This window comes from Ahaetulla prasina, chromosome 2, assembly GCF_028640845.1.
Source record: "Ahaetulla prasina isolate Xishuangbanna chromosome 2, ASM2864084v1, whole genome shotgun sequence".
NCBI classification, from domain to species: Eukaryota; Metazoa; Chordata; class Lepidosauria; order Squamata; family Colubridae; genus Ahaetulla; species Ahaetulla prasina.
Window position 1 is genome coordinate 21093751 of NC_080540.1, and position 144179 is coordinate 21237929.

The window sequence follows — 144179 nt, forward strand, 5'->3', positions numbered from 1 at the left end:
CGGAAAGTGTGTCTGTTTGATTTGCAATGAAGATGTTGCCGTGATGAAAGAGTATAATGTCCATCGGCACTATGAGACCAAGCATCAGAGCTACGATCGCATACAGGTGCCAAACGAGCACAGAAATTCAAGCAAATGGCAGCTAGCCTGCAAGCTCAACAACAGTTTTATTTCGTGCTAACAAAATACAGGAAAACGCCACAGCAGCAAGCTATGAAGTCGCAAAACTTATTGCCCAGCATGGCAAACCGTTCTCAGACGGTGATTTCATAAAGCAGTGCCTCATCAAAGTCACAGAAGTAATGTGCCCGGAAAAAGTGCAGGATTTCAACAACGTGACCTTATCCAGAAATACAGTGGTGCGGAGAATCGAGGACTTGTCAGCTAACCTGAAACTTCAGCTGAGAGAGAAAGCTTGTGCTTTTGATTTTACCGATAGCATGCGATGAGAGCACAGACGCCACAGACACCGCACAGCTTTTAATTTTTTGCGGGAGTCGATGATAATTTTGCTGTAATGGAGGAGCTGCTTGATATGATGAGCCTAAAAGGCACAACGACAGGTGGAAATATTTTTGACGCTGTGTCAGAGGCAGTTGAAAAGATGGGGCTTAAATGGGACAAGCTCTGTGGAGTAACAACGGATGGAGCTCCGCCATGACGGGTGAGCGAAAGGAATGGCATCCATGGTGTGCGCCAAGGTAAAAGAGAGCGGAGGTGAGGCTGTTAGGATGCACTGTATAATCCACCAAGAAGCACTGTGTGCCAAGACTGTGCAGCTGGGCAATGTGATGAACACTGTTGTAAAACTGTCAACATAATTCGAGCTAGAGGACTGTACCACAGGAATTTCAAGCTTTCTTATCTGACGTGGATGCTGAATACGGGGATGTACTCTACCACTCTGATGTGCGCTGGCTCAGCCGTGGCTCTGTGCTGCAGCGGTTTTATTCGCTGAGATCAGAAATCGACAATTTTTTGAAAGAGAAGGACCGACCTCTTCATGAACTGAGTGACCCTCTGTGGCTGGCAGACCTGGCATTTTTAGTTGATCTTACTCATCATCTGAATACACTGAACAAGAACCTACAAGGCAAAGAACAGCTGGTATCACACCTGTATGCGCACATGAAAGCCTTCTGTGTAAAGCTCCGCCTGTTTGAGACACAACTACGAAGCTTTAATGCTGTACACTTCCCGCGCTGTCTGAAATCAAGTCTGCTTTTCCAAAGGCAGACCTTTCTGCTAAAAAGGAGAAATATGTTTCTGTAATTACATCTCTCGTGACAGAATTCAACCAGCGTTTTCAAGATTTTTCTGTCATTGAAAAACAAATCAAGCTGTTCTCGACCCCCTTCCTGGTGGATGCAGAAGAAGTGGAGGAGAGTCTGCAGTTAGAACTGATTGAAATGCAATGTGATGATTCTCTGAAGAGTCAACATCAGCTTCTCTCCCTCCCTGACTTCTATCAGAATTTGGATCATGCCAAGTTTCCTCTGATGAGACGCCATGCAAAAAGAATGATGAGCCTGTTCGGCTCAACATACATATGTGAACAAACATTTTCTCTGTTAAATCAGAACAAAAGCAGACTGAGATCCAGAATGACTGATAGCCATCTCTGTGAAGTCCTTCGTGTCTCAACCACCAAACTTTCTCCTGACATCCCAGCCATCCTTCAATCCAAAGGACAGCATCACTGCTCCCACTGAGAGCAATGTTCTTCACATTATAGGCGAGTTAGAAATACACACAGTAATCATGTGTCAATATGTCACCTCTTGTGTGTGGCCCCGGCCCCACCTGAATTCACTAGGCTTACATACTGTTTGTTGTCCAGCCGCATGCCTTTCTGAATAATTATATTTAAAAATATTACATTAAAATCAACATAACACAAACACACACGTACACAAACATAGAGATACACATGCACATATATATAACTCACACACATATAGTATACTTAAGCCTAAACTGTGCATAGGGACTACCCAGACGGCTGAAAAAAGTGATTTCTGACAGGTTCTCACACTTTTGACTGGTCCTCACACGTACAACTATCTTTACATTTTGCACCCTATCTTGTAACCGTGGTGAAGAGAAGCAGTTGTGAAATGAGTGATATGGTTGTTAAAAATGCTGCAATGGGCATAAATGTGAGGATGGTCATAAGTGTGAGGACTGGTCAAAAATTACTTTTTTTAGCCCTCTGAGTAGTTTCTATGCCCATAGCCACATCCACTCAGTCACATGAGCAGTTAGCCACGCCCACCAGTCACATGACCACCAAGCCACACTCCAAAATAAGCCACGCCCATCCCCCCCCCCCGTGGCCCGGGCCTTTGCTTATTTTTCTGTATTTGGCCCTCACTCAAAAAAGTTTGGACACCCCTAACCTAGATGATACACTGAATGATTATGTATTGTGTTTGTTTGTCTATAAAATAAAATATATATATGAAAAGATTATCAGATGATGCCACCGCTTTTTCCATTGGTTCTCCAGGTTTTATCATTCTACAATGAAGTAAATGCTGATGCAAAAAGTTTAAATCCTGTTTCCCATGCACATGGAGGTCCATTCCCCCAGGTTTCAATTGCTGATTATACGACTTAAGGTTCATTTGATTTGTAAACTGTGATCGGTAGTATATGTGTGTTCACAAAAATCTGCCTATTCCCTTGTGGACTTGTGCACGTTTTCATATATATGAGGCATATATATATAAAAACTTAAATAATATTTAACACATGGTGGCTCAGTGGCTAAGACACTGAGTTTGTCGATCGAAAAGTCAGCAGTTCAGCGGTTCTAATTCCTAGTGCCGCGTAACGGGATGAGCTCCCGTAACTTGTCCCAGCTTCAAAAGCACATGAAAAATGCAAGTAGAAAAATAGGAACCACCTTTGGTGGGAAGGTAACAGCGTTTCATGCGCCTTTGGCATTTAGTCATGCCGGCCTCATGACCACGGTGACGTCTTCAGACAGTGCTGGGTCTTCGGCTTTGAAACGGAGATGAGCACCGCCCCCTAGAGTAGGGAACGACTAGCACATATGTGCGAGAACATTTATCTTTACCTTTAACAGAAGGTGGGCACCAGCTCCTTGGCGACTCGAGTAAGGGTGCCACGGGTGCTCCACTCGCTGTTTTTTTCAGGAAGCCTTGCAGGCTGACGGTAACATCAGATGCCAGCCTTTTCGGCTGGGGAGGCCACTGCGGGTCTCAGGTTGCCCAGGGACGGTGGACCCAACTGGAGCTCAGCCAGAGGATCAACTGGCTGGAGCTGAGGGGAGCCTGTCCGGCGTTACAGGCATTTCAACCGCTGGTGGAGGGGCGCCATGTTCTCCTCCTCACAGACCATATTACGACAAAGGCCCACACCAACTGGCAATGGGGGACTCAGTTGAGGTCCCTCATGGCGGCGGATGCTTTGTGCCAGTGGGTGGAGACCCATCTTTTAACCCTGACAACAGATCACATTGCCGGGACGGCCAACGTCTGAGCCGACTGGCTGAGTCAAGCCACCAAGGATCCATCGGAGTGGAGGACCCTACTACTTGGAGGTGGGGGGGAAGGAGATTGCTTTGTTGGTACATGGTTATTGCAGTTTTATTAGCAATTTATTTATATTGTTTGAAAGCAACAATTCCTGAGGATGCGTAGCCTAAAAAGCAGAATATAATTAAGTACAATCATTATGTTTTCATTTATTCCAGAGAGAGAAAAAGTGGTAGAGACAGAAATAAGAGGTGGAGGCCCATCTGTATTTAAGTTTTACTTCCTTTTGCATAGGATTCTTGTTTTATGTTTAGACCTAGTATGTATTCTTTTAACTGCATAGTACGCTATGTAGTAAGGCTCAACCCTAGAGAATAGGCATCTATGTTCTTTGCACAGATGCCCTGTTACCTCCACCTAGATGGCCGCTTTTGGCCTGGTTGTAGAACTCGCAGCCTGGTTGTAGAACTCGCAGAACTGTTCAGCAGTCCAGTGGTCGATCTCTTTGGATCTCCAACACACACACACCTTCCTCGCTTCCTTTCCCGGTTCCCTGCCCTGGGGGGCGAAGGAGGTGGATGCTCTGAAAAGCCCTTAGCCCTCTTATGTGCCTTCCCACCCCTACTCCTGATCCCAGCTATCATCAGGAAGGTGTTGTTGGAGAAAGCAGAGGTGCTGTTTGTGGCTCCCCATTGGCCCAGGAGGCCGTGGTAAATAATATTTTATATATAAAATATATATTAAAAAGCTGCCAAGTTTGAAAAGCACTGAAGTTATAAGCTTCATTCAAACTGCCCAAGTGTTGATACAGTTACAACTCTGAAGAATACTCAGTCTAAACCTCCCTTGGTTGGCTCAGAAAGACAAAGCAATACAACAGTATTTATCAAGTCCATGCATCTTAAAAGCTGAGAAACACTGCAATACAGTACAGGTAATTTTCAACTTATGACCACAATTGAGCCCGACAACTTATATTGCTAAGTGAAACATTGGTTAAGTGAGTTTTTGTTCCATTTTACGACTTTTCTTGCCACGTTTATTAAGTGGATCACTGCAGTTGTTAAATTAGTAATACCATTGTTTAAGCAAATTTTGCTTCCCCGTTGACTTTGTCAGAAGTTCACAAAAGGTGATCGCATGACCCCTGGACCTTGCAACTGTCATAAATATGAACCAGCTGTCAAGCATCTGAATGTAAATCACGTGTCCATCAGGATGCTGCAACAGTTATAAGTGTGAAAAATGGGCATGTCATTTTTTGAGGGGCCATTGTAACTTTGAATGATCACTAAATGAACTGTTGTAAGTCAAGGACTACCTGAATGCCCCTCTTAATTCCTCCATTATTTCAGCTAGAAATGCAGCTGCTTCTGGATTGCCAGTGAAAACAAATCACCTTTTCACAGGCACTTTTTTCTTCAGCTCTGTTGAGTGACTGCACATGGAAAAGATGTTTGTGCTATTTACTTTTCTACTGCTGTGAATAAATATGCTAACATTACAATGAAACCCAACCTATTGACTCTAATTATCCATCTCACCCCACACAAAATCCAGAAAATGGCTCCAGAAAACAAACATTTTATAATGAACTGACACTGGAAACGATGCAATTCACGCTTTACTTGATAACCTGTAGCAAATTGCAATTCTCCCAATAAAACAGCTACAGTCATAAAATGTCCATGCAAGATTCCCGACTGACAAAGTTTTCGTTTAAAACAGACTTCATACAATCAATTATTTTAGGGTCCTTACATATTATTATTTTTTTAAATCCAACTTTTCTGACTTTATACTTCAGTATTTCTTATTCACCGTTACCACTGAGCCGTTTCCACTTTATTAAAAAAAATTAATAAGAGAATTCTGATTTTGCATTTCGGTATTTGGTGTGACACTGTGATTTTCCACTTCTTGTGGCTTCAGATCTTCACAGCTCCTATCATCTCAAGCAAGCGTAACGGATAATGGTAGGAACACCGTCCAAGAAAGTTAACTTTACATGTTTGTCTGTAAAACTTCTACTTGCAACCAAGAGGGCATTACTAGCAGATCTCCCCTTTTTAAGGCAAGGCCTGCCTCTTCCTTGCAGCTCCAATAACTTGAGATTCCTTCTTCCCTATACACAGTGTAATATGGCAGTGGTACTAGGAGGCAAGAGAGAGAGGTGTCAATGAACTTCTGAATTGGTACTTTTACCAACAGCAAAACAATGGCTTTCAATTTAAAACAAGTTCTAAAACATACAGAAAAACTCTTTTGTATTATTTACTACAGATCCCAAAATGCGAATTCCTAACATCTGGAAAACTTAGAATATATTTGACCCTTGAATGTCTTCTTGATGAGGCAAAAAGTGCATTGGAAAAACAAGATGTATTTCATCCGTTTTTCATTCACTGCACAAACCAGTAGTATTTTCATTATGAAAAACAAGATTATAACCTTCTCACCCCACACAAAATCCAGAAAATGGCTCCAGAAAACAAACATTTTATAATGAACTGACACTGGAAACGATGCAATTCACGCTTTACTTGATAACCTGTAGCAAATTGCAATTCTCCCAATAAAACAGCTACAGTCATAAAATGTCCATGCAAGATTCCCGACTGACAAAGTTTTCGTTTAAAACAGACTTCATACAATCAATTATTTTAGGGTCCTTACATATTATTATTTTTTTAAATCCAACTTTTCTGACTTTATACTTCAGTATTTCTTATTCACCGTTACCACTGAGCCGTTTCCACTTTATTAAAAAAAATTAATAAGAGAATTCTGATTTTGCATTTCGGTATTTGGTGTGACACTGTGATTTTCCACTTCTTGTGGCTTCAGATCTTCACAGCTCCTATCATCTCAAGCAAGCGTAACGGATAATGGTAGGAACACCGTCCAAGAAAGTTAACTTTACATGTTTGTCTGTAAAACTTCTACTTGCAACCAAGAGGGCATTACTAGCAGATCTCCCCTTTTTAAGGCAAGGCCTGCCTCTTCCTTGCAGCTCCAATAACTTGAGATTCCTTCTTCCCTATACACAGTGTAATATGGCAGTGGTACTAGGAGGCAAGAGAGAGAGGGTGTCAATGAACTTCTGAATTGGTACTTTTACCAACAGCAAAACAATGGCTTTCAATTTAAAACAAGTTCTAAAACATACAGAAAAACTCTTTTGTATTATTTACTACAGATCCCAAAATGCGAATTCCTAACATCTGGAAAACTTAGAATATATTTGACCCTTGAATGTCTTCTTGATGAGGCAAAAAGTGCATTGGAAAAACAAGATGTATTTCATCCGTTTTTCATTCACTGCACAAACCAGTAGTATTTTCATTATGAAAAACAAGATTATAACCTTCTCACCCACACTTCTTAAAATAATTGTCCTGTGTCTTTTCCCTCCCCCCCTTTATATACGTACACTGCAGAAGAGGAATGATTTTAACACAAAATTTTGCTTTTTACAATGTGAATACAATGAAATACAAAGAAATGAAAGGCAGGTGGCACTTATCATTGCCATCACTCCAAACCGTAGGATCATTGATGCTCTTAAATCGTTTTTTTCCCCGCATCCAAGTTCTGTCAGGTCCACTCATTCAAAACAAACGAGAGCCTCTTTTATTGCAGGCTCTTCATGACATGGATGCTCATTTTTGGAGCAAAGTTATCTGAATGATTTGAGATTGGAAAGGTAAAGAGAGTACATTCAAAAATCTATTTCTGAGGTAGCTGGTCACTGGGTACAGAAAGAACCTGGGAATTTTAAAGGTGGGTGTTCCAACCCAGACCTGTTCCAAAAGACCTCCAACCCTGATGGATTAGAAAGGTGTCCAGTTTCTTCACCCACAAGTGACAAAGACACCTTAACATTTCTGATCAAGCGGAGATGCTTCCTGAAGGTCCTTCGGCGGATTCGTTTTGTAATGCAACTCCAAATGTTTTTTAAGGGACCATTTGCTGATGTAACTTTTATCGCACACTGCACATTTATACGGCCTCTCCCCGGTGTGGGTTCTCTGGTGGTACCGAAGAATTGTGCTTGTGGTCACCCTTCGGCCACAGTAAGAGCAGCAGAATGGCTTTTCCCCTTTATGGGTCTTCTGATGCTTATCGAGCGAGTATTTCGTCTTCAAGTATTTCCCGCATTCACCACATTGATGAGGCCTCTGATCCGAATGGGACACCTGATGCTTCTCCAGGTCTTTAGCGCTGCGGAAACTTTTGTCACACCTTGGACACGGATAAGGTCTCTCAGGAAAGTGGACTTTCTGATGTCTTGTAAGGGAGTATTTATCTCTAAAGGACTTCCCACAATTAGGGCAACTGTATTTCTTTTCCTGTGGGACCATTCCTTGTTGACCAACACCGGGCAATTTACCCAGGAAACACCAATCAGCTGGCTCTTTAATGGCACTGTTTCCCAAGTGGCCAAAGGAGATGTCCCCATTTTCAGACGACACTGGTGGACCTTCCTCTGTTTGGGTCCCCTGTCCTGTGTACAAAGAACCATTGGTCCACTGCTGGAGCTCTCCTTTTGTAGGCCTGTCTTGACCTTTAACCCCCGATCCAACACTCCTGAAAGTTTGACTCTCCAGCTGTTTAATAGCATTTTCTTCCACACTGGTGCTTTGATGATCAGGGAGGAGCAAGCTGCCTTCCGGAGGTTTTCGTTCCTTGTGGAATTCCTGGCACTGAGAGTGAACCGAATTGGCAAGCTGTTTGTCCACACCGTCATCGCTACCACTAGCTTGATCTTTGACTAAGTTGTCCCCAGTCTCATTCCCGCCAAGCAAGCTATCTGGATCCTCTTTCACGTGCATCTCCTGATGCCTCCAAAGGGAATATTTCGTTCCAAAGGCTTTCCTGCAAGTAGGGCATTGATAGGACCTGGTCTCAGTGTGGATGCGCTTGTGCCTGCTGAGGGAGTAACTGGTTCGAAAGGCTTTCCAGCAGAAAGAGCACTTATAAATCTGACCTTCTATGTGTATCTCCCGATGGTGGGTGAGGTTGTACCTGTACGCGAAAGCTTTCCCGCAGATGTTGCAGATGTACGGCTTGCCTTCCTTGTGCAGCTGCTGATGTCGGCGGAGGGCCGACGGGGTCCTGAAGGCTTTCGTGCAGAAAGAGCACTTATGCTGGTAGAGCTGGTCTTCCAGGTGGATTTCTTGATGATGAGCGAGGGTGTACCGGTAGACGAACGCTTTCCCGCAGATGGTGCATTTGTAAGGCTTGCCTTTGATGTGGATTTGATGGTGTCGACCGAGGGTGCTTTTCGTTTTGAACGCTTTCCCGCAGAAGGTGCATTTGTGCTGAAGGGTCTGTTCCCTGCTACGGGGTTTCGGAAAGTCCAGGAAGAACCAGCTGTAGGCGGAATCCTTCCCCTTGTGAGCATTCCTTCTGTACCGGCATTCCACGTGGATCCGCTGGTGCCTTCTGAGATTATAATGAGTCGAGTAGTCTCGCCTGCAGCCTCGGCACTGGTAGCGGCTTTTCTTCTCCGGCTGGCCAACGGGCAGTGTTTTTTCCCCAAGGCCCTCCCAATCCGAGACGCTTTGAGAAGACGGTGCCTTTTGGTGGCTTCTCAGGTGGTTCTCAAAATCTTGTCCGTCTCTAAAGCTTTCCCCACATTCAGGACACACCTGAAGGTTCTTTTCCTGGTCTGCCTTGGGCTGAGAAGCCAGCAGCGAACTTTTGCAAACGGGCTTCCCACAGTCAAAGCAAGTGTTATCTTTCATTTCCACGTGGGTAATCTGGTTTTTAGTGAGCGGACCGTCTTCCTTGGGGACTTTCCCTTCGCCGTTTGTCCGCTGCCTCACGCACACACTCTGATGATTAAGAAAAGCCTTCTCCTGCTTGTAAGACTTCCCACAGTGGCCACAGGTAAGGGAACGTCCCACCCCACCTTTTCCTTCGCACGCCGCTCCAGGTAGAATTTCAGGGTTCAGATGAAGCCTCTTGTGATTGATCGGGGACGGTTTTTCCTTGCAGCAGTTTTCTCCGCCCAGACTCGGAAAGCAATGGCTCTCACCGTGGTTCTTTGCTTGGTGCTTCACGAGGTCCTTCTCCTTCATAAAGCCTTTTCCACAGACAGGGCACTTGAAGACATGGTCCCCTGAGTGAGTGGTCATAAGATGCTTCACGAGGTACCTGGTTTCTGCGAAGCTTTCCTCACAGGCAGGGCACGGATGCGTCTTTTCACTGCTGTGCATCTTGTGATGCTCCGTCAGAGCAGCTTTCGTGGCAAAGGCCTGTCCACACTCGCAGCATTCCCAACGTTTCTTTCCTGAACGGGGCCGTTTCTTGTGCATGCTCTCTTTGTGTAAAACCAGGCTGGTTTTCGCAAGGAAGCATTTGCCACAGATGGAGCACCTAAAAGGTTTATCTCCGCTGTGGACTTTGAAATGCCTGAGGAGGGACGATCTCCTGCCAAAGTTTTTCCCACATACGGTGCATTCATTCTGGCTGTCTTCGGTATTCATTCCTTGCCGGCTATTACTGCCAGCGACAAGGCCTTTCTTTTTCCCATCAGCACAATTAACTCTGGGGCGAGAGTCCTGCAGGCGGCCGTGCTGAATCTTGCAAGCTTTCCCCTGCCGCTGGACAGTCTCCCATTGGCCTAGCAAAGCAGCACGAGGTTTCGTGATCCGCTGATTCTCCCACGGAACGCTCTCGTCCTCTTCCTTCTCGCTCGCGACGTCATCGTCTGCTGGGAGAAAAAAAAAAAACAGAAAAGGATGTTTCCAGACAGGCAGTAGAGATGCCACCCATGGCGGACTGTCCATTTAGGGTGGAGAGTGGAGTTAAGAGGTTGGCTAGCTTGGTGGCGCAGTGGTTACAATGCAGTATTGCAGGCTAATTCTGCTGACTGCTAAGCAGTTCGATTCTGCGACTCAAGGTAGATCCAGCCTTCCAAGGTGGGTAAAATGAGGACCCAGATTGTTTGGGGACAATATGCTGACTCTGTAAACCCCTTAGAGAGGGCTTTAAAGCACTGTAAAGCAGTATATAAGTGCTATTGGGGGGATTGGGAGTGGAAGGCACCGTTTATCGGTGGTTCTCCTCCTATCTTTCCGACCGGTCGCAGACAGTGTTGACGGGGGCAGAGGTCACCGCGCGCCTCACTTGTGGGTGCCGCAGGGCCCATTCTCTGCCCTTCTGTTCAACATCTATATGAAGCCGCTGGGTGAGATCATCAGTGGCTTCGGTGTGAGGTACCAGCTGTACGCTGATGACACCCAGCTGTACTTTTCCACACCGGGCCACCCCAATGAAGCTATCGAAGTGCTGTCCCGGTGTTTGGAAGCCGTACGGGTCTGGATGGGGAGGAACAGGCTCAAGCTCAATCCCTCCAAGACAGAGTGGCTGTGGATGCCGGCATCCCGGTACAGTCAGCTGAGTCCGCGGCTGACTGTCGGGAGCGAGTCATTGGCCCCGATGGAGAGGGTGCGCAACTTGGGCGTTCTCCTGGATGAACGGCTGTCTTTTGAAGACCATTTGACGGCCGTCTCCAGGAGAGCTTTCCACCAGGTCCGCCTGGTACGCCAGTTGCGCCCCTTTCTAGACCGGGATGCCTTGTGCACAGTCACTCACGCCCTTGTGACGTCTCGTCTGGACTACTGCAATGCTCTCTACATGGGGCTCCCCCTGAGGGGCATCCGGAGGCTACAGTTAGTCCAGAATGCAGCTGCGCGGGTGATAGAGGGAGCCCCTCGTGGCTCCCGAGTGACACCTATCCTGCGCAGGCTGCACTGGCTACCTGTGGCCTTCCGGGTGCGCTTCAAGGTGTTGGTGAATGTCTTTAAAGCGCTCCATGGCATAGGGCCGGGTTACTTACGGGACTGCCTGCTGCTACCGAATACCTCTCACCGACCCGTGCGCTCTCACAGAGAGGGGCTCCTCAGGGTGCCATCGGCGCGACAGTGTCGTCTGGCGACGCCCAGGGGAAGGGCCTTCTCTGTGGGGGCTCCCGCCCTCTGGAACGAACTCCCCCCAGGACTTCCTCAACTTCCGGACCTCCGAACCTTTCGCCGCGAGCTTAAAACCTACTTATTCATCTGCGCTGGACTGGGTTAGTGTTTTAATGGGTTTTAGTTCTAAATTTTAATTGTGGCCAATTTTAATAAGTTTTTTAACTGTATTTTAATTTGTATTTATTGTATTGTATTTTTACTTGGCTGTGAACCGCCCTGAGTCCTTCGGGAGAAGGGCGGTATACAAATTTAAATAATAAATAAATAAATAATAAAATAAATATTGCTATTGGAATCCCTACAGGGGACAAAGCGACGGAGACGTAGCACTCTCCGCCCCCCCCCCTGCAAAATCTCTGAAAGCCTTATCTGGCTGATCCCAAGAAAGTGCAGTTAGTCTGACAAAATTAATGTCAAGTGCAAGGAACCAGAACGAAATGGCGAGCCTATCAGTTCTTTTACTGCTACTTCCCTATTTACAGATAATCCTCAGCTTACAACCACATATGAGCCCAAAATTTCTGTTGAGCGAGTTTTGCCTCACTTTCCTGCCGCAATTGTTAAGTAATCATTGCAGTGGTTAAGTTAGTAACACGCTTGTAAAGCGGATTTGGCTTCCCCACTGACTTGTCACAAAAGAGGATCGCGTGACTCTGGGTTGTAAGTACCGTATTTTTCGGAGTATAAGACACCATTTCCCCCCAAAAAGAGGGTGAAAATCTGGGTGCATCTTATACTCTGAATATAGCCCTGCCCAGCTTCTCAAACGGAGGTTTCAGAGGCTGAAAAAAGCATCAGAAACGAAACTTCAGAAAAGAAGCTCCCAAACAGAGTTCAGAGGCTTTTTTTCTGAAGCTGTTTCAGAGGCAGGGGGAAAAAAAAAACACACGAAGGAATGGAGATCACAACCAAGGAACCTGTTGCCAAAATTCATCTCTGGGAACAGCTGATTAGGGGGAGGCCAATCCACTTTTTTCTTATTTCCCCTCCCCCCCAAAAAAAACTAAGGTGCGTCTTATACTCTGAAAAATATGGTACATGCCAGTTGGCAACCATCCGAATTTTGATCACGAGACCATGGGGATGCTGCAACGGTTGTAAGCGTGGAAAACGGTTACTTTTTTCAGTGCCGTTGTAACTTTGAATGGTCACTAAACAAACTGCTGTAAGTTAAGAACTACCCGTACAAGAATCTCCTCAGACTACCTGCAGGCACTTGGGAACAACCAAGTAAGGGATTCCTCCTTTCTAGCTTCCCTGTAGGGATACCAAGCTAACCAGCCTCTTAATTTCAAGCAGCACCGCACCCCATTCTGGATATTTCACATCACCAAAACCATGGATTGGTACACGTTCCAGATTGTAAAATGAAACCAGGCTTGGGCTTTGAATTTAGAAAAAAAAAATGAGCTAGCTAAGACCAGGGATGTCAAACTCAAGGCCTGGGGGCCGGACCCAGCCTGCGGGGTGCTTAGATCTGGCCTGCGGGGTCGCCCTGGAAACAGCAAAGGACCGGCCCAGAGTGCCTTTGTCAGCGAAAACAGAGCTCAGGAGGGCTGCATGTGGCCCTCCCAAGCTCTGTTTTCACTGACAGAAGGTTGCAGGAGGCTGTCACAGCCGAAAACAGAGTTTGGGAGCCCTGTTTCCATCGGCAGAGCCCTCGGGCCACCTCAGGCACACATACCCCGACACGAGTGATGTCGAGCTGGCCATGCCCACCCCAGCCCCCCAAGGCCCAACACAACCCTGATGCGGCCCTCCGTGAAATTGAGTTTGACACCTCTGAGCAAGACAAATGTAAGGTTCATACTGTGAGAATTTTTCTTGTCTTATAACCTGAAAGCCACATTCCAGGTTATTCAGCCATAATAATTCAAGACAGCGAATACAGCTAACACTCTTTCCTCCTCTTTTTACCCACAACAACCCTGTGAGGTGGCTTGGGCTGAGTGTGACTGGTCCAAAGTCACCTAGCCTGTTTTATGGCTAAGTCATGACCAGAATTTACCAACTTCTAATTTCTAGGCCACTACCCTTAACTACTGTACAAATACCGACTTACCACCATTCATTCAGTGATCATTCAAAGTAGCAACAGCACTGAAAAGTGACTTATCACCAATTCTCACTTTCACGACCATTGCAGGATCCACAATGTCAATTTTGTGACCTCCTTGACAAGCAAAGTCAATTTCAAAGCCCGATTCACATAACAACAATATTAACGACGGCAGTGACTCAACTGTGGCAAGAAAGGTTGTAAAATGGTGCAAAGCTGCTCTTAACTGTCTTGCTTAGGAACGGAAATTTTCAGTTCAATTGTGATCGGAAGTCAAGGACTTTCTGCAGCATATATCACCACCTTCATGTTCTAGATAGGGATCTATAGTTGAAGCCGTTTCTGACAGAATATGTCCGAAGCTATAAAGGTGACCCCACGTGCACGCCAAGATTTAGGGGCAACCCTGACCTGAACTCGATGAATCTGAAGTGGGGACGCTCACAGGACTCCGGTAGGAATTCCACCAGTTTCCTGCTTCTGGCCATTTCTTCAGGGCTTCTTTAACCAGCTTTTGATCAGCGCCATTGCTGGAACTCTGAAGACTTTCCTGTCCTCGTTTCAGATGTGCCAGGAGTTCAGATTTTTGAAGCTGAAGAGGAGAAGCTGGAAGAGAGAGAGAGAGAGACAGGGAGCAAAGGAGCAGGTGAGCGAAGTGTATATTTTTCTGCTGCAGAAAAGTTATAAACAAGCAGGGGCTTTCAGGCAAGCAAGAGGAGAAGATGGTGATGGAAGCATCGTGTTTTACATTATTTGCTTCATATCAGGGAGCACGATGGCTCAACAAGTTAAAGACACTGAATTTGTCAGCTAGAAAGCTGACAGTTTGGGTTTGAGACCCGAGCGCCACGCAACAGGATGAGCTCCCGTTCCTTGCTCCAGCTCCTGTCCATCTAGCACAGGGGTAGTCAACCTTTTTATACCTACCGCCCACTTTTGTATCTCTGTTAGTAGTAAAATTTTCTAACCACCCACCGGTTCCACAGTAACGCGCTGTGTATCGTCATCTGCGCATGCCTCTCGCGCATCGTGGATTGGGTTTTGTGGGAGGCGCTGGCTACCAACTCTGCTTGTCTGTTACAGCTGAGTGGTGTGGGGGGAGATGCGCAAGCTATTGTGGGACAAGGCTCTTTCATTTGCGGTCGCACTATAGCGCCATTTAGTTTCACTTACGTAACGTGAACTAAACTTATGCACGGGCGATACAAATAGTATATTTTCAGAAATTTAAATTGTCACGGGGAATTTTATGAAAACCTAATGAAAATGTTTTTAAATAATGCTATGATTTTTTTTAAAAAAGTCAATTAAATTAAAAAAAAGGAAAGTGCTTCAGTATCGAACAAAACCCCTACCGCCCATCATGAAAGCTGGAACACCCACTAGTGGGCGGTAGGGACCAGGTTGACTACCACTGATCTAGCAGTTCAAAAGCATGAAAATGCAAGTAGATAAATAGGTACCACTTTGGTGGAAAAGTAACAGCGTTGTGTGTGCCTTTGGCATATAGCCATGCTGGCCACATGATCAGGGAGAGTGTCTTCAGACAACGCTGGCTCCCTCAGTCAAGAAAAGGAGATGACTTGATAGGGAAACTTTTCCCTTTGCTTTGTATCTCACCTTTTCTCCACCTCTAAAGAGTTCAAGGCAATACACAGAGCATAGCACTTCATGTTCATCTTTACAATAATCCTAGCTTGAGAAAATTCCATGGAAAAATAAAAACTTGAACCTGGCTCTCCTGCATCCCGGCCTAGCTCCCTGCACTTCCCACAATGTACTGGCTTTCAGTCACCTATCAATCCATGGTAGCTTATCTAGGATTTGGGGCAAAAGAATGCTTCTATTTTCTCTCTGGCCAATATGGAAGAAGACAAATCCTGAAAGATATACATACGTGCAGGTGTATATCCATCAACAAGAAAAAAATCCAACAAATGTTGTTACCCACCAAAACAAGTTTAAGAATGTAAATAGAATAGAATAACAGAGTTGGAAGGGACCTTGGAGGTCTTCTAGTCCAACCCCCTGCTTAGGCAAGAAACCCTATACCACTTCAGACAAATGGTTATCCAACCTCTTCTTAAAAACTTCCAGTGTTGGAGTATTCATAATTTCTGCAGGCAAGTTGTTCCACTGATTAATTGTTCTAACTGTCAGGAAATTTCTCCTTAGTTCTAGGTTGTTTCTCTCCTTGATTAGTTTCCATTCATTGCTTCTTGTCCTGCCCTCAGGTGCTTTGGAGAATAGTTTGACTCCCACTTCTTTGTGGCAGCCCTTGAGATATTGGAACACAGCTATCATGTCTCCCCTAGTCCTTCTTTTCATTAAACTAGACATACCCAGTTCCTGCAACCGTTCTTCATATGTTCAAATCTTCCCTATTATTTTCTTATATGCAAATGATTGCATATTTTCAAAACTCAACCAATCAACTGACAGAAGGCCCTTGATTGGGGGAATGCCAATTACTCCTCCACCCCCAAATATAGGTAGTCCTCGCCTTATTTGGCCACAATTGAGCCCAACATTTGTTGCTCAGCTAAGACAGTTGTTAAGTGAGTTTTACCACCGTTTTACCACCTTTGTTCTGAAGTTGTTAAGTGAATCACTGCAGTTGTTAAAGTTCGTTAACGTGGTTGTTAACGTGAATCTGGCTTTCCCATTGGCTTTGCTTGTCAGAAGGTCACAAAAGGTGATCACATGACTCTGGGACACTACAACCGTCATAAATACATGCCAGTAGTCAGGCGTCTGAATTTTGATCATGTGACCATAGGGATGCTGCAAAGACCGTGTGAAAAATAGTCATAAGTTACTTTGTTCAACGCCATTGTAACTCTGAATGGCCACTACACAAACCGTGGTAAGTCAAGGTTTATCTGTATTCACTGAGCTGCATTACATATTCCAGGCAATTATACAACTAACTTGGCTAGCATGTATGTAACTACTGATAATTCAAAAATTTTGGTATATAGCAACAGCATACTACACGATTTGCCAAAAACCTCTGAGAATAATCCAAAAGGAATTCAAAGTGGTATCCATATTTTTATGCATTAAATTACTAGCAGTCTTTTTAAGTCCTGAAATCACTTTATTATGTTATGGGATTTTTTGGTGTGTGTTTGTTGCTTTTATCAAATAAATTTCAATTATTTTTAATTTCAATTCTTTTTCAATTTCAGTAGAATTTATGGTGACATAGCTCACGCTGTATTTTGGTATTTTTTTTTAAATTGTGTCATCATATAATACTGTTTTATCGGTGACTAGACATCATTTTAGAATAAATAATTGTTCTGCAAGATTATTTATTATTTACATACAAATATAAATTAATCCAAATATTACAGGTGGTCCTCCATTTATGACAAATCACGTAGCGATTTGAAGATACCACGGACTTTTCTGGGGGTACTTACAACCCGGTTCCAAAATTACAACCGCTAAGGATCAGGGCCACATTACTGGATTTGGGGCACTTGGCAATCAGTCGTTTTGCAGCCTGTTACAATCATGTGACTGTGTTTTATGACGTTTTTTTATCAAAAACTGGAATTTACTTCTAGGTTTTGGCAAAATTGGCCATAGCAAACAATTGGTTTAACCACCACCACAAAAAGGTCGTAAAATCAGGGCAGTCGCATGGCTGACCTGTTTTACGACTGTCACAACCTATGAACCAGGCTGCATTACAGGTATGAACAAATGTACGCAAATTCAGCATTAGCTGTTTCAGTGATGGCGGATCTTTTTGACGTTGCGTGCCCAAAGTCCGAGCGAGCGCTATCGCGCTCGTGCGTGCCAGCACCCATAATGCAATGCATGCCCCATTTGCACATGCACCCTGACCCTCCAACACACTCCCCCTGTGCATGCATGCTGTTGTGTCTCGTCCGATCTCACCACAGCCGGGGCCTTCTTATCTGCTTCCGAACACGGAGGAATGTCCTAGTATGCCTCCTGGCCCCAGCCCTGGCTCCATGCCCAGACAGGCTGAAGAGGAGGAAGTACCTCCAGCCCCCAGCCCTGGCTCCATGCCCAGGCAAACGGAGCAACTAGACCCCTCCCCCTCCTCCACAGCGTGTGAGCCTGAGGGAGGTCAATTGCCAACAGTTGCAGACTGGAGTGACCCTCGCGTCAGAAGACTTGATAGATGGAGGCAACAGAAGGAAGGGAGGGGCAGGCCTGGATAAGTGCTGAGTCATGGAGCCACACCCCATGGCCTATATAAAGGATCTGCTTTCTGGCATTCTCTGAGTCAGGCAAAGTCTAAACATATCTTGCTGAAGTCACTTTCTGGTCTCCTGCCTGCCCTGAGGACTTTGCTAGGACTTTGGCAGAGCTGCAGGGGCACACCTGATTCGGATTTCCCTGACCCGGCCATCAGCGGAGGAGTGGGACACGACACATGCGCCCCCAATTTTTCCAAGGGGGCCGGTGCTTCTCTTACTGGAGGACAACCAGATACTGGCCCATTCCCTGGCTAGTGGCAGCGCTCTCAGCCCTGTTACCTCAACAGCGCCATGCGCCAGCCGGGAAAGCTCTGAATGTGCGGCCTTGCCTGGGCTCCTCTCCGCTGGGTGCCGGGCTTCCTGGCAAGCCCCTTGCACCTTTGCTGCCTCAGTTGGAGCCTGATTCTGGAAGTGGCCTGGGGAAGCGCGGAGGTCAGGACTTGGTTAGCGAAGCGGGCACTGCACAGGGGCCGTAAGTCAAGGCGCTGCCACCCAAAAACACTGTTGCTGTGATCTCCCCTGCCTCTCTGAATCCAAAAATGGGGCGTGCAGAGGCAAAACAAGAGCATCACGGTTTTGGGCACTGCGCATTGGGCATAAGGCAAGGTAGCTAGCCACTCTGCCTGACCCTTCTTCAGATGACCCAGGGGAAAGGCTTCTGCTCCTGGCCCAGGAGGAAAGAGAAGATGAGTCTGCAGAGAGGGAGGAGGAGGGCATGCGGCTTTGCAATGCCTGGGTCATCTGAAGGGGCAGGCAGAGCGGCTGGCGGCATGCAATGCACTTTTTTGATTCGGGGAGAGGATCGCAGCGCTGCAGCCCAAAAACCCTTTCCTCCCTGAACCCAAAAATGGGGCGTGCGGAGGCCATAAAAGTGCATTGCATTTCAGGCCTCTAGGGGAGGGATTGAAGCCTGCCGCTGCCCCGCCGGCTGCTCCTGCCACTGAGAGGGAAACAGCAGCATGAGAAGCGCCACCAGCAGGGGTGACGGAGTGGCAGCATAAAGGATGGGCATGCCGGTATTCAATCCCACCCCCTGGAGGCCTGGGGCCATTCCAGAAGCTCGCTCGGGCAGCGAGACAGGGAAGCCCCGGCTTGCCCATCCTTGCTGCCACCAGCCCTTTGCTGCTTCTTGCGCTGCTGCTTCCCTGACAGTGGCAGGAGAGGGTGGCGGCAGGCTGTGGCGGCAGGCCATTCGCACTGGCTAAGAGGCAGCGGCAGCTCCTCCTCCTGCCACGCTCGCACTCCAGACAGCATCCAGCCATACTGGTCTCCCCCTGCGGCAGTCCACATGAATCCCAAGCAGCGCAGCTTCAGGGCCTTTCCTCGCAGCGGTGGTGACGAGGCAAGCCAGCGGGCAGCGCCAGGGGAGTGACTGGCTGCAGCGCTCCTGGCTGGTAAGAGGTGGATGTCCCCGGGCTGCATGCACACCTTCAGCTGTCCACTGCCGCACACGTAAAGGCCAGCTGATCATCGTGCATGCATGTACACCAGTAACCAGCAGACCGGTGCACATGCGTGCCCCAGAAACCCAGAAGAGGAATGGGTGATGTCGCACGTGCCAGGCAACATGACTCTGCCTGTCACTTCCGGCATGTGTGCCATAGATTCGCCATCACAGAGCTATATGGATGCCATAAAGATCAAGCTGCTTGGACTTAATCCATTTAAAACAATGAATTGCTTAATTGGGCTCATAATCAGTTGGGATTTTTTTAAACAAAAAACAAGCATTATGTTTACTTATTCATTAAAGCAATTCAAACATAGATGGGGCATTTTTTTCTCATAAGGTCTTATGTTTGTAACTTTTTAAAAAATATAACGTGGAGGAAGGGGCTAAAAAATCCATTTAGATCAATTTCCTAATTCTGAAAGTACATTTTTCAAACAGATAAACACATTTCTTAGGAAGACAAAGTAATTGGGTTTGCACAACGATAAAGTCAAAATGTATTTTATTTTGGCCTTGGCATTTTATACCAATCTGGAAACTGTAGCTTGAATACCATGCCTTAGGCTTAATGATAACAGCAGTTCAGTTATAGTTTATTAAATAAATGTGATTTTTCTCAATATTTGAATCTACCCAATGACAGTTACCCATTTCTAACTCTTTGCTTCTACATACCCTGAGTGTTAGGTTAATTGAATATCATAAAGTTTATTTTTTGGCCAAATTACTTAAGGAGGTAAACACATTCCCCAATTAAATTTAACTCTGATGGTTCTTATCCGCAACTGCTATGGTTTTCTTGGTAAGGTATTCAAATACAATCAGGACAAAGCCAATTTATATTTGTGGTGCTACAAACAAGAAGAAGAACAGGTAAGAAGCCATCTCACCTCTGAAGATGGTGTTGTAACTTTCTTGCATCACTTCTCTGTAGAGTCTTTCTTGATCAGAGCCCAAGAGATCCTGCTGGATCTAAATAAATGAAAGGGGGGGGGGAAATCTCATCATTTGCAAAGGTCTAGAGCTCCTTCAAGGGAAGGTCATCTTCCCTCTAGCCATTCACCCAACACAGCTCCGTATATCTTCACCTATTGGTTGAAAATATATCACATCTCTAGCAAATTGACCCATCTAATAGAATATTGAAAGACAACTACAATAATTCAATAGAATATTGAAAGACAACTACTAACCTTCCTGAGAAATGGCAATAAAAAAATGAACATCTATGATTTCTCCAGTGACACCATTTTAATCTTAGATCAAGCTAGATCACTACTAAGGTAAAGCATCTTACCATGTTTCCCCCAAAATAAGACAGGGTCTTATTTTCTTTTGACCCAACGGAGAAGCGAGATGCGTGTCTTACCTGACTTCCAGCCCCTGCCATACCTGGGGCGGGGGGGGGGGGGGGGAAGGAAAGAGATGGCAAGGGAAGCCCTGTCTCGCTCCATGCGTCTCACTTCTCTGCCCCCTCACAGGGCGAGATCGGCAATCCAGATTTAGAAAGCTGAATGCGCTGCCGCTGCCTGGGAGGAGAACGTGAGAAATGGGCTCTCTCACAGTGGCTCCTCTCTTTCGTCTTCTCCCGCGTGGCAGCGGTACGTCCGGCTCACCGAATCTGGCCTGCTGATCTTGAGTGGCAACGGCAGCGGCTCTGACCCGATCCTCGCCGGCAATGCTGCGGGCAACAACCGGCCCCGCGGATCCCACTTCATGGCTGCGCAGACAGCCCGCACCAGCCACTGCTCGGAGCTCCACCGCCAGTCCCCTTCCCCTCCAGTCCCAGGTCGACAGGGCTAGGGCTGCCAAGAGTTCTCCTAAGAGAAGGAGCGCATGAGCTAGGGTTTGTGGAGTGGCCTCCGTGAGCCTGTTCCACGTGGATGGCAGATGCGTGTGGGGCATGTTCTTCCTCCCTTCCCTCCCCCCACCAGCCTCTCCTCATGTCGTGTTGTTTGCGCAGCTAAGTATTGGGGGGGGGGAACTTATTTTAGCCCATGCGCTTGAAAGCCCAATTGGGTTTATTATCTGGACAGGTCCTAGTTTCGGGGAAACATGGTAGATATAGAAGGTCAGACAGAAATTGCTGCTTCCTCTCACAATGTAATTGTAAATAATCAGATCTTAGTGTCTAAGCCAGCCTCATATTTCTATCATATCACAACCCCCAAATTTAGAAAAGCCTTATCTTCAGCTTGATTTAATGAAGTCTCAGTGATATGATCTCCATAGAAAAAATAATCATTTTTGATTATGTAATTCATTCATTCACTCCTATATTGTTTTACAAATAAATCAAGGCAGTGAACATATCCAACATGCCTTTCTCCTATTTTCCCCACAACAACCACCCTGTGAAGTGAGTTGGGCTGAGAGTGTGTGACTGGCCCAGGGTCACCCAGCTGGTTTTCATGGCTAAGGTGGGACTTGAACTCATGATCTCCAGTTTCTAACCTAGTGCTTAACCACTAGATCAAATTGGTTTGTTATCATTGTATAAGCCACCCAGGATTGCTCTAATAGTGAGATAAGTGGTATACAAATTTAATAAATAACACAGTCTATGTTCTTCTGTACTGTAAATTCTGCAGGGACATTCATCACTATTTCATTGCCCCTCCTTTATTTGAAATTTCAGGGCACTCCGATAGCTTTTATTTGTACTATTTGTTAAATAATCAAGATAATTTATTTCTCTAAAAGTAGCACAATTTTGCTACACGCCCCAAAATGGTTGCCAAAATGGTTCTTGCTGTTAGGGGATAGTTTTGTGTTATTCATTTTATTGACTGTATTTTTATTGGTCAGTGACCAAAATAAAGTTCGCTGTCCATCTGTCTACATTTGTCAAGGGTTTACCTGAGCAGAATGTGCCTGGGCCATTTGCTTCTGAAGTAGCTGGTTGTCTTCGCAGGAAAAATATCTGGATGTCAGGAAGAAATAGTGCAAAGCTTTCATAAAAATTGCCTTCTAAACACCAAACTCCCTCCCGCACTTTTATATACAGTAGGGCCAGTCCTTATCCTGCTTGTCAATTTTTAAAAAAAAACTTAGATAAGAGAATGAGAGAGGCATTATGTTGCTCCAGACTCCTAAATCTCCTAAATCTGAATCATCGTCTCCTTTTTTTTTTTAATTTGCATTTATATCCTGCCCTTCTCCGAAGACTCAGGGCGGCTTACACTATGTCAGGCAATAGTCTTCATCCATTTGTATACTATATACAAAGTCAACTTATTGCCCCCCAACAATCTGGGTCCTCATTTTACCTACCTTATAAAGGATGGAAGGCTGAGTCAACCTTGGGCCTGGTGGGACTTGAACCTGCAATATTGCAGGCAGTTGCTGTTAATAACAGGCTGCATTAGCCTGTTGAGCCACCAATCCCTTGCAGGGTGGAGTCTGGGCAACTGAAAGGAGCTGAGTGTTTACTGGCCAGATGCCCTTCCTGTCACCAATGTGGAGTTATATTCAGCAGATATATTCTTAACATGCCCAGAGAGAGAAATATCTGCCTCTACCTAGGATCAAACTCACAGCCTCCTAATTGTGAGGTGAGAGCTCCACCTCTAGGCCACCACACCACTCTAAATCTACATCCGAATCCCCTCAGGAAAATCAGTTTCTTCACCTTTCTTCCTCAAAAGGACAATAATCTGATTATATTGTGACCTTCACCTATTTTGGACTACAATTCTAACTATCCCACCAATGGACCACCAGTCCTGCAGGAAAAAACAAGGCAAAAATGAAACTGCAGGGTAAGCTACTCTGTACAAACACAGATCTAACCCTACTCCCTTCTAGCACTGATGATGTTACCTAGTTGGGTAATGAAACATCTACAAGAAAATCCCAAGCTACAGATATTCTCTTCTATTTGAAAAATGAGGAAAATATGTGAAACACACATGAAAATACTGATAGTCCTTGACTTAGAACTATTTGTTTAGTGACTGTTTGAAGTTACAACAGGATTGAAAATAGTGACTTATGATCAGTTTTCAGGTACTACTATTGCAGCATCCCCATGATTACAGGTTCAAAATTCAGTCCCTTAGAATAGAATAGATTTTTTTTTTTATTGGCCAAGTGTGATTGGACACACAAGGAATTTGTCTTGGTGCATATGCTCTCAGTGTACATAAAAGAAAAGATACATTCATCAAGGTACAATATTTACAACACAATTGATGGTCAATATATCAATATAAATCATAACGATTGCCAGCAACAAAGTTACAATCATACAGTCGTAAGTGGAAAGAGATTGGTGATGGGAACGATGAGAAGATTAATAGTAATGCAGATTTAGTAAACAGTTTGACAGTGTTGAGGAATTATTTGTTTAGCAGAGTGATGGCCTTCGGGAAAAAACTGTTCTTGTGTCTAGTTGTTCTGGTGTGCAGTGCTCTATAGCGTCGTTTTGAGGGTAGGAGTTGAAACAGTTTATGTTCTGGATGCGAGGGATCTGTAAATATTTTCACGGCCCTCTTCTTGACTCGTGCAGTATACAGGTCCTCAATGGAAGGCAGGTTGGTGGCAATTATTTTTTCTGCAGTTCTAATTATCCTCTGAAGTCTGTGTCTTTCTTGTTGGGTTGCAGAACCGAACCAGACAGTTATAGAGGTGCAAATGACAAACTCAATAATTCCTCTGTAGAACTGAATCAGCAGCTCCTTGGGCAGTTTGAGCTTACTGAGTTGGCGCAGAAAGAACATTCTTTGTTGTCCTTTTTTGATGAAGTTTTTGATGTTAGCTGTCCATTTTAGATCTTGCAATATGATAGAACCTAGAAATTTAAAGGTTTCTACTGTTGATACTGTGTTGACTAGTATTGTGAGAGGTGGAAGTATGGAAGGGTTTCTCCTAAAGTCTACCACCATTTCTACGGTTTTGAGTATGTTCAGTTCCAGATTGTTTTGGTTGCACCACAAGGCTAGTCGTTCGACCTCTAGTCTATATGCAGATTCGTCATTGTCTCGAATGAGACCAATCACTGTTGTTTCATCTGCGAACTTCAGTAGCTTAACTGTAGCAACTGACATGTATTTATGACAGTTGTACTATCCCAAGGTCATGAAATGTGGCACTTGGAACTCTGACACACTATTTGTAACCTTCTCAGCCGGATTCTGACAAGCAAAGTCAATGGGGGAAGCTAGGTTCACTTAATGACCGCATGATTCACTAAACAACTGCAGTAATTTGCTTTACATCGGTGGCAAAAAAGGTTTGCAAAATGGGGCAAAACTCACTTAACTGTCTTGCTTAACAACAGAAATAATGGACTCAATTGTGGTCATAAGTCGAGGCCTACCTCTACACTTAACTCAGTGAGATGGGCCATCTCCAAATTCGATATATAAAATAAATCGATACACCAGGCTGAGTTCACACTCGTTCATCTTTCAGATCCTGCTCAAAGGCCACCTCTACCATTAAACCTGGTTTAATTATGCCTGCAGATGAAGATGGGTCTTGTGGTTCTACCTACCTGGAGATGATCCAGGGGCAGCCTTCTTAATGGGAAAATCTATACAAGTAGTTCTTGACTTACAACCACAATTAAGTCCAAAATTTAACACGACTTAATGGTCGTTAAGTGAGCTTTGCCCCATTTTATGACTTTTCTAGCTACATTTGTTAAGTGAATCATTGCAGTTGTTAAGTTAGTAACCCAATTGTTAAATGAATCTGGTTTCCACATTGACTTTGCTTCTCATAAGGTCGCAAAAAAATTGATCACATGATCCCAGGACATTGCAACCATCATAAATATGAACCAGTTGCCAAGCATCCAAATTTAGATCACGTGACGATGGGGCTGCTGCAATGGTCATTAAGTGTGAAACAGACATAGGTCACTTTTTTTCAATGCCATTGTAAGGTTGGGTCACTAAATGAACTGTTGTAAGTCATTTCATATGTAAACGAAAAGCATGGGAAGCTGTGTTGGTCCATTCAGGAAAAAAATACAACAAAAATCATGTTTAAGGCCAGCCAAGATGTTTTACCATAACAGGTAAGCTTTTGACCTAATCTGGATGCTCAGTAAATTAGGAACAGAAATGGGGAGAAAAAAACATTTTTTTCCTCATTAATGAAGCCAGAAAGGCAGCTGTTCCTCATAAACATCTCTTCTTGGAAGAAATGGCCATCCTCTGAGGAAACTGCTCTCAGTCAGAGGGACTAGGGAAATTTCTGCAGGTAGAGGCTATCTTAGCAGGTCATAACCTTGGACTGAACACTGCCTCCTGCGCTCACCTACCTCACAGGACTGTTGCAAAGGGAAGGAAACTACGCACTTTCATGCCCTTAAATCCTTGCAGGCAAGATGCAGATTCAAATAACCGATATTTATTTAGATTAAAAGTAAGCAGGGGCCTTGTCTACAGTGATCAACTAAGACAGTGGTTCCCAACCAGTGTGCCGCGGCACTAAGGGGTGCCGTGAGATCTTTTGAGGGTGCCGGGAACTTTTGAGCTACGGAGATTTTAAATATCTATTTCCTTATAAGGGTGCCGGGAACTTTTGAAAGGCTTTCCAAGGGTGCCTCAAACAAGAAAAGGTTGTGCCTCAAACAAGAAAAGGTTGGGAACCACTGAACTAAGATTTCACTTCAACATGGAGGCAAATTTGCAGGATTTTCTTTAAAAGGGAACAGCCATTCATTCTTTCTGTCCCAGCATTCCTTGGGGCAAACTGCATGGTGCTAAACGGGCCCTAATCCAATTATATTTATCATTTCCTCCAACACCCCTATTTTCAAGGCTGCAATCAGATAGAGCCTTTGTGATTTCAGCAGCAAGATTTTATTCAGATTTTAAGCCAGATTTTATTCTCACCCAGTCGGAGGATAAGAGTCCTGAAGGACTCCCAAAGCTTGCCTGCAATTTTTAGATTTTTATAATTGAATCTGAATATAATATATCTGAATAATATGCAGACTGGCCATTCATAACGTGTGTTATTTTTTTTGGAATAAGTGTGGGTATTTACTGGTCTCTCGTTTTCCTCCCTTCCTCCTTTTTCCCTCTTATTCCATTAGCAGATCTTACAGGGCTGTCTAAAAACGTAGGCGGAGGCAGACAGAAATTCATGAAATTAAACAATCGAACCCCTTTGGCAATGAAGGGCATCTCCCCTCCCCCACACCTCCACCTCTTGAATCCCAAAGAAAGCTATTAAAATTCAAATGAGAGCCTGGCTTGGAACCCGGAGAGTTCCTCTGAGCGTGTGCAAAGCATTCCGTGTGTCGTCCCCGTCCCCCCACTCCACCCCGACTTCTCCACATGCCACCTCCCGCCAATCCGCAACCACAACCCATCTGCACAGATCTGAACGCCGGGGGAGGCGGGGGATAGGATTTCAAACGGAGAGTCCAGGCCTCCACCGAAGCCAATGCAATAAAAAAGGAGGAGGAGGAGGAGGGGAACCAAGCCATTTTCCTTTGGAGGGGAGGGGAGGGAAACGCCTAATTGATAACCGGGACGATCATTCCACACAGCCCCCACCCACCCCAGGGCCAAGCGGGAGAGCGAGGCATATTCTCCCGCACTCCCCCCCCCCAATGCACGAATCCTTGGGTTGAACCCCACCCTCTTATTTTTGCAAGGCCGTCTATTTTTGGACCCGAGAAAAGTTGCACCGCCTTTGGAAGGGAAGGCTAACGAAGAGGAGTGAGCAGCTCAGGCTGAAAATGGATCCCCCGCGGATCTCCCGGCCGCTTTTGCAAAAAAGGCTTTTCTCGGAAAATTCTGCCGCCACCTCGAGCGGAGCTCAGCCAAACCCCTCCTCCTCCTCCTCCTCCCCCACTCGGACCTTTACCCCGCTGCCTCCCCGTGCACCCCCCCATCCCCCACCCCCAGGATCGCCCCATTCATTTTTACCTGGAAGCTCCCGCTTTATGAACCAAGAGCAGCCGCGGGGTCCGTCCCCGGGGCTTCAGGGGGCCCCGTGCCGGCCCAACGCCCAGGGCAACCGGGAAAGACAAAAGAAGAGACGGCCGCTTTTACATCCCTTGCAAAACGAGAAATGGCTCTCCAGCTCGGAGGAGCGGCGGCGCTGGCGCTGGTGGCGGCGGCGGAGGCGGCAGCCGGATCGCAAACCACAATGGAGTCGGAAGCATCTGAAGTTAAAAGCGCAGCCCCCAACGCGCGGAGGGAGAAAGCCGCCAGCAGCGGCTCCTCCTCCGGGAAGAGGCAGAGACCTCTGCTGGCCGACGCCGGGAACGAGGCGAGCCCGCTTCTCTCACGCCCTGCGGCGTGGCTGGCGGGTGAACTTGGCGTGGGACGAAGGGCGATGGGGTGGCGAAGCGCTCCGGCTCTGGCCGGTAGAGTGGGAACAGACGAGGCGGGAAAGGAAAGGAAAAAAATGGAGGAAAAGAAAGGAAAGAAGGAAGGGGAGGAAAGGAAAGGAACGGAGTGGAATTTCAGTGCATGGCAGAATGAATGGAGATGTTAGGGTGGCTTCCATTAGAATAGAATAGAATAGAATAGAATAGAATAGAATAGAATAGAATAGAATTCTTTATTGGCCAAGTGTGATTGGACACACAAGGAATTTGTCTTGGTGCATATGCTCTCAGTGTACATTCGTCAACAATTCTAAGGTACAACACTTATAGGGTACAAATAAGCAGTCAGGAAAATATCAATATAAATTTTAAGGATACCAGCAACAAGGTTACAGTCATACAGTCATAAGTGGAAGGAGATGGGTGATGGGAACTATGAGAAGATTAATAGGTAGGAGTTGAAACAGTTTTTGTCCCGGATGTGAGGGGTCTGTAAATATTTTCACAGCCCTCTTTTTGACCCGTGCAGTATGCAGGTCCTCAATGGAAGGCAGGTTGATAGCCATTGTTTTTTCTGAAGTTCTAATTATCCTCTGGTTTGCAGAACCAAACCAGACAGTTATAGAGGTGCAGATGAATAGATTAAAGTTCATTTATCCATGCATGAATGGGCGCAGCAGTTGTATTTATTGTCACACATATGTTGCCTTCCAAGGGTCTGTGGCATCCTTTGGACCCTCACAACGGCCCCGCAAGAAAGGATGGGCAGAAAGAGAGGCTGAATTATCTCTCAGCCTTGTCTTGGTTTCAGAGGCGTACATTTGATAAAGAGAAGTGTGTCTGGGCTGACCCAGATTTGTGCAAACTGTCATCATTTAAGCTTGGGACCTGGGAGAGCAGCACCAGTGGAAGCTATCTTTATGCTGCAAAATGGGGACTTGTCAAACTCCTGGTACAGGTAGTCCTCAACTTACAAGAACAATTGAGCCCAACATTTGTGTTGATAAGTGAAACATGTGAGTTTTGCCCCCATTTTACGACTTTTCTTGCCACAGTTGTTAAGTGAATAATTGCAGTTGTTCAGTTAGTAACCCGTTTGTTAAGTGAATCTGGCTTTCCCCATTGACTTTGTTTGTCAGAAGGTCGCAGAAGCTGATCACGTGTCCCCAGGACACTGCAAATGTTATAAATACATGCCAGTTGCCAAGCATCTGAATTTTGATCACGTGACCATGGGGATGCTACGATGATTGTACGATAAGTGTGAAAAATGGTCATAAGTCACTTTTTTCAGCGCATTCGTAACTTTGAATGGTCACTAAAGGAATTGTTGTAAATCAAGGACTATCTATTTTCAACTCGAGGGAACGCATGCATGGATGCCACTGCACATCTTCCTCATTCACTCTCCACATCAATCAGTGTTTCATTCTTAGTTGTAGCTTGGATTTCTTCCCTCTCCTTTATGGTTGATCTTCTCAGGTGTAACCCTAAGCAAACTGGTTTGCTGCATTGAAAAATTAGATCATCTGTCACTTTGTCTATGGAGATTCTCAATCGAGAATCGAGTCCCACCAGGCCCAAGGTTGACTCAGTCTTCCATCCTTTATAAGGTAGGTAAAATGAGGACCAAGATTGTTGGGGGGGCAATACAAGTTGACTTTGTATATAATATACAAATGGATGAGACTATTGCCTTACACAATGTAAGCCGCCCCGAGTCTTCGGAGAAGGGCGGGATATAAATTCAAATAAAAAAAAAATTGTCCAAGTCATGGTTGTCCCAAAGGTGCTTTTTTGGAAAGGCAACTGGACTCTCTTTGTTTTGCTTGAAGACATTTCGCTCCTCATCCAAGAAGCTTCTTCAGTTTTGACAGTCAGAACTGAAGAAGTTTCTTGGGTGAGAAGCGAAATGTCTTCAAGCAAAACAAAGAGATGTCGTGTCCCACTCCTCCGCTGACGGCCGGGTCAGGGAAATCCGAATCAGGTGTGCCTCTGCAGCTCTGCCAAAGTCCTAGCAAAGTCCTCAGGGCAGGCAGGAGACCAGAAAGTGACTTCAGCAAGATATGTTTAGACTTTGCCTGACTCAGAGAATGCCAGAAAGCAGGTCCTTTATATAGGCCATGGGGTGTGGCTCCATGACTCAGCACTTATCCAGGCCTGCCCCTCCCTTCCTTCTGTTGCCTCCGTCTATCAAGTCTTCTGACGCGAGGGTCACTCCAGTCTGCAGCTGTTGGCAATTGACCTCCCTCAGGCTCACATGCTGTGGAGGAGGGGGAGGGGTCAAGTTGCTCCGTTTGCCTGGGCATGGAGCCAGAGCTGGGGGCTGGAGGTACTTCCTCCTCTTCAGCCTGTCTGGGCATGGAGCCAGGGCTGGGGCTGGGAGGCATACTAGGACATTCCTCCGTGTTCGGAAGAAGATAAGAAGGCCCCGGCTGTGGTGAGATCGGACGAGACACAACAAGAGAGTCCAAACAAAGCACCTTTGGCACATGTGTCACTTTGCCTTTTCTTTTTGCTAATTCTCCTTTGCTGCATCTTTGACTTCCAGGAGGACTGAAATGTGTTTGGGAGAAAAAAATGAATAGTTTTAGCAATGGCAGTCTACATTTGAGCCTTCCATGGGACATGTTTTCAATAGAGTCTTGGAGTGTGCTGTGTTGTGTGATGTGCTTTATGCCTGGCGTGTGAGATCTCTGGAATCACATATTCCCAGAGATAAAAAGCAACAAGGTTGCAACCTTCCCAACCGGCTTTCCCAAAGACTTTACAGACAGTCCTCGACTTAACAACAATTTGCTTAGTGACCGTTCCAAATTACAGTGGCACTGAAAAAAGTGACTTATGACTATTTTTCACTCTTATGACCATTTGCAGCATCCGCATGGTGACATGATTTATATTTGGACACTTGGCCGCTGACTCACATTTATGACGGTTGCAGTGTCCCGGGGTCATATGATCGATCCCCTTTTGCGACCTTTTGTCAATGGGGAAGCCAGATTCCCTTAGCAATCGGGTTGTTAACTTCACAACTGCAATGATTCACTTAACTGGCAAGAAAGGTCGTAAAACAGGACAGATTCCTCGCTTAGCAACATAACATTTTGGGTTCAATGGTAAGTCAAGGACTACCTGTACTTTTGGGAAGCTGGCAAATCATGTGACAATGGAGGTGCTGGAATGGCAGCCGCTTTGAGGACTTATCGTAAGTGCCACTTGTTCAATCCTGTTGAATAGTTGTTGAATGTGTGATCATTAACCCAGGACTGCCTGTATTTGTTTTATTGATTTGTTTAAATAATTTAATATCATCTGAATGGGACAACCACCAATAAAAACCAGGGCTGTAGGCTAGATCAGGAAGTGGAATAATCCCCTGGAAGGCAGCCAAACGGTACTTAATCTAGTTAATCGCTTCCGTAATGTTGGCAAGAAACTACATGGAGGCGCCTTTTGATGTTACCAAAAGGTGAATTTAAATAAACTATTTCCCAGAAATGGATGACTCCTTAATAGGAAAAAAACAATGCATTCCAGTTTTTTTTGTTTTGTTTTATTGCATTTGGGGGAGGGGAAATCTGAGTTCTAGTACTGCCTTAAGCACAAAGCCAGCTGGATGACCTTGGGCAGATATCGCTCTCTCTCAGCCCTAGGAAAAATACGGCAAGGACTAACCACTTTTTCATCTAGCCAAGAAAACTCCAGGGACTTGCCCAGTGAGGAGTCAAAACTGACTCAAAGGCAGAACCTAAAAAAAAGCCCTCTGGATTTTGGCAACTCTGATATTATATATTGAAAGCATATCTAAGTACAGTAAGTATTTTTTTTACCTTCATAAGCACACAAGTCCTTTGTCTTCATTTATGTTAGATTTATTATCATATATTACAGCAAGTAATACTTTGTCACATCACATTCTGAATTCCTTTTGAGAAGCAGCTGAACAATTGGGCCGTGGTAGCTCAGGCTGGTAAGAAGCCTGTTATTAGAACACAGCAGCCTGCAATTACTGCAGGTTCAAACCCGGCCCAAGGTTGACTCAGCCTTCCATCCTTTATAAGGTAGGTAAAATGAGGACCCAGATTGTTGGGGGGGGGCAATAAGTTGACTTTGTAAATATAAAAATAGAATGAGACTATTGCCTTATATACTGTAAGCCGCCCTGAGTCTTCGGAGAAGGGCGGGGTATAAATGTAAATAAAAAAAAAATTGGCTTCCAAGAAAAACTGAATTTAGGAGAACCTTGTGCAAAGCCATCAGCACAGCTTATGGATGGATGGAAACTAATGAAGGAGAGAACCGACCTAGAAATTAGGAGAAATTTCCAGATAGGTAGAACCATTAATCAGTGGAACAACTTGCCTCCAGAAGTTACGGGTGCTCCAGCACAGGAGGTTTTTAAGAAGAGGTTGGACAACCATTTGTCTGAAATGGTATATTATAGGGCAGTGATGGCTAACCTTTTCCGGACTGAGTGCCCAAAACGCGCAAGCGAGTGCATGAATGCACATGTGTGCGCTCGAACCCCCAAAATGCAATGTGCGTGCACCCCCACATGCAACCCCCACGCATGCGCACGCGATCCCCCCCCGGACGATCATGTGACCCACACACACACTTCACTTGCCATGCATGCATGGCAGAGACCCTAAAACCAGCTGGCCAGCTGGAGCTGCACGCATATTCGCGGCAGAGCTAAATTGGGGCGATGACTCGTGTGCCATCAGAGAGGGCGCTATGTGCCACCTCTGGCACGCGTGCCGTAGGTTCGCCATCACAGCTATAGGGTTTCCTGCTTGAGCAGGGGGTTGGTCTAGAACAGGGGTCTGCAACCTTAAACACTCAAAAGAGCCATTTGGACCCATTTCCCACAGAAAAGAAAACACCAGGAGCCACAAAACCCTTCCTGTGCCTGACTATTACTTGACTGGCCAAAAAACTAGCATATGTAGTTGAATTATACGTTCTGTTTTCTTCTGAAACTTTTCTTTTCTTAGATTTATCCATGTTTGGCCTATCAGGGGTTGAAAAGCTCAATAAATCACATGCCAGCAGGTGTTACACATTGGCAGTTGAGGTGCATATTTTAACATAACATCAGAGTTGGAAGGGACCTTGGAGGCCTTCTAGTCCAACCCCCTGCCCAGGCAGGAAACCCTACACCATCTCAGTCAGATGGTTATCCAACATTTTCTTAAAAATTTCCAGTGTTGGAGCATTCACAACTTCTGAAGGCAAGTCGTTCCACTTATTAATTGTTCTAACTGTCAGGAAATTTCTCCTTAGTTCTAAGTTGCTTCTTTCTTTGATCAGTTTCCACCCATTGCTTCTTGTTCTACCCTCAGGTGCTTTGGAGAACAGCCCGACTCCCTCTTCTTTGTGGCAGCCCCTGAGATATTGGAACACAGCTATCATGTCTCCCCTAGTCCTTCTTTTTGTTAAACTAGACATACCCAGTTCCTGCAACCGTTCTTCATATGTTTTATCCTCCAGTCCCCTAATCATCTTTGTTGCTCTTCTCTGCACTCTTTCTAGAGTCTCAACATCTTTTTTACATCGTGGCGACCAAAACTGGATGCAATATTCCAAGTGTGGCCTTACCAAGGCATTATAAAGTGGTATTAACACTTCACGTGATCTTGATTCTATCCCTCTCTCTCTTATTTTGAGTGACAGAGCCGCAGCAGAGGGGTGAAAGAGCCACATGCGGCTCCAGAGCTGCAGCTTGCTGACCCCTGGTCTAGAAGACCTTCAAGGCCCCTCCAACTCTGTTATTCTATTAAAATAAAGAGGTGAAAAAGGTGCACACACCCAGGGAAGGCAGCCTTTTATGGACAGGGCACTTTCGAAATTTGGGGAATATGTTACAGTGCTTTCACAAAACGATTTCCCAGAGGTTGGGCTTGCGTGTTCAGTACATAGCTGCCATATTTGTATGTATGTATGTGTGTGTGTTTAACTCCCATTTTTTGAATAAAAATCTTTTTGGATAGAATATTAATTCAGTAATTGTTACTTTATTGTTTTCTTTTCATAAAGATTAAAGCTTCTTTGGAATTGAAAAGCGAAGAAGCATGAGTCTTTTGGTAACAGGTCTTTTTCTCCATGTCCCCTTCTCTGCCACTCCCAAATGCAGAGAAGCAAAGAATAACTCTTGGAACATTGAGCAGGAGAGTTTGAAATAAGAATTGTGTTTGAGTGAAGAAATTTCAGATTGCCTTTGAATGAAGGACGTTGTTTTTGATTTTAATGGAAGAAGTCAGGTTATGTGAGAGAGAAGGATTATAATTGTGTTAGATTTTAAAAATTTAATATATCACTGTTTGTTTATTGAACTATACCTTGTGTTTGCTCCGGGAAGTTGGGGGGGGGGAGGGGGGTTTTGGAGGGAGGGGGAAGAAGGGGGAGGGGAGAAGAAAAATTTAATTGTTGTTGTAAAACTTTTTCAATTAAAAAAAAAAAGAATTGTGTTTGAGTTGCCCCCTCAACACTTGACAAAAACAACAAGGAAGAAGGCGGAGCTCATGAAATTACTTTTCAGGGTCCAAAAAAGGCTGAAGGAGAAACTGATCCAAAGTTTTAGAAGGCACTTTTATCCATGTGGGGTTGATGTAAGTAAAATAGTTACCACTAGGTCTTTTACAAAATGTGCCAATGTACTTCCTTTTCAAAGAGAAACAAAGTGCTATTGTACACACTGAATGCATGAGAGGCAGCTGTGTTGGATTCACACGAAGTGCTAAGATTTCAAACCCATATTCCCAAAACAATTGTGTTCTCAAACAAATATCCAGAATGACTGAATATGATGGTTCAGCCTAGTTCCCATGGCATGCTAGGACAATGGCTGAATTGCCACATACAATCATATTTGAGTCTAATGCCTTGAATAAATCTAGCCACTTTTTTTACATATCCACTAGGCATGATATTTTGTTCACATTTTCAACACACAATTGGCATGCTTTTATACATTCTAGATAATTTCTTGGGTGTCATGTACCACCGATCCATCATTTTATTTTAAAAAATTGAAATCATAATGTAAAATTCAACCCTTTTTACCACATACTTTCCCCATTGAGCCACCTATATATTATAACTGCCCAAGGAGCTGCTGATCCAGTTCTACAGAGGAATTACTGAATCTGTCATCTGCACCTCTATAACTGTCTGGTTTGGTTCTGCAACCCTACAAGACAGACACAGACTTCAGAGGATCATTAGAACTGCAGAAAAAACAATGGCTGCCAACCTGCCTTCCATTGAGGACCTGTATACTGCGCGAGTCAAAAAGGGCTGTGAAAATATTTACAGACCCCTCGCATCTTGGCCATAAATTGCTTCAACTTCTACCCTCAAAACAACGCTATAGAGCACTGCACACCAGAACAACTAGAGACAAGAACAGTTTTTTCCCCAAACATCATCACTCTGCTAAACAAATAATTCCCTCAATACTATCAAACTCTTTACTAAGTCTGCACTACTATTAATCTTCTCATTGTTCCTATCACCCATCTCCTTTCACTTATGACTGTAACTTTGTTGCTTGTATCCTTACAATTTATATTGATATTGATTGTTTCCTGATTGCTTATTGTACCCTATGACTATCAATAATTGTTGTACCTTACGATTCTTGACGAATGTATCTTGTTTTTTATGTACACTGAGAGCCTATGCACCAAGACAAATTCCTTGTGTGTCCAATCACACTTGGCCAATAAAAAAATTATATACTATTCTAACCAAAATTCTTAGATCAGTAGATTTCCTTCCTGGCGTTCTTCTAAACTTCCATCATCTACTGCCCTGTAAAGTTCCTTAAAATTTTGCAATTCCAAGGAACCTGGAAAAGCCAGAATTTGTCAACATCAGAATCCATACAGGTCTTTGGTCTGTTTTCAGAACTGCTGTCATATTCTCCTCCTGTTCCTCTCTTTTCCTAGGAGACTGTATCCTGCTGTTCCTATCACCACCCTGCCTTGAAAAATGTCTACTGGCCAGTCTTTATGAGAAGGATTAATCTTGGGTGAAACACATTCAGTGACTTTCTGAAGCTTAGCAAGATAGAAAGCACAGCTTTAAAAATTCTGAATGGATTTCCTGTGCCAAACATGTATATTAATCTGTTGATTCATCCCATTAGATATCAACCATTACTCTACATTTCCATACAGCTGGCTCCTTGAAAGATACCTTCCAGTGAAACTGATGGACGAGAGGGTCCAAAAAATTCAGGTCAGATTTGTGGGTTTGGCAAGAATGTTTATTTAAATGTCTTGATCCTTGGTAAATTTTTCATATTGCGTTTGTTAATCTCACTCTCCCAAACAGCGAGATCACTCCAATTTTAGGGAGTCTAGTCAATGCCTTAATCCCTAGCAACGCTTAAAGCTCCTATTTTTTCCTTTGTCCCCTCTATTCCAAAATTCAAGAAAAAAATATTAACTAACTTTGCCTGCTTAGGGGTCTTTGGACCACAAATGGAGTGGTTGAAAGTTGCATGTAGTTGTGGATTGGTCACCCTGTCTAAATCAAAACAACTGGAGCTAATCAAGTTAGATAATCCATATCTATATTACTCTTTCTGTCTTCTTCCATTTATGTATGGGTTTACGGTATTTGTTTACTTACTGTATTTCAAAAATGTACATGGCCACCCCTCTTGAGCAAATAACTCCTAGTGGCTTACAATATGATGATCTGCATCTCTATAACTGTCTGGTTTGGTTCTGCAACCCAACAAGAAAGACACAGACTTCAGAGGATAATTAGAACTGCAGAAAAAAATAATTGCTACCAACCTGCGTTCCACTGAAGATCTGTATACTGCATGAATCAAGAAGAGGGCTGTGAAAATATTTACATAAACTGTTTCAACTCCTACCCTCAAAACGATGCTATAGAATACACCAGAATAACTAGACACAAGAACATTTTTTGTAATGCCATCACTCTGCTAAACAAATAATTCCCTCAACACTGTCAAACTATTTACTAAATCTGCACTACTATTAATCTTCTCATAGTACCATTTAACTGATGTATTTTTATATGGCGTTTACATTTCTCCTGTAAACTGCCCAGAGTCATTCTAAGAATGAGATGGAAAGTACCTACATCTAATAAATAACTAAATAATGCAGGTATTGGCAAATCAAGCCTATAGCACAAACAAGGCATCAGGTAAAATTTGACAAAAGCAATACTGGGCTCTCAGTCAAGAAACTGACAAAATTTCAGCAACCCTACCTTCTTTGGAGAGAAGTTTGTGGCCTCCAGCTAACCTCCTCAACTCCATAAGTAGATTTTAGGAGAGAGATGCATTTTACAGCAGAAGCTTTTCACATGCTAAACAGGCCTTTCAATGGTTATTGGCCACTATCCCGGATAGCCCACCTGACTTGGGGTTTGGGGGAAGGGTTCAGTTCCTCTGGTTGGTACACTACAGTAAGACAGTTCCTGTGCTCCAAATGCCCCTGAAGTGAGCGCCTTCCCCCACCCCAAATGCTTTTTATTAACTCATGTTCAAAAAATGTAAAATAATATAAAAATAAAAATTTACCATACGCAAAACCACGCAGAAAGAAAAATATTATTACACAATGAGAAATCCATAGATGTAATTGCAGGCAATTTGGGGCGGGGGTGGGGTGGGGTTGGATTTGGCTTGTATTTTCTTACAGTTGCATTCTGCTGTTGACTGTAATGACCGTAAGGCCGTGGCTGCAGAAATCTGATGGGGCCCATCCCGGCTATAAAGATGCTGATGGAGACAGGAAGGAACAGGTAGAGCGCAAGCCAATGCAGTCCTAGGCTGCATTAACAGGGGGATAGAATCAAGATCGCACAAAACGTTAGTACCACTTTATAATGCCTTGGTTAAGAGCACACTTGGAATATTGCATCCAGTTTTGGTCATCATGATATGAAAAAGATCTTGAGACTTTAGAAAGAGTGCAGAGAAGAGCAACAAAGATGTTTAGAGGACTGGCAGCTAAAACATATGAAGAACGGTTGCAGGAACTGGGTATGTCTAGTTTAATGAAAAGAAGGACTAGGGGAGACATGATAGCCGTGTTCCAATATCTCAAGGGCTGCCACAAAGAGGAGGGAGTCAAACTATTCTCCAAAATACCTGAGGGCAGGACAAGAAGCAATGGGTGGAAACTAGTCAAGGAGAAAACCAACCGAGAACTAAGAAGAAATTTCCTGACAGAACAATTAATAAGTCAAACAAGATGCCTCCAGAAGTTGTGGGTGCTCCAACATGGGATTTTTAAGAAGAGATCGGACATTTGGACAATCATTTTTCTGAAATGATATAGGGCAGTGATGGTGAACCTTTTAGACACCGAGTTCCCAAACTGCACGTACGGGCATGCCCAAAATGAAATGTGTGCACATGTACGTGCACATAGCAGACATGCACACAGACATGTGCGAATGTGCGCATGCATGGACATGCGTGCATGCGCAGCAGAGACCCGAAGACCAGTTGGCCGGCAGGAGGCAGGGCATTCCAACATCAGCAGTGTGGCAAGAGGTAAAACCTTTTTTCTTTTGTGAGCTTCAGTTTTGTCGTTTGAAAGAAACAGAAGCTCACTAAGGAAACGCCACAGAGATCTGAGCTGGGGTGACAGCTTGCGTGCTAGCAGAGCAGGCTCTGCGTGCCACCTCTGGCACACGTGCATAGGTTTGCCATCACGGATATAGGATCTCCTGTCCGAGCAGGGGGTTGGGCTAAAACAGGGGTCTCCAACCTTGGTCCCTTTAAGACTTGTGGACTTCAACTCCCAGAGTCCCGATGTCGTGTCCCACTCCTCCGCTGACGGCCGGGTCAGGGAAATCTGAATCAGGCGTGCCTCTGCAGCTCTGCCAAAGTCCTAGCAAAGTTCTCAAGGCAGGCAGGAGACCAGAAAGTGATTTCAGCAAGATAAGGTAGACTTTGCCTGACTCAGAGAATGCCAGAAAGCAGATCCTTTATATAGGACATGGGGTGTGGCTCCATGACTCAGCACTTATCCCGGCTTGCCCCTCCCTTCCTTCTGTTGACGCCGCTTATCAATTCTCCTGAAGCAAAGGTCACTCCAGTCTGCAGCTGTTGGTAATTGACCTTCCTCAGGCTCACATGCTGTGGGGGAGGGGGAGGGGTCTAGTTGCTCCATTTGCCTGGGCATGGAGCCAGGGCTGGGGGCTGGAGGTGCTTCTTCTTCCTCAGCCTGTCTGGGCATGGAGCCAGGGCTGGGGCCGGGAGGCATGCTAGGACATTCCTCAGCGTTCGGAAGCAGATAAGAAGGCCCTGGCTGCGGGGAAAGCGGACGAGGCACAACACCCTCAGCCAGCAAAACTGGCTGAGGAACTCTGGGAGTTGACGTCCACAAGTCTTAAAGGGACCAAGGTTGGAGACCCCTGGGTTAGAAGACCTCCAAGGTCCCTTCCAACCGTTACTTGCTTAACCCATTTTCAGAAGGCCAAGTGTAAATTGCACTTTTTCTTTGTTTGTTTCCTGCCTTTATTATTTTTACAAATAACTCGACACAGTGAGCATATCCCACACACCTTCTTCCTCTTATTGTCCCACACAACAACAACCCTGTGAGGTGCCTTAACCACTAAACTGGCTCTCTTTGTCCACGATCAGTTGTGTTCAATTGTGTGAAAACAAGGAAAGATGCAACATCTGGGAATTGGAATGGAAGGGGGCGGCCTTGTTTTGAATTAAACAAGTCTGCCTAGACCAGGGGTCGGCAACCTTAAACACTCAAAGAGCTACAAAGGTCCTAACCGAAAGCCCCCGTTCAATTCTGGAACCAACTGGAAGTCTGGTTCCCCCATCATAGTCTCCTCCTAGCGCAGCGTCCTTTTTAATCTACCTGTCCTAACTGAAAGCCCTATCAATTGTGGAGCTGACCAGCAATAGGGAGCTGCAGCTGAGGGATGAAAGAGCCACATGTGGCTCCAGAGCTGCGGGTTGCTGACCCCTGGCCTAGACCAGGGGTGTCCAAACTTGGCAACTTTAAGACTTGTGGACTTCAACTCCCAGAATTCCTCAGCCAGCAAAGCAAAGCTGGCTGAGGAATTCTGGGAGTTGAAGTCCACATATCTTAAAGTTGCCAAGTTTGGAGACCCCTGGCCTAGACCTAGACGCTTTTCCGCCACAAATTCTGACATTGTCAGAGAACATGCTGTCAAGAGACATGTTTCTCCTTCTGTGGCAGCAGCACTGGAGCCACATGTGGCTCTTCCTGCAACTCAAGCAGGAACCAGCATTATATTGGGGTTAAGTAAGGCATCTCCATTCAAATTAGGGGAGAATCTTTACAAGGGTTAGGAAGGATGTGTGGACCTGGACAAAGGGGGAGCTGCGACCACCAGGGGGCTCTGGCTATTATTACCACTGGAAAGAAAAGACAATTTATATCCCCCCCCCCCTCTCTGTCCTTTGACCAGGATATTAGGAGATGAACTTCCTGGGTTATCAGCAGGTGTTAGGGGAAGGGGCAGGAGGAGGAGGAGGAGGTTGAAGCAGGAGGCAAGATAAAAGAATTTTGAACTTGCTGCAAATTGCCTCCAGATCTGAAGAGGCCTCTTTGGATAAGGAGCTTACTATTTTCATGTAGGTGTTCTTAGAGATGTTATTGTTCCCTTGAGCTTAGTCTACTCCCATATCATTTGTTTATTCGGTATGAAATTTGTCTCAGCTGAATAGCAAATAATTGGGCACTAGGGACAACTTATATGGGGACGTGGTGGCTCGGTGGACACAGAGCTTGTCAATCCAAAGGTCGGCAGTTCAGCAGTTCAAATCCCTAGTGCCGCATTACGGGCTGAGCTCCCGTTACCAGTCCCAGCTTCTGCCAACCTAGCAGCTTGAAATGCAAGTAGAAAAATAGACCATCTTTGGTGGGAAGGTAACAGCGTTCCATACGCCTTTGGCATTTAGTCATGCCGGCCATATGACCATGGAGACGTCTTTGGACAGCGCTAGCTCTTTGGCTTTGAAACGGAGATGAGCACTGCCCCCTAGAGTCAGGAATCACTAGCACATATGTGCGAGGGGAACCTTTATCTTTACTTTTAGGGACAACTTTAGCTAGAGTTTGCTCCATAAAATGTAAATTATGGTGGCCTTCTTGATCTAAGGCAGGAGTGGAGAACTCATAAGCTACAGTGGTTGCTTTCAGCTCTGTCTATGCCTCCCTCAAGTCACCTGGAGTGAACAGAGCTAATTTTCTACTTTTTTACCTGCATCTATCTGGGTTTGAGCCTTGAGGACATTTTAAGGGTCTACATTTATTAGTTTATTAGCTGTACGCCCATGCTTCGCTACGAAACTATGTTCTCGGGTTTGATAAATTGACACTTAAAGCCTGAAACTTAATGTAGAATGTAACTCCATAGCATCAGAGCGTGTTAATTAATATAAGGCAACTGGCAGTTGGAACAGAGGGGAAGCGGGAATAGAATGTCCCAGCCCACAGGCCAGCTGAATCACACGCTGGCCACGCCCACACCCGGTTTAATGAAGGGGTAGCATCAGAGAATAGAATAAAATTTATTGGCCAAGTGTGATTGGACACACAAGGAATTTGTTTTGGTGCATATGCTCTCAGTGTACATAAAAGAAAAAGAAAAAAATACCTTCATCAAAGGTACAACATTTACAACACAAATGATGGTCATAGGTGGCAATTTAACCCTTAATGATAGCAACAAAAAGTTACAGTCATAAGTGGAAAGAGATTGGTGATGAAAACGATGAGAAGATTAATAATAGTGTAGATTTAGTAAATAGTTTGACAGTGTTGAGGGAATTATTTGTTTAGCAGAGTGATGGCCTTCGGGGAAAAACTGTTCTTGTGTCTAGTTGTTCTGGTGTGCAGTGCTCTATAGCGTCATTTTGATGGTAGGAGTTGAAACAGTTTATGTCCAGGATGCGAGGGATCTGCAAATATTTTCATGGCCTTCTTCTTGATTCGTGCAGTATACAGGTCCTCAATGGAAGGCAGGTTGGTAGCCATTGTTTTTTCTGCAGTTCTAATTATCCTCTGAAGTCTGTGTCTTTCTTGTTGGGTTGCAGAACCAAACCAGACAGTTATAGAGGTGCAAATGACAGACTCAATAATTCCTCTGTAGAACTGGATCAGTAGCTCCTTGGGCAGTTTGAACTTTCTGAGTTGGCGCAGAAAGAACAGTCTTCAATTCAGTTATATTAATATGCATCAGAGCATATTAATATAAGGCAACTGGCAGTTGGAAAAGAGTTCTTTTCAGGTGAGAAGGGAATGTCTAGCTTCTTAGCATCAGAGCATGTGAATATAATACTGTATATATGAAATACTAATAATCTGATGGTCATTTCGAAAAATCTTTTCTTAGCGAGACCTAGAAGCCAAGAGGAACATATGTGCCAAATTTCAAGTTTGTAGACTTTACGGTTCTGGAGATTTCGTGATTACAGCATGAGTGGTTTTTGCTTTTATATATATAGATTCATTCAGTTATTAAAAATTGTAACCTATCATGCTCCCTAGCTCCTTATTCCATTTTGCCCTACAAAATTTGCTAATATTTTCAAAAATAGCAAAAAGTGTTCTCTTTTTTAAAAGAAATTAAGTCCTAATCTCTTTGATGACTTCATAATGCTACTGGGTCCAGAATTCTTGCAAAGAACGTAAGTGGATTTTTTTAGCATATCTTCATTTATGCTTGGGATTGGTCAGAGTCTAGACAAAGAGGGCCCAGCTTCAACACAGACCTGCCCATTGCAGTACTTAGATTTTGCGTGCAGATGATCCCTGGAGATTCTCAGTCCTCCAGGTCATGGTTGTGCTTTTTTCAAGAGGCAACTGGACTTTCTGCTTTTTCTTTGAAGACGTTTCTCTTCTCATCCAAGAAGCTTCTTCAGCTCTGACTGGATCCTTCCATTCCTCACTATCCAGTCAGAGCTGAAGAAGCTTCTTGGATGAGAAGCAAAACATCTTCAAAAAAAACCCCAAAAAGTCCATTTGCCTCTTGAAAAAGTACCTTTGGGACAGACGGTCTTGTTTCCAAACAGCACCTCCTGTTAAAGCGGTAGGATAAGGCTTGGTAGCCAACACTTTTGAATTGGTGTTGAATCAGGCACTGTTTCTTCACCAGAATCTCTTACAGCCCTGTTGACAGTTTAACGATCATACTGAAAATAAAATAAACGCCCTAGGCCAACTCCTGCATTGCTCTGCTCTTGATCTTCCTAAAAAAAATGGCTCTAGTGGCTCCTTTACTCCCATTTTCTAAAGAGTTTACTTGATAGAAAAAAGAGCTTTCATGCTCTTATGTGACGAATAAACATGTGTAACTCAAAAGACCACCTAAGAAGTGACTGAACATTACAGGGGTGGCTGCTTTCAAAAGCCACAATCTAATGAACAAACAGCATACAAATTGTTGCAATAAGTGCAGGTAAACTTCAATTTGCAACCAATCATTTAATAACTGTTCAAAGTTACACCGCTTTGAAAAAAGTGACTTATGACCATTTTTCACACTTGTGACCGTTGCAGCATCCCCAAGATCATGTGATCAGAACTCAGATGTTTGGCAACTGACTGGTATTTAGAATAGTTGCAGCCTCCTGGGGTCATGTGATCCAGTGGTGGGTTTCAAATTTTTTTACTACCGGTTCTGTGGGTGTGGCTTGGTGGGTGTGGCATTGCTTGGTGGGCATGGCAGGGAAAGGATATTGCAAAATCTCCATTCCCACCCCACTCCAGGGGAAGGTTACTGCAAAATTTTCAAACCATCATTGAGGGGAAGGTGAGACCCATAGTCCACATAGATTCTCCAAAAGTTCAAGCAAGATAGTCATTCTGTTCTCCTTGAATGATCTTGTTTCTCTCTTCCATTCCAGATCTCTTCAGGACAGAGGCAACCTTTCAGGTGAAGGAAAGGTGTGATTCAATTCCTCTTTCGTATTGCAGGAGGATAGCCATATTGGGTTTTTTGTTTTTGTTTTGCATTTATATCCCGCCCTTCTCCGAAGACTCAGGGCGGCTTACACTATGTCAAGCAATAGTCTTCATCCATTTGTATACTATATACAAAGTCAACTTATTGCCCCCCAACAATCTGGGTCCTCATTTTACCTACCTTATAAAGGATGGAAGGCTGAGTCAACCTTGGGCCTGGTGGGACTTGAACCTGCAATATTGCAAGCAGTTGCTGTTAATGATAGGCTGCATTAGCCTGTTGCGCCACCAGAGGCCCCTTTCGTATTGCAGGAGGATAGCCATGTTGGTTTATGGGAGCAAAACATCAGGAGCCTGGGAGCACCTTTTGGTACTAATAAATACAATTCAGCCAAATTTTATTACTAATAAAATTTTATTACTAATAAAATTAACCAACTATGGGTAGTCCTCGACTTAAAACATTTAGCGGCTGTTTGAAGTTACAATAGCACTGAAAAAAGTGACTTATGACCGTCGCAGCATCCCCAAGATCATGTGGTCAAAACTCAGATGCTTGGCAACTGATTCATATTTATGACGGTTGCAAGATCCTGGGATCACGTGATCAACTTTTGCGCCCTTCTGACCAAGCAAAACCAATGGGGAAGCCAGGTTCACTTAACAACCATGTTGCTAGCTTCACTGCAGCGATTCACTGTCTTAACAGGTGTGGCAAGAAAAATCGTAAAATGGGGCAAAATTCCCTTAACAAGTGTTTCACTTAGCAACATAAATTTGGGGCTCAATTGTTAAGTCGAGGACTACCTGTAACTAATAAAATTTGGTTAACAAATTTTAACAAATGGGTATTAGCTTTTGTAAACCTATAGCTTTTAATAAAATTTGGTGAACAAATTTTATCAAGTGGCATTCACTTTGGTGAATTTACAGCTTTTAATAAAATTTGTTAACCAAATTTTATTAAAAGCTGTAAGTTCAGAAAAGCTAATACTTGATAAAATTTGTTACTCACAAAAAGTTCCTCCCAGACTCTTTCATTTATTTAGCGTTATAGGTCCATCACTATGTGATATAGCTGTTAAGTGAGTTGCACCTGATTTTACAATTCTTTTGCCATGGCCATTAAGTGAATCACCATGATTGTTAAGCAAATGTGCCCCTCTCCCATCCCCCTCATGATTCTGCTTGTCAAAAGGAGTCTGGGAAGAGTGTAGATGCTACAATTATCATATATATATGCATGCTGGTTGCCAAGAACTCAAATCACAAACACATGACCACATGGATGCTATGGTGGTTGTAAGTACGAGGACGTGTCATTAGCTACTTTTTTTCAATGCTGTCATAACTTGGATTGTTAAATAAATGATCGTACGTCAAGGACTATTTGTACAAGTTTCTATGATGGTAGGAAAGATATAGAGAGCTAGCAAGAGTGTCAAGTCTCAACATTGGCAACTTTTAAGACGCCTGGGTCTGAATTACCTGAATTCCCCAGACAGCCCGTTGAAGTTCACAGTACATTAAGTACATGTCTTAAAGTTGCCAATGTTGAGAAACACTGATTTAGATGAAGGTGCAGTTTTGGCACCAGGCGAATCTCCGGATGATCCAACAATATGATTTGGGGCTTGTAAATGAACAAAGTCTACATATGCTGTATTTCTGTGGTTTCAGGAAATCAGAGATTTATGTCGTGTCCCACTCCTCCGCTGACGGCCGGGTCAGGGAAATCCGAATCAGGCGTGCCTCTGCAGCTCTGCCAAAGTCCTAGCAAAGTTCTCAAGGCAGGCAGGAGACCAGAAAGTGACTTCAGCAAGATATGTTAGACTTTGCCTGACTCAGAGACTGCCAGAAAGCAGATCCTTTATATAGGCCATGGGGTGTGGCTCCATGACTCAGCACTCATTAAGGCCTGCCCCTCCCTTCCTTCTGTTGCCTCCGCCTATCCAATCTTCTGATGCGAGGGTCGCTCCAATCAGCTGTTGGAAGTAAACTTTCCTCAGGCTCACATGCTGTGGAGGAGGGGGAGGGGTCTAGCTGCTCCGTTTGCCTGGGCATGGAGCCAGGGCTGGGGCCGGGGGGTGCTCCCTCCTCTGCAGCCTGCTTGGGCATGGAGCCAGGGCTGGGGCCGGGAGGCATACATTCCTCCGTGTTCGGGAGCAGATAAGCAGACCCCGGCTGCGGTGAGAGCGGACAAGACACAACAGATTTCCATTTTGAGACAATTGCAGGCTAAACCGACTTAAGGAGCTTGGATAATTCCAGCTGATATTGACCCCTCCCATCCTGCCATGGAGCTCCAGGCCTATAGGATAACTTTTCCTTTGGCTGCCAGAACGAATAGTGCTTTGTCTTTTTCTTTCTTTCTTCACACTTCTTGTGGTTGGACAGACTAAAAACCATTCAGTCAACCAATTTTCAGAACATCCTCTAAGACAGGGTTCTCCAACCTTGGTCCCTTTAAGACTTGTGGACTTCAACTCCCAGAGTTCCTCAGCCAACTTTGCTGGCTGAGGGACTCTGGGAGTTGAAGTCCACAAGTCTTAAAGGGACCAAGGTTGGAGAACCCTGCTCTCAGAGCAGACAACAAATTCTATAGAAGCTTGGGAGAAAGACAAGCAAGGACCCCATTCATTCACCAGGAGAAGAGACTGTTCACATATTCAGGTTTTCTGTCTATGTGCTTGTGTGTGTTGTGTATAAGTGTGCATGCCTTTGAGTCATTAACTCCTGGAGACAAGCTGGACAAATCCCTGCAGATTTCTTGGCAAGATTTTTCAGAAGTATTTTTTTTTTTTTACATTTATATCCCGCCCTTCTCCGAAGACTCAGGGCGGCTTACAGTGTATAAGGCAATAGTCTCATTCTATTTGTATATTTTTTACAAAGTCAACTTATTGCCCCCCCAACAATCTGGGTCCTCATTTTACCTACCTTATAAAGGATGGAAGGCTGAGTCAACCTTGGGCCGGGATAGCTCAGGCAGTAGAGAAGCCTGTTGTTAGAACACAGAGCCTGCAATTACTGCAGGTTCGAGCCCGGCCCAAGGTTGACTAAATGGTTGTATAAATGTAAACAAAAAACAAACAAAAAACCTGCAGTAATTGCAGGCTACTGTGTTCTAATAACAGGCTTCTAACAGCCTGAGCTATTACGGCCCTTTTTTGCCCTTACCTCCTTCTTTGAGGTCTGAGAGAGACTCGGCCAGCTGGCCTCAAGCAGGACTAGAATTCACAATCTCCTGGTTTCTAGCATGGTGCTTTAATCGCTACACCCAACTGGCTTCGTCACATGCTCAGTGCAACAGCGCCAATTAGATCTATAAACATCATGCATTAAACCTGTTTATTAAATTACAACAATATTCTATTAACAGTTACAAAATCTGTCTGCGCATTTGATTATGCCTTTTGACAAAACGAGATAACTTCTGGAAGGAAAAATCCAGATAGAGCAGGAATCCCTGCAAAAGAGAAGCAAAACTGAGTTTTGGTGAAAGCACCACAATCCCATTCACGGAAAGGATCTTGACTTTGGCAGATGAAAATTCCAACCTTTCTCTCTCGTCTGTCCTGGAATGTGGAATAGTCTTAGGCCATTTAGATGCATGTGAAGTAAATATCAGAATGTACAGGTAATCCTTGTTTAGCAATAGCAATATCACCTAAACTTATATATACTGCATCACAGTGCTTTACAGCCCTCTCTAAGCGGTTTACAGGGTCAGCATATTGTTCCCCAACAATCTGGGTCCCCATTTTACCAATCTCGGTAGGATGGAAGGTTGAGTCAACCTTGAGCCGGTCAGGATCGAACTCCTGGCAGTCACAGAATTAGTCTACAATGCTGCATTTTAACCACTGTTATGTCTGCGCCCCACGAGCTGGCCCTGCTGCCAGAAAGTGACTTGGAGCTGGGCCTGCTGCCAGAAAGTGACTTGGACGGTGAGGGGGAAGGGCCGTCAGGACTTACCTCGGGAGCACCGGCTTCCCTGGCTCAGCTCCAGGAGCCAGAGGCAGGCCAGGTGGAGGAGGGAACAACAGAAGCAAGGGTGGGGCAAGCCCAGGAAGTACTGAGTCATGGAGCCACACCCCACAGGATATAAAAGGCAGCGAGAGCTGCTGTGTCTCTTTGTGACAGGCAAATCCACTGATTAAGAGCTGACGTTTGTTTCTGGGTGACTCACCAGCGTCGTGGAAGATAACGGAGGCTCTTGGCAAACGCTGGCTATTCTGCTGCCAGAGCTGATAGTGCTGGCTAATTAAGCCATCACTCGGACGGAGGCGAGGGAGGACAGAACAACTGTGCCATCACAGTTCTAAATTTAACAATGGTTACTAAACAAGATAGATGCCAAACAAGGACTACCTGTATAGCCTTCCCATCTAAAATGGGAAAGGTGTTTTAGGACTGCTGTGGCATGCCGGGCAACAATTATCATCTTTAATATTCCCTTGCTGGGTGGAGTCTGGGCAACCGAATGGAGCTGAGTGTTTACTGGCCGGATGCCCTTCCTGTCGCCAATGTGGAGCTGTGTTCAGCAGATATATTCCCAATGTGCCCAGAGAGAGAAATATCTGCCTCTACAGAGGATCGAACTCACAGCCTCCTGATTGTGAGGTGAGAACTCTACCTCTAGGCCACCGCACCACTCGCATGCCGGTCAACAATATCTTAAAGAAACTACTACATTTTTTCCAAGTCTCACAGTGTGACACTTTTCTTTAAAGAGTGACTGATAAGTAGAGTGAGCGTGCCCCACACCAGATTCGAAACACCATTCCTGCCCTGGATTCCAAACACCACCCATGTAAAAACCAGGTTGACCCATCAGCTGCAAATGTCTAGTAGAAATTCTGCCTCATCCAATAAAAGGGCCCTCAGTACATTTGGTTAGGATAAGGCCACAGAGGCAGGAGAGAGACTGGATTTTCTCCCGCATGGATCCGCTGGTGCCTCTTGTGGTGAGAACTCCGGCTGAAGCTTTTCCCGCAGTAACTACAGGTGTACGGCTTCTCTCCCGTATGGATGCGGTTATGCTGGGTGAGGGTGGATTTGTCGGTGAAGCTCTTCCCACAGACGGAGCAGGTGTAAGGTTTCTCCCCTGTGTGGATCCTCTTGTGCCGGATAAGGTTGGAGCTGACATTGAAGCACTTCCCACAGTGGCTGCACTCAAAGGGCTTCTCGCCCGTGTGGATGCGCATGTGTTTGACCAGGTCCGACGTCTGGTTGAAACTCTGCCAGCATTCGGCACACGTGTGGGGGATTTCAAAGGGAGAGTCTTGCTTCTTAGAAACTCTGGGTCTTTGTGCACGGTCGAGCTGAGCTGAGCTGGGGGTGACCACAGTAGTCTCTGGGGCAGCGTAACTACTCTGCCGTTTCCCGGGGGGGCTCTTCAGAGGCCTCTTCTCATGAGAACTCTGGCCGAACATTTTCCCACAATCAATGCACTGGAAGGGGGTCTCCCCCGAGTGGGTTCGCGCATGTTGTTCCAAAGACGACTTGTCTGTGAACCTTTTCCCACACTCTGAGCAAAGATAGGGCTTATGCTCCCTTGTGTGAATCCTCTGGTGTCTACTGAGGTTGGAACTGAGGCTGAAGGCTTTCCCACAGTCGGAGCATTTGTGGAGCTTTTCTCCAGCATGGACTCTCTGGTGGCTCAGCAAATCCAAAGTCTGCGCAAAGGTTTGCCCGCACTCGGTGCAGATGTTAGGATTCTCCCCCGAGTAGCTTCTCTGGGGGGCGGTGGTGCCCTTTCGCTTCCTGGCCCTTTTGTTGGGGGTCCCTCCTTTCCCTTTCTCTTCTCCCAAAAACAGGCTCTTCTGCTGCTCTTCCAACTTCCACCGACCCTTCAGGCGTTTTTTATGAGTGGATACCTGAGGAAGTTTCCCTCTGGATCTTTTTGGAGGCATCATGAAACCAAGAGCTCTTCTTCCAGGTCACACCTGTATTTCCATCACCTGTTCAAAGACGACAACAACAACAATTCACAAAGCCACATAAATTCCAAACAAGCATTTGGGTCAAAAACAATGCAGGTAATCCTCGACTTAGGTTCGAACTTACAACAGCACTGAAAACAGTGACTTATGACCAGTTTTTTACACTTGCACAACCATTGCAGCATTCCCCTAGTTACAGGGGTGTCAAACTGGCGGCCCGTGGGCCAAATGAGTCACGCACAGGCCACACCCACCCCAGCTCCGCAAAGCAAAGGAACATCACACGATGGCAACGTGATGCTGCACGTTTGACACCCGTGCCCTAGTACATGGTAAAATTACTCAGGCCCTCAGCAACTGGCATGTGTTTGTGATAGGTGCATTGTCCTGGGGGGGGGGGGGTTTGTCATGTGATAACCATTGGTAACTGCTCCAGTTGCCTTCCAACAAGCAAAGTCAATGAGGGAGGCCGCATTCACTTAACAACCACACGATCTGCTTAACGACTGTGGCAAAAATGTTGCGAAATGTGACGAAACTCATTTAACAGCTGCCTTGCTTAGCAATGGAAATTTGGGGCTCAATTGCGTATGGTCGTATGTCGAGGACTAACTGCCATAATATGCCTATTGGCAAAACTTCCCTCCATCAAGTACACACCCATGCTCTCTTTTAATGATTTTTCAGACTTTCTATGCCACTGGCCATTTCCTCTAGCAGGGCTGCCACTTCTGTGTAGAGCTGCCTTCCTCACCTAGACTCCGCCAACTGCCTTCACCCCCACAGTTCTCGGGGGTCTCTGTCCCAACGCATGTGCATTGAAGGAGACCCCTGTCCAGACCCTGAGAAGCTTCTAACAGATTAACAGAGTTGGAAGGGACCTTATAGGTCATCTAGTCCAACCCCCCGCAAGCAGGAGACCCTACACCATTTCTGACAGATGTCAGCCCAGTTTCTCCTTGAAAGCTTCCAGTGATGAAGCTTCCACAACTTCCGAAGGCAACTTCTGTTCCATTGGTTGATTGTTCTCACTGTCAGAAAGTTCCTCCTCATTTCTAGGTTGAATCTCTCCTTGGTCAGTTTCCATCCATTATTCCTTGTCTGGCCTTCAGGTGCTTTGGAAAGCAGGTTGACCACCTCCTCTCTGCGGCAGCCCTCAAATATTGGAAGACACCTATCATGTCTCCCCTGGTCTTTCTCTTCACTAGACTAGCCATGCCCAGTTCATGCAACCGTTCTTCATATGTTTTAGTCTCCAGTCCCTTAATCATCCTGGTTGCTCTCCTCTGCACTTTTTCTAGAGTCTCAACCAGGGATGAAATCCAACAGGTTCTGGAGAACCTGTAACAGAAATTTTGAGCAGTTTGGAGAACTGGCAAATAACACCTCTGGCTAGGCCCAGAGTGGAGTGGGAATGGAGGTTTTGCAGTATCCTTCCCCCAGGAATGGGGAGGGAATGGAGGTTTTGCAGTATCCTTCCCCTGCCATGCCCACCAAACCACACCATGCCCACCAAGCCATGCCCACAGAACCGGTAGTTTTAAAAAATTTGGATTTCACCACTGGTTTCAACATCTTTTTTATAGTGTGGTGACCAAAACTGGATGCAGTACTCTAGGTGTGGTCTTACTAAGGCTTTATAGAGTGGTATTAGTACCTCACTTGATCTCTCCCTTTAAGAGCTCCAGAGAAGGAGAAACCCCAGCCAAAGCAAGTCTTAATAAAAATTCTATTCTATTCTATTCCTAATAGGGCAAGAGGCACCCCCAAGGCCATATTGAAAGACTCCCGGGAGCAGGTAGCGTTAAGCCCTGCTCATCCTCGCTATTTGCACCCAGCGGAGGGAGCAGCCGGTTGTCTGAAGACCTAACACACGAATACACCGAGGGGGGTGGGGGAAGAGGCAAGGCTTACTTGCATCGCTCGCGGGGAAGGCGTGCAGAGCAAAAAGGATCGGACGCAGGAATCCCTCTTTTCCTCGGATGGAAAAAGCAGCTCAGCTCTTGCCTGTCGGTTTGCACTCACGGCGGAGACCGGGACGGAAGGATTAGAGGCATCCGCTCGAGAGTCCAGACGGCCACGGCCGCGCCGTCGCTCGGCAAGTCAGCCGCTCGGCAACGGCTGGCGCAGCCCCAAGTCCGCGTCCGACCGGCTGTAAAACCGGGCAAGCGGGCTGAGGCGCTGGCAGCGGAGGAGGAGTGGCAGGAAACGGCACCCGCGCCTAACCTGGGAAGCCCAACCTCGGCGGCGGAGGAGAAGGGCGAAGCAAGCGAGGCGGAGGGCGAGCCGCTTCTTCCACCGAGGGAGCCCTCTCGCGGCCGCCCATCTCCGCCTTGGCTGTGCGGCTTGTGGATGCGTCACGAGTCCGGATTTAAGTCGAGCTCGGCGCCGGAGACTCTCTCGCCAAACACATGCACATGCACATGCAAGTTATAAATATGTTATATATATATGTTTATATACTATATAATCCTTTGTGTGATGCTTATATATATTGTTACGACAAATAAAAATAAATAAGTTTGCATCGAGGCAGAGAAGAAGCTCGCCCAGATCGCCTTGCAAGATAATCCGCAGGGCTATTTGGGGAGGGGTCGAGCCCCTATGCATCCCAGGGGAGTAGCGGAAAAGGGTTCGCTTGTGCCACCTTCAAAACCTCTCTGGGGAGGCCTGATTAGTTATTGGGAGGCGGAGTTCAAATAAAGCGTAGTGATTTTTACTGGATTTATATCTCACGTTTATCTTGTGCAACTCAAGGCGGCGTGCATCCGCTTCCCTCCTCCTCTTTTCCCCCCCAATAACCTCCCTGCGAGGTGGGTTGGACTGAGAAGGGAATCCAGCAGGCTGACTGCATGCCTAGAATTCCTGGTCTCCCAGTTTCTAATCTAGCATCTTAATATCTAGACTGGTGTTTTTGCAAATTTGGCCACTTTAATATATGGAAAGTCAACTCCTCTTTCGGGAGTTGACATTCATGTATCTTAAAGTGGCCAAATTTATCCTTGGGATGCCACTATAGGGCATTGCATGCCAAAACAACTAGAAACACAATTCCCCCCACATCACTCAGTTAAACACATAATGGCACTGACTTAATGCCTAAATTCCTTGTGTATCCAATCACACTTGGCCAATAAAGAATATTCCATTTCCAGTTTGAAAAAAGACTATACCAAACTCACTCAATTTACAGACTTCAATTAAATTAAAACCCTAATTTTCAAGATCATAAAGATCTTGAAGCCCTTATTTTGTAATTGCCTATTGAATTAAGTTTCCAGGTTTCCCCACTGTAGAAATTCATTGAATTACTTGAGCCAAAGACTGCATCTCAGAGCAGCCTACTCATAGGGCTAACTTTCTGGAAAGCTTGAAGGAGGGAGAGTTTATACTCTTACAAAGTTGTATCATTCTCATTAACGCTTCCACTCTGATTCTTGTCCCACCCTCTCTCCAGCGTGTTGCTGCCATCTAGCAGTCATCTCAATTTTGGCAGCCCAGATTTCTTGGCCAGTTGACCATCATATTTACTTACTTATTTGTATCTCGCCATGATTTTTTTACAAATAACTCAAGGCAGCTTTTGGCTGCAACTTCAAACTTCAAATTCTTTGCAGTCCTTCAGCTTGAGACTCTCTAGTCTAGTAGTGGCCAAGGAGAAGCAAGATTTTTTAAAAAGAGAGCCAAGATAAAAGCACACAGCCCACCTTCCTGATCTGCCAGTAACTGATCTCATTTTAGATTATTTCCATGAGTGTTTTCTCTCTCCAGGGCCCATCTAAAATCAGGAGTGGAGTACACCCATAAGTGTCTCTCAATGTGATGCAAATATCCTTCCAATTTTAAGTTGTGTGCTTCAGTGGTAAAATCCAATTTTTTTTACTACCAGATCTGTGGGCGTGGCTTGGTGGGCGTAGTGTGGCTTGGTGGGCATGGCAGAGGAAGGTTACTCCAAAATCTCCATTCCCACCTCACGCCAGGGGAAGGATATTGCAATTCTCCATTTCCACCCCACTCTGGGGCGAGCCAAAGGTGGTATTTGCCAGTTCTCTGAACTACTCAAAATTTCCGCTACCAGTCTTCCGAACTGCTCAAAATTTCTCCAGAACCTGTCAGAACCTGCTGGATTTCGCCCCTGGTGTGCTTCCAGTATTAATATACAACATACAACTAATAAGCCCACCTGCTGTGTATGCTGGGCAACCAAGCCAGTGTGGCATGGTGGTCAAACCCTTGGCTACCCTTGGATGCCAGGGTTCAAGGCCATCCTCAGCCATGATAAATCACTAGGTGGATTTGGGTTCATTATATATAGTCCTTGACTTACTTACAACCAGTTGTCTCAGTTTTCTAATAGCAGCATTGAAAAGTTCTGCAGCCCGCTCAAACTGAAAAAAAATATTATTGAGGGTGGTGGGGGATGGATTTCTGTTGGTGTAATATCCTGATAATGAGATTATTGCTTCACTCTCAAAACATACAACATACAATGTCCTCAGTGTGACAAAATCAATCAATCAATCAATCCTGCTGGATTTCACTCCTGAATGTCCTCATGCTTTTACCTGAAAACTCTTCCCCTCCCTCTATTTTCTGTTGCATCTTTTGTGAAATGTTGGCTTCTATGTGCTGCCATGTACAATGTGTTTCAAAGTTGTGACACTGATTGCTGTACATGGGAGATGTTGCTGGAGCAAAACACTTGCTACTTATGTAATTAGGGACTTTCGGCCTCTGTTTCTCTTCCATCTCACTGGAACACTTGAGCTCCACTTAAACTGAAGGGAGCCGACATTCCCTTTGGCAAGAATTACCACCGATTCTCATCCCCTGATATGGCTTTCCCCACTCTTTCCTTAAATCTTTACAGCCCATGCTGTAGGGTTATTGATAATAGTGGCAGTCCTCAACTTACAACCATTTGTTTAGTGACCATTCCAAGTTACAATGGAACTGAAAAAAGTTACTTATACCATTTTCACACAACTGTTGGCAGCATCCCCATGGCCATGTGACCAAAATTCAGAGGCTTGGCAACTGGCATGTATTTATGACAGTTGCACTGTCCCAGAGTCATGGAATCACCTTTTGCAACCTTCTGACGAACAAACTCGACGGGGAAGCTAGATTCATTTAACAACCGTGTTACTAACTTAACGAAGGCAGTTTCCCTTTAGCAACGATGGCAAGAAAGATTGCAAAATGGGACAAAACTCACTTAACCTTTTAATCTGGGAATCCGGATTCACTTAACGATCACAAAATTCTTTGACCTGACAGTGTTTTGCTTAAGAATTGTGGGGGGCGGGGAAGATCATAAAATTGAGCACGATTCACTAAAGAAGTGTCTTGCTTAGCAATGGAAATTCTGGTTTTAGTTGTTGTAAATCAAGGGCTACTTGCATGTAAATTACAAATCCTTTCTATGCTTCGGGTTATTAAGGCAAAGGAGCTGGTGCAAGACATCTTAAAGGTAAAAAAAATGTATCTGAAAATATTTGCAGATCCCTCGCATCCTGGACATAAACTGTTTCAACTCCTACCCTCAAAACGACGCTATAGAGCACTGCACACCAGAACAACTAGACACAAGAACAGTTTTTTCCCGAAGGCCATCACTCTGCTAAACAAATAATTCCCTCAACACTGTCAGACTATTTACTGAATCTGCACTACTATTAATCGTTTCATAGTTCCCATCACCAATCTCTTTCCACTTATGACTGTATGACTATAACTTGTTGCTGGCAATCCTTATGATTTATATTGATATATTGATCATCAATTGTGTTGTAAATGTTGTACCTTGATGAACGTATCTTTTCTTTTATGTACACTGAGAGCATATGCACCAAGACAAATTCCTTGTGTGTCCAATCACACTTGGCCAATAAAAAATTCTATTCTATTCTATTCTATTCTATTCTATTCTATTCTATTCTATTCTATTCTATTCTATTCTATTCTATTCTATTCTATTCAAAGGGGCTTAAAGCTCAGGGAATTTGCCCAGATGGTATTTCATAAAGCCACTGGATGATACAAGTCTGCCACTACCTTTTCTGAGGAGCAAAACTTTCTTCAATTGGCTGCATCACCTTCAAACCACTAACCTATCCGGTATAGCCTGATTAGATCGGACATATTTGCTGAAGCGTTTCGTAGTGGCTGAAGGGCTATGGGAAAGCCTGCAAGCCCAACTGAGTATGTAAAGATTATAACCTGGAGCTGCCAAGTCCTATCTTTCATGAGTTGGTTTAATTCTTTCACAGTTAATGGTCACCAGCAGACCATGAAGAAATAACTCCCATGGTTCCATAAAACAGCATCAGCCAAAGGGTTATAAAGCAACAATGCTACAAATGCAGAGCATAGAAGAGATTTCAAAAAAACATTGCCAGTGTTCTAAAAACGTTGGATTCAGACTGAATCCACACACGAAATGCAAGGTGCGCACATGCAGTGCATGCCAAAAGAAGGCAGGAGGTAAGTACAACAGCGTGCATGGGGTGTGTGATCAGCTGTAGCACGCAATCATTTTTTTTACTTTTAAAAGTATTTTTTTACAATCTATTCGTATTTTTTTTACAACCTAACCTGTAAAAAAATGCTTTTAAAAGTAAAAAAAAAAAAGGCTTTGACAATCGCACGGCTCAGCTTTGATTATCAGAGCCTCTTTTTTTTAACCATTTAAAAGCATTTTTTAAAAGAAGCGGCAAGCAGGGAAGCAGGCGACTGGGCATTGGGTGGGCATTGGCAGGGGCCAGGGATTTTTGCTACCGGTTCTCCGAACCACCTGCCAGCATCGCTACCGGATCGGTAGATCTGGTCCGAACCGGGAGCATTTCACCCCTGCCTTAGATGTATGACTAGATTTTGTTTTTCTTTCCAAAATGCATCAGAAAAGGTATAGAACATACTAGCAAGGAAGTTCCCAGACCAGGAAAAGAACAATAAAACTTTTGTCTCAGTTCATGTATCATGATAAATTATGGATAGTTTGCTGATTTTGGCTTAGTGTGCCGAATGCTTAGCTTATTGTAGACCATGGTTTACATTTTATGCACTGTGTAAATATAGCCAACTCTGGCTCGTTAAGTGACTCACAATGTAGCAGAATACATAAACCCAATCATCATACTTATTGTAAAATATTCACTCGGAGAAAAATATTCCAGGTTTGAGTATACTCACAGTTGGGCCAATTAAAAACAGCACACAATGCAGCCTGTTTGCATATGAAGTTGCACAGTTTCTGAGCATGATTTTGAATACAGAAACAGCCGGTAAAGATTCTTTTGCATTTACTCATCCATAACAGACTTAAACATAACATAACAACAGAGTTGGAAGGGACCTTGGAGGCCTTCTAGTCCAACCCCCTGCCCAGGCAGGAAACCCTACACCATCTCAGTCAGATGGTTATCCAACATTTTCTTAAAAATTTCCAGTGTTGGAGCATTCACAACTTCTGAAGGCAAGTCGTTCCACTTATTAATTGTTCTAACTGTCAGGAAATTTCTCCTTAGTTCTAAGTTGCTTCTTTCTTTGATCAGTTTCCACCCATTGCTTCTTGTTCTACCCTCAAGTGCTTTGGAGAACAGCCTGACTCCCTCTTCTTTGTGGCAACCCCTGAGATATTGGAACACTGCTATCATGTCTCCCCTAGTCTTCTTTTCATTAAACTAGACATACCGAGTTCCTGCAACCGTTCTTCATATGTTTTAGCCTCCAGTCCCCTAATCATCTTTGTTGCTCTTCTCTGCACTCTTTCTAGAGTCTCAGCATCTTTTTTACATTTAAGTACATTTTTACTTAAGATATACATCAGGCTACCAATTACCTGAAAGGAATACCAAAAAGTACAGGTAATCCTCAACTTACAACACTTCATTTAGTGACCATTCAAAGTTAAAACGGCACTGAAAAAAGTGACTATGACTTACGAATACTGCAGCATCTCCACTGTCGTGTCATCAAAATTAAAACGCTTGGCCACTGACTCGTATTGATAATGGTGGCAGTGTCCCATTGTTCACCTTTGGCAACCTTCTGACAAGCAAAATCAATAGGGAAACCAGATTCATTTAACAGCCTTCTTACTAACTTAACAAGAGCAATGACTCACTTAACAACTGTGGCAATAAAGGTCCTAAAATGGAGCGAAACTCACTTAACAAGTGTCTCACTGAGCAAAAGAAATTTTGGGCTCAATTGTCATCGTTAAGTCGAGGACTACCTGTATAGCTCCACACTTCCTTCTCCAAAATAGGAGCATTTTTCAAGAACCAAAAGTTAATGAAGAAACCTTTGCTGTACGATCACTGAGGAAGAGATAAGATTTATAGACAATTTACTATTTTTTTAATCAGAAAAAAAGCAGAGGGGAAGCCCAAGAATGGGGGGCGGGGGGGGGGGGCAGGAAGACAAATCCGAGGCTGAATATTGTTCGTTTCTGAATAATGATTTCCCCATATCCTTCCTTGCAAGCTTTTATTTTAAGAGCTAAATTTAGGTTTCATTTATCTGACCCTTGTCTTGGTATCAGCTCTTCATCCTGTCCCTCTTGGTAAAGGAAGTCCTCAACTCATGAGCATAACGGAGCCTGCACATTGTGGTCAGAAGTTGTGACAGCCACTAAGTGAAGTGTCCGTGTGTCATCACCTCATTTCTAAGCCCCGTCCCTGCTCTCCCCGATATGGTTGTTAAATGAACACATCGGTCATTAAGTGGAGCATCAGTGTGCCTCAAAGGGAGGCCCCTGGGAGGTGTGGCATCAGCCCTTCCCCAGGCCTCAACCGACACTCTGCTTCCCACCCCTCTGGGCCTCATCCTACATCAGCCATCACACGCTTACCTTTCTCAGGCGCTGGCATTAGGGAAGAGCATTTTGTTCCTGGACCGTATGGTGTGATCTCAGAAGCAGCAATTTTGGGGGCAGCCAGACCGAATTGTGGGTGCTTTGAAAATGGTGGTCACTTCCGAGGCCATGCCGTGCACCCCAGGGAACAAGCTCACCTTCTCTTAAACACAAGTGAAGTGTTAATACCACTAAATGAAGTGTTGTAATGCCTTGGTAAGGCCACACTTGGAATACTGCATCCAGTTTTGGTCGCCATGATGTAAAAAAGATGTTGAGACTCTAGAAAGAGTGCAGTGAAGAGCAATTAGGGGATTAGGGGACTGGGGGCTAAAACATGAAGAACGGTTGCAGGAACTGGGTATGTCTAGTTTAATGAAAAGGACGACTAGGGGAGACATGATAGCAGTGTTCCAATATCTCAGGGGCTGCCACAAAGAAGAGGGAGTCAAGCTATTCTCCAAAGCACCTGAGGGTAGGACAAGAAGCAATGGATTGGAAACTATGGTAATCAAAGAGAGAAGCAACCTAGAACTAAGAAGAAATTTCCTGATAGTTAGAACAATTAATCAGTGGAACAACTTGCCTCCAGAAGTTGTGAATGCTCCAACACCGGAAGTTTTTAAGAAGAGATTAGACAGCCATTTGTCTGAAGTGGTGTAGGGTTTCCTGCCAAAGCAGGGAGTTGGACTAGAAAACCTCCAAGATCCCTTCCAACGCTGTTATTCTATGTTCTATGAGTTCTGGACCGCTGCAAACCTGTGGACCTTTCTGGAGCATGCAAAGATGAACAACCATGAGGGTGCTGTAGCAGCCACCACTTTGTGACTGGGTCCTAAGTAACACCTGTTTGGATGTCCTCCCAAATGGTCACTAAATGACTGGTCATAAATTAAAAGACCTGTAATTGCTTCTGCTCACTAGAGAGAGTCAGCAGGCTGCACTTTACAATTGGTGTGATGCAAACACCAGTGTGTTAACTTGCAGGTCACTTTCTGCACTCAAGATCTCAGTGTCGTTCAAATGTAAAATTGTATAAGAATAATTATGATGTGTTATGGAAAAAGATTCAGAAGGAAATGAATACTTGGAAAAAATTACAATTATCTTTGTTGGGGAGAATAGCAGCTATAAAAATGAATGTTTTGCCTAAATTCTTGTTCTTGTTTCAGATGATACCAATAATTAAGAAAGACAAAAATTTGGAAGAATGGCAGATTGGAATTAATAAATTTATATGGGAAGGGAAAAAAGCGAGAGTCAAAATGAAAATAATGCAAGATACACGGGAAAGAGGAGGATTAAAAATGCCTAATTTAAAACTGTATTATGAAGCAGTTGTTCTTTCGGTAATAAGTGATTGGTTTAATTTGACGGAGGAAAGGATTTTGAATATAGAAGGTTATGATTTATTATATGGTTGGCATGCATATTTATTGTATGATAAGAAAGTAGATAAAGCTTTTAAGAATCATGTGTTGAGAATTTCTCTTCTACGTGTCTGGAAAAAATATTATTATAAGTTAAATTATAAAATTCCTATATGGGCAAGTCCTCGGCACGCAGTAGAGAATATAAATATAGAACAGGAACAAGAAATGATTACTTATAAAGATCTTTTATACAATGAGAGGGGAAATCTACAATTAAAATCTTTGGATACATTAAAAGAAGAAGGGAGGAATTATACGTAGTTTCAATATGGACAGTTAAAGGCTAGATGGAAAGAAGATCAGAAAATTGGTATTATTCAAAATGAAGAAAATTTGGTTAAACAAATTAGAAATCAAACCCAGGGGCATATAAAGAGATTGTATACTGTGTTGATAGAAATAGATTCTGAAAGAGATTTAATAAAGGATTGTATGATAAAATGGGCACAGAATATTCAAGAACCAATAATGTTGGAAACCTGGGAAAAATTTGTTAGAAATGTTCAATTTCATAGCGCAGAATTTAAGGAAAATTTTATAAGATGTTTTATAGATGGCATTTAGATCCTAAGAAATTATCATGTATGTATCCAGATATGCAAGCGAAATGTTGGAGATGTAATTGTGATGATGCTACATATTTTCATGTATGGTGGACTTGTAAGAAAATTAAGTCTTTCTGGATAAGAATCTGGTGGATTATGCAGAATGTTCTGAAGAAGAAGATAAAGTTCCTACCGCAATTTTTCTTTTGGGAATAACAACGGACTGTACAGTGATTGAGACTAAGTTGATTTTGAACTTAATAACAGCAGCAAGACTGTTGATTGGACAATATTGGAAGAAAAAAGAATTACCCACAATAGAAGAATGGATATTGAAAGTTTCCAATTTGGCTGAGATGGCTAAAATTTCAGCCTTCTTGAAAGACAGTACTCAAGAAAAATATTTAAATGAATGGAAGAACTGGATTGATTATATTCAAAATAGATATCAGATTAAGAAATTTCGGATTGCCTTTGAATGAAGGATTTTGTTTTTGATTTTAATGGAAGAAGTCAGGTTATGTGGGAGAGAAGGATTATAATTGTGTTAGATTTTAAAATTTTAATGTATGACTGTTTGTTTAATGAACTATACCTTGTGTTTGCTCCGGGAAGTCGGGGGGGGAGGGGGGAAGGTGGGGGAGGGGGAAAAATTTAATTGTTGTTTTAAGACTTTTTCAATTAAAAAAAAAAAAGATCTCAGTGTCGTGTCCCACTCCTCCGCTGACGGCCGGGTCAGGGAAATCCGAATCAGGCGTGCCTCTGCAGCTCTGCCAAAGTGCTAGCAAAGTTCTCAAGGCAGGCAGGAGACCAGAAAGTGACTTCAGCAAGATATGTTAGACTTTGCCTGACTCAGAGAATGCCAGAAAGCAGATCCTTTATATAGGCCATGGGGTGTGGCTCCATGACTCAGCACTTATCCAGGCCTGCCCCTCCCTTCCTTCTGTCGCCGCCGCCTATCAATTCTTCTGAAGCGAGGGTCACTCCAGTCTGCAGCTGTTGGCAATTGACCTTCCTCAGGCTCACATGCTGTGGGGGAGGGGGAGGGGTCTAGTTGCTCCGTTTGCCTGGGCATGGAGCCAGAGCTGGGGGCTGGAGGTACTTCTTCCTCCTCAGCCTGTCTGGACATGGAGCCAGGGCTGGGGCCGGGAGGCATACTAGGACATTCCTCAGTGTTCGGAAGCAGATAAGGCGGCCCCGGCTGCGGTGAAAGCGGAAGAGACACAACACTCAGCATAGGATAAGCTACAAGTTATTCAGTTGCATTTGGGAGATCCTGGCCAAAATATGCAAAACTTGACTTGCCTTCCATTAAGAAGAGATGGCCACCTAATGAGAAAGGACTCACTGGAGAAGAGCCTAATCCTGGGAAAGATTGAGGGCAAAAGAAGAAGGGGACGACAGAGAATGAGGTGGCTGGATGGAGTCACTGAAGCAGTAGGCATGAGTTTAAATGGACTCCAGAGGATGGTAGAGGAGAGGAAGACCTGGAGGAATGTTGTCCATGGGGTCGCGATGGGTCGGACACGGCTTCGCAACTAACAACAACAACAAAGAAGAGATGGGGCCCCTGGCACAACTGTGACTGATGCTGGTGCCCTTGCCTACAATTTGTCTGGGTTGCAAGAAAACATTTGTGAAAACCCTTTGTGAATGGGCCAGAGAGGGACATCATCCTTTCTGCTCTTTTATATAATGTTGCTTACTCCGAAAGGAAAGAGCATGAAGGTTATGTATGTATGGCTTAATTATCCAAGAAGTGAGCCCCTAGAACAGGGCTGGGCAATTAATTTTTCCAAGGAACCACATGAGAAATTGGACTGTTATGGAAGGCCAAATCAATAGGGCTGTGGGTATGCATGCACACCAGGGGCGCTATTCAGCAGGTTCTGGAGAACCGGTAGCAGAAATGTTGAGCAGTTCAGAGAACTGGCAAATGCCACCTCTGGCTGGCCCCAGGAGTGGGGAGGGAATGGGGATTTTGCAGTATCCTTCCACTGGAGTGGGGAGGGAATAGGGATTTTGCAGTATCCTTCCCTGCCATGCCCACCAAGCCACACCCACAGAACCGGTAGTAGAAAAAAAATTGAATTCCACCACTGATACACACACATACATAAATTGAAAATAATAAGCAGTCATCTTCAAATTACAGTAAAAGGCAATGCAATTGTATTGTGTGCAGGGCACACACTATTTCAGGGCTGTCAAACTCGCAGTCCGCAGGCTGGTTGCATCATGCGCTGGCCATGCCCACACCCGGTTTAGCGAAGGGGAAAAAAGTCCCGATACGTCACGTGACACTGTGAGTTTGACAGTACCTGATTTTTAATTTCCAATTGAAATTAGAAGGGGCCAGACAGGGACAGGTGAAGGGCCAGGTAGCGCAGTCAGTGGTGGAATTTAGAACAGAAAAGTAGAAAGAGGCAAACTGAACATAATAAGTTGGATTTTATTTTATTTATAAAATTTTCATTCACCAGGGAAATGTTTAGATACGATGCCGATTAAATTATTATAAATCTCCATTTACTTTAACAGCATGATTGCTTTAAAAGTATACCACATTACCATTTTTTTTGGGGGGGGGAAGAGTGACTCACGTGGACGCACACACATCCCGAGCTATGCTCTAAATTAATGATAGTCACAATGGGGAGCAGGTTTCAATGCCCACCAATCCAGAGCCCCAGGTCCCCCCACTGTTTACCTGTGAGATCCAGTAAGGTAACCCACCCTGTGAAGAGAAAGTTATTTGGTGTATATATGTGTATTTATACCTGAAATTAATGTGAAACCTTGCCTTGGAAAACAATGGGCAGACTGTAGGAAAACTCAGTGCACTGGGAAACATATGGACCATAAACACCTCATGGATGCCCAATGGTGTAGTTCATTCAAGTCCCATCATTAAGAGCTTAGTGTACTAATTATAGGTAACACTGTGAGAGTATAGTGGTAAGCAAGAGAGTGAGAAGAAACATTTGGCAATAACCTTACTAATTCAGACTGAAAACTCATTGAGTCTGACAGAGCTTAGTATCTGCTGAGAATGTTGGATTATCTTCCCATCTTTTCAGACCAGCCTAGTTAGTTGGAAGAGTAATATAATGCCAGATTCTATTACGACCCATCTAGAAACTGCGAGATTTTCATTAGTTATGGGATGGAACATAATCAACTCTTTGTTCTTCAAAATCTGGTTATTTAGTCATATTAGCACTGGACCTGAATTTCCCTCCATTTCTCACAATTAGCAGGCCTTGTCTGATCTATCAGGAATGGGAGCATGTCATCTTCCAGACCAGTTTCTTAATTTTAGCAACTAGTCTGGATTTCAATTCCCAGAATTCCCCAGCTACCCATGCTGGCTGGGGAATTCTGGGAGTTGAAGTCCGGACTTTATGAAGTTGACAAGGTGGAGAAATGCTACTCTAGACAGAGCAGCAGGGACTGCTACAAACTGGAGACCAACCAAATTCGGAGGGAGAAAAGTTTCCTATTGCTACTGCATAACCCTTTTAAAAAAGAGAACTAGGCCACAATCCCCCTTTGTGAAACTGATCTTCAGGAGGCAAATATGGAACCTTTCAGAGTTTACTGATTTAGATAAACCCCATTATTCTTTCAAATGAGCTTCTGGGGACCCAAAGGTTCATTGCCTTGGTTAGCCAAGAATGTAAAAACACAAAAGGAAATGGTGCTTTGGGCACTCAAAACACTCTCTATGCCATTGCAAAAATACTTTGGGGTAGAGTTGTGCCAAGTGCTGCAATGACCAACGTAATGAATGTTAGACTTGCGGGCAGCGCTGCAGTGATATTTCAGAGATTATGCTGCAGACGAAACAGCAGAAACCTTTAAGGTCAGGTTGTACCAGGCCAACTGAAGAACAAACCAACAAACCAGGAAAACAAAACCCACACAGAGAACCCAAAACCAAAATTCTTACAAATAACGTGAGCACATTCTAAATGCCCGTATTAACCAAGATATTGCTCTCTTGAACATAAAAACAAAATGCAAACAAAAACAACTGGAATGCTTTGTGGGTTTTTGTTGTTGTTGTTGCTGATGTTCTTTCCCCTCTCTATCTGTAGAACTAAGGAAACGCTTATCCCTTTCCTTCTCAGTATCATCAGTAATAACTAAAAAGCCTTAATTAGCCTGTAGAATCAACTGCTACAATAGGTCAAAGATCCTATCGGATTCTATTAAATGACAAATATTTTCGTAAACGATATCTATGGAAAGGATAAAAGCTAGCCACAAAAATTATTTCGCTACAGCAAAAAACATTCTTCTATGGACAGCTAATTCCAAACCTTCTCCACTGTGTTACTTATTTTTCATTTTCTGGCTACTTCTGTTAGATTTAGATATACAGCCCCAGGTGATTTCTATCAACATTATTTGCCTTCTTTTCATTAATTAATCAACACAACTCTCTGGTTAGTAGATCACTACATATTCCTGATGGATCTTTTCTTTCCCTCCATTCCCCCCCCCCCTTTTTTTAAAAAATACAGACAAGAACCTGAGGCACAGAGGAAACAATTCTGCCTGCAAAGTGCCAAGATTCAAACAATATTTTCTCCAATCTGAGTAGCAGGGACTGGTAGATGGATCAGAACTGGTGAGAGAACATGTATCTGAACATAAACTGGACTTAATAAATGAGAAACATACACAGAAATTAAGGGATAAAGTGACTGCAGCTCTTTTGGACATACCAACTTTGTCCTGAAGGCTGCGATACTTCAAATAAAACAAAAAAGCATCAGAAAACAGGACTCAGGGCCCATTAAGAATTTTGGTGGAATAAATGCTATCTATATGTGACCTGCTCACCACAAAAAATTACAAATATCCTCCATTTCATTACATATTGCATTCATCTGTTTTGTGGTCTGCTAATCCAGATGTGTTGAGTTACTTTCAGATCCCACCTTGCTTAGTTTGGTTTTTAACCAGCCTGTGTGTACATGTGACACCCACACCCACACATACATATATGTACACACCTCCTCAGTCTCCTGGGTGAGCAACTGAGGGAGTCTCTGGCCTGGAGAAGTCCAAGCACAACAGCCACACAATAGTCTCTTAAAGTGCCAACGCACAATTTTGTCTTCCTGTCATTAGAGAGTTATGACCATCTTCAGCTGCTGGAGGTCCATTCCTAATTGCCAAATGCCGAGAAAGAGCAGCAAAGAACAACAGATCCAAGATTTGACAAACGTAATTTTTAGAGAGGCCTCAAGGGAATTCAACCCACTCAGCTAATCACAACAAGAGATGGGGGGGGGGGTGAAATCTCAGTCCATCAAAATATAGGTTTCACTAACTTTGGCCTTCTAATTTAGTAGATGGTTGTAGAGAGTGTTCAATGGCCAGGAAATATTTTCCCCTAAAGCCAAAGACTTATTCAGGCAATTTTACACCTTGCCTAAATTATTCCACAGTCTTTGCATAGAGATTGGGAACCTTCCCATCTCTCTTCACTTGTGGCTTGGTCCGTGCAATCCAGCTTCTCTCAGTCCAGCCTACCCAAATGTATGTGATTACAACTCCCATCCTCCGCAGGTTGAAGTGGAAGAGGATGGGAGTCACTATCCAGCATACCTGGAGATCCCCAGGCTGGGAGGGAGGCTTGTTTAGGTGAGCCAGAAACAAAGGGAATCAAAACAATGGAATCACCAGGAGGTTCACTCATAATTAAATACAATTAGGAGATTATCAATAAATAATTTGATAGCTTTCCATACAAAAACAGAAGTGATATATACAGGATTTCAAAGTATCCCCAATATTCCTGTGAAGGACCTATTTGAGAAACAACCAAATATCGATATTCTGAAAACCCACCTGGAATTAGGAATATTCCAAGGCTCTTACCAAAATTCAGCACACTCTGAGCATTTGTTCTAACTTACCCAGTGGTTTTCTTTAAATCAATTTGCTCCAGATGTATTGATCGGTAGTCTCATAAACTCCCAGAAAAGCACCACCACTAAAACTGCAGTTCAACATCCGTAGAGAAACGTTCCTCAACCTTGGCTTGCTAGATGATGTGTGAAATTAAACTCCCAGAATTCCTCTGCCAGCAAGCTACCTGGGGAATTCTGGGAATTGAAGTCCACATATCTTCCATCAGCCAAGGTTGAAGAACACGGCTGTAGAACATCCTAGGCAGGAAAAGGCTGCTCTGTACCACTTAGATTCTTATACCATCTTTAGACATTGCTAAGTTATATTCAACTGAAAGCAAACTTTCTGGGGCAGAAATCAGTCAAAAGAAACAAAAATAAAGGACATTCCCTAAGATACAGTTTATCTCTATCTTCCCTTCCAATGGGAGCAACCTGTTAAAACAACGGGATTGGGTAGGCAAAGAGGGGGTTCTCTCGGTTGTGGATCTTCTCATGTCTCTTGTGGTGGGAGCTGTGGCTGAAACATTTGCCACAGAACCGGCAAGCATAAGGTTTCTCCCCGGTGTGGATCCGATGGTGCTGGACCAGGGTCGATTTGTCAGTGAAGCAATTCCCACACTCGGAACACACGTACGGCTTTTCGCCGGTGTGGATTCTCTGGTGTCGAAAGAGGTTAGAACTGACGTTGAAGCTCTTCTCGCAGATGTTACACTTGTAGGGTTTCTCCCCCGTGTGGATGCGCATGTGCTTGATCAGGTCAGCGTTGTGGCCGAAACTCCTCAGGCACTCCGTACATGTGTTCATCACTTCCGCTTTCTGTTTCCCTTTGGGTTTCTCGTCAACGGCACTGGCGTTGGCCCTGCCCACTGGGGCGCAGACCTCTTGCAGCTCTTCCACCGGGTCCTTCAAATGCTTCTTCTTGTGAGAGCTGCGGCTGTAACTTTTGCCACAGTCAATGCACTCGTAGGGCTTCTCGCCCGTGTGGATCCGTTGGTGCTGAGTAAGGTTCGACTTATCGTTGAATCGCTTGCCGCAGTCGAGGCAGATGTATGGCTTTTCCCCGGTGTGGATTCTCTGATGTCGGTTGAGGCTGGAACGGACAGAAAAGCTTTTCCCGCATTCGGAACACTTGTGCGGCTTATCGTCGCTCTGAACAGGCCACGGGCTGATCAGGCTGGAGTTCTGGATGAAGACCTTCCCACATTCAATGCAGATATCTGGGATCTCTTCTGTCTGGGTACCCCGATGCACCAAAAAGGCTTTGCGTTTCTTGATGGTATGCACTGGTTTCACAGGCCATGTCATCGATGGTATTTTCTTCTCCCTTGTTTCAGGCCCGCGGGCTTGGCTGTGTCCAGGGCTTAAGCTTAGCATCTTAAGCAATTTTCTTTTGGTCACCAGCTGAGAGCGAGCCTCTTCAGGGCTAAAGTTCTCCTCCATATGGCTCATCCTGTGACCTCCTCTCACCTGGCGGGGGTGTGGGGGGAGTCAATATGTTGTACAGTTAAAGGTTGGAGAATTTACACAACAGGAAAAACATCTATAGTACTTTAAGCCTGCCCCACCACCCAAATGTAAGCCCACAGCATTCACAGTCCAAAGTTGTTGTTCTCATATCAGGAAAAGCTGCATTCCTAGAAAATTTCCCGTGTGGCCTATTATCTTCTGACTTCTACTTTTTAATCATTTTTCCACCAATTCACCTATTTTTCTGTTAAAGATCTAATTTATACCTGCAACATAAACAACTTCTTAGAAAAGTACACACTGAAGAACTAATGGAGTAAAATTTGCAGGACTCCCTACCAATTCTATGCAGGAAAATCTATGCTACAAGGTTCAAAGAACAATTGTGCTCTATCAGTTAAAAACTTACCTCTGGAGTTCTTGGTGCTCTCTGTTCTTGGTTATTTGCTTACAGACATTTCTTACCCAACTTAGTAACATCACAAGGCACATTAAAGTTACTTACCGTAGTTGCATAACTAAATGTCTGCAAACAAACTAAGTTCAGAGAGTACCAGGAGTACTCAGTTCAACCCTGAGCTACAGATATTTTTTCTCTTATTGGATTTTGCTCATTTTTTAAAGGGCATTTAAGTATTTTATCACTATGAAAACTGTTTGGGAGGCCACAGTATTTAAAAATTCAGAATGCATGTGCTAATTTATATAATCCCCCTCCCATTATTTTACTATTTTAACCTACTTAGAAGTTATTAATAGCACCATATGTGTGTGTTAAGACACGCTTTACAGGTTTGGTTCAGTATGATAGTTGGAAAGTTTGGGGTTTTGTTCCACTTTCTTTTTTTACACATAAAATAATATTCAGAATTTTAAATCCTGCATTCCCTAGAAAGGGTCAAGGGGACTGAATGGGTGCTGCATACAGTGGAGGGCGGACCAGCTTCTGATGTCGGCAAGCAACAATTTACTGTACTTATAAAGCCAGACATAGTTGCTTAAGTTTAGATTGGGCAGTTGTTAATGTCCTTTAAAAATGCAAATAAAATGAGACACTTTCCACCCCCCTCCCTCGGGATCTTCTGCTAGGAGTCATCATTTATAAACTCTACTTCATTTCTTCCTCAAGCAAAGCACATCCTATAAGGCAGGGGTCTCCAACCGTGGCAACTTTAAGCCTGGCGGACTTCAACTCCCAGAAAGCCCCAGCTGGCTGGGGCTTTCTGGGAGTTGATGTCCTCCAGGCTTAAAGTTGCCAAGGTTGGAGACCCCTGCTATAAGGACCTTATTCCAAAACATTTCATTTACTCACTACACAGACAAGGGTCGTTTTGATTAAGGAACAGGAAGACATCCAGAATACAAAGGCTTCACACTCACACCTGCTGTCACTCAGAAAAAAAGGATGAATAAGCCTATATAGTATACTATCGTTTATAAGCGACAGTTTGCATTTCGCCCAGAGTGGGAGAAAGGAAAAGATGACAGTTCAAAAAGGAAAAAGGTATTCTGCGTATGCTCAGAGAAACTATGCTTCCTCGCTTGCTTGCTCGCTCGTCCTTCCTTCCCACCCCAGATGAGGGTAGCAGCTCGACCCGCCGCTCTCCACCCGATTCCACTCCCGGGGGCTTGGCGGGGACCCTCTATACCTTGTGCTCCCGGCCGGCCGAGCTCATAAAGGCGGCAGCGGCGGGCGCCGCGTCCCGCGGAGGTGCGCAGACCGGGTTGGCGGAAAAGCCGCGGAGCCGCTTTGTGCCGCGAAGTCGGGGGGTGCAAAAGGTCCGCGCGGCCGCCTACATCGCCGCCGCGCGCCGCCCGGGCTTCGGGGAAGGGCGCGAGAGCAGCCCCGCGCCTGCAACTCGCCCGCCTCGCCTACAATGGAAGAGCAGCAGAAGGAGGCGGCTGCTTGCAGCAAGAGCTACCTCTGACCCAGGAAACTAACACAACGCTGCCAAGCGGCCCAGTTCAAACAAAGCCAAGAAGCCCCCCTGATTGCAAACGCCAGAGCCCCCTGCTGGACGACGGGGAATCTCGCCGCGGCCTGCTGGGAACTCCCTGCCTCAATGGCGGGGCGAGGGCTCTTGAGGGTCTCTGACCTTGTGCAGAGTGCCTTTGGAAGCGTCGGTGGGTGGATGGGTGGGGTGTCTCCTATCAAAGGCCTTCCAGCTGCGAGAGTATTTGAGCGGATTTAGGGAAGTGTGGGTCTTGAAAATTCCTCTTTGCGTTCACAGCAACCCACAAATTAGCCATTTGTGTGTGAATACAGACTTTGGAGACAGGGTATGGATTCAGTTTCTGGGATTCTCCACAAATGGATTAATTGTGGGGATTAATACATTATGTTTTTCCCAGTTGCAATGTATGGCTGTGAAAGTTGGACCATAAGAAAGGCTGAGCGCCAAAGAATTGAGGCCTTTGAACTCTGGTGCTGGAGAAGACTCCTGCGAGTCCCTTGGACTGCAAGGCGAACAAACAAGTCAGTCCTGGAGGAGATCAACCCTGACTGCTCTTTAGAAGGCCAGATCCTGAAGATGAAACAGAAATACTTTGGCCACCTAATGAGAAGGAAGAACCCACTGGAGAAGAGCCTAATGCTGGGAAAGATTGAGGGCAAAAGAAGAAGGGGACGACAGAGAATGAAGTGGCTGGATGGAGTCACTGAAGCAGTAGGCATGAGCTTAAATGGACTCCAGAGTATGGCAGAGGACAGGAAGGCCTGGAGGAACATTGCCCATGGAGTCGTGATAAGTCGGACACGACTTCGCAACTAACAACAATACATTATGTTCAATTAATATGTGATTGCAGCCTCACACATTCGTTATATTTGAGTAAGGAAGCCGTTTGTACATGGCCATCACCATTGTGGTAAAACATTTCACAGTGTAAACATTGTTTAGTTTCAATTGGTAGTGTTGACATACTGTATGGGATGACTTGACTTCTCCCTCCCTGCATCCTTTTTCCCCCTGCATTCTTGGTTTCTGATTTCCATTAATTGCAGTGTTATGCGTTAATTTATTTGCATTTTTAATGGATTAAATTACTTTAGCTACTTTAAGTGCTTTTTCAGCAGCAAAGTGGAATTGCAATGTATTTACTGAATGAGAGAGCAAATACATGACTGCCAATAAATTACAGGCTTTTTAAAAAAAGCTATAAGATTGGGACTCCCTATTTTTGTATTCCAGTCATTTGTATTTTGATGCATAACTACTTTCAAGAGCCTTCTGGGAGCAATGGCCACCGTTTAAGTAGCCATCAGAGGAAGAAGTTGCTTTTTTCCCCAGAAGCTGCCTTGTGTTGCTTCAGATCATGTTAGTTTGTGGATTTATTGGGTTTGTTTTTTGCTATTGCTTTTATGCCTTGAGATCTAGATGTGAAGCAGGATATAAAGCCATGTACAATTTGTAATAAAACATTGTATCATTGAGTGCATGGTTTTTAAAAATGGCCCTGGGTATTGCAAAAACTCACAAGTGATATGCATCCATCCTTCAGTTCCATTTTGGGATAAGCAAAGTTATGCAGAGGGCAAAAAAGTCAGAGAAGGCTTGGTGCTAAGAAAAGGAAACATAAGTAAAACTAATTACAACAATGCTTGTCCATTTTTTTTAAGAGTAATGCGCTGGGGGAGTTTGAAACAGTCAAGATGGCCACAACTATACAACTGTATTCTCTTTAATGTGCTTGGCATGCACGTAGAATAGCAATAGCTCTTAGACTTATATACCACTCCATAGTCCTTTACAGCATTCTCTGAGTGGTTTATAGTGTCAGCATATTGCCCATGACAATCTGGGTCCTCATTTTACTAACCTCTGAAGGATGGAAAGCTGAGTCAATCTTGAGCTGGAACTTTAATTGCACAGTCATTACCACCATCTTGACTTTTTTTTTTACTATGTTTGCAGATGTTTTTGGCTCTTTAGACTGTTGTTTCTTCCCTGCCCATTTACAGCTTCAGCCATCAAAGATCTTGTATTCTGGCCCCCCAAAGAGTCACCCATCCTTAAAAATGTCTGGAATCCTCTCCTTTACTATTGTGATTTGAGGAAGTGGAAAAGGCATTGAATTTCACTCAAGCACTGAATAAGGCTTAAAAACTGCCCAGAAAAATAAATAACCTGTTCTCAAGGCTGTTCCTTTAAAGGGGGGATGGGAATCAGCACTGAAAAACTCTGATGAGGTCAAGGGATAGCTGTTGCAATGGCCCCAGAAATTCACTTTTAAAACTGAATTATATATGGCCTCTTTCCAGGATTAAGGAGATATATGGAGCCTTGTAATTTATGGAGTCAAAAGGTGTGGGCTTACAGAACTGGCCCACACCTGCCACACCTTGTTAGAATTTCTTCCCTGCCATATTTGTATCTAAGCTAAAATTACAATATCTGAAGAAGCAGAATGTGGCGGTGATAGAAAGATAGGCAGTGTTTCTCCTGCCCTACTTTCTCCCATTAAGCTGCATTACTAAATACAATGTGATGGTGGACAAAAACCCATTGAATGTCATTTTCTGTGTAACAATTGAGGAATTCATCAGTGCTTTAGAGAGGCCAGCCTTTCTCTCTCCAAATTCTTCTGAAATTTGAACAGAGAGAAGCAAATCAAGTAAACTTGGAGTCTAATGTCAGCACGAATCCTCCATTTGCACATAACATTCATACTGAACTACCAGGAAATGTCTTTATTGCATGCTTAAGAATAAGACAAAGAAATAGAAGAACAGGACAAACCAGTTGACTTCATTACAGTCTTCCAGTGGAAGACCTGAAGAGTTAGGTTGGGAACAGATCATCAGTGTGGTTGCTAAGAGTAATCACCAATCTGATGGCGCATAATTCTCAATCAAAGGAACAAGATATTATTAATGCATTTTAATGCCTACTTGATTTCATATGAAGTCAAAGTTCCTTACATCAATCTCTTGGGAATTTGTGTCAAATTGGAAAAGAAATCCATTCCCTCCATTGAATGAACTTTTATTTCCTCAGGACATATCTAGGTGAGTTAATCTGAAAGTAACACTATTTTTCTGGCTTACAGCTATAGATGAGAAATTAGAACAGCCACAAAATGGAAATAGTCTCACTGCAGTGTCTCCTCAGTTCTTTTCTTTTTTAATGATCTGATACAGGCTGGAATACAGTATGATTGAAAAAGTCAAAGACAGTGGCACCAACAACAAGACTGAAACTCTGCCTTTGGCCATAACTTGCAGACACCCCAAATATTGTGGAACCAGCAAGCCAGAATTGGACTCAGTGTGCAGCTTGGTGTGGATTGTACAGCAAATTGTTCACCTGTGGTCAGTTTAATACGTGACTCAGCATGTGCAAATATGCTGTCTGCCAATGAGTATGGAGAGATTAAAAGTAATGAGGGAGATGGGCAGTTAGGAAACATGAAATATAAACAAACAAAAAAACTTTTCCCACCTAAGAACTCCTTCAGTGTTTCCAGTAAATGCAACTATTAAAATATGTTCATTTTGCCCTGCTTTAAAAATTGAACCTGCAAAAAATAGCACCCAAAAGGCAAGTACTGTTAAAAAGCAGGGTCCTTTTAAGCTGAGCCATATTGATGACCAAATGCTGCAAGGAAATGAAGCAAGGACTGATGGGTATAGAATGAGTCCAGCCTCCCTGGACAGTTCCTCCTAGTGGCTGGACTTCATTTATCCCTCTTAAAGATCAGACTTCACATCTGAGGCCTATTTCCCATAGGAAATACCAGGCAGCACAGCCCTAAAAAGCAAAGGATGTTCGTAGATTTGAAAGACAATCATTTTAACACAGTATTTTTAAGGGTTAAAGAAGAGAGTTACATGATTTTTATTTACCACCTCCTGTTTAGACAGGCTGAACAGTGATGGAACTAGGGGTGGGTTCTACTTACTTTTACTACCAGTTCGCAACAGGATCGTGTGCATGTGCAGAAGCTTTTGCGCATGCGCAGATCACCTATGATGACATCCAGGTCTGTGGGCGGAGCCTCCCGACGGTTTTACTACTGGTTCGCAACGGGGGCAACTCACCACTGGATGAAACTGCTAATAAATGTTAATTGAAGAATTTGTACTGTTTTGATTGCAAGGATAAAATGCATTTAAGCAACATGTAGTCCACCTGTTTTCTTTCTTTCTTTCCTAACTGTATAATTACATCAAAATCTGAGGTCCTGATTAACTAATCTCTGAAGTAGCTGAGGAACTCAGTATCAACCAGCTACATTTAGTGCTTCAGTTGGTGAAGGAAGCGTATTAGAGATTTTGGTGATTCATTTGTCCTTGATGTTTTCCAGATCAGAGTTCCCCATCCTTTCCGGCTTTGTGGAGTGGTGGTGGGGGCGGTGGGGGGGAATAATTCCAAGTGAGCAGCAGATAGGCCCATCACTTCCGCAGCCTGGTTCCAAATAGCTCAAGGCCCAGTGGTTGGGGACTCCTGTTCCAGATGAATTGGGATTATGTCTCTTAGAAGTCCTGACTAGTGTGGGAATTTTTTTGCCATCCCAACATTAACAGGTTGAGAAATGCTCTGGTGCAGAAGAGTGAGACAACAGTATACCATTTTTATGGAGTCTATGAACTCGAAGGCGGTTTGCTTGCAGATAATTCATTACTCAGGTAACTTGCAGGATTCTATTTATGTAGTTTTACAATAAAGTAGAATTAGCTTATTTGGTTGTGTTTCCTATTGTGCTCTACCTGGTAAGGCTGACATCATCGGTCTTGCAAGCCTGAAATTATAATTCTCTCACCATTTCTTTTACAGCCCAAGAAACTAGGGAGGGTTTCTTCTGAGCTTACCATTCACACTATCCAGTTGCAGGCTAAGTGGTCTTATCTGACCATCACAGGAAGCGCTTTCAGGCCTAAAAGGTTCTGTTATTGTAAACTTATAATAAGGTAACATTAGTCTTCATGATTTTGGTTTCTTGTCTGGACTACCTCAAAGGGCTGACACATCCTGACTGCACTTATGGGGCTTCCCTCCAAGGAGGCTTCTTTGATGCCTATTTAGGTTGAAGCTGACTCCAGAGCTTTTGCCACAGTCAAGGCGTTTGTAGGGTTTTTCCATCAAATTATGTACACCGATAGTTGACAAGCTTGAGTTCTGGCTGAACGTCTTCCCACATTCAGAAGCTTGGTTTCTCTTCTGCCCAAGTGCCCTGGTATATGATAGAATCCTTGCATTTCTTGATTTTCCCCAAACTATATTAAGACATGAGGAACCTTATTCTAAACAAGAAGCTACAATTTTCTTCCCACAATTTAGCACCCCCAAATATGCAGTTCCCAACATGCCCTGACCCCCTTTTCACATACTGCATTTTCTGAATACCAGAAAAAGAAACCATGGCTGAAAGAGTGAGCAGTCATTAAAACAAACCAATACTTTATTTTGTTTGAACAAAATGTACAAAGGTGCTTATATTAATGTTTCCCGCAACATTAGCTTGGAAATTCTTCCTACTGCTAAGCTTCAAAGGGGAAGGAACTCATTCTCTTTTTCTTGTCACATCGGTCCCAGAGAACTCTCTACTTCTTCCCAGATTTTTTAATCCCACCTCCAGCTGCAAAAAAAAAAAAAAAAGGGGGGGGGAGAGATTACCAATGGTTTTAGACAGACAGCACTAGAGAAAAAAATCTGAGACCTTATTTCTCAGCCTCAGGTTTAAAGGTAAATGCTCCCTGAATTTCAGCTCAATTGCTCATGAGTACATGATTGTATAATGTTCTTCAATTTATTTCAGAAGTGATTTGCTGCTGCTTCCTTGCCAGATTGTTTTATGATCTGATAAATCTCTACACAGAAAATTCTTTCTATGAATCCACCTAAATTTTTTTAAAGATTTCTAGAAATGTTGCCATGTTTTCTACTGACTTTCCTTTTAGGATTAAAACACAGCATCTTTGGAAAATATGCAGTGTTGACTATCCAGATTACATTCAGACAAAACATGCTTCCATCTAAAAATGATCAAGCATAATGCCTTGAATATGCAAAATGAATCCAGGAAGTCTTTAAAAGATAAGAAAATTTTGTCAAGATACAATTAGAAAGATTACAACATGACTTAGCTTTATCATCTAATAACTTCCAATGACCAAATCCACTCAACAGATAAATTATTACTCTATCTTAGCTTGGTGCTATCTAGACATGTTAGATTACATCATACTGATTGGCAACAATACTATATGAGCTACACAGGCAATACATCTGAAAGGCAAGGGCAGGAAAAATTCTTTATCCTATACATTTTTACTTATAAATTCCCTTGACTAAAATAAATATAGTTTCACAAATATGTTAAGAAGCTTGCCTAATTTAGGAAGGATCTACTAGCTAAGATTCCAGAAAAAAATCAAACTTGAAATTCTACTGAAAAAATGTTGCAAGAGTAATATGTATGTATAATATTTTTAAGAAAGTTGCTGAGACAATTTAGTGATCTGAAAATGTGAATTCAGCTGTGTCTCAATTCAACATATAATTAAATGTTTTAAAACCATCTTGAATGTAAGAAATAGAAGATTAGCCCATCTTCCAAAATTTACTGGGGTAAGAAACAGCAGCATAATAGTTGAGGGAACTGCAGTAAAAGCAGAGCTAAAGATGTGGGACATGCCAACGTACATTCAACAAATAATCATATTTAGCATCAGCATACTATCCCATACCATACAAAGAACATAAAGATGAACAATAGTAAGATCCACAATATATCAGGAGTCTGCAACCTCTTCAGTTGTTGGGTACCATTGTTTGGTGTTTGCACCAAAAAAAACCTTAAATGACCAACATCTCATGGAATACGGTCATTCAAGCTGAGATGTTGCAATGATCGAACTGTCTCTTCTAGTTTCATGAGATTTAAGCCGTTTAATTTTTAACAAAAAGTTTTGTTTCATTTTAAGTTTTCGTAGGCTTCTTGGAATTTTTTTGAAATGAAAAAGTGGTTAATTGAAACATTTAATTTTCAAATTTTTTAAAACTGCAGAGACTAAAATGATGTGTGTCTAGGTCTTGTGTGATTCAGCACTAATTTCATGGACAAGTCCTCCTGGTATTTTTTTATCCTGAACCCTTCTGTAGCTACGCTGCTAGATCCCTCATCTGCAGGGAATTTAAGAGAAAGCAACTTACCAAGTGGGCCCTTGCCAGCAGCTTTTGCCTTCATCTCACCCAGTTTCTTTTGATCCTCCTTCTGCTTCTCCTTGAAAGCTTTATCTTCCTGTCAAGACATTTACCAACTAGAGTTAAAAAACGAACACCAAGCATTAACCATCTTCTTAAACCAGGGGTCACCAACCTTTTGGACCTCAGGGACCACTAAAATTCATAATTTTAAATCCCGCGGACCACTAATATGAATTTTTTAAAAAGATAAATAGTATTTAATGCAATATAAAAATGCAAATAATTTTTCTGCAGACCACCCAAATTTTCTCACAGACCACCAGTGGTCCATGGACCACCAGTTGGTGACCACTGTCTTACACCATGCAATTTCACACCAGCAGCAACAACCTTCTTCTTCCCCTTCCCTCTCACTTTTTTTCACCTCATCTAATTCCTTAGACTGCTTCTTGGGTTGCTTCAAAGGCTTCTTCTTTCCACCTACAGCAGAAGGAGAGAATTCGAGATTAGATCACAGTGCAAAGCCTCCCAATCTGGTGTCTTCTGTCAATGCTGGGATTCCCAGAATATCTTCGTGGCTGGGAATTCTGGGGCTTGAAGTCCCAGCTTAGCTAGAGGAACGGTGCTAAAGCAAACTGTCAGAGGACTAAGCAAAAACCTTACACACCCAAACTATGTTTAGCTTCTCCAGATAGATCAGGCTGGGCACTCCTATTACACCCATCCAGTATAACCCTAACAGCTGGGCATGATAGGGCTTGGAGTCAAAGAAACCAGGAAGGAGCCAGATTACAGAGAGGACCCAATTGAAGCCGCCTCCCCCATGCATGCACCACAAGGATTTGCAGCAGGTCCCCCTGCTACCAAATATTAGCACCCCAGAGCCTCTTCCCTCCCGCCTCCCAGAGACCCCCCTCCTCTTCTGCCACCAGGCTCCCCCGCAATCCTCCCACCCAGTCTCCCTCTTTCCCGCCATCATAACGCAGCCATCACGAGGCGAGCATTACCTTCGCGTCCCGACATGGCACTCCCACTGCTAGGCGAAGGCGCTGCTTCCTACCGTCTGGCTCGTCTCGCAAGAAAAGCCCACCCCCACCGATGGACAAGCCGGAAACCCCACCGTCTAGGACTGGAGCTCACACAGCGACTTCCGCCCGCAGCCGTGACGGCGCGGCCATTGGCGCTAAGGGAAAAACGCAACCCTAGAGATAGAACAGGTGTAGAGCGGCGCAAATGATTCACTTCCGGAAATTTTATCATGGGTTAGCAAATCCTCCATAAGAAACACATTGGTGGAGGGGTAGGTGTATATGTGGAGTGTTCAGTAGAGCAGGGGTCTCCAACCTTGGTCCCTTTAAGACTTGTGGACTTCTGAATCTGCACTACTATTAATCGTTTCATAGTTCCCATCACCAATCTCTTTCCACTTATGACTGTATGACTATAACTTGTTGCTGGCAATCCTTATGATTTATATCGATATATTGATCATCAATTGTGTTGTAAATGTTGTACCTTGATGAACGTATCTTTTCTTTTATGTACACTAAGAGCATATGCACCAAGACAAATTCTTTGTGTGTCCAATCACACTTGGCCAATAAAAATTCTATTCTATTCTATTCTATTCAACTCCCAGAGCTTTGCTGGCTGAGGAACTCTGGGAGTTGAAGTCCACAAGTCTTAAAGGGACCAAGGTTGGAGACCCCTGCAGTAGAGTGTGTGTGTATGAAAATGTATGAAAAGAGTATGAAGAGAGTGAGTTTATATTTATGTATATGATGATGTGATACATTTTTATAATATTTTTAAATTTTATATAAGTTATACACACGTGCTGGAGTTCTTCCTGTACAACAGAAAAGAATAGATGTAGCTCTGAGTTAGTTGTGTGATTTTTACTATGGAGTCCTTTGTATATCTATCTACATCTATATAAATATATAAATATGTATATGATGTAATACACATGCATGGTGTACAGAGTACATGTGTATGTATGTATTAATTTATATACACACAAACCCACACATTCATACATGTGTGTATTAATGTATATACTTAGACCCACACTCATACAAGTGTGTGTATATATTAATGTACTTACATTGATAATGTATGTATTAATGTATATACATAGACCCACACATTCATACACGTGTACCCACATTCATATATGTGTACATATATAGAATTTTTTTTTAATTGGCCAAGTGTGAGCGGACACACAAGGAATTTGTCTTGGCGCATATGCTCTCAGTGTACATAAAAGAAAAGATACCTTCATCAAGGTACAACATTTACAACACAAATAATGGTCAATATATCAATATAAATCATAAGGATTACCAGCAACAAAGTTACAGTCATACAGTCATAAGTGAAAGAGATGGGTGATGGGAACTATTTATTTATTTATTTATTTATTTATTTTGTCACAACAATATATGTAGGTATCATACAAAAAAGATTATATAGTATATAAATACATATATGAGTAAATATAAGGAGGTATAAGCATATATATATATATAGGAAGAAGAAAAGAAAAACATTAATTATTAATAGTAATGCAGATTTAGTAAATAGTTTTGACAGTGTTGAGGGAATTATTTGTTTAGCAGACTGATGGCCTTTGGGAAAAAACTGTTCTTGTGTCTAGTGTACAGTGCTCTATAGCGTCGTTTTAAGGGTTGGAGTTGAAACAGTTTATGTCCAGGATGTGAGGGATCTGTAAATATTTTCAGGGCCCTCTTCTTGATTCGTGCAGTATACAGGTCCTCAATGGAAGGCAGGTTGGTAGCAATTATTTTTTCTGCAGTTCTAATTATCCTCTGAAGTCTGTGTCTTTCTTGTTGGGTTGCAGAACCGAACCAGACAGTTATAGAGGTGCAAATGACAGACTCAATAATTCCTCTGTAGAACTGAATCAGCAGCTCCTTGGGCAGTTTGAGCTTACTGAGTTGGCGCAGAAAGAACATTCTTTGTTGTCCTTTTTTGATGATGTTTTCGATGTTAGCTGTCCATTTTAGATCTTGCGATATGATAGAACCTAGAAATTTAAAGGTTTCTACTGTTGATACTGTATTGTCTAGTATTGTGAGAGGTGGAAGTATGGAAGGGTTTCTCCTAAAGTCTACCACCATTTCTACGGTTTTGAGCGTGTTCAGTTCCAGATTGTTTCGGTCGCACCACAAGGCTAGTCGTTCGACTTCTCGTCTATATGCGGATTCGTCATTGTCTCAAATGAGACCAATCACCGTTGTGTCATCTGCGAACTTCAGTAGCTTAACAGATGGATCGTTGGAGATGCAGTCATTGGTATACAGAGGGAAGTGGGGAGAGCACACAGCCTTGGGGGGGCCCTGTGCTAATTGTACAGGTATTTGATGTGATCTTGCTTAGCTTCCCCTGCTGCTTCCTGTTTGCTAGGAAGCTTGTGATCCACTTACATGTCTGTTCCGGTACCTGTAGCTGGTTTAGTTTAGTTAGAAGAGTGTCTGGAATGATGGCATTGAATGCTGAACTAAAGTCTACAAAGAGGACCCTTGCATAGGTCTTTGGAGACTCAAGATGTTGTAGGATGTAGTGCAGAGCCATATTAACAGCATCATCTGTTAATCTATTTGCTTGGTATGCAAATTGCAAGGGGTCTAACAGTGGATCCGTGATGGTTTTCAAGTAGGGAAGCACCAGCCTTTCAAAGGTTTTCATGACTACAGATGTTAAAGCAAGTGGTCTGTAGTCATTCAGTTCCTTGATGGTGGGCTTCTTGGCACTGGGATGATGGTAGAGCGTTTGAAACAAGAAGGAACATAGCACATCTCTAGTGATTTATTGAAAATATGGGTGAAGATGGGGGCCAATTGGTCAGCACAGACTTTTAAGCAAGAAGGACTTGTCTTGTCTGGGCCTGGAGCTTTTCCTGGCTTTTGTCTGTTTCTGGCTTTTGTCTGTGAAATAGGTCCTGCACTTCCTGTCCTGTCCTGTCCTGTCCTGTCCTGTCCTGTCCTATCCTATCCTATCCTATCCTATCCTATCCTATCCTATCCTATCCTATCCTATCCTATCCTATCCTATCCATATCCATATCCATATACACACAGAGGCCCACACATTCATACATATTTATTTATTTATTTATTTATTTATTTTGTCACAACAATATATGTAGTATCATACAAAAGATTATATAGTAAATAAACATACATGCATTCTCTGTACCCCACACATGTGTGTCACATCATATATTTATTTATATATTTATATAGATGTAGATAGATATAGGGAGTATATCTAAGGTCTCGGTAGTAAAGTTCACACAAATAAGTCAGAGCTACAACTACTCTGTTCTACAGGAAGAACTCTAGCGCGTGTGTATAAATTATATAAAATATATTATACAAACTATTTAAAAATATATAAATTACTTTGGACAATCAGATTAGTGAAAACGACCAATCGGGGATAGCTCTTCAATGGTTTTTTTAAAAACCTTTTATGAGAAGCGCCTCCCACCCGATTGAATGAAAAGTTCGCCGTAATCTAATGCGGGAGGGTTTTCTCCTCCTTCATAGATTTACTGAAGTTAGAGTGACACCACCCCCACCCCCACCGTCCTTAGAAAACTTCCGGAGCTCTTTGCAGAGTTTCGCTTTCGGTCCTAAATTCTCTGAATGCGTTTCCCTACATCCACAGAGAGACTTGCATTGTTTCCGCCGCGACTTTTGCTCGCTTCCGGCTCGGCGGCATGTGAACTCGAGGAAGGAAGCGTGCAGCGGACTGGAGGGAGAACATCGTAGTGAGTGAGTGAATGAATGGATGCATGAATGAATGAAGGGGTCCTTTCGGGGCAGAGAGAATTCGGGGTTGACGCGATTCCGGGAAACGTGCACATGGGGAGGCTTTAGGAACGGAGGGCAACAAAGCAGCCAAGGGATGGGGGAGATGGAAGAAATAACTTCCTGCATACGTGCAGCTCTAATTTTTGAAGTCCAGTGGGTTAGCCAAGGAGGCTTAATCTTGCGATTGTGGAATCGCAATTTGATCTCCACTTCTCTTAAACGTAGCAATCTATACGTTCATTTGCAAGTTTGCCGCCCAAGCAAAAATTGTTACAAAGCGGGAAGCGGTTACAACATCAATTTTTTATTATAGAATTGAAACATCAGATTCCCCTCCAGAATAATTGGAATAATAATAATGACAGTGATTAAAAACAAAGGTGGTAAATTAAAAGTTAGGCTTAAAAACCAACAGGGTACCTGCAAAACCGACGTCTGAAGATGATATTAATGTAGGAGCGTGAAAGGATTTTCATACAGAAATTCACCGAGCCTTCCTCAATGTTTTCTATGGCAGTGTTGCTCAACCTTGGCAACTTGAAGATGTGTGGAGTTCAACTCCCAGAATTCCCAAGCCAGCCAGGGAAATCTGGGAGTTGAAGTCCACACATCTTCAAGTTGCCACGGTTGAGCAACACTGCAGTCTATAGTGATTTTGAAAATGCTGAATTGCAAACAGGGAACATCTCTGTTGGCTCTCTTAGCAGGGATGAGTGAGAATTGTAACAGCATGGTGCTGACTTTGGGAAAGATGGACTGAAAACAGGATTTTGAAGGTTGTGCAGAAACAACAAGAAATCATAGGAACTTTTTTAAAAAAAACATTTTACAACTCAGTCAACAATTTTGTTGCCATACTTTTGGATTCTGGGAAGTCCCTAAAACTTCTACATCCAATGACCCTCAATTTCAAGTTAGCAAATAGAATCTGAGCTCTTTGGCCCGGAGACACCATAATTGGTATCCTGAAATGGGTTTGAGGAAATTGCTTTATCCCATTGTGGTGACTTGGATATTTAAATAAGATATAGCTATAAGAGATCAGGGGTGAAATCCAGCAGGTTCTGAGATGTTCTGGAGAACCGGTAGCAGAAATTTAGAGTAGTTCAGAGAACTGGCAAATATCACCTCTGCCTGGCCCCTGAGTGGGGTGGGAATGGAGATTTTGCAGTATCCTTCCCTTGACACGCCCATAGAACAGATAGTAAAAAAAAATGGATTTCACCACTGTAAGAGATAGCAGTGTTTCTAAAGGTGTACATCTGAGCATTAGAATGAAAGAGTTTATATAAGTCTTAAAATCTAGGGACTATGAGAGATAGGTGGGTGGCTGTCTTACGGGTAATGAGCTGCCTTATGGGTAGCTCATTGCTCGTAGAAAGCATTTTTTGGCAGTATTTCATTACAACATATTCATTTTCCTTGCTGTTGTTCCCTTTCTGATGAACAATATAGCAAGGTGGCCATAAAACATCAGCCTCATTTATATGTATGTGATCATACGTTTTAAAGCAGTGTTTTCCAAACTTGCAACTTTAACATATGCTGACTTCACACACTCTCCTGTTGGATACATATTCAGTTTACAGTGGCATTTCTACATTCCCTTTCTTCCCCCACCATGTAATGGGTCAATTATGTTGGCTATCAGTGTCTTATGGGCAATATTCTCTTCAATCTCCTAAGGAAGCTGTATATTCGAAGAAGATGTCCCCTTGCCACTCCTTGTTTTACTTTAGTCTTTGGTAGACACTTTAGGCTTTGATAATCGTGGCTGTCTACAGTCCATTTTGATCTACCAGCCATTGTTGCTCCTCCATTCCAGAAGTCTTTAATTTCCATTTTTTTCCTTTTCTTTGCCAGCCTCCACTTTTCCTATATAGAATAGAATAGAATAGAATAGAATAGAATAGAATAGAATAGAATAGAATAGAATAGAATAGAATAACAGAGTTGGAAAGGACCGTGGAGGTCTTCTAGTCCAACCCCCTGCTTAGGCAGGAAACCCTACACCACTTCAGACAAATGGTTATTCAACATCTTCTTAAAAACTTCCAGTGCTGGAGCATTCACAACTTCTGGAGGCAAGCTGTTCCACTGATTAATTGTTCTAACTATCAGGAAATTTCTCCTTAGTTCTAGGTTGGTTCTCTCCTTGATTAGTTTCCACCCATTGCTTCTTGTCCTACCCTCAGGTGATTTGGAGAATAGTTTGACTCCCTCTTCTTTGTGGCAGCCCCTGAGATATTGGAACACTGCTATCATGTCTCCCCTAGTCCATCTTTTCATCGAACTAGACACACCCAGTTCCTGCAACCGTTCTTCATATGTTTTAGCCTCCAGTCCCCTAATTGTCTTTGTTGCTTTTCTCTGCACTCTTTCTAGAGTCTCCACATCTTTTTTACATCGTGGTGACCAAAACTGAATGCAGTATTCCAAGTTTATTTACTTATTTACATTGTTGTAACCATCCCTCTCATAGAACGTGGCTCTGAATGGCATGCAATAAAACTACATCATAAAAAGTGACAATTAAAAAACATCCCATAAGGAGCTCCAATCAGAATTACTAGTAGCAGATTAGCTGAAAAAGTTATTACCAGTATTATAGGCAGACAACCATTTTACTAATTCATCCCTTCCTTAGGAAGCCTGATGTCACTACCCTGTTTTAAGGGACTTCTGGAAAGATGTCAGATGTCAGACATGATTCCAGTCTCACCTTATAGGAAAATAATGTCCTACAGGGCAGGAACCATGAGACTAAAGGCCCATCTCCTGAGTCTTGCCAGATGTTACTGCTTCATGAACCGGACCCATAGAGTATTCCTTTTGTCGATCCCAATGGTGGAATCTGGCACTGAGTTGAGGGAAGGAGTGAAACACCTGATTAGTTTTGAATCACTTATAGGGAAGAAGCAGCTGATTCCCCCCCCCCATTAAAGCTTCATAGCATCTAGTAGTTATATAGTAAATACTTTAGTCTGGCAAGATTCCTGTCTGTAGGCAAGCAACCATAAACATGCCACTCTGATGAGCTCTTCCTCTCATTTCTGATTCCTTCTGCCTGACATGAGCAGATATAATTGGATAGAGGTAGGTAAAGGTAAAGGAGTCCCTGCAGATTTTACTCCGCTAGTTTTAGTCAACTATAGAGGTGGTGCTCATATCCGTTTCAAGGCCACTGAGCCAGCGCTGTCTGAAGAACTTTCCATGGTCATGTAGCTAGCATGATGTCACAGAACGCTGTTACCTTCCCACCGAAGTGGTACCTATTTATCTACTTGCATTTGCATGCTTTCGAACTGCTACGTTGACGGGAGCTGGGGGAAAAAATGAGAGCTTACCCCGTCACATGGTCTATTTTGTACCAGGTGAAGCTCCTGAATAGTCTTCAAGGGCAGCCTCATGAAGAGCACAATTATAGTAATCCAATCAAGAGGTTAGGTGGGTGTGAGTATCCTTGAGCAGAACCTCCTACACCAGAAATGTGCATAACTGACGCACAACATGAAACTGCGCAGAAAAGTTTATTTTTAAAAAAAGCTACTACAAGTAAGAAAATGTGTTTATCTCTGTCACAGCTAATGTGAGCTAAGATAGAACCATGACTGTGCTTGGATAAGTAGACCATGGGATGGTAGACAGGCCTGGATGATGACATGCTGCCATAAGAGCATCGATGGCTTTTGACTCCAAACATCTAGACTAAATTTTTGTGGCTGATTTTATAGATACCTCCGTTCCTAACATCTGTAACTTGTTTAGGGACAGCTTTCAGGACAACAACATTATACAAAAGGGTATTCATTCATATCAATATAACGATCATTTCCATCCAAATCTTCCCGCATCCTCTCACTTTACTTTCATCCCAAATCTTCTTATGGTTAGTATTTTAATTTCCAGTCATTTTGCTTGAAGCTCCTTGCTTTATGCACTCCATTCACTTCCATAGCATTTAAAAAAGTTTTTTTTAATCAAAATTGCTCCACATTTTCTTGAGCCTTTTAATCATATACATCCGTTGCTCTCTTTCATTTCTTTGTTTACAAGGTTTTTTTCATTACGCACATTATAAAATATATTTTTCTCATTCTTTTTTTTTTTTTTTTTGGTAGTAATCACCCTTCGATGTTGGCTTCATGTAGAGATTAAAAGCCTGAAAACCAGATAAAGCCTTTAGAAGCCCAAGCAAAGTAAAATAATCTGAAACAATGATTGGAACCATCTGGAATTACTCAGCGAAGTAGGAATGGAACCACGGGATAATTGTGTCCTACAATCCCTATTTCCCCTCCAAACAGCTAATCTGAAATTGATCTCATGGTGAAAAACCACTCAGAATTTAATTGCTTGCGATAGTCTAATGCAGGGATCTCCAACCTTGGCCACGTTAAGACTTGTGGACTTCAACTTCCAGAATTGCTGGTTGAGGAATTCTGGGAGTTGAAGTCCGCAAGTCTTAAAGTGGCCAAGGTTGGAGATCCCTGGTCTAGTGGGCACATTAGAAAGAGTCTTAAATAAAAATCCATGTCATCCAAGAATTGCCTAGCATTGAATCCCAGTTACCACTGCCTGGGATCCTTGCTTCAAAATAGAAGATGAACAACTAGTTGACATTCTTTAAGGTTCAAAACCCAGCTTATTTAGAAATAATTTTTACAGTCATCTCCTTTTCCAAACTTTCAGGTTTCCACACTTTTAAAACATTTGTAGAATACTTCAAAAGAAAATTCTGTATATAAACAGGCACGTGAAGAAAATATGTGCACAAAAATGTGTAAGTGAGAAGGAAGCTCTGCCAAACTTGAATATTTTAAAGGAAAATGCTGTGTATATATATATATAAATGCCTACATCAGAATTGCTTCCAAAAATATGTTGGGTTTTTCGTTTTTGCAAGTTTGAGGAGGTCTTTTGGCTGAATTTGCAAACCGAAATAGAAACTGAGATAAATTTATTGCATGGAAAAATGAGAATCTGAGCACAACTGATATGGACCTCTCTATCTGTTTATCTAGATCAATCAATTAGCTTAAAAAAATTAAGAGTCTTCAATGTTTCTTTCTATTTCTCATCCAGAAAAACATGTATTATGTGTTGAATTTCTCCACCAAACAAAGGGGAGAGAATACAGGATGGAAGTGGGAAATACAAAAATACGGTGTATGGGAGACTGCAATTTTTCCTCATCAGGAAAAGCTTTCCTTCCTTCCTTCCTTCCTCATTCATTCCTTTCCTTCCCTTCCCTTCCCATTTTATATCCCACCTTTTTTCTTATGTCTGAAAATAGCCCGCCCACCCTAAAGGCCTAATAACAATGGGATTCCATCTCCTCCAAACAGTTTCTGTAGGATAAATCTTCTACTTCATTGCATATGAATGGAGGAAATGTATTGCTTTATTTACAGGTAGTCCTTGACTTACAACCATTCATTTAATGACTGTTCAAAATTGTAACTGCACTGAAAAAAGTGACCTGACGATTTTTCATACTTATAAGCATTGCAGCATCCCCATTGTCATGTGATCCAAATTCAGATCCTTGGCAGCTGGTTCATATTTACGACGTTTGCAATGTCCAGGGGTCACGTGACCATCTTTTGTGATCTTTTGACAAGCAAAGTCAATGGGGAAGCCAGATTCACTTAACAACCTGGTTACTAGCCTAACAGTTGAGGTGATTCACTTAACAGCTGTGGCAAGAAAGATCGTAAAATGGGGCAAAATTTACTTAGCAATTGTCTCGCTTAACAACAGACATTTTGGACTAAATTGTGATCGGAAGTCAAGGACTCACTGTATTAGATTTTGATCCTGCTTTTCTTACTTTATAAGTTAAGGCAAGGCAATGAAGATACCTAATACTCCTTCTGTAAGGCCTGGAAGCCATCTTTTGCCTTGGGCCTTCAGGCCTGCTACATTTACTACTGTGGGGAACTGAGAAGGGGGATTGTATGGAGCAGGGGAGATATATAGTCATAATAACATTCCTTTTTCAGAGAGTCAAGGACATCTTGGCCTGCACCTGGAGGGGTGTGACTGGGAGGCATCTCCAGTCGTGCTTTGATTGGACCACATGATGGACATGCAGGTGCTGGGCAGGGAGTTGGACTTTCCTTTGGGTGGGGAAAACCTGGAAGCTTTCAGGTTCGGGTTTTTCCAGATGTGCCAATATGACATCTCTAATAAAATGGAACTTTGAGGAACTTCAAGCTTCAGAGTTTTATTTCATTGGGGGTGTTACTTGGAACCCTGACATTTTCTTCCTCTTATTTTCCCCAAGCAACAGCCCTGTTAGGTGGGTTGGGCTGAGAGAGAGAGAATGACTGTCCAAAGTCATTCAGTTCTATAGAGAAAAAAGAAACTGGTGCGAACTACCAACCTAGAAATGAGGAGAAGTTTGCTGACAGTGAGAATAATTAATTACTGGAACATCTTACCTTCAGAAGAGATTTTTAAGAAGTGATTGGACAGAGCCTCCTGCTTGAGCAGGGGGTTGGACTAGAAGACCTCCAAGGTCCTTTCCAACTGTTATTTTTTTCCCTTCTGTTAATTTGGGTATAGGGAGTCCATTGAAATGTCATACCATTGAGGCGCAGTGGTTAGAGTGCAATACTGTAGGCTACTTCTGCTGATCACCAGCTGCCAGCAGTTTGGCCGATCGAATCTCACCAGGCTCAAGGTTGACTCAGCCTTCCATCCTTCCGAGGTGGGTGGTAAAATGAGGAGCCAGATTGTTGGGGGTGGGGGCAATAGACTGACTCTGCAAATTGCTTAGAGGGGGCTGTAAAGCACTGTGAAGCGGTATATAAGTCTAAGTGCTTTTGTTATTCTATGGGTGGCTCTGTATGTAGAGATTAATTTGAGTGTGGGGCGCTCTCTGAGCTGCGTGATTTTTCTTGCATATCTTTCATTATCAAACTAGGGAACATTATCAGGGCTGGATTAATTTGAACACTCATATCAACCTGTGGCTTGCTTTTTAAAAACCTTTGCAGATTAATTTTTTTAGTGGGTTTCTGACGTGGTTACTCTTGCTGCCTTCAATTCTGTCTCCTTTCAGGTATTTTCCCCCCACAATGGTGGCCCTGCGTGCAGAGCTCCCGTGAAGTGCCCAGACCTGCTACTTCACTTGTTGTAAGCGCATCGCAAAATGCAACGTCCCCATTTGTTATCTTCTGTGAGGATGTACTGCTCTCCGGCCTCCAAAAAGTCTGAAGCAGCCAACGCAATGGAAACAGTTAAAGTTTTTCTTTGTCGCCTCTCTGGAGCTGGAAGGGATTTGGGAAGACACTCCGTTCAGCGAATCTCTGCAACCACACAAAGCTGGTGGGACAAATATGAGGAATTTGTCGGCATTAATGAAGTCCGAGAAGCCCAGGGAAATGTGACCGAAGTAAGAAAGGGATAACAGGTCAATTTAGGTATCATTTAGTAATAGTAATAGAAGGGACCTTCAGAAAAAAAGCACCAAACAGAGCTTCAGACGGTTTTTTTCTGAAGCTCTGTTTAGAGTCTGAGGCAGAAAAAAAGTTTTTTCTGAAACAGAGTTTCAGAGGCAGCAAAAAATGCAAGGCACAGAGTCCGCAACCCAGGAACCTGTTGCTACAATTCACCTCTGGAACATTGATATTCCGGGAGGCCGATCCACTTGCCAATCAGCTTTTTTATTATTTTCCTCCCCAAAAACTAAGGTGTGTCTTATACTCCAAAAAATACAGTAATGGCTAACAACCACAATTGAGCCCAACATTTCTGTTGATAAGCAAGACAGTTGTTAAGTGAGTTTTGCCCATTTGATGGCTTCTCTTGTCACGGTTGTTAAGTGAATCACTGCAGTTGTTAAGTTTTTTTTTTTGTTGTTTACATTTATATCCCGCCCTTCTCCGAAGACTCAGGGCGGCTTACAGTGTATAAGGCAATAGTCTCATTCTATTTGTATATTTAGTAACATGGTTGTGAACCTGGCTTCCCCATTGACTTTGCTTGTCAGAAGGTCACATAAGGTGATCACATGACCCTGGGACACTGCAACCGTCATAAATATGAGCCAGTTGCCAAGCGTCCAAATGGGGAAGTGGCAACGGTCATTAAATGTGAAAAATGGTCCATAAGTCATTTTTTTTCGTGCCATTGTAACTTCGAACAGTCAAGGACTATCTGTGTTAGAAATATAATATTTATCTGATCATTTGTGTCCCATCCTTTATGCAGCATGTCTACTATTATTAGCACAAGCTTGCTTATCTCAATATGGTGCCTTGTAGTTTCAATAATTGGCATTGGCATTGCCAGAATTCACATGAGCATGGCCAAAATATGCAAGTTGAAGTAAGCTAGTATCCACCCCATTCTGGTGGATTAGGCCAGGGCTGTGGATCTGGGCTGCAAACTCAAGGCGACCACTAGATGGGCAGAAAGATTCAAAACAAGTCTTTACTCTTTGTTGCCATCTAGCGGCAATCTGAATTTTTGCAGTTCAGTTCAGTTGTGTCCTATTTAGGCTGTCAGATAAGTAGACAGTCAACTTTCTCTTTTGCTGCTGTCTTCCAGGCTGAAAAACAGTTTATGTTTGCTCGAGGAATTGTACGAGAAACTCGTGACACGTGGGAGACTCAGCAGCTGAAATTGAAGGAGATTCGGGATCGTTTAGACAGAGTTTCACGCGAAGACGCTCAGTATCTGGAACTGGCAACTTTGGAGCACAAATTATTGCAGGTAAGAAGAGCCCCAGATGTTGGAGGCATTTGAATCAGTCTGCTTTCCGTTTTTGAAATTGAGTGATGTTTGGACTTTAATTCCCCCTCATTTTGGAACTGCTTCAAACTGATTTACTCGTATTTTTTGGAGTAAAGAGTAAAAAAAAAAAGTAAAAAAAAGTAAAGTAAAAAAAAAAAAGGTTTTTTTTTTAGTAAAAAAAAAAAAGATGCACCTTTTTTCCCCCAAAAAGAGGGTGAAAATCTGGGTGCGTCTTATACTTCGAATATAGCCAGAGGTGAAATCTAAAAATTTTCCCTACCGGTTCTGTGGGCATGGCTTAATTGGTGGGCGTGGCTTGGTGGTCAGATGGCTGGGTGGGCGTGGCCAATAACAATAAATAATAAAAATAATAAACAAAGTATACAAAACAATAAGTGGTACCAAAAACCATCTTTCACACTTTACACACACACAACACAACACAACACAACTGACTCACACACAATGTAAAAGCAGATGTACTTCACACTTCACATAGCCACAAAAAGCTCAAAAACCAACTTTCACACTTTACACACACACACAACACAACACAACACAACTGACAACACACACAAAATGCCACATACAGCTTTCTGAGATTTTGTGTGTTTGTGTAGTTAGAGTGAAACACTACAGAAACACACCAAATCTCAGAAAACTGCACAAATATTTTATTTTATTATTAAGGTTTGTGGACTTCAATTCCCAGAGTTCCTCAGCCAGCAAAGCCAGCCAGCATTAATCACTCAGTGATGAAATAGATTAGCTAAATTAGATTAGTTCTGTCTGGTGCTGAAAATGAAACTGGGGCTTTCCAGCTGGGAAAAAAGCCATGAGGTCGACCAGTAATCAGGTAAGCGGCTTAGAATCTCTTAAAAAGAGGTTTTCTACAGAAAACATGCTCTGCTGATGAGGAACTCAGGTGAGATCACCAGAGGAGCCTTTAAAATTTTTTTGGTTAAAGTTTAAAGGCTCTGCCGATCTCAGCTGAGGGGCGGGATCCTCAAAGGCTTTTTTTTCACTTTTAAAGGCATGTTTCGGCTGAAGCAAAACCTTCTTTTAAAAGTAAAAAAAAATCCTCTGCTGATGGTGGGGCTCAGCAGAGGCAGGGGGGGCGGGGCCAGGGATTTTTGCTACTGGTCCTCCGAACCAGCTGCCGCCATTGCTACCGGATCGTGCGAGCTAGTCCGATCCGGGAGCATTTCAGCCCTGTCTAGCTTCTCAAATGGAGATTTCAGAGGCTGAAAAAAGCATCAGAAAAGAAGCTTGAGAAAAAAAGCCCCCAAACAGAGCTTCAGAGGCTTTTTTTATGAAATTGTTTTGAAGGCTTTCAGAGGCAGGAAAAAAAGTTTTATCTGAAACAGAGTTTCAGAAGTTTCAGTGGGAAAAAAAGCAAAAAAAAGCAAGGCACAGAGCTCACAACCAAGGAACCTGTTGCTAAAATTCACCTCTGGAAACAGCTGATTGGGGATATTTCAGGAGGCCGATCTAACTGCCAATCAGCTTTTTTCTTATTTTCCTCTCCAAAAACTAAGGTGCGTCTTATACTCCGGTGCGACTTACACTCCGAAAAATACGATATGTTAAAACAGGGATGGGCAACTATGGCGACTTTACAATCTATGGACTTCAACTCCCAAAATTCCTGAGCCAACCATGCTGGCTCAGGAACTCTGGGAGTTGAAGTTCACCGATCGTAAACTTGTCACGGTTGCCTACCTCTGTGTTAAAACAGGAAAGTGGAAAGTAGGATTTCCAATTAAAAAGCTGTCATAGTTTCGCTGACTGGTTATGGAAGTGTTTCTTTTAATTAGGGGGGAGCTTAGCCAAATCCTATACCGCCGGAGCCTTTGTTGAAAGAAATGAAGCGTTCAATTAATCAGCAAAAATACTAACAATAGGCTGACCTTTTATACACAGAGAGCATTTTCAACTAGCTACCAATCACATTTGGATAATTGGATTTGCTAAATTTATTCTGGGGAAGAGAGTTTTCTCTTTATTGATTATTTTGGATAATTGCGTGTTCCTTTTGGTTTGATATTTCTGAAGGCAGCTTAGGAAAGGTTAGATTTGTTGAGGTATGTGAGCTGGGGCAGATGCTACACAGCTTTCCATGGTTTCTTTCCCATAATGCAAGTATAGTCTTACAAGAGTAGAAACTGGTACCGGGCAGAGAATGTGCAATCCTAAAACTTAATTTATAAAGGCACTTAGTTAACAAGTTGCTCTTGACATATGACTGGTCACTTAGCATTGGGGCTAGTTATGACCAGTGTTGGATTGCTACCGGTTCACCCTGAATCGGACGAACTGGTAGCAGCAGCAGCGGGAGGCTCCGCCCACCCACCTGGATGTCTCTTTGCTAAGCTTCTGTGCAGGTGCAGAAGTGTTGCGCGAGTGAGCGCGCGCCCACCCATGAGTGAAACGGTAGCTACGGGATTTGAATCCCACTACTGGTCATGACCCAAATGTTGTGACCAAAGTGGGTGCTCGGGTTGTCGGCTAAACCATGTCCATAGCAAACCATTAGTTCACTTAATGACCGTGGAAGTTAATTAACAACCACAGCAGCTGTTTTACAACTGCTGCTTTTGCTTAATGACCCGGACAAAAAAGTTTGTAAAATTGGGTGAGGAGTCGGTCACCTGACCAATCGGTTTTACGACCGTTGTGACTTACAACTGTGAAGTGCAGGCTCTATTACGGTTGTAAGTCACAGACTGCCTGTATAATAAAGATCCTTTGGTGACAGCTTCAAGCTAAACGTGGTTGAAACAAGTAAGTGGAGTCAGACCCAATATTGTTGCCAAGAAAAATCCATGGATGGATCCACAAAGTAACTAATAATTAAAGGAGCTTTTAGCAGGTAGGTGGCAGCACTTAATTTTGGTTGATCTTGAAAAGCTAAACAGGACTGAACCTCATTTCTATTTCTTGCCTTCCCTGGGATATGAAGTAGTGAACGTTTGCATGACTTGTATAGAGGAGCTGGGAGGGTGTTTCTCTCTTTTCTCACGTGGTGTGAAATGTAAGTTCCAGAAAGCTTCCTTTTGTTAGTAGGTGCAAGCATCCCTCCTGATTATCTAATGTTTCCCAACTTGGCAGTTTTTAAGATACATGGACTTCAATTCTCAGAACTTCTCAATGGCTGGCGGGGGAATTCCTGGACTTGATGTTCACGTATCTTAAAGTTGCCAAGTTTGAGAAACACGGAATTATGCTCTAGGCTGAGGCTGAGTGAGAGATTGTTGTCCGTCTAACATGCAATTGTTTCATCCTTCCGTGGTTCCAAATAGTCCAGTGTTGTTCCATTGTCCGGAACATCCTTCCATGTTTTAAATAGCATTGTTCCATCCTTCCAAGGTGGATAAAATGAGGACTCCAGATTGTTGGGGGCCATAGGCTGACTCTGTAAACTGCTTAGAGAGGGCTGTAAAGCACTGTGAAGCGGTTTATAAGTTGAAATGCTATTGCTATTGTGCAAAACTCTTGTCCCTATTCTTAAAGCAGAGAACATACATTACTCAGCCTTCCTTAGATTCTACAGCAGCATTTAAAATAGCAATAGCACTTAGACTTACTAATCCAAAAAAAGAGGATGAAATGGAGGTTTCAGAGGCTGAAAAAAGTTTTTTCTGAAGCGCGGTTTCAGAAGTTTCAGAGGAAGAAAAAAAAAGGAAAAAGAAGCAAGGCACAGAGCTCACAACCAAGGAACCTGTTGTTAAAATTCACCTCTGGGAACAGCTGATTGGGGATATTCCGGGAGAATAGAATAGAATAGAATTTTATTGGCCAAGTGTGATTGGACACACAAGGAATTTGTCTTGGTGCATATGCTCTCAGTGTACATAAAAGAAAAGATACGTTCATCAAGGTACAACATTTACAACACAATTGATGGTCAATATATCAATATAAATCATAAGGATTGCCAGCAACAAGTTATAGTCATACAGTCATAAGTGGAAAGAGATTGGTGATGGGAACTATGAGAAGATTAATAGTAGTGCAGATTTAGTAAATAGTTTGACAGTGTTGAGGGAATTATTTGTTTAGCAGAGTGATGGCCTTCGGGAAAAAACTGTTCTTGTGTCTAGTTGTTCTGGTGTGCAGTGCTCTATAGCGTCATTTTGAGGGTAGGAGTTGAAACAGTTTATGTCCAGGATGCGAGGGGTCTGTAAATATTTTCACGGCCCTCTTCTTGACTCGTGCAGTATACAGGTCCTCAATGGAAGGCAGGTTGGTAGCAAATATTTTTTCTGCAGTTCTAATTATCCTCTAAAGTCTGTTTTTCTTGTTGGGTTGCAGAACTGAACCAGACAGTTCACTTGCACCTCTATAACTGGTGCAAATGACAACTGGTGTCATTTGCACCAGTTATAGAGGTGCAAATGACAGACACAATAATTCCTCTGTAGAACTGAATCAGCAGCTCCTGATCCACCTACCAATCAGCTTTTTTCTTATTTTCCTTCCCAAAAACTAAGGTGCCTCTTATACTCCGAAAAATACGGTACTCCAAGAATTCTTTAATGAGTTTCATCAAAATCCAGTCTGTTAATTTGTTCTTGCATTCCACCACCCGTCACTTCTGCTTCACTTAATCCTTCAGATTCTTTTCCCAAGAAAGCCATCCCAGGCACGGATATCTTTCCGAAACAAAAATTCCAGGAAACTTCCCTACGATCCTTCCCCTTTTAGCAAACTTTTTGTTGACTAACCATCCAGCTGTTTCCCTGGCTGCTCTCTTCATTCTAAGGATTTGTAATATTTTTAGCAGTAATTTCGTTTTTTTCTTTTTCTTTTGGCCACGGTTCCCAGGCCTTGCTGTTTGCCAACTTGCCATCTATCTAGAACACAGCTTTCCGTTGGGAAGCGCTTTTAAGAAGGTCTGACATTCCTTCAATTCCCCAAAATATGCATGTTTCATTTTGTGGATACAGAAATAAATGGGTGGGTGGGAGGAAAAAGAGTTGAAGCAAAATATTTCATCCGTTTTTGCCCTTCAGCAGGGTAAAAGAATGCAACTGTCTTAGCGTTTTTTCCTACTATTGTGTACACAGAATTTCAGAGTTACCTGCTTTTTACATCATACTTGATGGATGGCTAGGACTTGCTATACAGGTCAGGTTACACAACAAATAAAATGTATTCATTCATGCATCTCCCAGAAAGCAACTCTGGGCTGTGCTTCTTGATACTTCTTGGGAAGAATATTGACTAGTTTCATAAGCTGGAATCCAGGTAGTCCTCGACTAATGACCACGATTGAACCCAAAATTTCTGTTGCTAAGCAAGACGGTTGTTAACAGTTGAATTTTTCCCCGTGTTATGACTTTTCTTGCCACAGTGGTTAAGCGAAGTACGGCAATTGTTCAATTAGTAACAGAGTTGTGAACTTGGTTTCCCCATTGACTTTGCTTGCCAGGATCGCATGACCCTGGGACATGGCAACCGTCATAAATATGAGTTCGATCATGTGACCGTGGGGATGCTGCAGTGGTCGTAAGGGTGAAAAATGGTCATAACTCTCTTTTTTTCACTGCCGTTGTAATTTCGAATGGTCATTAAAGAAATTGTTGCAAGTCGAGGAATACCTGTAATGTTGTTTCTTGGAACTCCATTCAGACAAGCAGGATTCCTACCTAGTCTGGGATCCTCTCCCATGTAGCAGCTGGCCAGATGTTCCTAGGAAGCCCAGGATCCCAGGGCTCCTCTGTTTCTCCAGCTGTATTGCTAAGTTCATTCACTTCTCCAGCTGCAATGCTAAGCATGCTTGCTGGAAATAAATGAGTGCTGTGTGAGACACGGTGAGGTTTAACTTCTACTCAAACATACCAAGGGTAAATACCAACTGGCACGAAACCCTCCCAGCCCTCCATTTGGAGTCCTCAAAACAACTCCCTGAACCCCATGTTCCAAAAGCCGAATAGCACAAAGATGCAAACTTAATTTTGACATAATTGAAAACGTGTTACGTGCAATTTGTATGATTATTTCCCACAAATTTAAGATTCTACCCCTTTTGTCACCTTGCAAAATTGCAATTTGGCAATGAATGGGTGAGCTTGGAAGAGCTGGAGCGAAGGCTTTGGGGGAACAGATTCTTGTGATCCAGGCCCAAGTAGGTAGTAGGAAACTCGGTCCATGAAAAAACAAACAAACTTTATTCGAAGAGCTGAGAATTACTTCATTCCCAGCGTCGTTCAACTCAAATTAAAGCAAATGCCTCCCAACACAAATTCCTCAGTTCTCTTGCAAACCTTGGTCCAAAATTAGGCAAACTTCCAAAGGCCTTTCTTGGCAAATGTTCAGAAGTCACAAAAATAAAGACATAGACGAAGCAGAAGACAAAGCAGAAGACGCAGCTACCAACGTTTTCTGGCAAAGCTCAAACGCCGGTGCTGGTCTGTTTTAAGCCTTAAGGGAGGGGCCAATCGTTTCTTGGCCCTACTCCCGAGTTGTCCTCTCTGCTTGAGCTGCTCTTGCCTTCTGGCAGCTCTTCTCATGCGTGCATTAGGAACAGGCTCCTCCTGTTCCTCTGCCTCACTACTATCAGACTCTGGAGGCTCTGGAGTCTGCACCTCACTTCCCGATGGCCCTGGCCTCACCTCAGCGTCATCGCTGTCCAAATCGGTTGCCAGCTCCGTAGGCTGCTGACAGACCACAACACAGGTCGTTTCCTAAATGAATATATCTATTTATTCTGGCCTCCTCACACCTTTGAGTATCATATCCAGTTTCTTCTCTTCAGCTTCTTTCTCCCCATAAATTTCCTCGAAATGAACTCCGGTGTTGGGTACCCTGTCGTGGCTGAGATGGAGCCACACATCATGAACGTGGCTTAGCTATTGCAGGGTCAGAGCCTCTGATCTGCCCACTGCCCATTGGGCAACAGGATTCAGTCGTGCGACTTCAGCAAACAGCCTGGGAAAGTTGGATCCCGACAATCCCATTGTCAACGGGAGCCTTTGCACTCACCGAATTTCAGCCTGTTTGTTCGGCTCTTTGCATTCATTGCTGGGGCTGTTTCCATCTTCCCTTTGCTTCCCTCCAAAATGTGCTTCGTGATGCATTAAAAAAAGCACAGGGCTATGCCCTGCTCCCGTGGGAGAGGCTGCTCATGAGAAACGAGGAAGGGGGCTTTGCTCCTATCATCTACAGGGCTCTCTAAGCCAAGCAGAGGGAGGTGGTTCCCAGCATCCCAGATGTGTTTGCACAAGCATTCTCTTCCAAAGGGAAAAACGGGGCAAGACAACCATCTCATAAAGCAGAAGACTCACACTGCTCTTCCCCAAAGCAAACGCTACCATCCTAGATTACACACAACTTTAGAAAAACAACCCCACAGAATCTAAAACCTGGTTTATATTTCTTGGTTACACACTTCTGTGACCAAGGGTAGAACGATGCATTTAAGACTCTGTTTTTAGTGGCAACTATTGAAACTTGTAAGGTGAGAAAAATTAAGCCATCACAGGGGCGAGGCCACGCACTGACCTCAGTCCTTTGCTCTCGGGCCTCTGTTACACGGTAGATTTAATCTAATGGCTTTCTGGACTTCCAGGTTTCCTGGTATTTGCTAGTAATGTTTTAATTTTTATAAATGACTTATTTTCAAGACCGTAAGCAAAAGCTGATCAATCTGTCCCCTTAAGTCCACCTTCAAAATTCAGTGCCACAAAGAAAGACTTCATTGGTACTACAATGAGGCATTTGCCACAAATAATCAAGTATCTGCAAAACTCACCTTAATGCAGGGATGCTCAACTTTGGCAACTTTAAAACCTATGGACTTCAACTTCCAGAATTCCCCAGCCAGCATGTTGGCTGGGGAATCCTAGGAGTAGAAACCCACAGGATTAGAAGTTGTCATCCTAGGTGTTGAAGTCCACAAGTTGCCAAGCTTGGACACCCCTGTTGAGAGCATGAAAACTGCATTAAGTTCAGGAGGCATAACCTTGTTCAGGGAAGCTTAAAATATTGCAGGCTGAAAGGAAATAAGATTTCATCCTGTTTCAGGGGCAGGAATGAGGTGGAGGTTATTTGTAGTAAAAGCCTTATGTAAAATAGGCTGAGGGTGATTATCATACAGTGGAGTCAGTTTTCCTTCAGAGTGATATCTGGAATGTGTCCAGCTGGTCATCCTATCTGAACAAGGCTGCAGCAATTTATTTATTTATTTATTTATTTATTTATTTATTTATTTATTAATCATATTTATATACCGCCCTATCTCCCGAAGGACTCAGGGAGGTTCACAGGCAAGTAAAAAACATATAAATACAAATTAAAATAACAATTAAAAAAACTTATTCTAAAAGCCGAATTATTAAAAAACAGTATAAATAATAAAACCCATTAAAAACCAATATAAATTTAAAATCTAATCCAGTCCTGCGCAGATGAATAAATATGTTTTAAGCTCGCGACGGAAGGTTCGGAGGTCCGGAAGTTGACGGAGTCCTGGGGGGAGTTCGTTCCAGAGGGTGGGAGCCCCCACAGAGAAGGCCCTTCCCCTGGGTGTCGCCAGACGACACTGCCTAGCTGACGGCACCCTGAGGAGTCCCTCTCTGTAAGAGCGCACGGGTCGGTGAGAGGTATTCGGTAGCAGTAGGCGGTCCCGTAAGTAGCCCGGCCCTATGCCATGGAGCGCTTTAAAGGTGGTTACCAAAACCTTGAAGCGCACCCGGAAGGCCACAGGCAGCCAGTGCAGTCTGCGCAGGATAGGTGTCACACGGGAGCCACGAGGGGCTCCCTCTATCACCCGCGCAGCCGCATTCTGGACTAACTAGCCTCCGGATGCCCTTCAAGGGGAGCCCCATGTAGAGAGCATTGCAGTAATCCAGACGAGATGTCACGAGGGCGTGAGTAACCGTGCATAGGGCATCCCGGTCTAGAAAGGGGCGCAACTGGCATACCAGGCGAACCTGGTAGAAAGCCCTCCTGGAGACGGCCGTCAAATGATCTTCCAAAGACAGCCGTTCATCCAGGAGGACGCCCAAGTTGCGCACCCTCTCCATCGGGGCCAATGACTCGCCCCCAACAGTCAGCCGAGGACTCAGCTGACTGTACCGGGATGCCGGCATCCACAGCCACTCTGTCTTGGAGGGATTGAGCTTGAGCCTGTTTCTCCCCATCCAGACCCGTACGGCTTCCAAACACCGGGACAGCACTTCGATAGCTTCTTTGTGGTGGCCCGGCGTGGAAAAGTACAGCTGGGTGTCATCCGCGTACAGCTGGTACCTCACACCGAAGCCACTGATGATCTCACCCAGCGGCTTCATATAGATGTTGAACAGAAGGGGCAAGAGAATCGACCCCTGCAGCACCCCACAAGTGAGGTGCCTCGGGGCCGACCTCTGCCCCCCTGTCAACACCGTCTGCGACCGATCGGAGAGATAGGAGGAGAACCACCGATAAATGGTGCCTCCCACTCCCAATCCCCCCAACCGGCGCAGCAGGATACCATGGTCGATGGTATCAAAAGCCGCTGAGAGGTCTAATAGGACCAGGGCAGAGGAACAACCCCTATCCCTGGCCCTCCAGAGATCATCCACCAACGTGACCAAAGCCGTCTCAGTGCTGTAACCGGGCCGGAAACCGGACTGGAACGGGTCTAGATAGACAGTTTCATCCAGGTGTAAGGGAAACTGATATGCCACCATACTCTCTACAACCTTCGCCGCGAGCGGGTTGGAGACCGGACGATAATTACCTAAAACAGCGGGTCAGGAAGGCTTCTTGAGGAGGGTCTCACCACCGCCACTTCCAAGGCGGCCGGAAAGACTCCCTCCACCAAAGAAGCGCTCGTAATTGCCTGGAGCCAGCCTCGTGTCACCTCCTGAGTGGCCAGCACCAACCAGGAGGGGCACGGGTCCAGTAAACACATGGTGGCATTCAACCTACCCAACAACCTGTCCATGTCCTCGGGAGCCACAGGGTCAAACTCATCCCAAACAATGTCACCAAGACCACCCTCAGACGTCTCACCTGAGTCACCGCAATTTTGGTCCAAACCGTCCCGAAGCTGAACGATTTTATCGTATAGATAACCGTTAAACTTCTCAGCATGTCCCTGTAACGGGTCATCCCGCTCCCCCTGGTGAAGGAGGGAACGAGTCACCCGAAACAGGGCGGCTGGGCGGTTATCTGCCGACGCAATGAGGGAGGAGGCGTAGCAACGCCTCGCTTCCCTCAATGCCACTAGGTAAGTCCTATTATAGGATTTCACTAGTGTCCGATCAGCCTCTGAACGGCTAGACCTCCAGGAACTCTCTAGGCGTCTTCTCCGGCGCTTCATCCCCCTCAGCTCCTCGGAGAACCAAGGAGCCGGTTGGGACCAGCGCCGGGTCAGAGGCCGCAAAGGCACGACACGGTCTAAGGCCCCCGCCGCGGCCCGTTCCCAGGCCGCAACAAGTTCCTCAACCGTGCCATGGGCCAGACCCTCAGGAAGTGGCCCAAGCTCCGTTCGGAACCTCTCCGGGTCCATCAGGCGCCTGGGACGGAACCAACGTATTGGCTCCGTCTCCCTGCGGTGTTGAATGGCGGTCAGAAAGTCCAGGCAAAGGAGAGAGTGATCTGACCATGACAGAGGTTCAATGACTATTTCCTTCAAGTCCAGATCTCTCAACCACTGACCAGAGATAAAAATCAAGTCCAGTGTGCCACCCCCAATGTGAGTAGGGCCATCGACTACTTGAGTCAGGTCCAAGGCCGTCATGGAAGCCGTGAAGTCCCGAGCTGCTATCGATGACGAGCCGGAAGATGGCAAGTTAAAGTCCCCCATGACTAAAAGTCTGGGGGTCTCAACTGCCACCCCAGCAAGCACCTCCAGGAGCTCGGGCAGGGCAGCTGTCATGCAGCAAGGAGCCAGGTACGCGACCAGCAAGCCCATCTGACACCTATGACCCCATCTCACAAAGAGGGATTCACACCCGGCAATCTGAGGTACAGTGGTCTCCCTCGACTCCAGGCTCTCTCTAATCACAACCGCCACCCCCCCACCCCTACCCTGAGCCCTCGGTTGATGGAATGCACGGAAACCCGGCGGGCACATTTCAACAAGGGGCACACCCCCTTCAGTGCCCAACCAGGTTTCCGTAACGCCTATAAGATCCGCGGCGCCCCCCTGAATAAGATTGTGTATTAGGGGGGCCTTATTGGCCACGGACCGTGCATTGCATAACATGAGGCGAAGGCCCAGGCTCTGAGGGTCTTGACCATCCGGGGAACGGGACAAGTCAGAGGGATCGGGGCGCGCAGTCGCCTGTAAACATCGAGCGCGCCCCCCCACAGAACGATATGATCCCCCACTTCCGCCATATCTGCCCCTCCCACTTACCGTGCAAATAGGACCACCCTCACTAGAAGGAACACGTTCCCCCCCCATAACCTCCGAACCTAATAAATAACCGCCGCGAGCATACGCAGGAACTGGCTTCCCTCCCAACGGGCTACCCCCAGCACCCGCCCTAACCCTCCCACCCCTTAAAAATGCCCTATCTAAAAAACCCCAAAGGCTCTTTTTCTTCGCATGCCACCTCTGTGGATCCCAAGACCCGTCATTGAGGCCGGCCCTTGATAGAGAAGTGGGCCATTCCTGCGAGGCGGGGGCACCTCGCAGGCGCAAGAGTTCCAATGCAGAATATCGCATATATAATAACTAATGGCATAAATAGGAGATAGAGGCCGACGAGAGGTAATAATGTCTAGGATGGCAGGATGTAATGCCAAATCCAAATGGATACCCATCCTCCGATAAATCTTCAGATGGTGGCTGGCTTAAAGCTGGTAAAAGATGGAATGGTAGGCAGATATAGTCTGATGATAAAATTGTCACTACTCTGCCCAAAGCACAGTCCTAGAATCCATGGCCTGAGAGAGATGGTACTTCTCTCCACGTCAACGGCGTCACAGACGTTTCCAAATAGATGTTTCCGAATAGATGTTCCAAAGTTAGGGCCCCCAACAGATCACCAATCAGGCTCCAATCGTCTTCCCCAAAAAATCCAGGAATAATCATGACCCAAGAGTTTCAACTGGCCATGTAAAGTGCATGATGACAAAATGCAGATGACAAATGTTACAGCTAAAAATGTAACGTTATAATCCTGGGAGCTTAATTAGAATGTAAGAAAACCCAACTAGATCTTTACTTTCAAGTTTTAAGCCACGATCACATGCTGATGGACCCCTGACAGCAAATCTGCAGGCAGATCAACATGCCTTATAGGTTAAACAAAAAAACAAATTGTCCCACTAGGGGAGACATGATAGCAGTGTTCCAATATCTCAGGGGCTGCCACAAAGAAGTGAGTCAAGCTATTCTCCAAAGCACCTGAGGGTAGAACAAGAAGCAATGGGTGGAAACTAATCAAGGAGAGAAGCAACTTAGAACTATTTCAGGAAAATAATTAATCAGTGGAACCACTTGCCTCCAGAAGTTGTGAATGCTCCAACACTGGAAGTTTTTTAAGAAGATGTTGGATAACCATTTGTCTGAAGGGGTGTAGGGTTTCCTGCCTAAGCAGGGGTTTGGACTAGAAGACCTCCAAGGTCCCTTCCAACCTTGTTATTCTATTCTAATTTAACCTTAACCCTAACCCAACTAGATCCAAGCAAAGTGCTTTTTGTTCAATGTTTCCTTCCCATAAGGACCAATCAGATGTGGCCTGGGAAGCTGTCAAATACGTATTGAGGACATAGTCCTCTCCCTCTCATCTTCAAAGCAAGTAGAATGAAGAGCATTCTCGCCAATACTCATCTTAGCTATTATGAGTTTTGACACCAGCCTTTATGACTATCATGGCACCAGCCTTTGCCAGCCTGAACTTCTGTTAATTGAATGATTTATTGTGTGCCATGGAGTTAGTGTTGACCCTTCATGGGCACATAAGTAGACTTTCTGCAGATTGATCTGTCCTCAGTCAGGTTCTTGAGGTCTTCCAATGATGTACCCATCATATCTATAACAGAATCCATTCATTTGCTGATGGCCATCCGCTTCTTTTTCCTTCCATCTTTCCTAGCATTATAGAGTCCCACAGAGAGTAAGGTCTTTGGCTAATGTGCACCAATTATGACCATTTGAACCTGGTTATTTGTACCTTGAGAGACAGTCTGGTTTCATTTGTTCAATGGTCTGTTTGTGTATTTTCTTAATTGATATTCTGTAGAATCTTCCCCAACACCAAAGCTCAAAAACATTGATATTCCTTCTGTCTAACTTCCAACTAACTAAGACTTTCAAAAGGAAGACTGTTTGCTACGCCATTCTGATTGTATGATCCATCATTTAAATATCTTTTGCAAGAGCTTTATGGCTGTTCTGCCAGGCATTAGCCTGTGGCATATTTTTGATATTAGTTCTTTTTCTGTTGATAGTTAATCCAGATGCTGTCCACCAGTTCACTCTCTTAATTGTCAGTTCAAAGGCTGGTTGCTACACTGACTGTCTTTACATTCAATTTTGCTCATTTTTTTCACCCTGTTCCTTGTCTTTCATTATTAGAGTTAACATAACATAACATAACATCAGAGTTGGAAGGGACCTTGGAGGCCTTCTAGTCCAACCCCCTGCCCAGGCAGGAAACCCTACACCATCTCAGTCAGATGGTTATCCAACATTTTCTTAAAAATTTCCAGTGTTGGAGCATTCACAACTTCTGCAGGCAAGTCGTTCCACTGATTAATTGTTCTAACTGTCAGGAAATTTCTCCTTAGTTCTAAGTTGCTTCTTTCTTTGATCAGTTTCCACCCATTGCTTCTTGTTCTACCCTCAGGTGCTTTGGAGAACAGCCCGACTCCCTCTTCTTTGTGGCAGCCCCTGAGATATTGGAACACAGCTATCATGTCTCCCTAGTCCTTCTTTTGTTAAACTAGACATACCCAGTTCCTGCAACCGTTCTTCATATGTTTTATCCTCCAGTCCCTAATCATCTTTGTTGCTCTTCTCTGCACTCTTTCTAGAGTCTCAACATCTTTTTACATCGTGGCGACCAAAACTGGATGCAATATTCCAAGTGTGGCCTTACCAAGGCATTATAAAGTGGTACTAACACTTCACGTGATCTTGATTCTATCCTCTGTTTATGCAGCCCAGAACTGTGTTGGCTTTTTAACAGCTGCTGCACACTGCTGGCTCATATCTAAATGGTTATCCACTAGGACTCCAAGATTCCTCTCACAGGTACTACTATTGAGCAAGGTACCACATATACGGTACCAGTGCATTTTGTTTTTTTGGCCTAAACGTAGAACCTTACTTTTTTCACTGTTGAATTTCATTTTGTTAGATAGCGCCCAATGTTCAAGTCTGTCAAGATCTTTCCGTAACTTGAACCTATCTTCTGGAGTGTTGGCTATCCTGCCAGCTTGGTTTCATCTGCAAATTTGATGAGTTCCCCATCTATCCCCTCCTCCAAGTCATTGATGAAGATGTTGAAGAGTACTGGGCCTAAAACAGAGCCTTGGGGTACTCCACTGCATACTTTCCTCCATGTGGATGTAGTTCCATTGAGGACTACACGTTGAGTGCGGTTGGTCAGCCAGTTACAAATCCATCTGGTAGCCACATTTTTCTACTTTATCTAGTAGTAGGTTATGGTCTACTTTATCAAATGCTTTACTGAAGTCCAAGTAAATTATATCGACAGCATTCCTCTGGTCTACTAATTTTGTCATTTTGCCAAAGAATGCGATAAGATTAGTCTGGCATGATCTGTTTTTGGCTTTTGGTTATTACTTTGTTTGCTTCTAGGTGTTCGGTGATTCGTTGCTTGATTATCTTTTCCAGAATCTTCCCCGGTATTGAGGTCAGACTGATAGGTCTGTAGTTTCCTGGATCTGTTTTTTTCCCTTTTTTGAAGATGGGAACTACATCAGCTCTTTTCCAGTCCTCTGGCAGCTCCCCTGTGCTCCAGGATCTTTGAAAGATATAGTTCAGTGGTTCTGAGATCACGTCTGCCAGTTCCTTCAGAACCTTGGGGTGTAATCCATCCGGTCCTGGTGATTTGAACTCGTCTAGGGTAGACAGGTGTTCACTTACCATTTTCTTCCCTATTTTAACTTGTGTTTCTAATCTGTTTTTTGTAGTGCTGTTTTTGATAGGTTGGATTGTTTTTTCCTTTTGTGTAAAGACAGATGCAAAATATGAGTTAAGTAGATCTGCTTTCTCCTTGTTGCTTGTCATCTTCTTGCCACTTTCTCCCTTGACTTTTTTCTTGTTTTTAACATGTTGGAAGAAGCTTTTTTTGTTATTTTTTACTTTTGTCGCTAGCCTTTGTTCATTGTGAGCCTTAGCTTTCCTCACTCCATCTTTACAGGCTCGGGCTATTTGCTGATATTCTGCCTTAGTTATTTGCCCCTCTTTCCACTTTTTATATTTGTCCTTTTTGTCTTTCAATTTGTCAGATAGTTCTTTATGCATCCATGCTGGTTTCTTTTGAGATCTACTATTTTTCTTCTTCATTGGTATTGTGTTAGACTGTGCTTTTATAATCTCACTTTTCAAAATTTCCCAAGCTTCTTGAGTTGTTTTCCCCCTGAGGATTCTCATCCATTGAATCCTTCTCAAGCTCTCTCTAAGTTTATTGAAATTAGCTCTCTTAAAGTCCAAGAGTCTAGTTTGACTTTGTTCTACTACTTGTATTTGCTTAATGTCGAATTCCAATATTGCGTAGTCACTTGCCCCCAAGGTTCCTGTAGCTTCAACACCTTTGAAGTTTGTGGATCATTTGCATTTTCAACTATCAGAACAGAATTATCAGCGTTGTGCAGGTTATTTTATGTTTTTTCCTTCAATTTTGAAACCGTAACCATCTTCTTCAGTCCGATTTTTGTCAATCTATATTTTCTATATAGATTGAGTAAATAAAAGGAGACTACAGGTAGGCCTCAACCATTCATTTAGTGACTGTCTAAACAGTGTAACAGTGGCATTTACAATGGCACTGAAAAAAGTGCTATGACCGGTTTTTACAGTTTTAACAACAGTTGGAGCAGCCACATGATCACGTGGTCAAAATTAGGATGTTTGGTAACTGCCATATATTTATGAAGGTTGCAATGTCCCAAGGTCATGTGATCACCTTTTGCAACTTTCTGACAGACAAGGTCAATGAGGAAGCCAAATTCGCTTAACAACCATGTTACTAACTGAACAGTTGCAGTGATTCACTTAACAACTGTGGCAAGAAAGCTCGTAAAACGGGGCAAAACTCAGTTAACGATTGTCTTGCTTAGCAACAGAAATCTTGGATTCAGTTGTGGTCGTAAATCAAGGATTGCCTGTATATAACTTTGTGAATCTGGACCTGATCTGTTTTGCAAGTTCTGTCTGTACTGTGACTTCCTGGCCTACGTATAGGTTTTGCACAAGGACAATGGGATGAGCTGGAATTCTCATTTTTTTTTTAAAAAAACCATATTCTACAGTTTGACATGTTCAACACATGTCTAAAAGCCTGTCTATAGTCAATGAACTGCCTTCTTTGGGGTATTCTTTGTCTATCCCAATTATCCAGCATTCCCTCAGCAATAATGTCTTGTGTTCCTCATCCTTTACTGCTTGAACATCTGGCATCTCCTTTTCCATGTAGGCCTCTAATCTGCATTCTATTAATTACTAGGAGGTAAATCCCATTAGAGTTCTTGAAATTTACTTTTGAACAAATCGTGCTGAGGAGCAGATTGCGCTCATCCCTGTTAATCAGACAGGCAATCCTTGGTGAAACTGCAGAGGGAGAGATTTTTGACAAGGGGAATTCTGAAGTTCCAGGGTTGCAGTTGGGCCCCCAAACTCTTTTATCATCGTTGAGTCTTCTGTAAAGTTTATTGGTGCCGTTGTTAAAAGCTCTGAAATGGGCTTTACCTGGCTTAAAAACATCCCTCAGGTGTATGTGGCTGTGCCCATTTTAAGAGACAAACTGTATAGCACTTGCAAGATCCAGGATCCCATTCACTCATCCTAATGCCAAAAGCTGGGGCCAGTCACTACTGCTAATATAGATGGACCAGTGATAAAAGACCATGTAATGCTGTGGCCTGCATCATTTTGTGACTGTCTTGATTTGCTTCCGGGTACAATTCTAGGTGCTGGTTATCACCTTTAAAGCCGTTCATGGGTTGGGACCAACTGTCTTTTCCCAGTTGCATCTGCCTAAGCCACCAGAGCAGGGAGGCAGGGAATGTTATAGGTTCTCCATCTTCACGGGTACAGGAATCCCCAACTCCTAGGCCGCAGCCTACTATGGGGCCGTGAGCTGTTTGGAACCAGGCCACGGGCGAGCACAAGTGCACATCGCCACTGGTGCAAACTGCACGCTCATGCTTGCTGGCCGCTCACGCAGAACCATCCCCTCTTCTCCCACCCCCCACCCCCACCCCGCCCGTGCTAGTCCTCAAAGCTGAAAAGGTTGGGGATCTCTGATCTAGTAGGACAAAGAAGAAGGTCCTTCTTCACAGTGGTTCCCTCTATTGTGGTCCGTCAGCAGCTTACGGAGCTGGCAACGGAGTCGGACAGTGATGACACTGAGGTGAGGCCAGGGCCATCGGGAAGTGAGGTGCAGACTCCAGAGCCTTCAGAGACTGATAGTAGTGAGACAGAGGAACAGGAGGAGCCTGTTCCTAATGCACGCATGAGAAGAGCTGCCAGAAGGCAAGAGCAGCTCAAGCAAAAAGGACAACTCAGGAGTAGGGCCAAGAGATGATTGGCCCCTCCCATAAGGCTTAAAACAGACCAGCACCTATGTTTCAGCTTTGCCGGAAAACAAAGTTGCAGCTGCGTCTTCTGTTTCGTCCTCTGCTTCGTGTACGTCTTTGTTTTTGTGGCTTCTGGACGTTTGCCAGGAAGGGCCTTTGGCAGTTTGCCTAATTGGACCAAGGTTTGCGAGAGAACTGAGGCATTTGTTTTACTTCGAGTTGAACGACGCTGGGAATGAAGTAATTCCCAGCTGTTCGAATAAAGTTTGTTTTTTCACTGACCTAGACCATATGATGGATGTTTGCTGCTGAAATGATAGATCAGTCTAACTGCTTTATCAACTGAGGGCACTCTAACAAGACTAGAAGCTGTTAGCATCCCTTCCTGGGTTCCTGCATAGAGTTCTTAGGAGTAAGGATGCTAAGGATTTCGTTTCATTCTTTAAAGCGTGCACATCAAATGAATGTTTCTTGAAGAAGAACACTTGATGAATCCTACAATCAGGTATCAGTTTTATGTCTATTCCATGCAATCTGATCTGTTCTAGCTTAGGATAGCGTGTGAATGTAGCCTGGGGTGTCAAACTCAAGGCTCGTGGGCCGCATCTGGCCCATGGGGTGCTTAAATCCGGCCTGTGGGGCCAGCCTGGAAATATCAAAGGACTGGCCCGTGGTGCCTCTGCCAGCGAAAACCGCTCCCCATTTTGGCCGGTAAAGTGCTGCAGGAGGCATCCGTCCCATCCATCCACCACCACCCCGCTCCCCCTCCCTGGCCCGCAGAGGAGAACTACAACGCTAGTCCGGCCCTCCAAGAAATCCAGTTTGACATCCCTGATGTAGCCTCTTGTGGTTTATTAAAAAAAAACACTTCAATATTCTGCAATTAACAAAATACATGAACCTGATGAGTGTATAGAACATTTCTGGCAAGAGTTCCTGTTCCTATTGATTCATTTGATTTTGTGTCCTGCCCTTTCTCCCAATCATTTCTGGACATTTTCTTCAAAGCTGTAAACAGTATTGTCTCTCCAATAGTCAATGACCTCTTATTCTCCCCACCAAAACCTATTAAACATATTTTTATGCATTTTTAATCACATTTTTCAACCACTCACCTCCCTCACATGGGATTCTTCCATTCCTGCGCCCGCTTGCACCATCTCTGCTTCGCAATATGCCTCTTGCACACCATTTGTTCACTCTTTCCACACTTCTCACCCCCTCCATCACATCCTTCCCTTCCCTGATCCATGCTGCACCGTCATGTAACCTACCCGACCATGCTACGACTTCTCTAAGACTTCTTGCAACCTTTGCACCGTCCCCAACCTGCACCACAACCCCACATATCTTCCCTGATTCATTTCACACCCCTGGGTATCCTCTCTGACCTGTGCTGTGCCCTCTGTGCGCTTTCCCTGACAATTGCATCGCTTAGCAAAATACATTCCAGACTGAGTTGCTGTTGTAGTTTGAGGACTACCTCAAATAGTCCTCAAATAGTCCTGTGAGGGCTATTTGAGGACTACCGTAAAATCACAGTAGAATAGAATAGACTCAACACTGTCAAAATATTTACTAAATCTGCACTACTATTAATCTCATCGTTCCCATCACCTATCTCTTTCCACTTATGTCTGTATGACTGTAACTTTGTTGCTTGTATCCTTACGATTTATATAGATATTGTTTCCTGATTGCTTATTTGTACCCTATGACTATCATTAAGTGTTGTACCTTAGAATTCTTGACGAATGTATCTTATCTTTTATGTACATTGAGAGCATATGCACCAAGACAAATTCCTTGTGTGTCCAATCACACTTGGCCAATAAAAAAAATTCTATTCTATTCTATTCTAGAATAGAATAGAATAGAATAGAATAGAATAGAATAGAATAGAATAGAATAGAATATATTTTTTATTGGCCAAGTGTGATTGGACACACAAGGAATTTGTCTTTGTGCATATGCTGTCAGTGTACATAAAAGATAAGATACGTTCATCAAGAATTCTAAGGTACGACACTTAATGATAGTCATAGGGTACAAATAAGCAATCAGGAAACAATCAATATCAATATAAATCGTAAGGATACAAGCAACAAAGTTACAGTCATACAGTCATAAGTGGAAGGAGATGGGTGGTGGGAACGATGAGAAGATTAATAGTAGTGCAGATTTAGTAAATAGTTTGACAGTGTTGAGGGAATTATTTGTTTAGCAGAGTGATGGCGTTGGGGAAAAAACTGTTCTTGTGTCTAGTTGTTCTGGTGTGCAGTGCTCTATAGTGTTGTTTTGAGGGTAGGAGTTGAAACAGTTTATGTCCAGGATGCATTTACTTTAAGGTCTTAGGCCAAGATCAAAAGCTGATGGACCCCTGACAGCAAATCTGCAGGCAGATCAGCATAGGTTAAAAAAACAAAAACAAATTGTCCCATTTGTGTGTTTCTCAACAGCTTGACCTACAGAAACCAGGTGAGATATTTTATTCCCATCTCCAAATATCAAATGCTTGATATTAAATACTTTAGCAAATACTTGAAACAGCCACATGATAAAGGAGTGGTAAAACAGGGCCGACTTCATTCCATCTCGTCTGATGCATTGGGTTTCTTTTATTCTGCTTCTTCAGGCTTTTAACATAACTGCTGGTGACTTGTGGTGGGGGTGATGGCTTTTCATAAGACCTGTTGGCTTTCTTACAGGAAGAGAAAAGGTACCGGATCAACTACCTAACAGCCGAAGAATCTGAGCGGGAAGCTTTCTCTCTCTTCTCTGCCGCCGTGCGGGAAAGCCACGAAAAAGAGAGAACGAGAGCTGAGAAGACAAAGAACTGGTCCATTATTGGCTCCGTGTTGGGGGCTGTGATTGGGGTCTTGGGTTCCACTTACATCAACCGAGTTAGGTTGCAGGAATTAAAAGCCTTAGTTTTCGAAGCCCAGAAGGGCCCTGCGAGCCTTCAGGAAGCCATCCGGGATCAAGCCACCGCCTATCACTCCCAAAAACAGGATCTCGGTGACCTCATTGCCAGTCTGAAGAACATCCTGCAACTTGCAACTGTGTCGTCGTCGCAGGAAGGGGAAGGGGCTTCCTTGACCAAAGGCAGACCGAGCACCTCACTAAATATAGACCCTGTCTTGGTTTCTGTGAAGGAGCAGCTGGTCTACTCTAAACAAATCAGCTCATTCCTCGGAAGTTTGCAGGAGCAGCTTAGTAATTTGGAAAAAAACCTAGGGCAGATGGTCCGTGAAGTACAGAACATTAAAGTTGTACCCCAGTCCGTACCTGAGGAAAGGCAATTGCTTAACCTTCCCTCAGAGGCGAAGAGCCAGGCTTTAGAGACAGAAGAGGTGGTTCTCGAATTGTGCAACACTGAAAGGAGATTGGAAGCCCAAATGAGGAAGAACTCCATCTACAGTACAGCCTTCACCTGTACCATGTTGGCTGTCAGCTTCCCCGTGCTCTATATACTGCTGAAGGGAAATTAGCCTGCAGTTTTAGCCCCCTCTCCTCAAAAGTCAAAAAAATAATAAAAGGGCGTTCCTTGAACATAAACGCTTCCTCAAAGTCATTTTGCAGAAGCGCCTGGTGGTTGATGGCCCGAGTCAGTATATAATGAACTCTGCTCTATGAGTCCTTTGCAGATTCTTCTTCTATGTCGGTGATGGCAAACCTTTTCAGCACCGAGCATGCACTTGGGCCGCAACCTGGAAGAGGAGCTGCCCAGAGCACATGCGCGGGTCCAAAAATGAACTTCAGTTTCAGCTACTGGATTTCCGGTTTCAGCCAGATACCCTTCTGGGTTTCTGGCGCACATGCACATGCGATAATCAGCTGGCCAGCGCGCATGCTCACAAAGGAAAGCGGAAGACCAGCTCTTCTAGTTTCTGGCACTGCCACAGGCAAAAAGGCCAGGTGATTGTTGGGTGCGCATGCATGCCAGAAACCCGGAACAGGAATGGGGTGATGCTGCATGTGCCGTGTGACATGGCTGTGCGTGCCATAGGTTCACCATCACAGTTCTATGTAGACAGAGAAATGATTTTGTGTTTTTTACACCATTGGTGCTCTTTGCCTTTGGAATCTGACAGAAAACCTTGATGCCTTTCAGCTCTTGATAAGTGTGAGAAGCCATTCAGATGATTAAGTTGCCTTTTTTAAAAGATAATTTTATTAGAGGTTTCAGATATAGAGATAAACACTGGTATCAATAAAGGTAGAAGAAAGAAACCGGTAAAGAATGAGAAAAAGAATGCAAAGCCAAAAGTGCAGAAAGAAAAAGGGAGAAAAACAAATGCAAAAGAGTGATTCTGACTTTTTCTTTGCAGCAGCTATGAATATAAATTCACATTAAAGTCTTTACAACATAGCTTTCGTTTCTTTATGGTCTACCACAGTGGTTCTCAACTTGTGGTCCATGGACCCATGGTGGTGGTGGTGGGGCTACAATGTCATCACAGGGTGAAGGCTTGAAGAAATGTTGTGATTTTAATCTTGAGGTAAGTCTTGTGGGTCCGTGGCCATTATCTGTGGCCACAGAAGGTATTTATAGGGGTTCTGTGGTGAAGAGAAGGTTTGAGAGCCACTCGATCTACCATTTTATTTGATTATCAGATCCATTCTCATTTTTTTCCTGTTTCATGCAAAAAGTCCCAAAGGGGTTTCCGATCAGCATTATTATCTTTTCTCTAATCAAAGGTGTTACTTTCACTATCTCATCCAACTCTATCAACTTCACCCTCCAGTCTTCCCATTGTAAGTGATGTCAAATTTTTCAAACGTTATGTGCATACGAATGTCTTGCTGCTATCATATGTAAAAATAAAGTCCCATGAGGTTTTTTCCCCCCAAAATATTTCTCCATCAGTCCCAAAAGGAATATCTCTGGTTTCAGGTGTTTTGAGATCTTTAAGGTCTTCTGAATGAATGTCTGTATTTGAATCCAATTTTTTTTAATAGCTTTTTTACATGTCTACTTTTTTACAAGTCCCCTCTTGTTCACATTTACAGCATTCATATGAAGTACCTTTGTATGTTTTAGACAAATTTTTTTGGTGACAAATATCAAGGATACATCACTTTAAAAGAAATTTTCTTTTAAGATTACAGCACAATGTGAATGTCATTTGTTTCATCCACATATTCTCCCACTGATCTATTTGTATATTCTGCTTTTAGTCCAGTTTATCGTACCTTCTTTCACTTGTTCATCTTCTCCCAAAAGTGCTCTTTCAAGAGGCAACTGGACTTTCTGGTTTTTCTTCAAAGATGTTTCACTTCCCATCCGAGAAGCTTCTTCAGCTCTGACTGGATGGTGGGGAATCTAGTATAAATCCTTCCATTACCCATGAGAGGCAAAACGTCTTCAAAGAAAAGTCTAATTGCCTCTTGAAAAAGCACCTTTGGGACAACCAGGATCTGGATGACTGAGAATCTCCATAGACTATTGTTCATCTTCTGTTTTGAGTTTCAGTAAGAATTAATATATTTTAGCAATAAAGTGTCCATGCTTTGTAAATAACTCTGTTTAAAATTCTGTCTTGCCATTTTCAAAACCAAAAGTTCTTTTACATACTTCGAATTGTTCTAATGAAAACTTTTGACATATGAACCCTTCTGATATCAAATTGTGTCTTGATTTCATCCCTGGAAAAATTCGCATTATCACCATAGATTAACCAATTATGCTTAATTATTATTCCTCTTCTATGGTATTGCATAAATAGAAGAGAATATTTGTAGTTCAGGATTGAACTGTGGGCTCTTTATTGCTCTCTAAGCTTGATTATTTGCTTGTAGACTTTTCATTATCCAACTAGGTAACATTTTCAGTGCTAAGGATCATGTTAGATAATGAAACTTCTGCAAGAAAACAACCAAGCTTGGAAAGCACCAGTGACTATAATATGCTTCTTGTGATGAAAGCATAAAATTATTTTTGAACATAACCTAAGTTTGTACCTGTTCCATACTCTTAATATGACATGTCTAACTAAAATGATTTTTGAAAAACTTTAACTTACATCAACTTTATCATCCCATAAGTAGCCACACCACTCAAAACTGAAATCATGCCCATCCAGTAACCACCTGTTTCTCAACATTGCCTACTCTTTCATCCAAACTAATTGGCAAGCTGCAAAATGCAATTTCAAATCAGGTAAACCTAAGCCTCTTCTTTCTTTAGCATCTTCTTACACCTTATATCTAATGGTTTTTAGCTTGCCACACAAATTTAGATTTGTCTTTCTGCCACTTTAAATAGTACATCAGTTATCAAAACAGTATTATCTGAAAAAAAATAACATCCTAGGTAAATAGTTAATCACAGAAATTGTCCCCAGCAGTGACATTTGTAACTTGCCCTATCCTGACATACCTTTTTAACTACATTCCATGTTGTAACATAATTATTCCGAAAAAACATAAAACTCACATTTGTCGAATTAATACCCAAATATTTTAACTTTTTCTCAATCTTCAAACCCGTTTTATTGATCAATTCTGTTTGACTTTATATTTTTTGCCAGTTATCTTTTGTCTTCTGTTTATTAATCTTAAAAACAGCTAAAGCACCAAATTCTTTTAATTTCTCATTAATGTTTTAGATCCCTTCGAGAACCTGTGTCAAATGGTCTGCAGAAGCTCCAACTCGGGTTTTTTTTAAATCTATTACCTGCTCAGTTTGCTTTGTATCTCTATTCAACACTTCAAGGACCAAAATAAAGAAAAGGGGAAATGATGGGCAGTCTTGTCTTGTTCCTTTTGTATCCTACAGAGTTTTGTTAAATCTTGATTTACTATAATTTTTTTGCTTCTGTGAGGTATAAGTCAATTTTACCCATTTTATAAAACGCTCTGCGAAGTTCTGATCTTCTAAAACTTTAAACATAAAGGTCCAATTCAAATTGTCAAAGGCTTTCTCACCTCTAAAACATTAATGCTGGCATTAATCTGGAGTGCTTGGCAACAGGGCTGCACTTATGGCCATTTTCAGCATTCCACAGTCACATGACCGTGTTTTATGACGGTTACGCTGCAAATCAGCCCTTCTGGTTTTCGACTAAATCAGGCCCATATCAAACCATTCGTTTGGCTTAATGACCACAGTGTTTGCTTAACGAGTGTGGATTTGCTTAATAACCACCACAGAAAAGTTCAAAAAAATTGAATCTGCTGTGTGAGATACCTGGCTTGTAGCAATCCCAATTTACAACCATGCTGGACAAGGCTCCATTATGGTTGTTAGTTGAGGACTACCTATATAGGTCCTTTAACTTACTTTGAGTAAGTTAAATCTTGTCCTTTTGTCAGTATTAATGCTATGTTAGATAGCCTCTTTCTACAACTCTGGCTTTTATCCTCTAAGAAAAGAGTTTATTATTTATTTATTTATTTATTTGTCAAGAACAAGGAAACAAATAACAGTATAGACATATAGGTCCTTTAACTTACTTTGGGTAAGTTAAATCTTGTCCTTTTGTCAGTATTAATGCTATGTTAGATAGCCTCTTTCTACAACTCTGGCTTTTATCCTCTAAGAAAAGAGTTTATTATTTATTTATTTATTTATTTATTTGTCAAGTACAAGGAAACAAATAACAGTATAGACATAGACATGGACATATGAAAAAAATTGCCACCAAAAAAAAGGATCTATATTGGCAAAACATAGCCATAAACACATAGAATGATCACATATAATTGGGAACAGTAGGACAGGGACGGTAGGCACGCTGGTGCGCTTATACACGGCCCCTTAGGGACCGCTTAAGGAACATGAAAGGTCCACTGTTCAAATATGAGTTCATCCTATTTTGGAGAAGTTGTAAAAGTCCATCCTCAAAGCATTTGTAATAAGAGCCTGATCATCCACCTGGTCCTTGCAGTTTTCCTCATTTAATCTTTTTTATAGCTTCCGGGACTTCCTCCAGTCTCCGATTAAATTGCCTTTTCGCTAGTTTGAAAGAGCAGACAGGCAGGTAGTCTGATGTTTCTGGTTCTGCCTGTGGACCCCGTTCTGAAATTAAAATCTGTCAGCTACTTAATTTCAGTTTGTGCTACGTGTTCTCTTTGTAAAGTTGTCTTGACATGGGCATTGTCCTTCCAGTTGGCATCTAGCTGGAAATAGACGGAATCTCCTTGCCTTCACAAGCTTCTTGGCTGTACTTGCACTTGGAGAGACATGGTTTCAACATGAAATCACTTGGGGGGAAAATGCGTAGGAGGGTGGAAACAGATACACTCATGCGATGAATGGCATATACTGTACCTGCCTTCAGGCCTTACCCTGGCATTAGGCATTTGTCAGCCCAGTCTTGGCAGGCTTCCTCAATGATCACAATTATTCTCTTGAACCTCATCAGGAGTGATGGACCTCTTTAATTGTCCTCCCTGCCCAGCAGAAGCAGCTATAGAAACTGGGCTTTAATACTGTGGATTCAGTGGCCAGCTGCGTGCAGGAAGAGAGTGGAAGAAACTGAGGTGGATAAGAACTGGAAAGCAAAGAGTTAATCTAAAGTTTGTGCTGACATCTTTCTTTTATTGCAATTAGTTACATCACTGGAAAAATTGTTCCTCTTGGCTATCCTTCCCCATCCCAACAAGTTTGATTCTGCCTCTCATCTCTTATGAAGCGTGGATGTATCTCGACCCATATGAATCTTCTGCATCTCATCTTTTATGAAGCGTTGGTGGTACAGTGGTGAGCATAGCTGCCTTCCAAGCAGTTGACCCAGGTTTGATTCCTGGCCAACACAATTCGTTTAACCAGAAGGCAGAAAAAGAAACAATGGATGGAAACTTATCAAGGAGAGAAGCCACCTGGAATTGAGGAGAAGCTTCCTAACAGTGAGGACAATTAACCGGTGGAACAGTTTGCCTTTAGAAGTTGTAGGGGCTTCATCACTGGAGATTTCTAAGAAAAGACTGGACAGTCACTTGTCTGAAATGGTATAGGGTCTCCTGCCAGAGCCGGGGGCTGGACTAGAAGACCTCCAAGGCAGTGGTAAAATCTGAACCAGTTTGCTACCGGTCCACTGGCTGTGCATGCGCACCAAGCACATGTGCATCAAGCGCACGCTGCATACACATGCGCACCAAACTCAAGCTGCATGCGCATGTGCAGTGTGCACCAAAAGGAGGCTTGGGAAGGTAAATAGAACAGTGAGGGAGGGGAATCAGCTGTGCTGCACGGTTTAGCTTTGCTAGAAAGCAGGGTTTCCTGCTTTCTAGCAAAGCTAAACTGCGCAGCACAGCTGATTGTTGGATTGTAGCTTTTTTAAACTACTGGTTCGACCAAACTGCTAGCTAACTACCAATTCAACTGAACTGGTAGCTTTTTAAACTACTGGTTCAACTGAACCGGTAGCTTTTTTTAACTACCGGTTTGATCGAACTGGTAGCTTTTTTTTTTACTACTGGTTCTCCCAAACCAGAGCAAACCGGTAGCATTTCACTCCTGCTCCAAGGTCCTTTCCAGCTCTATTCTGATTCTTTTTTTGTGCAGGGAAGAATTTCAGGTTGCTTTCTTTTTTCCTTCTTCCTTTACAGGTAGTCCTCGACTTACACAAATGAGCCCAAAATTTCTGTTGCTAAGCAAGAAAGGTATTAACTGAGTTTTGCCCCAGTTTATGACCTATCTTGGCACAATTCTTCAGTGAATCGCTGCTGCTGTTCAAGTTAGTAACACGGTTGTTAAGTGAATCTGGCTTCTCAGGGATTTCGCTTATCAGAAGGTCACAAAAGGCGAGTGATCGCATGACCCCTGGACACATCAGAAATATTTATTTATTTATTTATTTATTTATTTATTTATTTATTTATTTATTAATTATTTAAATTTGTATACCGCCCTTCTCCCGAAGGACTCAGGGCGGTTCACAGCCAAGTAAAAATACACAATACACTATAAATACAATTAAAATACAATTAAAAAACTTATTAAATTGGCCACAATTAAAATTTGGAGATAAAACCCATTAAAACCCATTAAAACACATTAAAACACTACCCCAGTCCAGCGCAGATAAATAAGTAAGTTTTAAGCTCGCGAAAAGTCCGGAGGTCAGGAAGTTGTCAAGTCCTGGGGAGTTCGTTCCAGAGGCGGAGCCCCACAGAGAAGGCCCTTCCCTGGGTGCCGCCAGACGACACTGTCGCTACCGACGGCACCCTGAGGAGTCCCTCTGTGAGAGCGCACGGGTCGGTGAGAGGTATTCGGTAGCAGCAGGCGGTCCCGTAAGTAACCCGGCCCTATGCCATGGAGCGCTTTAAAGACGTTCACCAACACCTTGAAGCGCACCCGGAAGGCCACAGGTAGCCAGTGCAGCCTGCGCAGGATAGGTGTCACTCGGGAGCCACGAGGGGCTCCCTCTATCACCCGCGCAGCTGCATTCTGGACTAACTGCAGCCTCCGGATGCCCTTCAAGGGGAGCCCCATGTAGAGAGCATTGCAGTAGTCCAGACGAGACGTCACAAGGGCGTGAGTGACTGTGCACAAGGCATCCCGGTCTAGAAAGGGGCGCAACTGGCGCACCAGGCGAACCTGGTGGAAAGCTCTCCTGGAGACGGCCGTCAAATGGTCTTCAAAAGACAGCCGTGCATCCAGGAGAACGCCCAAATTGCGCACCCTCTCCATCGGGGCCAATGACTCGCTCCCGACAGTCAGCCGCGGACTCAGCTGACTGTACCGGGATGCCGGCATCCACAGCCACTCCGTCTTGGAGGTATTGAGCTTGAGCCTGTTTCTCCCCATCCAGACCCGACGGCTTCCAAACACCGGGACAGCACTTGATAGCTTCATTGGGGTGGCCCGGTGTGGAAAAGTACAGCTGGGTGTCATCAGCGTACAGCTGGTACCTCACACCGAAGCCACTGATGATCTCACCCAGCGGCTTCATATAGATGTTGAACAGAAGGGGCGAGAGAATCGACCCCTGCGGCACCCCACAAGTGAGGCGCCGCGGGGCCGACCTCTGCCCCCCCGTCAACACCGTCTGCGACCGGTCGGAGAGATAGGAGGAGAACCACCGATAAACGGTGCCTCCCACTCCCAATCCCTCCAACCGGCGCAGCAGGATACCATGGTCGATGGTATCAAAAGCCGCTGAGAGGTCTAATAGGACCAGGGCAGAGGAATAACCCCTATCCCTGGCCCTCCAGAGATCATCCACCAACGCGACCAAAGCCGCCTCAGTGCTGTAACCGGTCGGAAGCCGGACTGAACGGGTCCAGATAGACAGTTTTCCTCCAGGTGCAGGGGAAACTGATATGCCACCATACTCTCTACAACCTTCGCCGCGAAGGTTGGAGACCGGACGATAATTACCTAAAACAGCCGGGTCCAGGGAAGGCTTCTTGAGGAGGGGCCTCACCACCGCCTCTTTCAAGGCGGCTGGAAAGACTCCCTCCAACAAAGAAGCACTCGTGTCACCTCCTGAGTGGCCAGCACCAGCCAGGAGGGGCACGGGTCCAGTAAACACGTGGTGGCATTCAATCTACCCAGCAACCTGTCCATGTCCTCGGGAGTCACAGGGTCAAACTCATCCCAAACAACATCACCAAGACCGCCCTCAGATACCCCGTCTGAATCGCCACAATTTTGGTCCAGACCGTCCCTAAGCTGAACGATTTTATCGTATAGATAACCGTTAAACTCCTCAGCACGTCCCCGCAACGGGTCATCCCGCCCCCCCTGGTGAAGGAGGGAGCGGGTCACCCGAAACAGGGCAGCTGGGCGGTTATCTGCCGACGCAATGAGGGAGGAGGCGAGCAACGCCGCTTCCCTCAGTGCCACTAGGTAGGTCCTAGTATAGGATCTAACTAGTGTCCGATCAGCCTCTGAACGGCTGGACCTCCAGGAACTCTCTAGGCGTCTTCTCCGGCGTTTCATCCCCCTCAGCTCCTCGGAGAACCAAGGAGCCGGTTGGGATCTGCGCCGGGTCAGAGGCCGCAAAGGCACGACACGGTCTAAAGCCCCAGCCGCAGCCCGCTCCCCGGCTGCCGCTAGTTCCTCTGTCGTGCCGTGAGCCAGACCTCAGGAAGTGGCCCAAGCTCCGTCCGAAACCTCTCTGGGTCCATCAGGCGCCTGGGACGGTACCAACGTAATGGTTCCGTCTCCCTGCGGTGTTGGGTAGCGGTCAGAAAGTCCAGGCGAAGGAGAGAGTGATCTGACCATGACAAAGGTTCAATGACTATTTCCTTTAAGTCCAGATCTCTCAACCACTGACCAGAGACAAAATCAGGTCCAGTGTGCCTCCCCGATGTGAGTGGGGCCATCCACTACTTGAGTCAGGTCCAAGGCCGTCATGGAGGCCAAGAACTCCCGAGCTACCGTCGATGACGAGCCGGCAGATGGCAGTTAAAGTCCCCATGACTAAAAGTCTGGGGGTCTCCACTGCCACCCCGGCAAGCACCTCCAGGAGCTCGGGCAGGGCAGCTGTCACGCAGCAAGGAGCCAGGTATGCGACCAGCAAGCCCATCTGACATCTATGACCCCACCTCACAAAGAGGGATTCACACCCGCCAATCTGAGGTACAGTGGTCTCCCTCGCCTCTAGACTCTCTTTAATAGCAACCGCCACCCCTCCACCCCCTCCCTGGGCCCTCCCCTGGTGGGGTGCACGCGAACCCGGTGGGCACATCTCGACCAGGGGCACACCCCCTTCAGTGCCCAACCAGGTCTCCATGCGCCTATAATATCCGCTGCACCCCTGAATCAGATCATGTATTAGGGGGCCTTATTGGCCACGGACCCGTGCGTTCCAAAACATCAGCCGAGGCCCCAGGCTCTGAGGGTCTTGACCATCCGGGGAACGGGAAAAGTCAGGGGGATCGGGGCACGCGATCGCCTGCATACATCGAACGCGTGACCCCCTATGTCGATACGATACCCCCCCTCCGCCCTATCTGCCCCTCCCACTTACCGTGCAAATAGACTCACCCTCACACAAAGGAACACACTCCCCCCCCATAACCTCCGAACCCATTTGATACATGCTAGTTGCCAAGCATCCAAATTTTGATCAATGACCATAGGGATCTGCAACGGTCGGAAGTGTGGAAAATGAGTCATATGTCACTTTTTTCATGCTATTGTACCTTTGAATGTTCACTAAATGAATGGAAAGAGCCCGTGGTGGCGCAATGGTTAGAATGCAGTGCTCCTGGTTAATTCTGCTGACTGCCAGCAGTTCGATCCTGACCGGCTCAAGATGGACTCAGTCTTCAATCTTGAGGTCAGTAAAATGAGGACCCAGATTGTTGGGGGTTGGGGGCAATATGCCAGCTCTAAACAGCTTAGACAGGGCTGTAAAGCACTGTGAAGCGGTATATAAGTCTAAGTGCTATTGCTATTCTAAATTATTACTACCGGTAATATGCACCATCCTGAACATCCACAAAGATTATGGCTGTATCTTTGTGGAAGACTAACATTCCTAACGTCCTTTTAAAGCCAGTATTTTATTACCCTTTATATGGGCTTCCTTACATTTAATGGCAGTACGAAAGGTGGCTATTCAAAAGGCAAAGCTTCTTTCATTATTTCCATGGAGGCCGCATGAGTTTTCGGTGAGTTATTTTGCAGTTTCTCCTCCTTTAACAGGAAATTTTTTTTAAAAAAAAAAAACAAGAACTAGCCATCCCGTTATTATCCCTAAATTATTCCTCTTTTCTCCTCCTCAACAAATGTTTTTCACATCGTGTACTGGAAAAAAAACTGGGTGGTTTCAGAAAAAAAAACCCCTTTGGTCAAAACTTTAGAGCAAACGCAAGGGACAAAGGAGCCTTTTTAAAACTCGCAGGTTGCTCTCACAAAGAAGATGGGCCTACACAAAGTTTTTAGCATTTGCCTTTAGTTCCAGGGTATCTAAATTTCCTCAACATTTCCTAGAAAGAAATGTGCTGCCCCTTCAAGGTTTCTCATGGTTTATTTAACGGGCTGTTCTTTTCAATCCTTGCAACATTCTGGAGAAACTCTAAACAACTGTCCATAAAACTGACTGGCATTGTGTGTGTGTGTGTGAGTCTTCATAGAGGATTTTTGTGGAGAGGGTTACTGAGCTGTTTTTTTAGGCTGCAAAGTCATGGTTGCCTGGTGATGGATCCATAACAGCCAATACCAAAGAATGCCGTGCTTTACTCTCCAAAGAGCCATGCTTTGGTGTGTGTGTTTGTGTGTGTGCGTGCATTTGTGTGTTTAACAGAGTCCTAGTTCTGATCCTCCAGCTGAAACAAGACCCCCCAAAGAATCCCCAGTGAGTTTTGGATGGATGTGACTTTTCTTTTGCCCAGCAGCTTTGCAAAAAAAAAAAAAAAAGCGCCCTATAGAGGGGATTAAAGGGTTCTCTGGTTCCCAGGTGCTTATAATGAGGGAACTGACTAATTTCTGTATTTAATTTTGGAGAACAAGCTGAGGGAGCTTTTGTGGCTTTTGGAAAGCTGCCTGGCCCTGGAAGATATTCAGCAATCCCCACTTTGCCTCTTTCGCAGAGACCAAGCCAGAAATCTCTTCGCCACTGTCCCAAATTCATCTTGTACACCAGCAAGGGGGAAGGGATCGATGGCACACAGAACCTGCGCATTGCTGGGAGGAGGTCACACTTTTTCCAACCACCCAGAATAGCCATTTCAGATGCTGCCATTTCAAGGTTCTTTTGGGCAAACAGGCTGTTGCATATCTGCAGCCCTTCAACTTCTTGAAGTTAAATCCTGCTTTTTCAAAAGTTGGAACGCTGCTCCAACTTTCCCTCGCAGGAGTGGTGCAGGCCAGGTGTGAAATCCAGCAGGTTCTGACAGGTTCTGGAGAACTGGCAGCGGAAATTTTGAGTAATTCGGAGAACCTGCAAATACCACCTCTGGCTGGCCCCAGAGTGGGGAGGGAATGGGGATTTTGCAGTATCCTTCCCCTGGAGTGGGGAGGGAATGGGGATTTTGCAGTATCCTTTCCCTGTCACACCCACCAAGCCACACCCACCAAGCCACGCCCAGAGAACCGGTAGTAAAAAAAATTGTATTTCACCACTGATGGAGACCAGTTTTCGTCCCCACTCCAATACCCTGTTTCCCCCAAAATAAGACATCCCCTGATAATAAGCCAAATCTGGTTTTTGAGCGCATGGCAATAAGGCCAAGCGCTTATTTCAAGGTTCAAAAAAATATAAGACAGGGTCTTATTTTCGGGGAAACACAGTAGCATTAAGATGTGCATTACAACTGGAGGCAAGTGTCACAAAGACTATTGTATGGGTCTTCATGTAAAACAATTCTGCTAAAGCCCAAGGGCGGTTGGACTGCATTAACAGAGGGATACAATCAAGATCAAGTGAGGTACTAATACCACTCTATAAAGCCTTAGTAAGACCACACCTAGAGTGCTGCATCCAATTTTAGTCACCACACTATAAACAAGATGTTGAGACTCTAGAAAAAGTGCAGAGAAGAGCAACCAAGATGATTAGGGGATTGGAGGCTAAAACATACAATACAATGAATGGTTGCAGGAACTGGGCATGGCTAGTCTAGTGAAGAGAAGGACCAGGGGAGACATGATAGCAGTGTTCCAATATTTGAGGGGCTGCCACAGAGGGAGGGGGTCAAGCTATTTTCCAAGGCACCTGAAGGTCAGAAATAATGGATAGAAGCTGAACAAGGAGAGATTGAACCTGGAAATAAGGAGAAATTTTCTAACAGTGAGAGCAATCAACCAATGGAACAGCTTTGCCTTCAGAAGTTGTGGGAGCTTCATCCCTGGAAGCTTTCAAGAAGAGACTGGACTGCCATCTGTCAAAAATGGTGTAGGGTCTCCTGCTTGGGCGGGGTGGTGGTAGACTAGATGACCTACAAGGTCCCTTCCAACTCTCTTAATCTGACTTAGTACTTTGTGACTATGTAGGGATTCTAGGCTGATCCCCCTTTTCACTCCATCCCCAGGTTCTGCCATCCCTTCTCCTACAAATTATTTTTTAAATATAATCATCACCCACTGTAACTTTCACACTTCTTTCCCCTCCAAATTCATTTCTAACAATTTTCACCAGGCTGAGCCTCTAACCCTGGCGGAGGAACATCGAATTGCCTGGAAGCAAACCAGAGTGGGGTCATCATCATAACTCTGGCCTTTCCCTCTCTTGATGACTCCTAGTAATGAGCAGAAGAGAAAGATACACCCAGGAATTCTCTTATAACTAGGTAGGGATTCTAGACTGATCCCCCTTTTCATTCCATCCCCAGGTTCTGCCATCCCTTCTCCTACAAATTATTTTTTAAATATAATCATCACCCACTGTAACTTTCACACTTCTTTCCCCTCCAAATTCATTTCTAACAATTTTCACCAGGCTGAGCCTCTAACCCTGGCGGAGGAACATCGAATTGCCTGGAAGCAAACCAGAGTGGGGTCATCATCATAACTTTGGCCTTTCCCTCTCTTGATGACTCCTAGTAATGAGCAGAAGAGAAAGATACACCCAGGAATTCTCTTATAACTAGGTAGGGATTCTAGGCTATTCCCCTTTTCACTCCACCCCCAGGTCCTACCATCCCTTCTCCTAGAAATTGTTTTTTTAATGTAATTATCACCCACTGTACCCTTCAGACTTCTTTTCCCACCAAATTAATTTCTGATTCCCCCAAATAATTGGGTGGCAAATATGTGAATGAAGGCACAGCCACATATATGCAGGTAAACTCAGTGAAGGGGACTACAGTCTAGCCCAGTTATAGCGAACCTTTTTTTCCTCAGGTGCCGAAAGCACACGCGCGCATGCAAAAGCGCGCACGTGCGTGCCGACACCCGTAATGCAATGACCCCCCACGGGCCCCGCCCCAGTGCATGCATGAGCCCCTCTGCGCTCCCCCCCGTCCCTTGGGCATGTGTGCAAGAACCCTGGTTTGGTACCTCCATGAAGCCTCCTGGGACCAAAAACGGGCCGCAGGGGGGCGTCGCAACCTCCCACCCCTGCACATGCACACACGCTCCCCCCATCCCCCATGCATGTATGCGCACCTCCCAGCAGAGACCCAAAAATCAGCTGGCTAGTGGGAGGCACGCGGCATGCGCAGTGAAGCTGACCTGGGCGTTGGCTTGCGTGCCACAGAGATGGTTCCATGTGCCACCTATGGCACGCATGCCATAGGTTCGCCATCATGGGTCTAGCCAACCCTGATACCAGAAAAATTATTTTCATTATCTGTGGGATCAAGCTAGTCTTACTTGTTTAAGAGTAAATGTCTAATATTTAAAACAGGTTCCTGCCCTAGAGCTTGGTCAAATTAAGTCTAACTCAGACTTTTACGCATATAGCATTCATCTCTTATATATTCTTTCCTTCTAACTTTTCCTTCTGTAATCAAGTTTCTCAGATTTTTAATAAGGCCTTTAACTGCAGCTCTGTCTAAATATATGCCTGAAGACCTTCAAATGTACTGAAGTACAGTTCCCATAAACCCTTCACAGTTTCCACACAGGCTGGGTGTGGCAGGAACTGTAGTCCAGCACATCTAAGGGGCACTGAACTGACGACTGTTGAAAGCTTTATCCTCATGGTTGTGGGCATGCTATATAGAAGGTTTCTGATTTTAAAGGCCTAGAATTAGGGCATATTGGATTCCACTTTATTTATTTGCTTAGAATAATAAATAATCGAATTTGAAAAGACCAGTTAGATCAGTGCTTCTCAACCTTGGCCACTTTAAGAGTGTGGACTTCAACTCTAAAATAAATGAAAAAAATAAACTTCCAGAATTCCCCAGCTAGCATGAGGAGGTACAGAATTCTGGGTGTTGAAGTCCAAAACTTCTTAAAGTAGCCACAATTGAGGAGCACTGATTTAAACTATGGACTCCAACTCTCTTCTCAATATAGAAATCCAGATTAAAACATCTTGACAAATAGCCTCCATTTGAACACATATGGTGAAGGGGAGCGAGCCGTCATTTTGGGTGCTTCGTTCCACTATCAAACTGTTAGGAAATGGGTTTTCCCCCCCCCCTCTAGCATTCAATGAGAAACTGCTTTCCTGCAACTTAAATCTATTATATTACATCCTGCACTTTGGAATGAGAGAGAACAAGTCTCTGACTTTTTTTATTGAGCCATGCTTTCAATTATGAAAAAAGTGCTATTATATTCCCCCCATTGTTTCCTTTTCTCAAGATGTAACATGCCTACTATTTCATAGAGCTTTCTGTCTCTCTATCATTATCATTTCTGTTGTTTTTCTCTGAACCTGTTCCAATTTCTTTGAGGCCTTCTGAAACTGTAGTGCCCAGAATTGTGTATCATACTCAAGATGGGGTCTGACTCTGATCAATGCAGAGTAAAAAGGACAATAGCATCTTATGACAGAAAATTACATTTCTGCTGATACAAATTAAAATTGCATTTACCTCTTTCACAGCTAGATCTCATGTTTATTTTGCAAATAGCTACTATTATATTATTGTTATGTTTTATTTTACGCACGCACATATTGTCTGGAGTTGGGTACTTGAGGTGGGTGGCTAAATAAATTGAAATAATGAATTAATTAAACAGATAAATCAGATAAATACTGTTCTAGGATTTTTTTCCTAGTAATTTGCCATTACTATGCCAAATAACCTCATTCTATTTACCTATATTTGAATTTTGTTTCCTAAGGACCTGAGCTCTTGTTAATGAAATGTTAAATTTCATTTATTGCTTCTTGCCCATTTACTCAAACAAACATGGTTTCAAATTTCATTTCTCTATCCTAGAAGAGCAATTGCCCCATCTAATTTCGATGGCTGGTAATTTTGATAAGCATTCCTTCCACTCCTTCGTTCAATTATGGATGAAAGAATTTTTAGGACCCAGGATTGATCTTTGTAGGTCTGGAGGATCTGTAGACTGAATTGAAAGTTGAATTGAATTGAAAGTTTCCTATTCGGACTTTGCTATAAGGACCGGTTGTGCTCTCTTCCCTTCCCTTCCTTCCCCCACTCCTCTTTATTTTATTTAATGGCAAGATCGTTAACCATCCGGAGCCTTCAGGACTAATTGGCACACAAATGAAATTAAATGAATGGTGTCGCCCGCCCCCTCCACCTTTCTCCAGTGATGGTGGTGGAGAACCGGTTGTTAACTGTCTGAACAATTTGGCAAACTGGTTGTTGGAAGAAATCATTAGGGCAGAGAACCGGTTGTTAAATTACTTGAATCCCACCACTGCCTTTCTCTTAATATTTACATTTTTACTCTGACCCACTCTGCATCATATCCAACAGGAATGCTGACGAGTTTCTTTCCTTCTCTTTGATCTTCACAACAATCCTGCCAGGAGGGAATCTTTCATTCCTGGCTCCTTAGTCCAGCGCTGTAACCACTCTACTACCCTGCATTCCTCTTCCTCTTCCTTCCTTTCTTCCTTCCTTCCTTTTTTTTGAATCAATTTTTTTTTATTTTTTCTCCCCCACACACCCCTACATATTTTATGAACAGAATATTGGCCATATCATATCTTACAGCACTTATCATATCCAAATACATTTTACTTAGTTACAATTTCTGCCAAAATGTTCTTTTTCCATATTTTTAATCATATCTTAATATTTCTATGCTTGTTTATATAAACCACATCTTCTTTCGCCCTCAGGTTCTAATTTCTCCATTTTTACTGATATCTGTTCTCTTTTATTATTTTTTAGATAATTCAGTTTTTATCTTGATATGTTCAAACATGTTCAGGGTTGCCTTTCTTCCATTTCATCTTTTTTGTTTTACTGTTTTGTCTTCCCTTCCTTCCTTCCTTCCTTCCTTCCTTCCCTCCTTCCCTCCTTCCTTCCTTCCTTCCCTCCTTCCCTCCTTCCCTCCTTCCTTCTTTTCTGCCTGCCTCTCCCTGCTCTGCTCTTTTTCTCAGCCTCTTGCAGTTTTCTCCAGGGTGAAGCTGCCCTCGGCATCCAGGCCTGGCAACTTATGAATGGCTTCTAAGGTTTGTAAATGAATGCTCCAAGCTATGACAGGCGGGCATCCGCGCTCAGTGAAAGACCTGTCTTCACACTGCTCCAAAGATACCAAACATACCCAGTCCTCCACTCCAGACCAAGATTGGGACAGGAAGAAAAGACTGCTTTTTTCCAAACTTTCTTTTTAAATGTTTTTTTTCCCCTCCCGCTCTTCCCCACCCTTCGTTCTTTAAACGAAGCTTGCAAGAAAACTCTGTACCAGGCTGAATGGGCTGCAGGCAAGAATTGGCTCTGGAGGGGAAGGATACAGAGGATTAGTGTTTAGAAGTCCTGAATGGATCAGAGTGAGGCAGAAAGTCTGTTTTTGGCTTGTCTCCTGGTTACCAGTTTGGGATATATTGGGGGTGGGAGAAATTCTGCTTTGAGTTCCAGTGTCTGAAGCAGAGAAAATGTTTGTGTGACCGTGGCAGGGAGAAAGTCCTTTGCTGTGACGTCAGGATGCATAACTTGGATCGCCTTTCTGTCTGAAAAGATGGAAACCAAGGAAAAAAACCTGAATGTTTTTTCCCCTTGTCTAGGTTCAGAAGTGTAACTAATGGGAACGGACGTGGGCCCTGCTGCAAACCTTCAAGAGTTTCCTTGAAGGCCATGTCAGAATAAAGCCATGTGTTTGGCTTGAACAACGCTGTATAAACAAATTTACCTCGGTATTTTTTAGTAGATAAGGTCCTGGGCCAAAGCTTTGGGGCATCTAGGGCAGGGGTCTCCAACTTTGGTAACTTTAAGCCTGGAGGACTTCAACTCCCAGCTTTGATGGCTGGGGCATTCTGGGAGTTGAAATCCTCCAGGCTTAAAGTTACCAAGGTTGGAGACCCCTGGTCTAGGGTACTGGTTGGACTCCCCCTGAGGAATCGCCAAGGCAAAGGACTTCTGAACCAATTCTTCAGCACAGAGTAGGTTGGCACAAGATCACTTCTGCTGAGAAAAACTACGTTCACCTCCCTTCCACCCGCTAAGGGCGGGTGAAGTTGTCCACTTCCTTTCTCTGAGTTTCTAATTTTTTACGAATCCGTCAAGTTTATTTCTCTGAAGTTGCCAAGCACGATTCATCAAACTTGAGTAATTTTTTAAAAGTTTCCTAACAACTTTCAGTGGGCCGGGATAGACTGAGGATAGCGACCTCCCTAATGGATTGTTTTTCCTGAGGGATATTTATGTCTGTAAATGTGGATCTCAGAAGGATTTTTCATACAGATTTTATTTTATTTATTTATTTATTTTATTCATCACAACAGTATATATAAGTATAAGCATGAAATAACTATATGAATTTTTACTGTTTTTCCTCATGAATTCAATCCGCACATCCCACATTCCCTGACAGCAGCGCTCTGTCCTAGAGCCATTAGTACTGGAGGTGAAATCAGGCACCATTCATCTTAGCGCCTCCTGACCTACCAAGCAGAGGGAGACAAGGGGGGCTCAGATGGTTACAGAGTCCCTAATTTGCCTATCAGGCTGCTTGCTTTTAGTTTGAGAGATTGCTAGTCCGAAGTCCTTCTGCTTTTCTTTCCAACCATACATGCTTGGGGTGTTTGACTCTCCTGATAAGATGTATCTTGCTAAATGCTAGGGTTTGTTTTTTCATATAATGCATTTTCTGTAAAAAAAAAAAATCTGTTATACTTACAAAACCTGTTTCACTAATACTTGCTGAAGGGAGAGTTTGGCTATCAGGAATAGTCACATACGCATACAGATCGATTTATCTCTCTAACCTCTATCTAGTTATTTTCTCTCTCTCTCTCTCTCTCTCTCTCTCTCTCTCTCTCTATATATATATATATATATATATTTATATATATATATATATATTTAAATATATATATATATATATATATATATATTTGTTTTCTGAAGTTTCAGCCGTGCTTCTGGGAGCAATGTGTGATCGCAGCTGTTTCTTCCTTTTAACTGCTAGTGGGGTTTGAACTGATTGGGTGGGAGCTTGGCTGTGCTCTGATTGGCTGGGGTGTGTCCTGTGTTGGTGGGGGCTTGGTTGTGCTCAGTCTAGTCTGTGCTGCAGGGGGATTTGAGCTGGTGAGCTGTATAGCTGTTATACAGAATATATATACAGAATATATATACAGAATATATATATATATATATTCTGAGGTTTTCGGGGGTGTTTGTATGTAGGTCTTTGGTTATTCAGGTTTTCTCCCGCGTAAAATTGGAAGTGTCTTGGTGACGTTTCGACGAAGTCTCATTCGTCATCTTCAGGCTTCAGCTTCGTGCTTCTGGGAGCAATGTGTGATCGCAGCTGTTTCTTCCTTTTAACTGCTAGTGGGGGTTTGATCCCACTCAATCAGTTCATATACATATACATATATACATATATACATATATATGTATATGTATATATATGTATGTATACCAAATATATATTTGCTGATAAAGAAATAAAGAGAGACTAGTATAGATCTGTTTCAAGCTTTTTAGCCATACCCTTACTTGGATTTGAACTTGGGTTGCCTGCATATTAGGCAGTTGTATTAACCTCTGAGCCACAGGTTCTCCTCCCTTTATCTTCCTTTTACAAATATATATTTGTATAGTATATAGATCTATACTAGTCTCCCTTTATTTCTTGATCAGCAAATATATATTTGGTATAAAATGGTTTGTCGTGAATGCGACTGCCTGGATTGGTGCTGAAAGGCGAAAGGGAAACAGTACGCTCCCTCCCACATTGGGGCAGACCAGGTGCTTAGATATATCATCTACCATCTCTCTCTCACACACACATCTATCCATATCATCTCTCTCTCATCTACCATCAATCTATCATATCTTTCTCTATTTCTCTCCCCCCCTCTCTAATATTCTTCATCATCTATTTATGAAGCCTACAATTTGGCAGTTTGAATCTCACCAGGCTCAAAGTTGACTCAGCCTTGTATCCTTCCCAGGTGGGTAAAATGAGGACCCAGATTGTTGGAGGGCAATAGGCTGACTCTGTAAACCGCTTAAAGAGGGCTGTGAAGCACTGTGAAGCGGTATGTAAGTCTAAGTGCTCTTGATATTGCTATCATCTATCTCTCATCTAGCTTCCATCTCAAATCTATTTCTCATATCTACCTACCTACCTACCTAATATATCGTCTATGTAGCTAGCTCTATCAATTTCTATCTCTGTCTCTATCTATCATCTATCTGTCTATCTATATCTATATCTGACTCTCTGCCTGCCTATCTATCTATCTATCTATCTATCTATCTATCTATCTATCTATCTATCTATCTAACTAACTATCTATCAGTATCTACCAGTATGTATCCATCCATCCATCCATCCATCCATCCATCCATCCATCCATCCATCCATCCATCCATCCATCCATCCATCCATCTATCTATCTATCTATCTATCTATCTATCTATCTATCTATCTATCTATCTATCTATCTATCTATCTATCTATCTATCTATCATCTATCTATCATCTATCTATCTATCTATCTATCTATCTATCTATCTATCTATCTATCTATCTATCTATCTATCTATCTATCTATCAGTATCTACCAGTATCTGTCTGTCTGTCTGTCTGTCTGTATCTACCAGTATCTATCTGTCTGTCTGTCTGCCTATCTGTCTGTCTATCTGTCTATCTATCTATCTATCTGTCTATCTATCTATCTATCTATCTATCTATCTATCTATCTATCTATCTCTCATGTCTTTCTGTCTGTCTGTCTTTCTCTTTTTTTTTTTTTGTTTTAAAAAGTTTTATTTTGACATTCTTATCCAATAACATATCCAATAACATATTTAATGTACCCTCATATACAATTAATCGGATCTGCCTGGTCACCACCCCCTTCCTTTTCCTTTTACTCTCCTTCTTTACCTTCTTCTACTTTCCATAACCATCCTCCCCCTCTCTTATCTACATCCTCTCCTCTTTCCTCCCTATTCCTTTCTTCTCCCTCTTCCCCTCTTCCTTCCTTCCTTTCCTCCTCCTCCTCTTCTCTTTCCTCCTTCTCTCTTCTACTCCTTCTTTCCCTTCATTCTAAAGTAGTAACCAGGCAGGTCCGATCTTACATTTTTTGAAAGTGAAAGCTAAGGAAATGCTGATTACAATTGCTGGTGTGGAACCTCTAAGAAGAAAATAACAAGATTTTTTTTTTCTAAATGGAATTCTTTTTTTAAAAAAAAAAATCTATTTCTTTTTTTATTATCTTTTTTTTTACAGTGTTTAAGAAGAAAAATTTATTGGGTTTTTTTTTTCTTTTTATTCCCTCCCCCTTTTTTTTTTCTTCTTCTTCTTCTTGATATTACTTAGTTTAAAAATGGCTTTTAAGCAAAGAGATTTAACCACTTCTAAATTATTGGAAATATCTTCACTTCAGGTACGGAAATTGAAAGAAGATATTAAAGACAGTCTAAGGAATTTTTTACAGGAGCTTATGGAGGCTCATCTTTCAGAAATAGATCAAAAATTTAATGAAATGGAGAAAGAAATACTGGATTTTAAAGATTTGGTGGAAGAGCAGAGTAAGGAGATGAAAAAATTAAAGGAATCAATTACTCCATTATTGTTATCTAGTACACAGACAGAAGAAAGACTGAATGAATTTAACCAAATTAATTTAGATTTGCAAAGGAAAATAGATGAAGTTCAAATTAATTTGAATTTAGAAAATAAAATAGATGATATTCAGGTTAAGGCTGATAAGGCAGAGGAAGAAAGGGTTATATTACAATATAAATTAATGGAATATGCTATAAGGGTAAGGGGTTTAAGAGAATTTAAAGAGGAAAATTTGAAAGAGATGTTTATTCAGGCCCTTGCCCAGATAGAGGAATGGAACCAGAAGATTTTGAAGTTAATATTGAAAAAATTTATCGTGTTAATTCCTGGTGGGCAAGGCAGAAGTGTTTACCGAGAGATGTGGTTATTTATTTTACAAATAAGAGGATTAGGTATGGAATTTTGCAAGCATTTTATAAAAATAAATTTCAAATATTAGGACAAGATATAATAATGATGAAGGAAATTCCTCCTAAAATGTTAAGAAAGAGAAAGAATTTGCCTTTCTGGTGGATGAGCTTAAGAAACATCAGATATATTTTAGATGGGAGGTTCCAGCAGGTTTAACACTGAATTATAAAGGAAGAAAAGTATTTTCTCAATACAATTTGTAAAGCACGAGATTTTTATACTAATGTATTAAAGATTGGGAATTCTTTGTTAACAGATGTTAAGTTGAATGGTGAATAGATGGTTGAAAATGTGTAAGATAGAAGAAGGAGGAGAATGTTTAACTTTATTAAATATGATTATGGTTAATTTTTGTAAATGACTTATTGTGGATATAAATGTGTAATTTTAGGGGTACTATATGATATATTAAAGGTATAAAGGAATAGGAAGATGGAATATTGTTTAATTTTGGAGGATAGATAGTAAAATTTAGGAACTTGGATTAAATATTATATTTAAGAGATGGATGTAATGTTAATTAGAATGTAATTGTTATAATAGATATATTGTGGATGATATAGGTGTAATTTTAACAATGTTATTTGACATAAGTAAGGTAAAGTGAAGATTTTAATTATTACAATTGACACTTTGGATATTTGTAATATTATTTGTTGTATATATAAATGTTAAAGATGTGAAAAGATGGACTATTGCTTACCCCTGAAGGTTGGACAGAAAAATTAAAGAAACTAAGTCGGAAATATGAACTATTTTTGAGAGATTGCTAAGGAAGAAAGACATTTTAGAAGAAACCTTGGTGAATATTGGAAGATGGAACGTTGTTTTGATATTGATTGATGAAGGTTGGATATTAAAACTATGTACTTTATTCAAGAATAAACACTAACTCAATTGGAAACTTTGGAGAATTCTAGGAGTGGAATGGTCTGATATATAATGGAGTGGAAGAAAAGTATCTTCTTTGTCTTTGGAAGGGGAGTGGAGGTTTTAAGGAACGACTATGGATTATGATTTGTGCTAGATTTTAATTTTTGTTGTTAGTTTTATACCCTGTACTCGGTTCTCGGAAGTCTTGGGGGGTGGGGGGAGGAAGGGGAAGGGAGGGGGAGGGGGTAGAAAATGGATTGATAGTTAATGTACAAAGATGATTGAAGATGTATAATTAATTAATGTCTGTCTTTCTCTTTATCTATCTGTCTCGCTGATTGATAAACCACCTCACCCAAGAGGTGCCATACACAATACAAGGAATAATAGATTTGAAAAAACCCAATAAAGCCATAATAAATGGTAATGACATGAGTGTTCCTCTAATTGCTTAATCTCCAAAGTTTTTCTAGAAAACACAGATTTTAATTACCTTCCGGAAGGCTGTTTTTGCCTTGGGGAATAAGCTGTTACAAAGGAAGAAGCAGCCACTAAGAATCTCTGCATCCCCTTTCAATGTACCTCAATGGATACTTTTTTTTAATTAATCAGGGTTGGATGAGCAAAATTTACTTCAAATGGATCATCTCTAATATATTGGCTAGATATTGGAACACTGCTATCATGTCTTCCCTAGTCCTTCTTTTTATTAAATTAGACATACCCAGTTCCTGCAACCGTTCTTCATATGTTTTAGCTTCCAAAGTCCCCTAATCTTCTTTATTGCTCTTCTCTGCACTCTTTCTAGAGTCTCAACATCTTTTTTACACCGTGGCGACCAAAACTGAATGCAATATTCAAAGTGTGGCCTTACCAAGGCATTATAAAGTGGTATTAACACTTCACGTGATCTTGATTCTATCCCTCTGTTTATGCAGCCCAGAACTGTGTTGGCTTTTTTGGCAGTTGCTGCACACTGCTGGCTCATATCTAAATGGTTGTCCACTAGGACTCTGAGATCCCTCTCACAGTTACTACCTTTGAGCAAGGTACCACATATACGGTACCTGTGCATTTTGGTTTTCTTGCCTAAATGTAGAACCTTACTTTTTTCACTGTTGAATTTCATTTTGTTAGTTAGCGCCTAATGTTCAAGTGTTGGATGCATTCCCTTTTTTTGATCAAGAAGCCTCAGTTGTGAATCCTGGAGAAGGATCTCTCATCTGGTCTTTTGAGCATGGACAGATTGATATTGTCTGTGCATATGAGCTGGTGCTTCAGTTCCTTTGCAGACGATTGAACAAAACTGTAAGACGTAGCATAATTATTCCATTTGTGATTCCTTACAGATTCCGGAAGAGCGAAGGGCTAGTTAAAACAAGCCTAATTCAAGCTAGAAATAAGGGCCCATTCTTTATCAATGAGAATGAAATGACAGCAGGATGCCAAGAAGGATTTTCCAGCCTGTGGGCCTTGGAATCAAGGTTGGTCATTGTAGCCAAACACAGTGTAATGGGCTTATTATAATTACTGGTGAATATAACACATGTTTCATGTAATACAGAAAAGTCAAATTAGAAGGTATCAAAGAGTTTTTGGGGGTGGGGGTGGTAAAGTAAAACGAAATGTTTTATTGGACGAAGATTGCAGCAAATTACTATCATCTGAATTATTCAAAACATGTTTTTACATGGTACATGTATTTATTAAGGTATTTACGTACCCCTCTGCAGCCTACAAAGACGGGAAAAAAAACGTGAAAGCAAACAATCAGTCATGGCCAAATATTTATACTTAGAAGCAAAAAGTTAAAACAGCAGCAAAGATGCAACGAGTCCAAACTAACAATCAAAATAAAAATAAGCATTAGAGTTAAATATTTATCTAAGATGTAAGGGCTAGTGATTAAATTTCCCCAGTACTGTAGCTCAGAGGATCTATTAGGGAGGGCAGAGTGAGTTCACAGGCAGAGTTCTCTGCTTCATCTCATCCCCCTTCTATCCTCACTAACACGTCTACTGGGATTTTTATTATTTTTACATGGAATGTTAATCTTCTAGAACAGTGGTAGTCAACCTGATCCCTACCGCCCACTAGTGGGCGTTCCAGCTTTCATGGTGGGCGGTAGGGGTTTTGTCTGATACTGAAGCACTTTCCTTTTTTTAAATTTAATTGACTTTTAAAAAAAAATTCATAGCATTATTTAAAAACATTTTCATTAGGTTTTCATAAAATTCCCCGTGACAATTTAAATTTCTAAAATATACTATTTGTATCACCCGTGCATAAGTTTAGTTCACGTTATGTAAGTGAAACTAAATGGCGCTATAGTACAACCTTGAGTGGCTCAGACTGCTAAGACAGTCTGTTATTAACAGCAGCTGCTTGCAACTACTATAGGTTCAAGCCCCACCAGGCCCAAGGTTGACTCAGCCTTCCATCCTTTAAGGTAGGTAAAATGAGGACCCAGATTATTGGGGGCAATAAGTTGACTTTGTATATAATATATAAATGGATGAAGACTATTGCTTGACATAGTGTAAGCCGCCCTGAGTCTTCGGAGAAGGGTGGGATATAAATGCAAATAAAAAAAAAAAAAAGAGAGCCTCGTCCCAGAATAGCTCACGCATCTCCCCCACCACCACCCAGCTGTAACAGACAAGCAGAGCTGGTAGCCAGCGCCCCCCCGAAACCCAATCCACGATGCGCGAAAAGCATGCGCAGACGACGATACACGGCGCATTACTGTGGAATCGGTGGGCGGTTAGAAAATTTTACTACTAACAGAGATACAAAAGTGGGCGGTAGGTATAAAAAGGTTGACTACCCCTGTTCTAGAAGAAGGATAGGTCTGAGTTTAGGAAAATCACAGGAGGAAATGGGAGGCAGAGTGTCTATGGAGATTCTCAGTCGTCCAGATCACGATTGTCCCAAAGGTGCTTTTTCAAGAGGCAACTGGACTTCCTTTGTTTTTCCTTGAAGACCTTTCGCTTCTCATCCAAGAAGCTTCTTCAATTCTGACTGAATGGTGGGGAATGGAAGGATTTATATTCCCTGCAGTCATTGTGACCTTCTGACAAGCTAATGAGTGCTAACGAACAAGATGACTGCAAGGAATATAAATTCTTCCATTCCCCACCACTCAGTTAGAAACGAAGAAGCTTCCTGGATGAGAAGCGAAACGTCTTTAAGGGAAAAACAAAGAAAGTCCAAGTGCCTCTTGAAAAAAACACCTTTGGGAGAAACAGGCAGAAATAAGGGCCCATTCTTCACCCCATTCCATATCCAATCCAAAATGTTCTCCAAGCGGATCGTGGTGTTAATAGCCAATGGCTATAACTACTAATAGAAACAGAATATTTATTAAGTAATAAACATTTATTTATTAAACTTATATGCCACCCATCTTACCAAAAGCCACTTTGGGCTTACAATCTTTCAATAAAAATGCTATATTAAAACATCAAAACAAATAGAGGCATTTAGTTTAAATTTAAATTAAAAATTGAAATTGGAATATATACAGGTGGTCCTCAACTTAACCGCAAATTGAGACCAGAATTTCTGTCCCTAACCACGATGGTTAGTAAGCGATTTGCACCCAATTTTATAATCTGTTTTTCCATGCATGTTAAGTGAATCACTGCAGTTCCTAAGTGAATCGGTTGTTAAGCAAATCCGGCTTCCCCCGTTGACTTTTGCTTGTTGAAAGCTGGGTGGGATGGTCGCAAATGGCGATCCCATGGCCCTGGGATGTTCCAACCATCATAAATACATGCCAATTGACAAGTTCCAAAATTTTCAACACTTAATTCTGGGGAGGGGGAAGATGCAATAGTTTTAAGTGTGGACCACTTGTGAGGTTTTTTTTCAGTGCTGTTATAACTTTGAACCATCTCTAAAAGGATTGTTGCAAATTGAGGACTATCTGTATCCTGCATTTCACCCCCTCTTTCTTCGTGTGTATGGGGATTTTCTTTAATTCCCTTTTTAATTCCTTTATTCTTAAAATAGTACTGGAGCAGCAAAACCCTGCTTCTAACCCTTGTGGTGATAAAACCACTGAAAAATACAGCCATGTAAAACCCTTTATTTATTTTTATTTATTTATTTTATTTATTTATTTATTTATTTGTCATAACAATATATACAAGCGTTACATAAAAGGTTATAAATATATGAACGTATATATGAGGAGAAATGAGGTACTAAAAACGTGTATATACATAGGGAAAGAAACAGTAGGACAGGAACGGTAGGCACGTTTGTGCTCTTATGCACGCCCCTTTAGAGTCCTCTTAGGAAAGTGGTGAGGTCAACCGTGGACAGTTTTTGAGTGAAACCTTTGGGGTTATGAGAAGAAACCACAGAGTCAGGTAATGCATTCCAAGTATATACAATTCTGTTACAGAAATCGTGTTTTCTGCAATCTAAACTGGAACGGTTGACATTGAGTTTGAATCTGTTTGTAGCTCTTGTGATATTGTTATTGAAACTAAAAAAGTCATTGACAGGAAGGACATTACAACGGATGATTTTATATGCTAAACCCAGATCCAGTCGGAAGGCGACGAAGTTCCAAGTTTTCTAGACCCAAAATATCAAGTCTGGTGGAATAAGGTATTTTATTAGTTTCAGAGGAATGGAGAATTCTTCTCAAAATACCTTGGACACGCTCAACTGTGTTGATGTCAGATATATGGTAAGGGTTCCAGACAGGACAGCACTGTTCCAGTATTGGCCAAGCAAATGTTGTATATGCTCAGGTCAGTAGCATGGTGTTTTTGAAAAATATATATATATATAGTGCTCATTTAGAAGCCCAGTACTCCTGGGGATATTAAGTAATCTGTGTATGTTGCTTGTGAAGGCCTGTTTGATCTAATGTAGTGTTTCTCAACCTTAGCAACTTTAAGATGTGTGGACTTCAACTCCCAGAATTTCAGACTGAAGTTCGCACATTTTAAAAGATGCCAAGGTTGAAAAGCACTGGTCTAGTGGTTAGAGTACTAGATTAAGACCAAGGAAACCTGAGTTCTACTCCTGTCTCATGCATGAAATCATCTGGATGACTTTGGACCAGTGGTGGGATTCAAATAATTTAACAACCGGTTCTCTGCCTTAATGATTTCTTCCAACCACCAGTTCACCAAACTGCTCAGAAAGTTAACAACCGGTTCTCCCGAAGTGGTGCGAACTGGCTGAATCCCACCACTGCTTTGGACCAATAACTTTCAGCCTTAGGAAGAAGGAAAAGGTAAACTATTCTGAAGCAAAAACTGCATGGATTTGTCCATGTAGTTGCCAGAAGTTAAAACTAACTCCAAAGTACCAAAACAATCACACAAATGTTATTGGTGTAATGCAGTGGTGAAATTCAATTTTTTTTACTATCAGTTCTGTGGGCATGACTTGGTGGGCGTGGCTTGGTGGGTGTGGCAGGGGAAGGATACTGCAAAATCTCCATTCCCACCCAACTCTGGGACCAGCCAGAGGTAGTATTTGCCGGTTCTCCGAACTACTCAACATTTCCACTACCGGTTCTCCAGAACTTGTCAGAACCTGCTGGATTTCACCCCTGGTGTAATGTCAAATTGGTGCTACAAATGTCCAAAGTGTGAGTACAGCCAGTAGGCAGAGATCTCAACCCCCATGTTTCCCAACCTTAGCAGCAATGAGATGGATGGATGTCAACTCCCAGAATTCCTCGGTGGACATGGACATTGCTAAGAATTCGGGCTGGGAAGGGCTGGGGCGACGCCGCATGTACCCACATAGAGGGCTCCGAGTGCCATTTCTGGCACGCGTGCCATAGGTTCTCCATCACTGATCTATTGTGACCTTCTGACAAGCAAAGTGAATGGGGAAGCCAGATTCACTTAACAACCATATTATTAACTTAACAAAGGCAGCGATTCATTTAACAACTGTGGCAAAAGCTTGTAAAATGGGGCAAAACTCACTGAACAACTATCTCACTGAGAAGCAGAAATTTTGGGTTCAGTGATGGTCGTAAGTTGAGGATTGCCTGCAGTGATAAAAACAGAGAGATGTCTTTGTGTTGTAGTCATAGAGGAAGGTGAAGATGGAGCCCCCTGCTTCGTTTACGCATCGTGCTCTTTTCATACTTTCCCAAACTCTGGCACACCGAAGATGTTTTCCAAGTCATGCTAAATTGTAAACCACGATTAATAAGGGCTTAGGGCTAAACCCAATGCAAATTATGAGATCTTTGCATGCCATGTGTGTGTCAAGACTCCCTTGCAGACAATATCCCTTGGCTAACCTTGGGTGTTTGCAATCTCTGAATGGTGTTTTCCCATTTTCAGCATTTGGATGACAGACACCAGGTTGGGGCACAAGTCGTGTTCATCGCCACATCAAAAAAGGTTTTTCTCCAGGGCCCCTGAACTCTGAAGGGATTTTTGTCGGTAAGCAGGATGCTTTTACCTTGAATTCTAGGCGGGAGCTTGCCGAGGCTGAGGGGAGGGACTGTCTTTGATCTCTGCATTTTGAGAGGAGCTGAGGGGGAGCAGGGAGGAGAAGGGGAGGGAAGGGAAGACTTCTGCCTTTGTTCACTTGAGGACAGGAGGGGACTGAGCAGAGAAAGGGAGGGGGCCCACCCGGGCATTAGTGGATGTCTCTAGGTCTCATGGTAACAGCTGCTCCTTAAATGCAGCCTGGGGGTGTTGGGATGGAGGGGCCTGGAGGGGTGTTGAGTGCAAATGGGTTTGGGGGGGGGGCGGCAGGAGTGCGGAGTTGTGCTTACTGGATTGGAATGGCTGCAAGGAAGAAGTGTTGAAATGTACACACAACCCAGCAATCAGCTGGCCTCTTCCCACCAGGAAACCCCTGGAGCTTTTTCTGGTCTGCCGATGGGTGATAATTCATGACTTTTCGGATATCATGCCTTCTGTCTACAGCCCTCAGCGGAAATGCTTGCCGGCTGGGGGAAGCCAGAAGAGATACGGGGGCAATATTCTTGGCACTTTCACTCCAGCTGGTGTCCGGGTGTGCAGATCCCGGCTCCTGGGGAAACACGGTCTCTTTCTCTGGCCTTTTGTCCCACTCCAGTCAGTGAAAAATTGCCGAGAGTGTTTTGAAAAATGGCACATTTTCCGATTGAGAGGAAGCGTGAAAGGGAGTAGCCAAAGCCCTGTCCAGGCCCCTGCGGCCTTCCACGTTTTCATAAGTCCCTTGGATGATGGAAGAGAGGGGATGTTTATCCCAAATTGTGGATGGTGTAAAATTGGAAGGAATTTTATCTACCTGTGTGGGAGAAAGCTGGGTATCTTTTTGCAGCAGTTGAGCAATTTTGGAATTCAGAGAGCCTGTTGTTGGTGTTCTCACATAATGGCTGCTATTGGGGGCCAAAAAACCTCCACCCAAAATATAAACTGAGCAGAAGTCAAGCTGGTGACCGTTGTTTTATGTCTACTGCTGTCCAGCGTATCTTTATCTTTTTTTCCCCCTTCTGGATTGATGGGCACTCTTCCCAACAAAAGAGCAATCTGCTCCTATTCACCATTTTTATTTTCTAAGAATTTCTGTAGAGCCCACCTGGGCCCAGAAAGGCGTTCTTGTCTCTAAAGATGCAAGCAGCTGACAGTCTTCTGTTTCGCAGCTGGCCCACTTCCCTTTTATTTATTAAAAAACAGAAAATATAAATTCAAAGGAGACAGGGAATCTGGCAAGCCTCAAGGGGACAGTTGTACTCTTGGGACCACCATCATTTATCTGGGTCAGAAAAGATGATCTAAAACTCCGCTGAACAAAATAATTGCAATCTTTTGAAATTGCAAGATGGGTTGTTAAAATTTCAAGGAAAAATGAAAAAGTGGGGCAAGGAGTGGGGGTTAGGTGTGAGAGTGGGCTAATATTTAGGCCATGTCTGCATTAGGTTATAATCTTAGATGAACTGTTGAATAATTTACTAGTATGCACAATGGACAATCATGAAGCACAGAAGTGATGTTAAATTGATGAAAAGCTTTCCTCAATATTTGCTGGAAAGCAGAAACAAGCGAATAAAATTGGAAGTGTATTTACCTGCCAGTAATATCTTTGAAAAAGACTTAGGTTTCCGAACGGATTGCAAATGGAATATGAATGAGTGGTATAACACTGCCCCCGAAGCAAAGCTAATACAATTTTAGATTTTTTTCTCCCTGTATTATCAGAAAAGCGTCAGCAATTTAGGATGTGTTTAGAGCAGGAGGGTTGCTTGGGGAGAGGTGTGTGGAAACTAAACCATGTGACAAACGGTTGAAAGAAGTAAGTTTAGGTTAGAAAACAAGATTAAGAGAAGGCATGAAAACAATTTAAAGCTGTGTTTCTTAATCTCAACAACTTTAAGATGTATGGACTTCATTCTCAGAATTCCCCAGCCAGCACCCGGGAAGTCCACACATCATAAAGTTGCTGAGATTAAGAAACACTGATTTAAAGGCAGCTGTGAGAAAACATATGGACAAGGGGGTTAAAATTTTCACCCAGTTACAGTCTTAGGGAGAATCTCTATAAAATCATGTATTTGTCACTGGAATTGATTATCAAAAATGTAGAAAGGGATTTCAAACATATGTTGGAATGGAAACACCAGGGGCCTTTTTACCACCTTTGCTGAATTTGGTTGAAAAGGCTACAAATTATTGGAATGAAATACATATTCCAAAAAAATAAAAAATAAATCTGAAGGTCAGTATAGCATTCAGACCAGAGATATTTTTCTTAGGGTTGATGGACAAAGGTTTGGAGAAATTGTATGGTATTTTGTTCTTGTATATGATAACATATACTAGCACACGTTAACTAACTATGGTATGACACATGACTTAACTATAACATATAATTATATACATAATTATAACATATGACAGCTAGCAAGACTTCTATATGCCCGATGTTGGAAGGATTTGATCATACTGACAATACTTAACAATGGAAGAGTAGTTGGTACAGTTGTGATGATGAAACTAATAGAGAACAATAGAAATAAGATAAGGTTGATTCAGCCTTGCATCCCTCCGAAGTCCGTAAAATGAGGACCCATATTGTTGAGGGCAATAAGCTGACTCTGTAAACCGCTTAGAGAGGCCTGCAAAGCACTGTGAAGCAGTATATAAGTCTAAGTGCTGTTGCTGTAATAAAATTAAGGCATTGGCCAAATTTAATACCAATTGAAAGCCCCTTTTGGACATTTTGCAGGAAACAGAAGAAAATAAAATCACGACGTTTCAATCTGATGACTACTAATATTTACAGATTATTTTTTTTAAAAAAATGAATGTTACATTATAATCGTAGAACAAGAGTTGAACTTACGTTTAATTAAGTTTTATCTGCTGTAAGGGAAGGCGGAAGTCATTCTTTTTTTTTATAATGTCTTTATTAAATTTCAAAATCAAACATTAAAATACAAACTAACATAAAATGGAAAATGGAAAGGGAATAACAAGACAAATGAAAAGTGTCAAAAAAAATACAATAGAACATTTTATAACAAGGATGAACTCCGATTTTCTTTTACTCCAGAAGTAATAAGAATACTTTTTGCTTTATTTAAACAAATACAGTAATAGACATATCTAAAAATAGGGGTCTCCAACCCCTGGTCCACGGACCGGGACCAGGCCGCAGCATGCTGGAAACTGGGCCGCACAAACAAATGAAGCCCCATCCACCGGATGCAGGCAGCATGCAAAACCACACCCCCTCCGGTCCATGGAAAAACCTGTCTCCACCGAAACCGGTCCCTGATTGCCAAAAGGGCCTCTGTGGCTCAGGCTGCTAAGACAGTCTGTTATTAACATAGTTGCTTGCAATTACTGCAGGTTCTAGTCCCACCAGGCCCAAGGTTGACTCAGCCTTCCATCCTTTATAAGGTAGGTAAAATGAGGACCCAGATTGTTGGGGGCAATAAGTTGACTTTGTATATAAATATACAAGTAGGATGAAGACTATTGCTAACATAGTGTAAGCCGCCCTGAGTCTTCGCAGAAGAGCGGGATATAAATGCAAATAAATTTTTTTTTAAAAAGGTTGGGGGCCACTATCTTAAAACACAAATGATCAATTTCTAAAACACCCATATTTATAAAATATAAAATTAAGAGTCATGATGGCGCAGCAGTTAGAATGCAGTACTGCAGGCTATTTCTGCTGACTGCCAGCTGACTGCAGTCTGGCAGTTTGAATCTCACCAGACTCAAGGTTGACTCAGCCTTCCATCCTTCCG

At 43.3% G+C, this 144179-nt stretch overlaps 3 protein-coding genes, 1 long non-coding RNA gene and 1 other non-coding gene across 13 annotated transcripts; 2 read left to right on the top strand and 3 right to left on the bottom strand.

Annotated features, from left to right (window-relative positions):
- Positions 1-6427: 6427 nt before the first annotated feature.
- On the bottom strand, positions 6428-51869 carry LOC131190281 (zinc finger protein 189-like). Of its 6 annotated transcripts, none has more exons than XM_058167522.1 (5): positions 51365-51869; positions 22101-22164; positions 20132-20213; positions 13959-14153; positions 6428-10224 (listed from the first exon to the last, which is right to left on the bottom strand). In XM_058167522.1, exons 2-5 carry the CDS (start codon positions 22122-22124, stop codon positions 7382-7384), a joined length of 3144 nt encoding a protein of 1047 aa, XP_058023505.1. In that variant the 5' UTR covers positions 22125-22164; positions 51365-51869; the 3' UTR covers positions 6428-7381. The 6 variants fall into 6 exon arrangements, with proteins under 6 accessions (XP_058023505.1, XP_058023504.1, XP_058023506.1 ...); XM_058167521.1 differs by lacking the exon at positions 51365-51869 and adding an exon at positions 27134-27415; XM_058167523.1 differs by lacking the exon at positions 51365-51869 and adding an exon at positions 27134-27414 and having other exon boundaries at positions 6428-10221.
- On the bottom strand, positions 46622-69774 carry LOC131190317 (zinc finger protein 271-like). Its single transcript, XM_058167597.1, has 4 exons — positions 69335-69774; positions 66737-67685; positions 64947-64951; positions 46622-48733 (listed from the first exon to the last, which is right to left on the bottom strand). The coding sequence occupies exons 1-4, from the start codon at positions 69359-69361 to the stop codon at positions 48389-48391; spliced, it is 1326 nt and encodes a 441-aa protein (XP_058023580.1). The 5' UTR covers positions 69362-69774; the 3' UTR covers positions 46622-48388.
- Positions 69775-75068: 5294 nt separating this feature from the next.
- On the bottom strand, positions 75069-78020 carry LOC131190318 (uncharacterized). The gene is made up of 4 exons (XR_009153285.1): positions 77842-78020; positions 77259-77314; positions 76841-76928; positions 75069-75263 (listed from the first exon to the last, which is right to left on the bottom strand). It is a non-coding gene; the product is annotated as an uncharacterized LOC131190318 (long non-coding RNA).
- Positions 78021-81507: 3487 nt separating this feature from the next.
- On the top strand, positions 81508-111690 carry CCDC51 (coiled-coil domain containing 51). 4 transcript variants are annotated; one of them, XM_058167566.1, is made up of 5 exons: positions 81559-81639; positions 88249-88393; positions 88748-89080; positions 90238-90402; positions 110841-111690. In XM_058167566.1, exons 3-5 carry the CDS (start codon positions 88838-88840, stop codon positions 111621-111623), a joined length of 1191 nt encoding a protein of 396 aa, XP_058023549.1. In that variant the 5' UTR covers positions 81559-81639; positions 88249-88393; positions 88748-88837; the 3' UTR covers positions 111624-111690. The 4 variants fall into 4 exon arrangements, with proteins under 4 accessions (XP_058023550.1, XP_058023551.1, XP_058023549.1 ...); XM_058167567.1 differs by lacking the exon at positions 88249-88393 and having other exon boundaries at positions 81508-81635; XM_058167568.1 differs by lacking the exon at positions 88249-88393 and having other exon boundaries at positions 81550-81639.
- A 5132-nt stretch (positions 111691-116822) lies between these two features.
- TRNAG-UCC (transfer RNA glycine (anticodon UCC)) lies at positions 116823-116894 on the top strand. The gene has a single exon. It is a non-coding gene; the product is annotated as a tRNA-Gly (tRNA).
- Positions 116895-144179: the final 27285 nt, after the last annotated feature.

Excerpts from the sequence above, each read along its gene's own strand:
- LOC131190281 (XM_058167522.1), bottom strand. The coding sequence starts at position 22,124 with ATGGCCCAGGCACATTCTGCTCAG. Across the intron at positions 20,214-22,100 it reads CCCAGGCACATTCTGCTCAG|ATCCAGCAGGATCTCTTGGG; the intron begins GTAAACCCTTGA and ends TCATTTATTTAG. Across the intron at positions 10,225-13,958 it reads TTCAGATTCATCGAGTTCAG|CAGACGATGACGTCGCGAGC; the intron begins GTCAGGGTTGCC and ends TTTTTCTCCCAG.
- LOC131190317 (XM_058167597.1), bottom strand. The coding sequence starts at position 69,361 with ATGAGCTCGGCCGGCCGGGAGCACAAG. Across the intron at positions 67,686-69,334 it reads CGGCCGGCCGGGAGCACAAG|GTGAGAGGAGGTCACAGGAT; the intron begins GTATAGAGGGTC and ends CACCCCCGCCAG.
- CCDC51 (XM_058167567.1), top strand. The coding sequence starts at position 88,838 with ATGCAACGTCCCCATTTGTTATCTTCTGTGAGGATGTACTGCTCTCCG. Across the intron at positions 89,081-90,237 it reads CCCAGGGAAATGTGACCGAA|GCTGAAAAACAGTTTATGTT; the intron begins GTAAGAAAGGGA and ends GCTGTCTTCCAG. Across the intron at positions 90,403-110,840 it reads TGGAGCACAAATTATTGCAG|GAAGAGAAAAGGTACCGGAT; the intron begins GTAAGAAGAGCC and ends GCTTTCTTACAG.